A 122,711-nucleotide genomic window follows, 5' to 3' on the forward strand; every position below is an offset into this window, starting at 1 on the left:
CGCGAGGGATTTAAAAAAATTATACAGATCTGGCCCGTTATAGGGAAAAATAAATGAAATTCACTAAATAACCATCGGGTGTCGCTATCACATGCAGCCAAGGCAGTTAGTACGTAAGATGTACGTATTGTAATCGGGCTAAAAAACAACAAATTATTGTTGATCACATTTTGGTAAGTCATGGCGCAACAAAGAAAACGGAAAATCGAAAGTGAATGCAGGAGATTTCAAACACGTTGGGGAAATGAATATTTATTCACTGAGGTCAGCGGGAAAGGAGTCTGTTGGGGTGATGAAGGAATAGACTGATGTTTTGTTTCATAATGTCTTTTAACATTATTTCAAATCTTACACTGGTGCCGAGCGCAAAAACAAAAGGTGAAACAACTGGAAGCTACCTTGTCAGCACAACAACAACTATTTTTTCGTGCTAATAAAGCACAGACAAATTCTACATTAGCTAGTTATGAGGTAGCTCACCTAATAGCGCAGCACGGAAACCCCTTCACTGACGGCGAATTTGTGAAGGAGTGTCTGATGAAAGTTGCCACTATAATTTGCCCAGAAAAGATGCAAGATTTTAAAAACATCAGTCTTTCAAGGAACACAGTCGGACGGCGAATTGAAGACTTGTCGGCAAATCTAAAAGAACAAGTGACAGAAAAAGTACCCCGTTTGATTTTTACTCAATTGCGTGTGATGACAGCACTGACTCGACAGACACTGCACAGCTGTTAATTTTTTCGAGAGGTGTGGACAGTGATTTTTGCATTACAGAAGAGCCTGAAGAGTACAACAACTGGAAAAGATCTTTTTGAAGCCGTATCATGTGCGATTGAGAGCATGAATCTCCCTTGGGCCAAGCTCTGTGGCATTACAACGGATGGAGCGCCATCCATGATCGGCGAGCGGAAAGGAATGGCTTCCATGGTATGCAACAAAGTTCGCGAAAGTGGAGGTGAGGCTGTAAAAATGCACTGTATCATACACCAGGAAGCGCTCTGTGCCAAAGCCATCCAGATGGACGATGTGATGACCACTGTGGTGAAAACTATAAACTTGATTCGTTCAAGAGCGCTCAACCACAGAGAATTCCGGGCATTTCTGTCTGATATTGACGCAGAATACGGTGACGTAATATATCACTCTAACGTGCGGTGGCTGAGTCGCGGCTCGGTTCTACAGCGATTCTATTCGGTGGGGTCTGAAATTGACCAGTTTTTGAAAAAAAAAACCTGACACTTGATCAACTCAATGACCCTGACTGGCTGGCAGACCTTGCTTTTTTAGTTGATTTGACCAGTCACCTAAACGCACTGAATAAAAGCCTGCAAGGCAAGGACCAGCTGATATCCGAAATGTATGCGCTCTTGAAATCCTTATCAATGAAGCTAAGACTTTTTGAGAGACAAATCAGTGACCGCAATGCTGTGCACTTTCCTAGTTTGGCCGGAATTATCTCGAGTTTTTCAGACTCCAACATCCTTGGAAAAATTGATAAATATTCGATAGTGCTCACATCTCTAATCACAGAATTTAATCAGCGTTTTCAAGACTTTTCCGCTATTGATAACGACATCAAACTGTTCTCAACCCCTTTATCTGTTAACGTAGAAGAAGTGCAAGAGAATGTGCACCTGGAACTCATTGAACTGCAGTGCGATGATTCTCCTCGCAGCCGCCACCAGCTTCTTCCCGTGCCTGAGTTTTACAAGAGTTTGGAAACATACAGATTCTCCTTAATCAAACGTCACGCACAAAGGATGATGAGCCTGTTTGGCTCCACATACATATGTGAGCAAACATTTTCGCTGATGACGCTGAACAAGAGTCCACTGAGAGCCAGTCTGACTGACAACCATCTCTGTGACCTGCTTCGTATCTCTACTACACGACTTACGGACTTGACATCACTTCTGAAATCCAAGGCACAACATCACTGTTCACATTAATAAAGTTAATGGTGAGTAAAAGGAAAAATATTGAAAGCAATATTTTGTAATGTAGCCTAATGATTCCTAGGTTAAAAATGTATGTAATATCATGGGGCATATATAAATATATATTTAGCACACACATAACATTTTTAGAAAATAGCACATTTAAAATATAAGTAGACAAAGACAAATTAATGGCAATAAATCAATTAGCTTGTCTAATAGTAGCCTATTATTATTATTACAGACATGCGGCCCAAGACAACAGACATTTTTTTGCACCTGGCCCCCAGCAGAAAAAGTTTGGACACCCCTGTTGTAGCCAATCAGCAGTAAGTTGCACAGTGCACAGGACGGACATTAGTTGAGCCGAGCGCTGACGAAAGCGAAAGATGGGGTAGGGGTGTGCTTGTTTTGGTGATTTGAACATCAACAATGGCTAAGAGAAATCGGACAACCCGCCTTTAAATCCATCAACTGCAAAAAATGTCCCTGATTTTCCGATCCATCTGTTTCGTCGTGACCATGAAGAGCAATACCGGAGTGACAGCAAAAGAGCAAAGTCTCGCATATTTTTTAAAAATATGGTCTGTTCTCATTTACTCTTTTTGCATGTTCACTGCTTATTTGCGTTGCTACGCTTCCCGTTTTAAGTGTCTGTAAGTGACTTTTCATTTTCAAACCTGCAGAAATGTGCAGGCTGCTCTTCTGATGTTCACTGAATTTTCATCCTGTAACATGAATAGAGTTTAGTGGGCTGTGCGTCAGTAATAACGGTCCGTGGGGAAACGCAGTGCTCCGTGTGTACTGTAGTTAAATGGATTAATAAAAGCTTCGAGGCAACAAAAATTGCCTCAATGATTTTTTTGTATTCGAATAACTCAAGGAATCGTTCCAGCCCTAGCAGGGGGACACCAATAATCCTCTCAGCAGTTCTGACTGTTCGTTGCAGTGTCTTAATGTCTGATTTAGTAGCTGAACGAAACCAGACAGTTATGGATGAGCACAGGACAGACTCGATGATGGCCGAGTAGAACTGTGTGAGCAGCTCCTGTGGCATGCTGAATTTCCCCATGTTGACAGCATCATCAACAGTCCTGTTTGCTCTGTAGGCGAACTGAAGAGGATCCAGCAAGGGTCCAGTGATGTCCTTCAGGTAGGCCAGGACCAGTCTCTCAAACGACTTCATAACCACAGACGTGAGAGAGACAGGTCTGTAGTCGTTAAGTCCAGTGATTTTGGATTTTTTGGGGACCGGAATGATAGTGGAGCGTTTGAAGCAGTGGGGAACTTCGCACAGCTCCATAGATCTGTTGAAGATCTGTGTGAAGATGGGGGCCAGTTGGTCAGCGCAGACTTTTAAACAGGCAGGTGAAACACCATCTGGGCCTGGAGCTTTCTTGGTCTTCTGCTTCTTGAAGACCCGGTTCACATCCTCTACACATACCTTAAGTGCAGGTAGAATGGTGGGGGAGGCAGGAGTGGGGGTTGTACGGGGTGGGTGAATGTGTGAAGTGCAGATCAGATCAGAGCGGGTGTGGAGTGTGAGTCTGTTTTTTTTTCAAATCGGAAGTAAAACACATGCAGATCGTCAGCCATTTGTTGATTCTCCACAGACTGTGGGGGTTGCGTCATGTACTTGGTGATGTTCTTCAGACCAGTCCATACTGACGACGGGTCGTTGGCCGAAAACTGGTTTTTCAGCTTTTCAGAGTAGACTTTTTTAGCCACTCTGATCTCCTTTGTTAGTCGGTTCCTGGCCTGGTTGAGATTTTATCCCCACTTTTGTAAGCATCCTCTTTGGTGTGACGAAGCTGTTTGAGTTTCCCAGTAAACCATGGTTTATCATTATTGAATGACAAGAATGTCCTGGTAGGAATGCACATATCCTCACAGAAACTGATATATGAAGTCAGTCTCTGTGAGCTCGTCCAGATCGGTGGCTGCAGCTTCAAAGACACTCCAATCAGTGCAGTCGAAACAGGCTTGTAGATCCTGCTCTGCTTCATTAGTCCATCTTTTTACAGTCTTTGTTACAGCGGTTGTCAGTTTCTGCCTGTAGGTTGGTATGAGATGAACTAGACAGTGATCAGAGAGCCCCAAAGCTGCTCATGGGACAGAGTGATATGCATCCTTAATAGTAGTGTAACTGTGATCCAATATATTCCTGTCTCTCGTGGGACATGTAATGTGCTGTTTGTATTTTGGCAGTTCACGGGACAGATTTGTTTTGATAAAATCGCAGAGGATGATTAAAACAGAGTCTGGATACTTGCTCAATTTCTGTGCTGCGCTCACGCATGCGTCTGGAGGAATGTACACATTCGCGAGGATGAAAGAGGAAAACTCCCGCGGCGAGTAGAATGGTTTACAGTTTATGAAAAGTGCCTCTAAGTTAGGACAGCATACCGATTTCAGCGTTGTTAAATATGAGCACCAACTTTCGTTGATGTAGAAACACAATCCACCTCCTCTCGTTTTCCCCGTTAACTCCGCGATGCGATCCGCCCTCAACAGCTGGAAGCCCGGCAGGTGAAGCGCGTTGTCAGGAATGGCTTCACTTAGCCAGGTTTCAGTGAAGCACAATGCAGCAGAGTTTGAAAAGTCCTTGTTGATACGGGTGAGGAGAAGTAGTTCATCCGTTTTGTTAGGAAGGGAACGGACATTCGCAAGATGAATGCTTGGGAGCGCTGTTCGAAAGCCACGCTCGCATAGCTTAGCCAGTGCACCAGCGCGCTTCCCTCTTCTGCATTTGTTCGCGCGTTTGAACAGCAGCGCTGTACCTCCGACTAGAATGTCCAACAAATGTCAGAATAAATCAAAAACTGGAAAAGTATTGTCTGGGATGTATTGTTTAATGTTAAGGAGTTCGTCTCTGGTAAACATTATTAAAGAAGAATGACAAAACACAGAACAAACAAACAAAAACAGTAGAAGGATTGCGGAGCTCATCGCCGTGGCTGCCATTCGCAGCGCCATCTTGAATCGTGTACTAGAATCGTTGAATCGTTATTAGACCTTAGGTAGAAAACAGAGAACTTACTGCCATTCATCAGTCACCTATATTTTCTATTCTTTGCACTTTACTTTCCAACATTACTATCAATAGCATTTTAGTACTGTTTAGTAGTTGTTAGTTCTTCTCGTATAGCTTTTGTTAATAAACTCTATTTTCATGAATCTGTGTCTTCCTTGTGTTGATAATACAGTAAAGGGCTCTACAAGTTAGCTGAATCTATAAACCAGGTGATTTACTTCCTCCAATTTACATATATTTTTATTTTATGATCTATTTGGATCATTTTTACTGTTAGTGTGAAATTCTCTACATAGTGCCCCGATTTAGACGGAGGGAGTGGTCATCTCACACACACACACACACACTTGATGTGTTGTGTGACCAAACTCACAATGTGTCTTGTGTATGGCTCACTACATTATTTTGTGCCCGTGTGAAGATCACTACAGATGTATAGTCATTTTTTAAAAGGATTCATTTCATGATGTGTGTTCACGATGCATGAGCAGAGAAGGGAACAGATATACAGTACAGTATATTTTAGTCAAGTCACACATTTCAGTGTTATGTAAGCAGTTGATGTGACATTGTGCATATTTGCGGTCAGTTGGAAAGGTGCTGTTTGACATATAATGATGTACTGTTATGGTCGTTTCTGAATTACCATTCACCAGGGCCTGATACCAAGCTCATGTACTCGTACTCATACTTGTAAAGATACACCGACACCAAAGACCGATACCTCATGTGACATACCTGACAGAACTGACTGAAATTTGAAAGTTTGTGATAAGTACATAAAACTGTCTTTTTTCATAATGTGTTTGAGGCGGAGTTGTTCGTAATAAGAAGATATTCTATTTTTATTAGTTTCAGTGTGTTGTGCTTGGAAAATTGCCACCTCACCAAAACATTATACAGGTACAGGCATCAGTATTGGTATTGGCAAGTACCAGAAAAAATATCAGTACTAGTACTCAGTCTTTAAAAAGTGGTATCTGGGCATCCCTAGCCCTAGTGGTACATGAATGTGTTAAATACATCAAGGTTTCCAGATGTTGCCATTAGTGCACCATGATACTAGCTCATGATTTGTTTCATTTTTTGTAGGTATCTCCAGTTTACTCTGAGATTAGGCAGTCGTAGCATTCTGAGTTCATGTCCTGCTCCAGATCAGCCAGGAGAGGGCGTCCTCCTGCATTACTCCTCAGATAACGGCATTACCTGGACACTGCTGCAGCATTACGCCTATCAGGGCTTCCATGAGCCCAGGTAGACCTCACTCAACACGTTAAACATTCCATGGACTTCTATTGTTTTAATACACAGCTATGTATAAGCTCTATAAAACCCTAACCCTAAAAGAAAACGTTTTACTATTTTGAAAACTTTATTTTAACACATAACTCCATTTTGCTCAAGTTTGTCCGGTTTTGGGTACAGCTTTGTCCCCAAAATATGGTTGAGTGACCAAAATACACATGCCTGAGCTTAAGCCTGCAAGCTTTAAGACCCCTTTGATTCATTTAATTTATCAGTTAAGTTGCATTTTTCCTCCTAGAATTGTATCTGTAGAACTCCCTCCCGGGGCCCGTAAATTTGGGGTCCAGTTCCGCTGGTGGCAGCCGTACCACTCGGGGCGTGGACAGGACGTTTGGGCTCTTGATGAGATCAGCATGACCTCTGTTCTCTTCAACATCATCAGCCTGGACTTTAGCAATGTGCTGGACGTCACTCAGAGTCTGGGCTTCTATCTGGGAAACGTACAGCCTTACTGTCAACATGACTGGACTCTCAGGTACCATTTTCTTCACAGCACACACATCTTTTATTTTGCTTTATCCTATACTTTACACCTGCCTTTGATGTTTGGTGACAGACATGGTTTCAAATGCCAGAAGTCTGTTTCTGATGGACCAGCTATTGCTTTGTATTCACTCTGAATATTTTGGCAAAGCTTCGTACTGCAGACAGTTTGAGCTGTGTGGGAAGTTTATGATGAAAGTGCAAGACACTGAGGTAAATGTTCGCTCAGTTTCTCAGGCGATCACGGCACGGCCTCCAGTATTCGCTATGTGGAAACGCAATCCATGCAGATCGGAGCATCCTATATGATCCAGTTCTCATTGGTCATGGGCTGTGGCCGAGAGCCGTCCCCTTACATTGACACGCAGGTTCGCCTGGAATTTTCCACCAATCATGGTTTGACTTGGCATCTTGTCAAAGAGGTGAGAACTAGAGGTTGATGATGAAGAGCTGCATGCATTCGTGGCAATGTGTTGATGAGTATTCCTGTTGTTTGTGGACAACAGGCCTGTCTCCCAGGAATGCCGAGCTGCTCAGAGTTCACTGCTTCCAGTGTGTACCATCCCTCTGAATTCACAGACTGGAGACGGATCACTCTTCCACTCCCATATAAAACCTGGTAAGTTGTCATCACAAACAACCTGGAACTGATGCTTTTTCGACATGCTTGCATGTTCAGAATTCTAGCAAATTTCACCATTTCAAATAAAATTAAGATTTGTAAATCAAGATGTATTTTCCTGAGCAACATATCATATTTCTGCCACATCTTGGCCTGTCTTTCATGAAGTTCTGTGGAATAGTGCTGTACTTTACCAAAGCCAAGCTTCAGCTACTAGCTTGTCAAAAGATACAGCAAAGAATGTTGGTTGTACTGTGTACAAGTCCTTGCCTCATGAGATGCTGACATGTCTTATCCTCTGTGATGTTTGTTTCTGGCTTTAGGTCAAGTGCGACACGCTTCCGATGGATTCAGAGTTACTATCAGGAACAGGATGAGTGGGCATTAGATGACATATATATCGGGCAGCAGTGTCTTCAGATGTGCCGTGGACATGGCTGGTGTGATCACGGTCACTGCAGGTCAGTCAGAAACACTGGGACACATAAACAAAACAGCATTTTGAAACATAAACCATCATTTCCATGTAAACAAATCGCTTGGTTGAGCATGGCTGGGTTTATTTAGGTTTTGTTGATCTATTTAGGACACATGTTAATCAACTGGCTTGTTGGGAGTTGAAGCTGTGCTTTTTTTGTTTGTCTTCTGCCCTTGACCTGAATGTGATCACCCAATCTGGATCTCCCGATAAAGCGTAGCTATTCAACCAATGGCCTATCTCACGAAGCGAGGTGAACAAACACTGAGTTGCAGAGTAAGTTTTGAGTTGACAAAACCAGACAAACCCAACCTGGATTAGATCAGGTTCAGCTGTAGCACAACGCCTGATATAAACTTTCTCTGTAAACTCCAGTTTGATCCAGAGTTTGTGAGGCGCGTGCACCTGAAAGTGTGACACTTGCGACAAACAGCCAATCACAAGGAACATGGAAAGCATCATCAGTTTGATTGACTTATAGCGAGTATCAGCGCAATTCACTTTTCTGTTGAAGATGACGGGATCATTATGAAAAAATATCATGAATTGAAACACATTTACAAGGCAGGAATAAACACGGCTGCAGTGAAAGTTTGAGAAGGCAACTGACCATATCAATGCAGAATCAACTGAATTTAAATTATTTATATAGGTTTACAATAAGATGAAAAGATAATATGTATGCTTCATTACTTTAATATGCTTTGTACATTAAAGTTTATGTTTATACGAATATAGTTATATGAATTTAAATGCTATGTTAATTATCAACTCGTATAATAATTATATGAATGTGTTTTGAATTATACTCAAATGTAAATACACAATACAAATAAACACAAGCAGCAAAATATTTTCCCTCTAACATCTTATCACTTTAAACTTTTTTAATTTGGAGCAAGAGACACATGGGGAGTGGCTTCACTGCGTCAGATATATGTCACTTTCTCACAGCTGATTGGTCCAGTTTGGGTTTGCGATTTCTAACCCAGAATAAAACCTGCTCCGGAGCAGGTTAGCCGTGTAGCATAAGTTACCATGGGGACGAAACCCGCTCAAAACCAATCCACTTTCTTGAGCCTGAAAACTAGGAGTATGCTCAAACCAAACGTGAACTTTACTGGGTAAAAACCCAAACAAGCTTCGTGATAGTGGCCACAGATGGTGATTTTTAGAAAACAATTGTTAGAAAAATCAGGCATGATTTCCACCCCTGGCCTGAAATGTCATCCTACCTGTCAGATTGACCAACCAGGCATGTCCACATCAATACTGTCATTTGTTTGCACTGTAAAACCAAAAATCATCCTACATATTTATTTAGTACTCGTAGGACAATCTGATACTTTATGGTATTTTGCGCTGTAAGTTTGATTTTATACTGGTAGGATAATGTGATTTATTTCATGCTGTAAACCAGGGATCTCCAACCCTGCTCCTGGAGAGCCACCATCCTGCAGACTGCAGCTTCAACCCTGCTTCAGCACACCTGTCTGTAATTATCAAGCAACCCTGAACACCTTGATTAGATGGTCCAGGTGTGTTCGATTGGGGTTGGAGCTGAAATCTTCTGGGTGGTAGCTCACCAGGAGCAGGGTTGGAGATCCCGGCTGTGAAGTGTTTGATTTTTGTCAATGTGGTTTGTGTTAAACTTTGCGTTCCAGTAGGAAAATCTGACGGGGCAGGACAATTCAACACAACACTGTCACTATGGCGAAAGCAGCAAAATCGCCATGAGATTGTGTTGGATGACCGTATGTTGAGTTAGTCTTGTGTATAAATATCCTCTTGTTTCCTGAGTCTGTTTCTTGTTTCTTCACTGTTTTGCATCTGTTTACAGAGTTTGGTTTAGATTATTGGACATGTTGTTTATATGTGAGGTTTTTGTCCTGAGGGATATTCTCTCACAATATACACACGGATATGGATAACAGGGTGCTCACAATGAAATGTTGTTCTGGACTGGGATCAAGAATCCAAAGATTATTTGCTTGCTTTCTGTGAGGTGATGCAACGTTGCATATTAGTCAGGTACAATATGAGGTAAAACCTTGTTTTCGAGCATCTGGGCTTAATTGGCTGTTATCTTTAGCTTTTGAAACAGCCCCAGTGCCATAAACACAGCTCATTCAGCTGTTCAAGCAAAATGTGAATTTGTGATAGCAGTACTTCAGGTCACCCTGATAGATGTTAAAGAAAAGGGTTTGGTATAGACTGTAGACATGATGGAGCCCAAATAGTCCTTGATGCTTCATCCTTAATTATTTGTGGGAAAACCATTTTTTTTTGTATGTGTCTGCCAGATGAGTTGGGCCCTGACCCAGAGGTCACCGAACATATCTGCAGTGATTTCTCCCATCAGCGCACAGCCGTGAATCTGACTTCTGCTTTTATTGCTGCACATCACTTACATGTGTGAGGGTCAGCTGAGATACGCTGCAAAGAGATTTCATTTCATTTAAAAAGAAAAAAATGACAAAGGTGAAAGATGGGTGTGTTGTATCCTAGCCGATGTAATCAGGTACAAAGGCACAGGCTTGAAACAGCCAGGGCCCTCATGTATTAAATTTGTGTATAAAACTAATATTTCATGCTAAGAATAAACAGGCATTTCTTAAACTGTACACCTGTGACATTTATGAATCAACACTGCAACATTATAAATTCTCCCCAAAATAACCATACATTGAGCTCACTGGGCCTTGTTTTATTATGTGTAGATGTTTATGCGTAGTCTGCATTTGCATATTGCCTTCCAGACATGGTTCAGAAACTAGAATGAAAGATGATGTGAGAAATCTTACAATACTGTAAGAAAGTGACTGTGTTGTTGAATCTGCTGAGATATTTCACCAGTCCCAGTACTGAATGTCCAGCAGGTCTCACCAGTAGACGATTCATCTACGAGCTAGTGACAGATTAACCACACAAATCAGTTTCATGTTATCACACACTAGATTGGTCTTTTCTTCTGTCTTTGTGTTTCCAGGTGTGATGAAGGCTTCAGTGGATCAGACTGCCAGCCGTCCTCCACTTTATCCTCCAGCGTTCTCTCTGACTTTGAGTCTCAGAACACACTGACGTCAACATGGCAGGAGGTCACCGGTGGACAGATCGTGCCTCCCGATCAGGGCTGTGGTGTGGTTTCCTCTGGATCGTCTCTGTACTTCAGTAAGGTAGGATAAACACTGGTTTCCTCAGGTATCTCATACAGTATGTATGTCTGTTGCTTGTAGTGAAATGAGCGAGGCACAGGGAACAGAATTATGAATGTAATTCAGAAGTAGATAAGCGGTGAGTGAGTAGACGAGTTGGTCATCTGTGTGGCGGGCTGGAGAGGAGTCTGTGGACAGTTTGTAAAGTGTTGGGAGCAGCCTTGTCACACACAGAGAAGCCACACAATCCAGTGTGTAAAGTATTGGAGTAACTGTAATTAGTTACTGTACTTGACTATCTTTTTGGCTACTTTGTAGTTTTACTGAGTATCAAAGATATTAGCAACTTTTACGTTCTACTTGACTACGTTTTTGAACAAATATATGTACTCTTTACTCCACTACATTTGTAATAACTAATGCAATTACACAGTTTAACAGTTTATTTCTGCTACATAAGAAGCAATATTGCCATTTACAGGGCACTACAGGGTACTATATCTTCTACATTTTGCCATAAATTACTGAAACATGTCAATGTGGCTTCTTAATATGAATGCAAGGTTATTTTAGTTTACCAAAATGAAAACTTTGAAAACGTTTCTGTTCATTGAAATGAAATAAAATATTGACCCAGAAATTGAAATGTTGCCTCAAAAATAAACTGAAATTTAAAGTTTAAAACACTAAAATTATTGTAATAAACAAAAACTTAATTAATCTTATATAGCAAAATAAATTTAAAAGTAAATTATACAATGACAAAAGCATATACCAAAATTGCTAAAACTTTAAGTAAAATTAACATAAAAAGCTAAAAATAAAAGCTAATTAAAAATATTTATAAAACCAAGTAAAACTGAAAGCAAAACTATAATAACTCTGTGCGAGTGCATTATCAGGTAGTTGATGATGAGGAAAACCAGCATGTCCAGTGCAAAAAGGCTTTGACTTTTTAATATTGGCTTACTTATGAGCACTTAACTGAGACTTGTAATAGAAGTAGACTATGGTGTCGACCCTGATAAATGTGGTTGCTCTCCTCATGAATCAACAGTTTCTTGTTTATCACTGACATGTCTCTTATGCTGTCATTTTTGCTGGAAGGTTTCTGTACTTTTACTCAAGTATGGTTTTCCGATACTCTTTACACCTCTGAAAAAAACCCCACCGATGGAGACGTCCCACATGTTTGCCCACTTATTGTTATATTCGTGCAAATAAATCTGCTCAACACCCCACTAGCCCTCTTTGCTTTGATTTGTACCTGATGTTGGTATATGGAAGTATTTCAATGCCATTAGTCTTTGAAGCAAAAAAGCATGTTGAATTACCACTAATCAAAAATAAAGCTGTTGCATTACCAGTGCTTGTATTTTTAGAGTCTGCAATTCAATATGGTTGTATATTTAAGCTGTGAATATTTCAAATTGAAACATTTCATGCACAATTTCACCGTTAAAAAGTTCAATAATCAAAATTCGCCTTTTAAATTTCACTTAAAAAATTCAACTTGTTATAAAATACAACCTTTAATTTTCGACAGACAATTTTCAGTCCATATTATTTCGGTTTAAAAATTCGCTTCCACAAATTCAGTGGTTCAAATTCGACTTGAAATTCAAAGTTTCACATCCGGGAATCCCAGGAGAAGCAATAGAGCGCCGATTCCGCCAATGCATGATCTCTACCTGCTGCCTGACCGCTTCACCAGCAGGTGGTGCAAGTCGCTTCTGACGAAGACCAAAGCAAGAAATGCAGATACTTTTTATATGTTTGCAGCACAGTCCACTCATCTGCTCGATTAAGTGAATTTATTTGATCTCATAGATCTCTTATGCATCATCAAGAAAAAAATAATTGTTTCTTGTACTGGCAGCTTAGCTCACCACTATCAGCCCTGGAACGGACATGGAGCACGGGGACAATTCCAGGTGGCCTGGAATCAGTGGACTATTCATACATTTATAATATTAATTTAATTATTTAAATATCCTACCCGATCTACTAGTACTGCCTATCTATAGTAAGAGTTTATGTTTGTATTTGGCTTGCTATTTATACGCATTCATTACTTTTTACGTGCATATGATTACCCCTTGGTATGGTGTGGGTTAAGTCGGTATGTACATAAAAAGTGCACGCAAAACACATGCGTATCATATGCACGCAAAATATAATTTCTGTAGCTCGCCAAATGCAAACATAAAATCGTGCTTTTGATAAGCACGATCTTAAGTCATCAAATAATGGTTTGAGTTTCGAGGATGAGAAAATTGTATGTTACAGTCAATTACTGAATCATACTGTGTTTGAATAAAATAAGCTAATTGCATGAAGCTATTTGAATGACACATGCAATGGTATCTGATTAAATGTGCCAGAAAACAAGACAACAAGTTTTTAAATCATTACATTAGTTACATAACACCATCACAATAAACTTAACATTTAAATTCAAATAAAACATTTTATTTCGGTTTAAAACTAAATAGGAAAAATAGCAATAATTATACATTTTAAACAGACAATAGTAGTAGGCTAACTGAAATAGTAATGAAAACAGATGTAAGAACAAGCCATGAACAATTTTTCATCAGAACGTAAAATAATCTACAATATAAATAACAGTCTTTTCTTAAAAACGTAATTGTAAAATATTTAGTAAATGTAGGATATAAATGTAACTTAAACAAAGGAATAACTACACCACTTAAAAGAGAAATATCAATGGAAATAATTATGCCTATACTTTTCATCTGAAATCTGAGAACGCAAACAAAATAAAGCCAATTGTAACCTATTGTATGAACGAATGAATAAAAAAACAAACTGAAATACTGCAACAATAAAGACACCTATACCTAGTTCTGGTATTATGTGAGAAATACGGGGGGACATGCTAAAATTCTCATTGTGTCATTTTGTGCTTTTTGCATTCATATTTAGGGCTCTTCCGCATTTCTGTAGCCTACGGTTATTAAAAAGGTGTAGGCTATACTAATCATCTGGTCTGAAGATTAAGCAACATTAAGCGTTTTAGCATGGTACACCGGCCGTGATGGCGTGGTCCGTGGACGCTAAAGGGGCATAGTAGGCCCTTAGCAAATCTTGCAAGCTTATAACGTTTTTGTTCCACCATGCCACCATACATGTTGTGGATATTCAGCTAAATGTTTAGCGTAAGTTTAAAGAGGGTAAATTTGATAATTTAACTGAACTGTACACATACATTTTAGACACGTACATTACGTGTTTCTCCAACGTGGTTTCAGTGTATTTCTGTGATTTAAAATGCATAAATTTAACAATATGTTGACTTATTATGTGAGCATATAGATTAAAAATTATTATAACATCTGTAGATGTTGCCAAACAGCAACATCTACAGATAGTTGTGTATATTGCCATGGAGCACTCATATTGTTTTCTGACCAGTAATTAAATATATTTTTCACTGCTCGGCCATGCAAACTGACTTGCGTTGAGGTGTATGTTAGAGAGGTCCTCGTGTGTCCCAGTGGCTTCGGGTCTAAAACATTGACAAAATATGCCTTGGGCACAGGTCGTGTCCGATATGGCATCGGGTCTCTGGTAATTTATAATGAATGTGCTTTTACCAATCGCCCCGAAAGACACAAATTAATTACATTTTATGGTTAGGTAAACAACAAATATGTGTTACGCCAAACTTTACAAGACATAATTAGGTTAATATACCGTGATTGACATTTTAGCATTTAATGAACAGACAGCAACTCAAGCAATTAGCGTGTAGTCATACTCGCATGTTCGTGTGTGGCACATTATTGGGAAACGCACACAGCATGCAACAAAAGTTTTTATCTTTGCGCGTATAGATCCATAACGCCGTGAGGTATCTTGCTTGACTGCAGGCTGCACAAGACGTTTCGGGTCTAGTCGGGTTCTAAAGAAAGTGCTGACTATTTTTATCTGGTCTATTTTATCTGGCCTGCTCAAGAAGTTCGCTTGGCTAAAATATCAGTTTTTCTGTCTCGTATTAACAAACGAACGTTTCCACAATTCCACAACATCCAGCATGTTCTGAGAGTCTCAAATTAAAACAAGATCATGCAAGGAAAATAAAAAGAATGTTTATTGAGATTGCAGCTACTTCATATAAACAGAAGCACATGGGAGAGTACGGGTCAATAAGCTCCTAGTTGAGATCTCAGTTATTTGACCGCTTCAAACACAATACATGTCCTGTAAATGCTGATGATGCATTGTATTTATGTGAACACGATGTGCTGAAGTAAAAAATAACTTAATTCCTTCGAGCCAGAGCAGGAAACCTAAAATTTCTGATGTTGATGATGCATAAGAAGAGATCTATGAGATCAAATAAATTCACTTAATCGAGCAGATGAGTGGACTGTGCTGCAAACATATAAAAAGTATCTGCATTTCTTGCTTTGGTCTTCGTCAGAAGCGACTTGCACCACCTGCTGGTGAAGCGGTCAGGCAGCAGGTAGAGATCATGCATTGGCGGAATCGGCGCTCTATTGCTTCTCCTGGGATTCCCGGATGTGAAACTTTGAATTTCAAGTCGAATTTGAACCACTGAATTTGTGGAAGCGAATTTTTAAACCGAAATAATATGGACTGAAAATTGTCTGTCGAATATTAAAGGTTGTATTTTATAACAAGTTGAATTTTTTAAGTGAAATTTAAAAGGCGAATTTTGATTATTGAACTTTTTAACGGTGAAATTGTGCGTGAAATGTTTCAATTTGAAATATTCACAGCTTAAATATACAACCATATTGAATTGCAGACTCTAAAAATGCAAGCACTGGTAATGCAACAGCTTTATTTTTGATTAGTGGTAATTCAACATGCTTTTTTGCTTCAAAGACTAATGGCATTGAAATACTTCCATATTGGCAGCAATGCTGCTGACCCAACACACGCTTTACAACTGGACCATTTCTTACCATTTTGACACGTATCCATCCATCCATCCATCCATCCAAGTCTAAATGTTTATGAAAAAATAATAAAAAGCTTTATGAAACTCAGAACAACCAACAGCCCAATTTACCTGATTATTTCAGTATGCTTTTCCTCATTTGATGTCCATATCCATGTCTTTAACCTTGGCAGAGTGATACATAGACATGAAGAAAACATCCCATAAGAAGCAGAGCATGTAATGCCGTTGATATGTCATTTGAATATATGCATAAATCAGGCGGGGCTGAGACAGTTGGTGAGCTGGGATTTGGACACCGAGTGGGCGGAGTTTGTGCAGTTTTATCTGCGTATGGGTGGAGACGGGGCGGAGTGTAATCAAGCAGACAGCAGAGAGGAGGGGCTTCTGTTGCAGTACAGTAATGACGGTGGAATCAGCTGGGGTCTGATAGCAGAGATGTACTTCACTGACTTCACCAAACCCAGGTGAGAACACAACAATGGCACACGGCTCTGTTACAGTACGTGCGTGTGGAGATACTGATCATGATGTTCTTTGTTTGGCCATAGATTTGTTCATTATGAGCTTCCTCTGGCTTCTAAAACACCCTGCACCCGTTTCCGCTGGTGGCAACCCATGCACTCAGGTGAGGGTTATGACCAGTGGGCCATCGATGATGTCATCATCCTTTCTGAGAGAGAGAAGCATGTGATACCGATGGCTGATCCCACACTGCCTCAGGTGAGCTTCTTCTTCGAGAGCCACACAAGCATTGAACTGCCTCACTAGCCACTGTTGTCCAGTGTTATCCAGTATTAAAGTTGAGATGTAGCACCAAACAAAAAGGCACCATGATGAATGTTTTCAAATACCAAACACGTGGTCTTTCCAACAAAAGTATGTATACATAAAACAACACACACTTCCAATGTAAGTTTAGCTTAAGCGATGATTGTTTTTGGACCGGTTTCTTGAATACTCCAGTTGGTGAACATCGTTCATTTTAAAACAATAAATGACACTGTGCTTCATTTCTCCATGTAGAACTTCTACGAGAAACCAGCGTTTGATCATCCGCTGAATCAGATGGGCGTGTGGCTGATGCTGGGAAATGAGGGAATGGACAAGGATCGGAACGGGAGTTTCTGTGCACCCACACCCTCTGCCATAGTGTTCGGCCGCTCCGATGGAGACCGGATGGCTGTGACTCGAGATCTCTCTCTTCGTCCTGGCTACACACTGCAGTTTAAGGTACGCTGTCAGACTCCTTCATTGCCCTATAGAGGAGAGCTGATGTAGTTTTATTTACGTAAGCTCAACCGCTGACATCACATCCACAGCAATCGAGAGGGTGTTCTTCTGTTCCAGGGGTGCCCAGTACTGCTCCTGGAGATCTACTGCCCTGCAGAGTTCAGCTCCAACCCCAATCAAACACACCTGAGTTGATCAAGGTTTCTGTATTACTTGAAAAGAAACAGACAGTAGATTTCCAGGAGCAGCATTGGACACCCCTGATACATGTTGGCATATGTACACCTGCTGAAGGATGTCTTTGTGTGAGACGCTGAACAAGTGCAAGGACCAAAGATCCTGACATTTTTTCTGCTCGAGGCAATGAGTAATCAGGACGTAATATTCTTCCTGTGGTTTGTTTACTTCTCAGTAATTGTGTGTTGTTCTGTCTTCTGCAGCTGAACATCGGCTGTGAGTCGGTCTTCAGTGCCTCAGCGCCCGTACTGCTTCAGTACTCTCACGACGCAGGCCGCGTGTGGACTCTTGTACAGGAGGCCTGTTACCCAGGATCCCCGGGGGCATGGAGCTGTGAGGGAAGTGGACGTGAACTCCGCGAGCCCACTGTTTACAACACAGGAGACTATGAGCGCTGGACCAGAATTACTGTTATTTTACCACGAATCGTAGCCAGCAGGTACCTGGACACTTGGATATCTCATGCAACATGTGCTGGAAATGGCTGAGATTCACTGGGGGACTCTAGTTGTGATAGTGTAAAGCCATCATTACACTATCATTGCAAAGATGTGGAAATATTTTCTGAAACCCCCCATTTCCAGACCTGGATAATACTCTAAACACACCAAACAGAAACATTTGAAACTTTTACATAACAATTATTTTATTTAGCGGACGCCTTTGTCCAAACGTTAGATTGTGAAAAAGGTGACAGTTAAGATGCAGTTAGTTAGTACACTTGTGTACACTAGTGGCAGAAATGTATCACACAACACATTTATATTGTTGATAGTTTTACCTGTTATTTGAGTTTTGTGGTGTTTATGTGAGTTTTAAAAGTGCATTTTAAAATGTTTGTAGAAAGAGAATCTTTTTAGAGACGCTGAATGAAATAAGGGAGGTGTCATGTAATTATAGGCACAGTTTTTGTTCCATTACAGAAAGCACAGGAACTCTAGAACTTCTGTACATCTTTGTGTTTCTCTCTGTTTTCAGTAAGATGCGCTTCCGTTGGTTTCAGGAGAGCAGTGTACACCGGGATGTCCCTGCATTCGCTCTAGATGGCGTCTACATCTCAGAGCCCTGTCCTAATCATTGCGGGGGTCATGGAGACTGTATCTCAGGGGTCTGTTTCTGTGATATGGGTTATACAGGTAACTGGACCTGTCTTCAGCTTTACACTATCATTGCAATAACAACAACAATAATAATAATAATGCATTTTATTTGCAATGCGCTTTTCTGAGACCCAAAGCCCTACAGGAAAAAATAAATAAAACGAGTCTTAGCCATCTTTTTAAAATGTTCCAAAGTATTTCATATAGTAAAAGGAAGTGTATTTCATAGCTTGGGGGCTTTGAATGAAAAAGCTTGTGCCCCCATGGTATTAAGTTTACATATAGGCTGGTGAAGTAGAAAAGTTTTAGCAGAGCAAAGACAGCGAGAGGAGTCAAAATCACACATATATGCTGGTGCTATCCGATGTAATGCTTTGCATGTTAAAACTAACATGTTTTAATCTATTCTTGATTGGGCTTTAATGGGAAGCCAATGTAACTTTGAGAGAACCAGTGTGATGTGTTCACAAGGAAAGGTACGAGTAAGCACACAAGCAGCAGCGATTCTGCGATAATTGATATACTGATTGACAATCCTATAACGATACATCACGATATCTGCCTGACTAGAAAAACAAAATGCCCATGAAAAGGTAAAATGCAACATTTGTCTCTTTATTCAAGTCCACAAAACGTTTTTCACATATTATCAGCATGAGTAACATTTCAAGTACATTTATACATTTTGGGGCGGTTTCCCGGACAGGGCTCAAGACGCGTCCTAGACTAAAATAAATGTTAGAGCTGTCCAAACTGAAAATAGCTTGCAGTGACATATTTTAAAATACATAAGTGCCCTTGTTTTGTCTCAAAATGCACACCAGTAAAGCTTTTTTGTAAGGCATGATTGTAAAAACTGCTTAAATGTTCTATTTTAACTAAGGCCTAGTCCTGTTTTAAGCTATTCGTTTTCTGGGAAACTGCCCCTTTATGCTTAAATTAAAAGCTTATCTTTGTAATCGGACACATTTAACTCATTAAAAATATTCTTACAAACCTGGTACATATTTAAACATATTTAAATAGTGTTTACCATCTTAAATAAAATAAACCTGAAAACATCTCAGTGCAGCAACTTGCACTAAACCTAAGCACATTAGCATTCATTCTGCACGTAGCATATATTATTTTATGAGCAATGTCCGCCATCTTAAACTCTTTCTCAGAGTAGTTAACATTTGTTTACATTCCCCTCATTTATGTGTTAAGCGCCACCCAGTGGAGACATGATGTAATAATGCTTGGAAATCTATTTAGAGCGTCTTGTTACATTAATTATTTAAAATATCAACGGAGGTGGACAACGATACATCGCCATATCAATATATCGTCCCACCCCTACTGTGAAGTGGAAATAACCACATTAACATCAACAATCAATCTAATATTATCAGCCTTACGAGTAACCGCTACCCTACCAGTAAACAACAGCTTTGTCTTGGAGCCATTCAATTTCAGATTATTTTTTGCATCCAATTACTTATCTCATCTCAACAATTATTCAGAGTAGCTGATGTGTTTCAGACATCAGGGCTAGGGGTGATATAAATTAGAGTATAATCTGCATAGCAGTCATACCCAAAGCCATACTTTCTGATAATCTGGCTAAGTGGAAACATATGTTTGCTCAGTCCCAACACTGAACCCTGAGGAACACATTGACAAACAGGCACAGTATCAGATTTGTGAGTCTAACAAACTGGGCTCGGAAGTTCACGGTTGACGCTATAAGTGGACAAATTGATGCAATACACTTCTTAATAACAATACAGGGAAGTAGATCTAGGACACTATTCGTTTAATTTAGTGACATGACTGTTCCAACAAGATGTCCATATTTTTTAGATCAGTAGTACAATTTAGCAGCAATTTTCTGCGAACATAGCTAGGGCGGCAAATGAGCTACAAAAAGCGTAATGATTGCATAGTACTGATGTTTGGACAACCATGATGATCCAACAAATTAAGTTCAGATAAATAGTACCTTAAAGGGATAGTTTACCCAAAAATGAAAATTCTGTGATCATTTACTCACTCTCAGGTTGTTTGAAATCCCATTTACTGCCATAGTAGGGGAAATAAATAATATGGGAGTCGCTGGAAGATGAGATCTGTTTGATTACTGACATCCTTCCAAATATCTTCCTTTGTGTTTATAAAGTTTTGGAACAAACTGAGGCTGAGTAAATGATGACAGAATTTTCATTTTTGGGTGAACTGTTCCTTTAACATGATGAAGTCTTCAGCTTCTATCGGCAGCTCCGCAATGATCTCCAATAAAATGGCGATAATCCAAACACTTGAGTGGCATGAGAATATCCAAGGCTGGTCAAATTAATCCCACACGGAAAATGATGAAGCAAAAACAGTAGAATCTGCTGTCCTGATTTCACATGTAGAAACAGTAGGAGCAAGCAGTGGAGCCAGTGGAGTTCGACAGCAAATGACATCAGCAGACATACAGTTCCGATCTTGAGCGGCAATCAGACCATTACGTATACTGTTAGGAATACAGATCCAGTTAGGGAAAACAGGGTTTGAGAAGCAGCAGCCACAACGCACCAGCCTCCTCCCCAAAAGCGGAACGTAAGAGTGCTGTTATCTGCGTCTGTTTGTCTAGACGTTTCTCAGTCGAATGTGTATCTGTTGTGTGTGTTCCAGTGGAGGCTGATCGGTCGAGTTGCGTCCCATCTTCACCAAGTCCCACTGAACTAATGGAGGACTTTGAGGGTAAACTTAGCCCGCTGTGGCAAAGCCTGAGTGGGGCACACATTGGGGATGGCTGTGGCACCATCAGTGAAGGCAAAGCCCTTTACTTCAACAGCCCTGGCAGACGCGAGGCCCATACCGTACCCCTGGATACCACCAACACCCGGTCAGGGTCACTCAGTCTTGAGAAAAGTGAAAGTGATATTCGTTTTGTTTTAATCTAGAGAGACAATCCTCACTAGTTTCTTATTTACTCTTGTACAGTTTGATTCAGTTCTACATTCGGATCGGAGGAAAGAACATGGGTCCAACCTGTACACGACCCCGCAACCGCAATGAAGGTGAAGCCAGTGGACAAAATCATTGTTGAATAATTTTACTGATAGATTATACTTTTTTTAATGGAACTAATATGTTTATATATTCTTTCATCTTAATATTACACTTCAATAATTCACTTACAGGCAGGACTTTTTTGGGTTTTAGCTGGTTTAAGATGAAAGTGGTTGGTTTAAGTTTGTCCACACAACCTGGCTGGTCAAGCTGCATGGTGTTTAGCTGGTTTTAGTTGGTAGGTTCCAGCCTGACCAGGTAAATCCAGCTTGACCAGCTAAAAAAATGGCCAAACCAGCTGTTTTTAGCTGTTTCTGTAGGGTTATGAGGGTGCATGTAAACAGAGTCATCATTAGGTTCTTTGTTGTAAGTAATGCATGGTCCAAGCAGTACAACAAATCTACAACAGCGACGTTTGACATCACTACAAGTTACAAGTTTTACAGGAACTAAAAGTCAATGCAGCCCATCATATCACAACTAGAAAAACACTGTTGTCACAGTTGTATTTTTATGTTGTGAAATCACTCTTCAAATCTATGTGTAAAGCGCTGCAGTACAACAGCAGGAATGAACTGTTCTTCTTGTCCTGATTTCCAAGCAGGATTATGAGTTCAGAATTAATTCACATTCATGAAGCTTTGGATATTCTATTTTATATCCGCTCAAAGTGTACTGTGTTTGACAGGTGTGATTGTCCAGTTTTCAACAAACAACGGTGTCCAGTGGCAGCTCTTACGAGAGTTGGATTTTGGGTCATTTCTGGAACCTCAGGTGGTGACCATTGAGCTCCCCCCTGCAGCAAAGACACAACACACTGTGTTCCGCTGGTGGCAACCTCAACAGGGTGAGCGCATTACATAATACACCATGGGGTTACATTACTGCATGTGCATTTTGATCATTTGGAAGAGCACCGTTTATAATTCTAATGAACTTTTGTTCAAATATTTTGTTCAGGTAAACACTCAGCCCAGTGGGGTCTGGATAATATTCTCATTGGAATGAATGACAGCGCTAGAAGTGGATTCCATGACACGTTTGATGGCACATCTCCATTAAGACACAACTGGTATCGAGTTGTGGGTGCAGAGATCACAGCAGACTGTCTGACTGGAGACTCCGTGTTAAACTTTAACTCTGAGATCATGAACAGTGAGTGACCCCGCACGCAGAACACGCTCATCACCTGCACTTGTGTTTGCTTGTGTGTTTCAACAGGACATGTATGTAAATAGGGTTAGTTCATCAGAGTGCGTGAATTGAAGTCTTTTTATTGATTTAGCTCAGCCAGTTTTACTCCTATACAATAATACATTTTATTAAATAGTAAATATTTAGTTTAAACATAGAGTTACACTTCAGCAAAGTATAATGGTGCAACGCAAAAAATGTTTAGTAGTGTGTAAGTAAGTAACTTGCGTAACACAGCTGGAGCAACCGGCCCCAGGACACAAGAGATCATGTGAGTTTTGGTCACACATCTAGATATTTGGTCTCTGGAAAGAGGTCTGGTTAGTGATATGTACAGTGACGTGAGATGGTGCAGAATGTCCTCTGGAACACGCAGATGAAGTAAAGGTTTTCTCTCCTGAGCTTCACCTTATTAAATATTTCTGTTAATGCCTTTCTGCAGAGAAGATTGAAGAAGTAGATCTATAAAAGCAGCATAAAACCAGAGTAGAACCAGGAATAAAGGCTGGGGAATGAGGGTGTTCGGGGACAGCCTCTGCCACCATGGTACAAGGGAGACTCACTGAGACCACCGGAGATGTAGCCCTTTTCCCTTTTGTCCCACAAAATACAATAACTAGTATTTTGTGTCACAGTATTTTGTCTTTTCTTCAGTACTAGTACATTGCCTAAAAGCCTAGTATTTATTACATGACCTTGCAATTATTGTTTGATAATCTCACTGAAATGCTCTCTCCTTCACTAGAGAGGCCACGTTACGCTGAGAGCTGGGATTTTGAGGTGTCTGGCTCTTCCTTCCTCCAGTTTGATCTGAGCATGGGTTGCAGTAAGGCTGCGTCTCCAGCCCACGGGGTACGCTTGGAGTTCTCCACAGACTGTGGCCGTCACTGGACTCTCATCACGGCGGAGTGTGTGCCTCCGGCCATCGGCTGCTCTGGATACACACAGAGATCTGTGTATAGCGCCCCTCAGTATCTGCAGTGGAGGAGGGTCACCGTCTATCTTCCAAGTGCTGCCATGTATGATTGCATTTTAACTTTTCCCTTACGCCCTTACACAAAGTACTGTTGCGGTATCATGTTCAACATCCCAACCTTCTGTTTAAATCTGTAGCTCACCTAGAACAAGGTTTCGCTGGATTCAGCCCCTGTTTGCCCCAGGAGCAGATGGTTGGGCTCTAGACAATGTGCTGCTTACCCCTGGCTGTCCCTGGATGTGTTCAGGACACGGGATGTGTGACAACGGACGCTGCATGTGAGTGTCTACGCCAGCAACATTAGGCTTCACACATTGATCATGTGAGACGATTGGTCTGTTCTGAACCTCTCTCATTTTCTCTCTCGTTCAGCTGTGACAAGGGTTATGGCGGTGCTCATTGTGTGCCTTTAGTTCCTCTGCCGTCTGTTCTGAAGGAAGATTTCAATGAGAACCTAAAGCCAGAGACCTGGCCGGAGGTGTACGGGGCAGAGAGGGGCACGTTGAGTGGAGAACCCCTGAAATCAGGAACGGCGCTCATCTTTAAAGGGGTGAGTATCCCAGAAAGACCAGCAGTGTTATAAAGATGGAGAATTATCAAGCCATTTTGTAAGATGGTTTTATCTTTACTTTGATTCTTTTGAGTATGTGACATGTTTTCTGGCAGGAGGGACTGCGTATGCTGGTTTCAACAGATTCAGATTGCACGAACACAATGTACATCCAATTTTCATTCAAGTTCATAACAAAAGGTCAGTCTTGTTTCAAGCCTGTTTTTTGTTTGTTTTGTTGTATAAATGAATGCATGACTGTAGTGGATTGTTCTCGTTTTGTGTGCAGGAGTACCCGAGCGCTCTCACTCGGTGTTGCTGCAGTATTCAGTGAATGGAGGAATCAGCTGGCTGCTCATAGACGAGTTTTATTTCCCCACATCCACTGACACAATGTTTATTCACATGGCTTTACCCCACAGTGCACAGACAAATGCTACACGCTTTAGATTGTGGCAGCCTTACAACAGTGGTAAGACACAGTTTTGTGCATGCACAACCATACTGTTTTCAGTACTTTAGCTTTAGTCTGTGAACCTGGAAATGTGCCTGAAGGTGAATATGTCATTTGTAAAAGCACGGACAATGGCTTCAAAACAAATGATCTGCATTTACATGGATCCGGGAAAACACATAAAAGTGATGTATTATGCACTCCAGGCCAGTGGATGGTGCTGTTGCGCTTTAAAGAAACACTACGTGCTTACGCACATCCGCATACACTGTTTTAATGTAAAACGCGCTTTAAGTACAGGTATGTGTGTTTATAGAAGTGTGTATATAAATCCTATGTCTCCACTGGTTGTAGTGGTGCAGTAAATCTACTTTTTGCTGGAGAAATGATCATACGTATGTCACGCGGCACTAACATGCAGCATGGAGGCCGCCATTATTGTTGGGGGAATACTCGCACATGCCTACAGACTGAACACGTAATACGCCTTCAGAGTTTACAAAGAAACGACAATGCCGTCGTTTTAAAAAACTTGCACTTTGAAACCCGTTTTCAAAAGTTCGCATTTTCAGTCCCCCAAAATGCTGTTTTCGTGTAAAGCCAAAACGCATAAAAAGTTTTTTGTTTTTACACATTTACATGTATTCATTTGGCAGACGCTTTATCCAAAGCGACTTACAAGTAGGAGCGCATATAATCATTTTGTCAACACGTTAAACAGTAACGTTATCGTTAGTTTAGTTAAAATGGTCTCGTGTAAACGGCCTCTAAAAAAGATTCTTGCAAAATAATTACCCAGCAAATGACTATGTTTACATTGGCATACAAACATACAACTGAACACTGTTAGACTTGAATATGTATATGTTTACACACCTTTAGCATATGCTTTTATCCAAAGGGACTTTCAACAACCAAGAACGGCAAAGCCACTCATGTAAATAAAATCAGAAGTACTGCGGACAAACTTCATATAGAGATAAAAGAGGCTTTTTTAAACGCATGAAGTTTATTTAACTATGCTTAATCCAACCTAATCAGCGCGAAGGTGTTACAAATGTCCGTCCTTTGACAGTTGTGCAGAATCCCTCCTCCACCCCATTGCCTCACTATCTGCTGGTACCCGTCACAGTTAAGGGGAGGTTCTTGGTCAGAGCCCTGTCCTCAGACACCACGTCGAATATGCTGTTCTTATCATATCTGATTACATGGTAATGCTAAGACGTGAAATGTAATGTGTTCGTTTGACAGACTCCAGCCATGTGATCTTCTCAAGAGAAAAATCCTAACCATAAAGGCTTTTTTCAATTCCACAGGTAAAAAGGAAGAAGTGTGGGTGATTGATGACCTCATCATAGATGGAAACGCTGCCAATAATCCACCAGTGATATCAGAGAGTTTTGAGGGTGGACCTCAGGAGGGAAACTGGCTGTTTTATCCTGGTGGCAACACTGGGTTCTTCTGCCCGTACCAGAGGGGAGGACTGTGAGTATCTCCTTCACACCGTCATTACAGCTGACGTATGCAGCTCAAAGCTAGCTCAAAGGCCTGGACACACAGAGCAACCTCAGCCCAGCTCGTGTCCCAACAATGACATTATGCAGAGGAAAGCTGTAGCGGTCAGTGCATCTCTGTAGTTTGGTTTTATAAATGCTCAACATTATTCTCTCTTCCTGTGCCTGCAGGGAAGATGACTCGGCCATGGTGTTTATGTCCAGTGAATTGGGTGAACACTCGATTACCACCAGAGATATCGATGTAAACGAGAACACTGTCATTCAGTTTGAGGTAAGTGCACGAGACACTTTTCCATCATTTTAAAGTCAAAATCATGATTCAATAATTCGTTCTCCTTGCATCAGAATGTGATTCATTCAGTTTGTTTGCAGATTAATGTGGGCTGCACAACAGACAGCTCATCCTTAAATCCTGTTCACCTGGAGTTTTCACGAGACTTTGGAGCCACGTGGCATCTGTTAGTTCCTCTGTGTGCCGGAGGACCCAGACTTAGCTCTCTTTGTTCCACTGAGCTCCACCCTGCCAGCATCTACTATCCTGGCACCACCCAGGGCTGGAGAAGAGAGGTTATCCACTTTGGCAAGCTGCGGTTGTGTGGGTGAGTGCAAGAGCCCAAAAAACATCCGTTTTGTCTAGTAGTTTTACAGCTGTTTCTGACAGTGTGTCAATGCGTTTCATAGCTCTGTGAGGTTCCGCTGGTACCAGGGATTTTATTCCGGCGGCATGAGCCCACCCACCTGGGCGCTGGACGGTGTTTACATCGGCCCTCAGTGCCAGAACATGTGTAACGGGCACGGTGCGTGTGTTCAGGGCACTCACTGTAACTGTGATCCGGGTTACTCTGGACCCGACTGCTCTGTCCCTGACATGCCAAATCCAGATTTCCTGAAGGAGGATTTTGAAGGTAATGATATATGGAAACGGATACATGTGTTTCAAGCATAATGCTGGTCAAGTCTGCTCATTAGCAGAAGTACAGTTTTTGTTTTAGTGAAATGTACTTGTAATGCCACCTGTCGCTGATGGCAAGTAGCATGTCATTATGGAGAACTGCGTTTGATGTTTCTTGTCCCAAGTATGTTGTGAAACTTTTGAGGATAACACTACTTATTGTACATGCTGTACCTCTAAACTGCCGGATGCAAATTTACCTACTGAAACACAGTTTAGCTTACAAATAAAGCAATACAACTTTATTTGCAATATTTCAGTATTGAAGTATCGGTGTTTAAATGTTATTTGGGGCACTTGACATGTTTAAAATACAGTGTCTTGAGACAAATGTGAGACAATGTAATTCCTACCAAATGTGGCCAGCATTATGCCAGGAAACTGAAGACGCTAAACTGCGAACAGATAAAAAAAATCTCTAATAGTGTTGCCACAGAAAGAGACTAAAATAAGTTATTTTTTACCCTATTAAAAAAAAAACATTTGCTGGTTAGGTATGTTTCGAAACAAGGTAGCTGGTTTAAGATGGTCATGTGCTGGTCCTTAGCTGGTTTGAGCTGGTTTAAGCTGGTCCCAGCTCATTTAAGCATTAAGCTCAGGACAAACTAATAACCAGCTAAGGGCCAGCTTAAACCAGCTACGTTGCTTCAAAACATACCTCACCAGCATATGCTGTTTTTTTCAACAGGGTCATGTGGTCTGATCACATGGATAAAGTGAAAACAACATAGTGTTTGGGCGCATCATTGATGTTTGCAGCTATGTTTAACTTCTAATGTTGATTTTTCTAGAGCTAGAGGTACCGCCTCTTTCCGTTTCAGATCCACATTGTTAGCCATTAGCCTTGTGTCACTTGCGTTTGCTTGAAACACATTCTCCTCGTCAATCAACAGGGTTGTAACCTATTTTAAAGGTGCTGATGTCTGCATGTTTGCTTTCTGTAGCTTTTCATGTGTAGCATTTCTGTGTCCCATGTAGGTGGTGTTTTGGAATCGGAGCATTTCAAGTTGATGAGTGGAGGAAAACCTTCCAGAAAGTGTGGCATCACCACCAGCGGCAATCATCTGTTCTTCAGCGAGGATGGTCTGCGTATGCTTGAGACTTTAGATCTGGACTTGTCTAATGCCAGGTATTCCACACACAAACATACAGAAATATACAGGATGAATTCAAGCATGTACACGAATACCCTTCTGTAAACCTTCATGTGTCACTGAACAGGTTTATTCAGTTTTTTCTGAGACTGGGCTGTGGAAAAGCCTCTCCTGATCCGCGCTCTCAGCCCGTGCTCCTGCAGTTTTCCGTGGATGGAGGGCTGAGCTGGACTCTTGTTCAGGAATTCCTGTACAGCAACAGCAGTAACCAGGCTCACCTGGTGGCCCTCGAGATCCCACTCAAAGGCCGTACTTCAGCGACACGCCTACACTGGTGGCAGCCATCTGAGAATGGCCATTTCCACAGTCCCTGGGTCATAGATAAAGTAAACAGCTGCTACACCAAGACATGCGTGACATTCATATTGATTAATATGCTAATACTAAGTGTAGTTACTGATTAAACTTTATTTTGTTAGACCACTTTAGACATTACACTAGTCTCACTAGAGTATTAGGTTAATGTTAGGGTTAGGATGAGGAAAATAAGTTGATATGTAGCTACTTATAGGCAGTAAAATGCTTTTTGAGAGATTATTATAGTAAAGGGTTAGCAGATATTAAAGAGTCACTCTACTAATATAGACAGGTCTTTTTAATAAAAAAAGTTACAAATAATTTGTAAAATATCTAAAGTGAACTATCAAAATAAAGTGTGAACTAGTTGCTTAATGTTTCTATAGTACCTGACCTAATTGAACTGAATTACTGCTGCTACCCTGGATCTCTGTTTTCTTTTTTTCATTCCCAATCCTACTTTGGAGAGAGATCGTTTTGGATCTGAGTACTGTCCACAGAGCTGACTGACAACCAAACTTCTTACTGTGGCATGTTTGAGAGTTCATGGAATGCTGCTTTCAGCATGAATGGCCCTCACTTTCAGCATGCCTCAATAATACACTGATCAGTCACAACATTAAAACCACCTTCCTAATATTCTTTTTTCTAGTGCTGCTAAAGGAGCTCTGATGGGTCTAGGCTTGGACTTCACAAAACCTTTTAAAACAAAAGAGAGGTTCCTGCGCTGTGAGACACTAAGACATTAGCAGCAGATCTGCTGCGGCAATACCCTGAACTCTGTCTCTTGCCAACCATATTTGCAGTGATCAAGTTTATATAAACTGCGAACATGATTTGTCAGACCCAATAACTGCTTATGTTGCTCCATGGTCCAGTTCTGACGCTTGCGTGCAAAAATACTTCCTTATTTGCGTAACCATATACATGGCATTCTAACCTGTGCTCAGCATGTACATTTCATGTCCATGCTAATAAATGCTGGTTTAAATCATCACTGAACTGTTATCATGGGCAGTATTCCTTTTTTTAGTAACCTGAGCTGCAGTAGCTTATCGGTGTGATCAGACACAGATCTGTGTGAACTTGGGTGCGGCAATGCCGGTTCACCGGTTGTCATTCCTGCATACCCGGAACACCCCACAGGACTAGTCATCTGGCTCAGTTACAAAATGACCTGATGCTGAACTGGTGTCAGTGCTTTTCACTTCATTTGTCTGTGCTTTTAATGCTGTGGCAGTTCAGTGTATTATGCATTTTATTGGCCTTATTAAAGATCCTTATTATATCACAGAAAACTAGTTTTAGTAAAAGAAGTTCAGGAAATTGTTGTGAACAGTTCTCAAAGCACAGCTTATACACTCAATAAAGGTGCTTGTCAATACTGGAATGTGTTTTAACTCTATGTGACTAACATCTGTTTGTGTGTGCAGTTGGTGGTGGGTGGCAGTGCCAGTGGTTGGGGGCCATTAGAGGACGACTTCTCTTTCACAAACGAACGCTCTTGGTTGCTGCACCCCGGTGGCACTCGAATGCCAGTGTGTGGCTCTGACGGTGAAGCTTTTGCCTTCATCGAGAAGTCAAACACGCGCTACGGTGTCACCACGGACATCAGTTTGGGCCCGGATGCCTTCATCCAGTTTGATTTTTCAGCTTCTTGCTCCGTCACATCTTCCTGCTACAGTACGCCTACCAAAAATACTTCCCTTAAGCTCTCGTGGAGCGTTTTCCTTGAACGGGTCAGAAGTGTGTTTCTCTGATTGTTTTGTGTGTTTGTGTGTGTTCAGCGGTGGAACTGGAGTACTCGTTGGATCTGGGTCTCACGTGGCTGCCACTGGTGAGGGAATGTTTACCCACGAGTCCTGACTGCACCTCATACACACTGCAGAGACTGCTGGTGTCCGATACTTACAACAAGTGGGGAAGAGTTACTTTACCCATCCCACCCCATGCTAGGTAGGCACACATGCACAGACCCCTGAACTAGTTGAAGTGAACATTTTTTAAAACGTTTTTTATCGTAACACACACTTAGGTCCACAGCCACAAGGTTCCGCTGGTTCCAGCCGGCACCGTTTGATAAGCAGCAGACGTGGGCTCTGGATAACCTGTACATCGGCGAAGGTTGTCCTGAAATGTGTTCTGGACGTGGGTTCTGTAGACAGAGCACCTGTGTGTAAGTCGCTCGCAGAATGTAATTAAGCTGAATGTCTTCCCAGGTTATCACGACTCTTCTCTCTTAGATGTGATCCCGAGTGGGGTGGTGAGATCTGCGACGAGCCTCTGGTCTCTCTGCCCACGCAGCTGAAGGACAGTTTCAGTCGAGCTCCAGCGCTCAATCACTGGCACCTGTTGACCGGCGCCAAGATCAGCACTGTGTGTGGAGCTGTGGCCTCTGGATCAGCCCTGCACTTCAGCGGGGTAAAACAACAATCTCTCATCCCAGTTACATACTAAGTGCTTTAAAAAGTTCACAGTTGTGTCCCTTACCAACTTTTTGCCAGTTATCTGTAATCTCATAAAAAAGTGTTTAATAAAAACAAAGAGTTCTAAAGAAGCTTCCAGAGTTAATACGGAGGAGCTCCGTTGGGAAACGGCTTCTTTCAGGAAGATTCAGTCCCCGTACTCCAGTGGCCCTGCTCATGTTTTATGAATACTGATCTCCATCCATTTTTCATTCTTTCTTTATGACTTTCTGGCCCCTGCTGCACCACACAATTTTAGCTTCATCAGAGCATGAAACCTTGCTTCAGTTGCGTTTCTTACATGCCTCCCGGCAAACTCCGCGTCATATGACTTCTGTCAGCAGTCCGTCTGTCTGTTCCCTTATGTTATGGTAAAGTAACAGTGAATGTCTGCTTTGATGTCTGACAGAGCTGCTCACGTCAGCTGGTCACGGTGGATCTGAATCTGACCAGTGCTGAATTCATTCAGTTCTACTTCATGTACGGCTGCATGATCGCGCCCAGCGGTCGTAATCAGGGTGTTCTCCTGGAGTTCAGCATGAACGCTGGGATCAGCTGGAACCTGCTCACCGAGATCTTCTATGACCAGTACCGCAAGCCTGAGTAGGTCTCCCTCCCAGCAGTGTTCACGTTTTCCTGCTGATTTTGATTCCTCATATCTCATATAACCATGTGATAACTATGCACCTGAATGTAATTCTGTATGACATATCAAGTAAAACTAATCTACAGCCTAAAGAGGGAGATTCAATGTAAATCATATGCCTTTACAAGAGTTATTCAGGTCAGGTAAACAGAACCTAGGTGGTTTGATTCCTCAAGAAGCTTAACCCATGACATAATTCGCTTAATGACTTACGCATTGCCAAGTGTGTCAATCAGGAACGAGCAAGAACTGAGAAAAGCTGTCAAACATATGTCATACAATTGTGGGTTTTTTTGTAGGTTTGTAAATGTTCTGCTGCCCCCAGCGACCCGGGCACTAGGCGTTCGGATCCGCTGGTGGCAACCTCAGCATGATGGGGCTGATCGCAGCGACTGGGCTCTGGATAATGTGCTGATCTCTGGGTCAGATTCTCACGCTCAGATCTCAGACACTTTTAGTGGTGTGGCGTTGCCCAATCATGAGAGAGCGCCCGCAGACGGCACTCATGCCCGCCACAGCAGCTCATTCACCCACCACGACGACACTGTCGGTACGACATCACACTCTTCTGACCTTGCTTTCATTGGGTAAAGGAGCATGATTCTGAATCTAGAGAATGGTGTCTAGAGTTTTTGGTAGGGATGTATACAGTATATATCTGTCTGTGAATGACATGAGCATGTGAGAAAAGTGCATTCGCCAATTTAAACCCAGTTTAGTAAATCCAGTAAAAGTGGTTCATTGTCTGACGTTTGTGTGTCTGTCAGTGAGTGATCACTGGCTGTTCTCTGAGGATTGCTCTGTCAAGCGTTTCTGTAACTCTCCGGACGGGGTAATGGTGTGCGGCGGCACTGATGGACAGGAAGTTGATGCTGTCACACATGACATAGTGCCTGCCAAAGGCTGGGTCATGCAGTTTAAGGTAAATTCTTGACTATTGTGTGCATGCTCTTTATTGTTTGTTGATTTGTCAGTGCATTCGGATGTTTTGCCGGGTTTTTCTTTAGATAGCAGTTGGCTGCAGTGTACCGGAGAAGCCTGCGGAGAGACAGGTTCATGTACAGTACTCCGTGAACTTCGGTGTGACCTGGAAGTACCTGGTCCCTCAGTGTTTACCTGCAGACCCGCGCTGTGCCGGACAAGTGTCACAGCCGTCTATGTTTTTCCCCGCGGATGGCTGGAAGCGAGCGGTCTACACTCTACCGGACAGTCTTGCAGACACGTGAGTATATATCGCACTCGTTTGTCAGGTTCTGTCCAGAGGGAACATTAAACAATGCAAACTGTAACTTTGTTATCGAAAGGGAATAACTACTCCAGTCCAAATAGGCAGGTGGGTGCAGAGATGGGCAGAGGTGAGGTGTCAGGCCAACAGTCACATGTAGGCTGTTCAAAGTCGAGGTGGGTATCCAAGCAAAGATCAGCTAGCAGAAAGCTGCATAGTTTCCTGATGCAAGCTGTATTTGAAGAAAAGGGACAATCCTTTCAATTTGGCTTTATCATAGACCTCTTTAGTGTAGCCGTCACACCTTTAGCTGGAGGCAATGCAAAGGGTTAGCTGGAGTTGGCCAATACACACCTGAAAATTTAACACATTCGCCACATTCAATGACAACAGCTGTAATTAAACACAATAAAAAGAGTGGACTGGACATAAACGATCAACTAAAATACTTGTGTTTGCAGCGCACACTTTATATTTTCTAAGGTTAAATAAACCATTGTCTTTTGTCTGTATTGATTTTTTTGGGGTAAGTGTCTAAAAACTTGCTTATGTGTACCGTTGAAATCGAGGAACATGTTAAGTTATTTTTACGTGACGTGAACTTTTTTAGTGCACATATAAGCTAACTTTAATGTTAATGTTTAATGGTTCAACTAGCAGTTAGCTTATGACCAGACACTAAATATAAAAGAAACTGTTTGTCGTCCCTTTTTCTACAGTTTCCATAAGTGCATTAGTAGAAAGAGAGAGGGAACAGTGAGAAGGCTCATGTTGTGTTGTGTGTGATCAAGCAGTGCTAATGTTTGCCACTGTTAGGAAATATAGGCATCTAAAGATTTATATTCTTTCGCAGATTCTCTTTACTATACAGTCTGGTTCTTTCCATTAAAATTAGCTTTTTCAACAACAATCGTGGTCCTGTAATGACCATACGTATTCAAATTAAGTCAAAATTTCTTCAGTCATTGTCAAAAAAACAAGTTAAAGGGGTCATATTGCGTGAATACGTGTTTTTCCATGTCTTTGGTGTGTTATAAGTTGCCCATGCATGTATTAGAAACGTAAAATTGCAGAAATGAAAGTGTGGGAACAAACGATGCATTCTATCTAAAGCAAATGCTCACCCAGACCTGCCTGAAACGCCTCGTGTAGCCACACCCCCACAAATCTACATCAGTTGGTGGTCTGATTCGACTAAGACCGCCCAAATGTATACGCAAGTAAGGTGGGCGTACCTGTCAGCACAATTGAAGAGGAACCTGGTGTTCCATATGGTAAGAGGCGTTACTACGCCAATCACTACGCACTGGTTAACTGGCCAATCATAGCACACCTCGCTTTTCAGAGCCATGAGCTTTGTAAAAGATCTGCGCATTTCAGAGAGGCGGGGCAAAGAGGAGATACCAACATGCACGGTGTGTGGAAAATACAACGTTTTTCATCCTTAAATCGTGTATACGCATTGCGTTACAGCTAAAACAAACCATAATATTGCTTTTAGCCCTGTCCCTTTAACACAACATGTTAGCTAGCGTTAGTAAAGCGGTCAGGGGAATCGTTCTGCCTCCACCTAAGCTCTGCCCACAAACACGCATCACAATGATTACTAACAGAAAAAAGGTCTATAATACACAGCAACATAGTCTTGACATCATTAACAAACGCAGCATTTTAAGCACTGACTTGTGTGCATATGCGTGGTTATTTCAGGCTGTTTAAAGAGTCTCGATTAACAAAATGACTCTGTTTTCTTTGTATGTTGGTGAATTGGGTGAATGATGGATCTTTTCGGTGTTGTCCACAGTACGGTTCGGTTCCGCTTTTATCAGAAGCATGCAGATGTGCATTGGGCAGTGGAGAATTTTTACATTGGTCCTGCTTGTGAAAACCACTGTGGAGGTCATGGAGACTGTCTGGACCAACAGTGCCTGTGTGACCCAGGGTTCACTGGACCCAACTGCTACGCCAGCACCACGCTCAAGGTAAAACAGAACACGGTGTTGAGCACAGTCAAAGTACAAACGTACGCACGGCTAACATCATTCTGTCACTGTGTACCCAGCAGGCATCACTGAAGGAACGCTTTGACTGGGACGGGGTCCGTGGAGCGCAGTGGCAGCTGTTGGAGGGTGGTTACCCCTGCACTGACTGCGGCGTGCTGGTGGAGGGAACAGCATTGTATTTTAATGGGGCGGATGCCAGACAGGCAGTCACTAAAGATCTGGATTTGCGTGGGGCAAAGTAACTACTTTCTTTCATGTCAGCATGACTTTTTAGGTTTAGGGTTTGTGACACGACAATTTGGATGCTGAAAAATACATACATTTGTTCTGTTTTTTTTTCTTTTGTTCATTTTCTATTTTTGATTTATAAATAGAGATTTGTGCATGTAAGGAAAACATACATGGATATGATAGATGCTTTAATGGGTGTAATATGTAACCCTGGACCACAACACCAGTCGTAAGTAGCACGGGAACTTTTGAAGAGTTTGGTTCAAAAATGAGATGACTGTTGATCTTGATCAGTTGTTATGTTTAGTTATTGTTGGAGCTAAACTCTGCAGAGCTGTGGCCCTCCGAGAGTTTGATCAAGTTCAACAACTCTATACAGTATTTTTGTCATTATGAATGTTTCAGATTTGTAGAGTACTGGGCCAGAATTGGCAGTGAGGAGAATATTACACTGTGCCATCGTCCAACCTGTCGCAAGGAGGGTGTGTTACTGGATTATTCTATTGATGGAGGTATACACAAACTCTTCCACATCTACTGTAACAAACAAAGTGCATTTAAGCCCCTGCCCAACGGCAGTGAAATTGCTACCGTGCAACCAATAATCGCCATAGCTTGAGTCTTGCCTATAACCCTACTTTAAACTGCAACACAAGAATGACAGAATAACATGCATTTGATCCCTTTTCTATAAGCAATGTCCCTTTTCAGCAACGGTGTGCGCTCACTGAGAAAGGCTGACGTTCTAGTATGTTTTTTTGCTGTTCTCTCTGGCCAGGTGTGTCTTGGACATTGCTCCATGAGATGGACTATTTGAAATACGTATCGGTGAGAAGAGATTACATCATGTTGCCCGAGAGAGCTCTGACCAACGCTACACGTCTGCGTTGGTGGCAGCCGTTCTCGCTGTGGTCAGGTCTGGTCAGGCCGAGCGTGGAGCGTGCTCAGTGGGCTTTAGACAACATCCTGGTGGGAGGATCTGACATCAACCCCAGCACTCTACTGGACACGTTTGATGATGGTGAGCTGACATATATTATTCACTGTACAAAGCAACCGCTCGCTCACTTCCGGAGTTCAGATAATTTTCTCTTTCTTCCAGAGGGCGTCTCTCACGAAGAGAGCTGGAGCTTCTATCCCAACGCTGTCCGCACAGCCGGGTTCTGTGGAAACCCCTCTTTCCACTTGTACTGGCCCAACAAGAATCTAGACGGGTCCCACAATATCCTGGCAACCCGGGAGCTTATTGTTCAGCCTGGGTACATCCTACAGTTCAAGGTCAGTACTCTCTGGGCCTGGTTTTCTGTCCACATGCGCACATGTTCTATGTGCATATTATTATATGTGCATTTTATTCCTACATGTATATAACACTACCTCTACTTACAACATTATCCATTTGCACAAGTGTACATACGATCTGTTAATATGTATATTCTACTATATACTACCCTGTACAATGTCTCTTATATGTTATTATCCCCCATTTTCTGTACAATAGTCTTTTATTTATTTTGGAATCTTTTAGACTGCAAATCTTATTATATTGTATTGTCATTGTGTTGAATGTCTGTACTAGAAGCTTCCAACACCAAAGAAAATTCCTTGTGTGTGCAAGCACACTTGGCAATAAAGCTATTCTGATTCTGATGTTCTTGTAATGTAATTCTGCTCTTCGTTCTCTTTAGATCGTGGTTGGCTGCGAGGCCGACATATGTGACGACCATCATTCTGTGCTTTTACAGTACAGGAAGGATGCCAGGTGATTATGGATGTGAGAGAGAAAGAGAGAGTACACATGAGAAGGGAATAGGTCGGTAATGTGTTGTATTTGGTGAAATCTTTGGCACCTCAGGTCAGATGTGTGGCAGTTGGTCCAGTCTGCCTGTCTCCCTTCTTCCGTTAGCAACGTGGGCTGCTCACCATTCCAGTTTCACGAGTCTACCATTTACAGTCCCGTCAACTGTTCGGCATGGACCAGAGTTACCATTCAACTGCCCGACCATGTTTCTTCTGGGTACGGCATTATAAAGCGACCGTACGACTTTAAGGAGCCACTGAGCATGTCAGTGAATGGCTAAATCTCTTGTTTGTCTTCAGCGCCACGCAATTTCGCTGGATTCAGCAGGAGGCCGCTGGTGAGCGCTACAGCTGGGGTGTGGACCACGTGTATATCGGGGAAGCGTGTCCGGGTCTGTGCGGCGGTCACGGGTACTGCACCAGTGGACCCGTCTGCATCTGTGACGAAGGATATCACGGTGGGCATGCACTTTAACCTTGGTAACATCTGTGGCGGTGTGAAACTCGCAGCGCAGCAGAACGAACGAGAACAGCTTTTGTCTTTCTCAGGTGAAGACTGCTCTTCGTCCAGCAGCGAGCTGCCCAGCACTATAAAGGATAACTTTGAGTCCGGTGCGGTGTCCCAGGAGATCTGGAGTTTGATTCAGGGTGGTGGGGTGGGCAGCGGCTGTGGTCAGCTCTCTCCTCATGCTCACGGAGACTCGCTGTACTTCAACGGCTGCAAGATGAGACAAGCCATCACCAGGCTTCTGGATCTGACCCGTGCCAGGTAGCGTCCGTGGGATCTCTTGGTTTTTACTACATTGAGATGGTTTGGTTCATGCCGTGACTATCTATCCTGGGCACTTGTTTCTCTCCTCCAGTAAGATCATGTTCGTGCTGCAGATAGGCAGTGTATCTCAAACAGACAGCTGTAATGCTGCTCTGGATCAGGCCGATGCGGTGGACCGGGCCATCCTTCTCCAGTACAGTGTCAATAACGGCGTTAGCTGGCATGTCATAGCACAGCATCAGCCGAAAGACTTCATTAAGGCCCAGAGAGTGTCCTACAACATCCCACTGTAAGTCCCCAAGCATTTGTTTTACGCACACCACATATTCTATTCAAGATCAAACATACAGTATAGCTAGAATGCACTGTAAATTGCTCCGGATAAAAGCGTAGCCTATCTGTACTATCCTGTGTCTGTAGCAGGACCTCAGACAATATCCATTTTGTTAAAACACAATATGGAAGAGTCTTACATAAAAAAACTCCAAAACCACTAGCACATATTGTTGTTTTCTTCACATTATTCCAAATGTGTACAAGAATGTTTGAATCTAGAGAAATGTGTCGCCTCTTGATGGTGTCATGTCTGCGTTATCCGTGGTTTCTGCTTTTACTGTTGCAGAAATCACAGGTGTGTTTGACTGAGTGAACAGATCGGCATATCACATCAAAAGAGCGATTTGAAAGTAGTACTGTCTTGTGATGTCAGCCGCTGACAGTCATGAAAAATATTGAAGTAGCAGTGGTTAAATTGGGTCTCAACATTAACATAGGGATGTACCGAAGTTCGGCCCAAAAACCTCCCGTGAAACGCAACAGATACTCATAACATATAGATGTGAATGCGGATAAGAAGATCTGTTTTGATGTGGTCATGTCATCACTGCAGCGCATATCAAGCTTGTCTAGAAGCATTTGAGTAATTGTGTTGTGTAAACTTGCGGACTAGCCGAGTTTTTAACTAGTATATAACAATTCTAGAACTTTAGATTATTTTGATAATTGTTCAAATACATGTTACATTTAATTCTGTTGCAAAGAACTAAATGAAGAATAATATATATTAAGTTAAGTAATGTTTTCTGCCTAGTGCATCCTGAATTACTACTTTCAGCCCAGAATCGGGCATGTTTTGATACGAATAATTCATCTTTAGTAATAAACGCCAATACTATTTAATACTTCTGCCAATAGTAATTAATATACCAAAAAGCCATGCTTACTACAAGTTTACAACAAAAAAACATGGTAAGTAAAAAAAAGAAAATTGTCGTCGTGACACGATTTCATTCATACAACGGTTCAGTAAGCAAGTTAATACACATGTGCATTAACGACATAATGAATCCCAGTTTAACCCCTGCTAAATAGTAGTTGTTTATTTTGTCGTTTCTATCAAGCCACTTTTTTGGCATAAGTTGTATCATAACTTTGACATCCATGAGCATGATTTGTGAGTCGGATTGATTTCCATCAGCAATGAAGAGTGAAGGCAACAACTCCCATCATTTCCCGTTCCTTCACAGAATCATATTGTCTACGCCTATATTATTGTTTTACGATCTCTAGCTTCCAAAAATACATGTTATGCGTATTTTTACCTAGTTATTGTTTTTGTCATTTTTACTGTTTCAAATTTGTGTTTTTTATGTCTATACAGTTTGTATGAGTGTATATTTGTTAGAAATTGAGGTTGATTTACAGAATTTTGGTTGTTCTTGAGGACTGTAAAAGCAACTCTTGCATTTATGTTACTTTTTGCACAGGTCTGTAGTTGAGTCTCATGTCTGAATGATGTGCATGAGATGAAACCGTGTCTGTTCTTTGCTGTAGTGAGGCTCGCGTGAGGGGGATGCAGTTACGATGGTGGCAGCCGCGACATGAGGGTGCGGGTCACGACCAGTGGGCGCTGGACCATGTGGAAGTCATTCTGTGAGTACTTGTGCCTGTATCTTTACAGCTCCTCCCTCAGACATCAGTAAAAAAGTGTTCATGAGTAATCAAACACAAGAAGCTAATGATGATAATACACATTTAATACCACAGTTTCTCCGGATGCATGGTGCAGTAGACAAATGACACGTTACATACACTTCCTATTCTCTTCACACGCACCCACACATCTCTTTCCCGCCCCTCTTGCTTTCTTGTCCTCACACTCTCTCTCTATTTCTCTCTCTCTCTCATCCCCCTTCTGCATGCCATAACATGACCCGTTTGCCTCCTTCATGTCCCGCTGCTCCGATCTCCACCGTAACGTCCCCCAACATTGTTCCCTCTGTTGCTCTGGTCCTGCTAACGCAGGTCAGGCTACTCCCAACCCCAGACCTTTGTGCAAGCCAGCAGCAGTCCTGTCCTGCATCTTATAACCTTTCCTCTCTTCTGTATTGTGCTCCCTTTGGCATGGCTGTAGTGTCAGGTAAGTGCTTTGCTCTTGGCAGAATGCATGACCGTGCTCTCCCTTCCCTCATCTCATCTGTCTTGTCCATCACCACAGAGTCCACCCGGACGGACAAAGTAGGAAACGGCACATGAAAAGTTTACAGTGACTAAATCATAACACAAACACGGTTTCAAAGGCCAGTCACAGAAGGTTCATCTCCATCTCTATATCTGCCCATCTAATGTACATACTGTAATAACATTTCATTTATGTTTTGGTCTTGTACAATTATGAATCGACTATACATATGAAGTCAAATTTAACATGCACTCAGTTGGACCCCCTTTACCTCCAGAACATTTCAATTCTTTATGGCATGAACTCATCATGGTGCTGGAAACAATGAGATACACAGAGATTCATTGTCAAGGCCAACACAACAGCCTCACAGAAATTTGCCATCTACACTTTCATAAATTCATAAAATTCAGTCATAGTCTTTTGACAAAATCTCTGCGGTTCTTGCATGTTCATTTTATAACTAATCACAAGACATGCAAGAACCAATAAGATTGGAAGTTATTGGCGCGCTACAATATTTTATTTTAGCGCTTCAGGTGTTTGGTTTGGTGTGGATTTTGCTACATTTGTTTGTTTAACATGTTCATAGTTTTCTTACGCATGGCTATTGTTTCGCTTCAGAACACATTTCTGAAGCCACTGGAGTCTCATTTATGCAAACACTTCAATTAATAAACAATTATATTCATAAAGAAATTTAGTCTTATTTCACTGCACTGCAGTGTGATCTACACCATATTACTCCCGAAGAAACTTGAATAAATGAGAAAACACCTAAAACGAATAGAAGAACCCTGAGCAGTTGGAATATAACCTGTTTGCAGATTCAAACTTCTCTCAGAACCAAATGCTTTTTTACATGAATCGTGTTGTTATGTTGTAATGGCAAACAATGTACGTTCCTGAAGCTCAAGATTTGATTGAGATTTGACTGTATTCGCTCATAAATCATGGCTAATGATGTGTGTCATATGGCTGTATCTCTACTAGTCCAAAAAGTCACAGATAAGCGCAGATCCCTTTCACCGGTCCTTCACCCTCATCACAGCATCATCTCCCACCCTCCTGTCCCTTCATGCTTCGCAGACGCCCCCTCCTGTCCCGGCTGCATTCCTGGCTCATTGGTCCCAACCTGACGGACAGAAGAGGCAATGACAGGCTAAGCGATAGCGAGTCACAATCTTTTGGCATTTATTTGACACTGTCTGTCTCCTCCTCACAATCTGTCACTGTTGTTTGTCTCTTTATTTTTCCATCTGTCTTGTCTTGTCTTGTCTTTGCTCAAGCTCTAACCTCCAGCACTATATTAAGGTGTGTCCAGTCATATACTGTATGTAAAACATCTGTCTACATTTTTTAAGACCTGTAACTGATACGAATGGTTTAGTGGTTCAACTTTTCTATGCTACTTTATACATCAACATTTATTTATCTTCACTCCAAGTGCTGTAAACATGTAAGATAGTAATTTCCACACACACAAGGGGTTTTCGGGCACATCTTTGTTTTAATTATATACCATGTCATGTTGAATTGTTGTCTAAAAGCAATATCACACTTTCTGTCATGTTAAGGTCATGTGAACAGATATTGCATTTTACTGATAACTTAGTTGGACAGTAGCTGCCGATAAACAATGAACCAATTTCTGATTATAACATGCAAAGTGAAATAGTAAAAAATATATGTGAATAAAGTAAATGCACAAGAACAAAACTGAATGTAAAGGTTTCACTAAATATAAGCAAAACATTTAACAAGTATAGCATTAACTGTTTTTTCAGATTCAAACTTGAGTAACTTAACATTATAATGTAGAAAGCACAGTTGTTAGACAAGCCTCGTGAGTTGACACAGTGGAGGGTGGGTGGCACATGGTGCTGGTGTTTAAAACAGCACTTCACTTTTCTGCCATCACATCACCGAGTTCACTCAAGCTCACTCTTAAAGCTTTTTTTTGCCCTGTCAGGATTTTAGGCATGGTCTTGTAAAGTTGGCAAGCATCAGTTCCCTTTCTGTCGGTCTCTCGACGTTGTGTCGAGACAGAATGGGGTTTGAACTTGAGAACTTATCATCTCTGATTGTACTTTTAAAAGGCCAATGAACTTCGCGAATGGCATGCCAGTCTCCGCCCCGGTCATCAAGACACAGTTCTTTCTAGACACAGCCACAACTTCGTCTGCTCCCCGGCGAGCGACATTGTAGATATGGGACTTCCATGGACGTTATTCCGCCAGCACCGCCAAGTTCACAGAACACATCTCCGATGGGCGGTAGTCGACCGTCCCATTACGGATCTACACAGAGAGTGCGTAATGAGGATGAGGTTTCCGTGATGGCATCAACTAGCGATTTGCTGGAATCGGACCCCGAAGACTCCCTGGAGCTCCCGGCTTCGGCTGGTCGAGCACAGGATGAGGCTGATGCGGTGCCAAGCCGCGTTCCGCCACTGTACCTTTCTTCCCGGAGGTGCTTGAGGAGCTCGCTAAGACCTGGAACGGCTCCTTCCTCAGACAGCCCCCCGAGGATGGAGAGCTCCGTGGAGGAGAGCATCCACCCCCCGTCAACAGCCACCCAGGAGCAGACCCAGGACATCGGGCATGACTCCAGTCACTACACCGCTGTTGAGTCGCACCAGGGGGGCCCCATCCCCAGTGAGACGGCGGTTCCCCCCACGGGGTGTTGTCACAAATTGCTCCCCTAGTCCTCCTGTCGCGGTGTCTGGGGCCGTGGTTACAGCTCCCTAGCTCGTTGTCTCATGAGGATGATCCGGCACCTTGACCGACTGGGCCTTCGGGTCAACTGGGACAAGAACAACTCTCCCCCACTCAGAGTCTAGTTTCATACCGAGAGAAGAGATGCTCTGTCACCATGACAGCGCACCTTACCAACGAGCGCACCCAGTCAGTGCTGAACTGACTCTTCAGGTGGCAACCAACGGTCCCACTCAAACTCTTTCAGAGGCTTCTGGGGCACATGGCATCCTCGGCAGCGGTCGTCCCACTCGGGTTGATGCATAGGAGGCCACCTGCAGTCGCTAACACCAACACTCAGGCCAGAGCTGCAGCCACCAGGCGCCTGTATGCCTTTAAGTGGGGCGTCTTCTCGTCCTGATGTTCTTCCTGCTGGGAAGACCCAGAGAGTTGTGCGATCGGTGTTGTGCTGTCCTTCCTCTGTGAAAGGAGATCAACCTCTCCCCTTCCACCCTTAAGGTGTTTGTCATTTGTCATGTTGTGCCATTCCCGCACATTACACGCTTGTTGGGGGGTAAGTCTCCCGGACAGCACGATGTGGTCATCAGGTTCCTGAGGGGCACTAGGAGGCTGAATCATCCGCGTCCGCGCTCTGTACCCTCCTGGGACCTTAACATGGTCCTCGAATGCCTAGGAAGAGCCCCGTTTGAGCCCCTGGGGGAATCCAGTCTACCTCATCTCACCATGAAGACTACTCTCCTAGTTGCGCTTGACCAACAGAAAGGGTCCTTCTTACCACAGAGCTTTGCCGTCCGCTGCAGCGACTGGGAGATACCTCTCAGGTTCCTCAGCCCCAAAAGGTGAATGAATGGCCACGCCATGCCATTCGCGAAGTTCATTGGCCTTTTAAAAGTACAATCAGAGATGTGTTCACAAAAGCCAGAACCACCAAACCATCAGTATTACGCATCAGTATGCTGACCCCCAACAATGTTTGTTTGTGTTATGCACCCAGTCCTAAAAAATAAAACCTGACAGTGTTTGAGGTTACGAGTGGTTTGGCTGCACAGTTTGTGAAGGGGCTGAATTAATACTGTAGATGTTAAACAATGAATGTTTGCTGTTTTTAATCACCAAGCCCAACTTCCTCCTCTATTTCTTTCTGCCTTCCTCCTCACAGCACTCGTAAACAAAACTACATGATGAACTACTCTAGACAGACCGGTCTACACCATTACTACAACAGGAAGAGGCGGGCATTGCGACGGCGAACCTGAACCGGAACCTGCCAATCACATAATATGCGTTCACTAATGAAAATACCACCGTGTTAGGTCACTACTGTCAACATATGGCCATCCTCTCCCATCTGAACAATACGTGGACCATCCAGTCCTATTTCTAGCCAATCAATGCCTTCCCAGAGCAGTGTTATGGGAAAGACAAAGCACCTAAACGTGGCAAATTTTATATTCACTTGATGAACTGTTCTTTTTTATTATGGTTTTCTTATTTTAATTCTCTTGATGTGAACTCTTACAAGCGCTCCTGAATTCACCTCGCTCTCTACCACACTGTGAAGTTATTCTGACGGTTATGATGATCATTAACCACAGAGGTAAACAGAAGACGTCTCACGTCGAAGCCGTTGTAACAAGGAAGTTAATGACAATGTGTTTTGCTGTTGTGTGTCTGTGTTGGGTTTGTTTTGTAATGCGTTGATTGTGGTGTTCCAATCATTTGTTAGTTTTATACTAACATGTATTTTTGGGCTTTCATCGTTTTTCTTTTGTGAGACAAAGCACATGGAGATGTCAGCCTGCAAGAAGGGAAAAAAAAGAAGTGAAGCAAAAGCAGAGAATGAAAAGACAAAAAAAGACTAACATTGTTTTGTTGTTGTTGATAAATCTCTTTTTATATATCTTGGTTACTTAAAATATTTATGGTAAATGGTTCTCCACTTAACCTATTTAAAGTACACTGTGTGTGGAATATGTATTTTCTTTTAAGTTATTAGACAAAAGTAAGGTTCTTGGTTGCCCTATCAACACTCTACCCTCCATATTCAGTGTCATCCAATTGTGCCATTATCCATCTTCTCGTTTTCCCTTTTTGGTTGATACCTGAAAGTTTCCGTTGTCAGTGTTATAATGTTGCCCTCTGCCCTTCTTGGTGTAGCTCTCCAGTATTCCAGTATAGCAAGTTCTTGGATGGATATATATATATATTTATATATCCATCCATCCATCACCTTATAAAAGGGAAATAAAGAACTATCAAAACCACCAACTAAAAGTGTTTTTATTTGTGATGTTTGATTAATGGCAGCCTATTCAATAAAGTTGTGTATAAGCAAGATTATTCTGAAACAAAGAACAATTGTGCATGGCAAATGAGTGACACAACAATCTAGACAATAGCTACGTTTATACGATGAAAACCGGAAAAGTTTTTGCTTTGCAGTTTATGATATCATATACTGTACATATGATGACGTTCTTGAAACAATCTGTGTTTACACGGATTCGCGAAAACTAATTAAAATGTTGTATTATTAATGCCAGGCCAGTGGATGGCGATGTCACCTAGTAAATAAACACTACACCTGCGCACATATGCATATGTTTAACCCAAAAGTGCTTTTTATACCCTTGGTCGACATACAGTATCTCACAGAAGTGAGTACACCCCTCACACTTTGGTAAATATTTTATTATATCTTTTCATGTGACAACACTGAAGAGATGACACTTTGCTACAATGTAAAGTAATGAGTGTACAGCTTGTATAACAGTGTAAATTTGCTGTCCCCTCAAAATAACTCTACACACAGCCATTAATGTCTAAACCGCTGGCAACAAAAGTGAGTACACCCCTAAGTGAAAATGTCCAAATTGGGCCCAATTAGCCATTTTCCCTCCCCGGTGTCATGTGATTCTTTAGTGTTACAAGGTCTCAGGTGTGAATGGGGAGCAGGTGTGTTAAATTTGGTGTTCTCGCTCTCACTCTCTCATACTGGTCGCTGGAAGTTTAAAACACTACACCTGCGCACATATGCAGGTGTTAGTGCGGTTTATTTGTGTAAGTGTGAACGCTGCCACCCAAACCCTGGTGCGCACCAAACAAGTGGACCGAGACCGCTGAAAAAATGGGTCTCGGTCCCCTTTAAAACGAACTCTGACGCGTTTCGATATGAATGCGACACAGACCAAAGGCATCGAACCCAATCAAAAACAGGAAGTGATAACAACATAAGTCCCGGAAATCAAGTGATTTGGTCATATAAAAGGAGTGTTTATTAGATCTGTGCTTGCAGCCTTGCATATGTAACAGAGATATTCCTCACTCTGTTTTGACTGCTTTAAACACTTCATGAGGTCTTCGCGAGTTACCGGCTTGTTAAAGGCGGTTTCATTAGCACTTTTGGTGCGCACCCGAGTTCGATTAACGTCAGAGGTCGGTTCGTTTGGGTGATGTGAAAGCTGTCTTCCAAACCCGGGTGCTCACCCACGAACTGTACCGAGTCCACTTAAAAAGGGAGGTCAGGGGTGCGGTTCATGTGAACTCCAGTACGCTTCACTGCTGATGTGAATGCAATCGTACCAAATCGCAAGAGTGAACCGCTTTTAATGACCTATTCTTTGGTAAAAATGTGTGCTTGTGTGTGTTTCACTCACTTTTCTGACGAGTGTTATTGGCGGGCTCCAAGCAGAGAGCTGTAGCCTATAGGCTATCTCATTTCTGTGCACCTTCAGTGTTCTTAAGAGCATTTGCAGTACATTCACAGACATTTGCAGTACATTCACAGACATAGTGGCACATACAAGTGCTGAAGCTTTGGAAGCAAAACTAACGGTTCAAAAACATATAAAAGTGACGTGAGCAAGTAATGCATTTTGCCGCCTTCTCCTGCATCGTCGTTACAAGCGACAGGGTAAACAGCTGCAGGCTGATGACGCAAACGACCCGCGGTTGGGACCCAAAAAATAATATGAACGCAGTCCAGCAGGGGGAGGGGGGAGCAATCAAACTAGAGTTCGGACCAGGCAATCGAACTAAATGTGAGACAGACCTAAAAATACCCTCATATCCGCAGGCATACACTGATATAATCATACACTGTATAACCCAGCACACAGCATTGTTTTGGATTTCCGGTAAGTTCCGTTTAAAAATATAAATCATAAAAGCTGTCCAATCACGTTGCGACTTTACAGTAAGCTGTTAGGTTCGATATCTTTAGGTTCGCTGTTAAAATGCCAGTCTGAACGCAAAGTGAATCAGGACTAAATTTATTTTTGTGTTTTTTGATCCGGACCAAAGTAACTAAATGTACCGAGCTACAAATATGAACGCACCCTTACATCCCCTGGAATTTGTTCGACAATCACTGCCACAGACTGTTTCTTCTTCAATCAAAATGGCCTTGGTCAACGCCACGTCTGTGTCCAACAAGACTTTTTTCCTCAATTACTTTTTTAACCATCGCTGGAGCTAGTGAGTCCTCTATTTTTGGTAAACTTCGTCTATCAAACTGCTGCTATATTAGCTCTCCCAGAGGCAATGAAAGACGTGGAGGTGGAGTAGCGGTGGTTTTAACAAAACAGTTTCAAATCCAGAACATTTCGGTGGGGAATTTTTTGTCATTTGAATTTCAGTGTTTTGAAAATCAAGTGCATTACTTCCCCACTAGTCTGTCTCTTGGTATATAGGCCACCTGGACCTGACAAAGATTGTATACGTAATGTCTATTTACACTGAATACAAATAGCATGCCTTGTTGGCAGAGACTATTTACAGTAGCTCCTGAAAAAGGTCAATTTTAGTTTAAAATCTGCAGTGATGTGATGTGTGAACAGTATACACTCTTACAGATGCTCTTCACGTATGAAGTCAGATGATGTAAACAGCTCAACAATGCAAAATGTCCTGTGTAAAGACAGTGTATGGCCTCAGTTATGAGTTGTCCAACAAGTACAAACCCCAGTTCCAATGAAGTTGGGACATTGTGTAAAACGTAAATAAAAACAGAATACAATGACTTGCAAATCCTTTTTGACCTATATTTAATAGAATACACCACAAGACAAGATATTTAATGTTCAAACTGATAAACTTCATTGTTTTTTGCAAATAATCACTCATTTTGAATTTGATGCCGGCAACACGTTCCAAAAGAGCTGGGACAGGGGTATTTTTACCACGGTTACATCACCTTTCCTTTTGACAACACTTAATAAGCATTTGGGAACTGAGGACACTAATTTTTGAAGCTTTGTGGGTGGAATTCTTTCCCATTCTTGCTTGATGTACGTCTTCAGTTGCTCAAAGGTCCGGGGTCTGCATTGTCATATTTTGCGCTACATGATGCACAACACATTTTCAATAGGAGACAGTTCTGAACTGCAGGCAGGCCAGTCTAGTAACCACACTCTTTTACCATGAAGCTACGCTGTTGTAACACGTGCAGAATGTGGCTTGGCATTGTCTTGTTGAAATAAGCAGGGACGTCCCTGAAAAAGATGTCACTTGGATGGCAGCAAATTTTGCTCTAAAACCTGTATGCACCTTTCAGCATTAATGGTGCACTCACAAATGTGCAAGTTGCCCACTAACACACCCCCATACCATCACAGATGCTGGCTTTTGAACTTCGCGCTAATAACAATCTGGATGGTCACGACGTCCATGAGTTACAAAAACAATTTGAAATGCGGACTCATCAGACCATAGCACAGTTTGTCACTTTGCATCAGTCCATCTTAGATGAGAACGGGCTGTGAGAAACCAGTGGCGTTTCTGGGTGTTGTTGATGTATGGCTTTCGCTTTGCATGGTAGAGTTTTAACTTGCACTTGTAAATGTTGCGACAAACTGTTTTAACTAACAATGGCTTTCCAAAGTATTCCTGAACCCACGTGGTAATTTCCTTTACAGAATGATGTCTGTTTTTAATGCAGTGCTGCCCGAGGGATCGAAGGTCATAGGCATTCAGTGTTGTTTTACGGCCTTGTCGCTCACGTACAGAGACTTCTCCGTATTCTTGGAATCTTTTGATGATATTATGGAGTGTAGATGATGAAATACCTAAATTCCTTTCAACCTTAGGTTGAGAAACGTTGTTCTTAAACTGTTGGACTATTTGCTCACAAAGTGGTGAACTGTGTCCCATCCTTGCTTGTGAATGACTGAGCCTTTTAGGATGCTCCTTTTATACCAATACCTAATTTGGTCACTTGTGGAATGTACCAAAAATGTATTTTTACCAGTCTTTTGTTGCCCCTGTCCCAGCTCTTTTGGAAGGTGTTGTAGGGATCAAATAAAAAATAAGGGAATAGTTTCAAAAAACAATAAAGTTGATCAGTTTGAACATTAATGTGCACAATTTAGAATCTTTTAGACTGTAAATCGTATTATATTGTATTGTCATTGTGTTGAATGTCTGTACTAGAAGCTTCCAACACCAAAGAAAATCCCTTGTGTGTGCAAGCACACTTGGCAATAAAGCTCTTCTGATTCTGATTCTGATTCTGATGAAATATATTGTCTTTGTGGTGTATTCTATTAAACATGGGTGAAAAAGGAAGCAAATGCAAGTCATCGTAATCTGTTTTAATTTGTTTTATAAAATGTCCCAACTTCATTGGAATTGGAGTTTGTATATCTTTGTATATCTTAATTTTCTACATAATCCACTGTTTGGCACTGACACGGCAAAAAACAAGGTGGATTACTGCGCCACCTTGTGGCTATTCACCAAATTCAGTACTCTTGATTTTACAAACACATGACTGTACTCGTTCTCATAATGGAAAGCCATTCAGATTACACATCATTAGATGTTACATAATGACTAACTGCTGGCTGCGAAATAAAAAAATAGAGTGAATGGAAAATATTAATACCTAAAGGGAATCAAAGATGTAATGACTTGGTTCAATGATTCAGGGGAAATATAATTTTGTTTAAAGCCCTTGTGGTTCAAGGGTCATTAAAAGACATACAAATCAGATACGCTTAATAGGACTAGGTGTCATAATCCCACTATTTCAGCACAGTTGAATTGCCCAAAATACAGTGTATGCCTGGTTTCACAGACGAGGCTTAAAGTTCTAGTTCACCCAAAAATAAAACTCTGTCATCATTTACTCGCCCTCATGTAATTTCATACCTGTGTAAATAATTTTGTTCTGGTGAACACAGAGAAAGATATTTTGAAGGATGTTGTTAACTGGCCCCTATTCACTTGCATTGGTTTTGTGTCTATACAAAAGAAGTGAATGGGGTCCAGTGCTGTTCGGTTACCAACTTTCTTTAAAATATCTTCTTCTATCTTGTATTCTGCAGAAGAAAGTCATAAAGGTTTGACATGAGAAGAGAGCGAGTAAATGATGGCAGAATTTTCGTGCAAAATCTTACACAAACATTTTACACATACACTACACCTTCAGTAGACCTACACACTAACGTTAGCCTACTTGATGTAAGATGAGAAAAAATATACATACAGTAAACTCACTTTGCACTCTCTTTAAATCATGATTGTCATACTTATTTGTACACATTTTTAGTTACTGTATTTTACCAATAAAAAGTCAACGTCAATATTTCCCAAGCCTGTTCCTGAAGGCACACCAAACACACACATTTTCCAACACTTCATAACCACATCTCAATCAACCTTTTCATCACCTTTTCAAGATATAAAGCAGCCAGATGAGGGAGATTATATGTTTCTTGTGCTGCTATGGTAGGCCTATAGTACAGGGGTTCACATCAGGGGTTCTTTTGTATGAGAAAACCATTCAAATCTTGAAGTCCCTATTAATGAGCAGGTGTGAATCAGATGATTTGAGGAGACATGCAGAAGAAACAGAACAGACGGGAGGGAGTGGTAAGAAACCCATAGAACAGTACATTTAACATGTAAGTTAAAATCAGGCTATGACCAGTTAAAAACGTAATAAATACGTAAAAACAACCTTTTTTATTTGTACCTTTCTTCAGTTTTTGAATTACCTAGGCAGCAATTAGGCTATCACCTTTAACACACACATAAAAGATCAGCAACTAACACCTGGAACATTTATATACACAAATAAATAAACATTTATTTCTTCATTTACTACTAAGTGTCTACACTGATTTACAATCCACAAAATATGAAAACAGAACTTTCCGCTCGTACGTTTATCCAGACGTTTGTTATGGAAAGCCGTTTGGGTCATATTTCGCCATCAACCAGACGCCTGGGGCATGTTCAAGCTCAAACCGGTGCGCAATGTTTTGCTACGGTTTCTGGGTTGAACGACACGTTTCCTGGAAACAGTTTGCAAAGGTGTGCAACAGGGTGTGAGATGCATTTTCTCTTGTTTGGTGGGCGTGTCAAGAATGTCGGCCCAATCAGCAGCAACATGTATATAACCCACACGGTATTAAAGAGACAGCTCGCACAATTTGTCCAAGTAAAGTTGTTTAAATGTGTCCGCTGCAGCTCAGTATACGCCACAATTGAAGATATTAGAAGATATGTATTTTGCAGTATTAAACACGTATTTATACCGAGTTCATCAGGCTCCGAAAATTCTTCAAAAAGAACTCAAAGAATGGCCTTCTCAGCTGCCATAGTTCAACTCTTGCGTCATCACAACAGGGTTCAACCCCACCACCGCTTCCGTTTAAAAAACGTTTTGCAACGTTTTGTCGGGGCTGAACGCAGCCCTGGTGTTCAGAAGACGCATGGTTTTACGGCGTTTAAGACGTACAGGCAGCGCAAAGTACGTTTTTGTTTTGTTTTGTAGCGCATGCGCCGTAAATTAGGCCGACTATGCCGTAGAAATGGCGTTAATAAAGGCGTTTTAAGTGCAATTTGAAACACCGTTCATTTCGCGTTTGAACTTCCAAAGTACGCCGTAAACGACGGCGCTTCCGTGTATCAAAGACGCCGTAAAAAGCGGCTTTTTCTATAATATTCAAATCAGCCCCGCCTTTTCTACACAGTCCAGCCCCTCCAATGAACAGAAAGACCTGTGTAGTAGAATGTCGATCTGAATAACGTTTCCTGTTTTTAACTTTATTGCGAATAATGTTTAGACTTTCATTATATGATATTTCTCCATTGGGCACGTTTTTCCTCCTTTTCGTTTATCATATGTGCACAAACGGCATAATTTATAGAGTGTGCACGTTAATGACTCTGAACAGAATGATTTTGTTATTACATGATCAATTATAGTTGCCCTGATCTCATCTGAGACCACAGCTCTTGACCTTCCTCTTATTCTTTTTCTTCAACCACGCATACGTATTCCTCTTCCTCTTTCAACCACGTCTCTATGTCTGGCTTGGTCCATGTTTATGTTACAATTGAAATGACTCCTCATTTCTCTTCTCTTTTATAGATGGTAATGAAATTACATAAAGGAGTGACACATGTGTAGGTCTTTAGCTACAATTGGAATCATCTGTGGTTGGCCCAACTGTTTTGATAGCATTTAATTTTTAGAATCAAAATACATTTCAATAAAATATCATTGTAGAAATACAGAAATTTGCTGTCTTATTCAGTTTTGTATTATGTTATTGTTTTGAACTCAAGTTTAACAATTTTGAAAAGAGTATGTAGATGTGTGCAAATTAGTCTGTGGGTACACAGAGTTTTGGCAATTGTTGTGTCTAAGTGAGAAAAGAATTCATGAAATTTGAAAGAAGTGGTCAATGAATGCATTTAGTGCCAAAGCATTGATAAATGATCCACAGTTTAGCTCACACATACTACTGTTGTGCTTACTGTGTGAAGAGTTTTGCAAAAGTCACCAAAGTATGAGAAATGTGTCCTAGCAATTGTAAAAAACTGTAACGGTACCACTGAATTGTTCAGTCTCAACTTCAATGCCATTTTGTTCCAAAGCCTTCAAATCATGAACTGTACATTCAAGTACTGAGTCCATGCCATAGGTCTTGACATCATCTGACTTGTACACAGCCAACAAAAAACATGCTGACAATGAAGACAGCAGCACAGATGGTAAAGATCTAATCTGGAAGTAAATTACCCCCAGTTTGTGAATTGAAGTTTCCGAACCGAGTGGATTTACAATTTCGCAATCATCATTATAGAGGGCAAGCAGAATGGAGCGTTCTTTGGAAAAGAGGTGGCTGTTTTTGTACTGTTCACCATCAATGTAATCGGTGAGGGCACCATCTTTATTTGGCTTCTGAGAAAGATTTTTTTCAATGGTACCTGGACTTTCTAGTATTTTATTAAGGACAGCTGGCAAAGGAACATATATTGAAAGGTGTCCTGGACTGCTACCTGTCAGTGCATCCAAACACTGAATATATGAAACACCTGGGAAGTTCTTAGTCTCAGGCTTAATGAAAAGCTATATTTCATCTGTTTATAGTTTGTATCCAAATCCATCAACGGTTCGGCTGCCCTCTTAAAGTGATTCTTTAAGGTACTGACATCAGGGTGATTTGAGTGACCAAGTCGATGCAAAAGAGCCATTGTCTTGGTCTGCAGGTTGTCTACAATATCAGTGATCAAAGAAGACATTTGCTTGACAATGTATTTAATTGCAGAAAGGGTCTGATTTGATTGGGCTTTTAGCTTTGCAAGGAAGCATGCCACTCTGTAAATTATATCTTCCTCTGCTAAATCATCCCAATCCTCGGTTTCCTCAACACTCCCAGAGTCATCTCTAGGTGTTGTCAATAATATCACGTTTTCTAATGAAGAGTAATGGAATTAGTTGTGGAATATGTTGGTTGTGCAGATCTGTATCTGTTGTTGTTGATGATACTGTTTGACACATATGCTATTTTAATATACTGTATGTCTCTTATATGACCTTATACCACGGGGCTGTTGAATGCTACATTCTGATTGGCTGACAAACGTTCGACGGGTGTGCATTATTTTTCAGTTAAACGCACACCTATGAAGTAGTTCCAGATTTGTCGACCGAATTACAGTTCCATATCACTGCGCCCAGTTTAACTTAAATGTAGCCTACTGTCCACCAGTGAATACGTATCTAACAACAGACAAAGTGACAGGCAAATTCCATCGTCTGAGAAGAAATAACTATTATTTATGGACAGCATTTGAACAACAATGGCGAGAGCACTGTACAGGACTGTTCAGACGAAAAACTAAAGCATATATCAAAGGTAACGGCAAACTACATGACACAATCATCGGGTTAAAGATAAAACACGAAGCACAAACAACAAAAACAACATGTTAAATTCGTCTGTGGAATGGGTAAACGGGACTTAAAACACACAGCAGGAAGCTTTCTATACCACTGAGAGAACCGCAGCTGGCGCAGAAACCTCTGTGTCACATTTTTTCTCTTAATACTTTTCTTATACGACAGGGGTGTTAAATACGACGAAAACAAATCAAATACAGATACTTGTCTTTTCACTCTCAGTGAAGCAAACGCGTGTGCACGTGCACTGTCTGTCTTCCTCTCGCTCTCGGAAAACTGCATATGCAAAATCAAGCAACGCCTTCAGATGAGATGCGTAAGAAATTAGTCCTACCAGCAAGAGCATTCCGGGACAAATACCATACAAATGTCTTGAGATAAAACATCGTAACAACGTCTTGTGGTATCGGAACAACGTCTTGTGGTGTTGTGACCGTGGTATAAGCGGAATAATTGACTCCGGTCCTTTCAATTATCGAAAGTTAATGCACACCCGAGGTGTAACGGCCACTCCGCTTCGCGTCGCATTACCACCTCGGGGTGTGCATTAACTTTCGATAATTGAACGGCCCGTCGTCAATTATTCCTTACATAAGTAATTGAACGTTCTGTTACAGCCATTTTCACAACACCTGAAGTAGGTGCTTGCACTGTTCATGCCATGAACCAATTTTAGATGTATAAAAAGTTTGTTTGTGTCTCCTGAAATCGCCTGACTGCATTTGAAATACACCAACAAACAAGTGATCAAAAATAAAATCATTCTTTAGCTAGTGTTAACTTACTCTGGTTAGCCTCAGATGTTTAGTTTCCGATAAGACAGAGAGACTTCTCACCTCTGCTTTGAAGCTTAGGAGTCGTAAAATATCCCACAGAGAAACAAAAGGGGGTTATCCACACTTGCGGTGAGAGCACCAACCTAAACTCAGACCCCTGGAGCTAGGTTTTGACTCTGGTCTTTTGATAATGGTATCAAGAAAACAAGAGAAAATGGAGTGGAGGGGGTTGATGGCTCTTCTTTCAATGACTCCGACCATTTGGCTTATGCTATTCTCTACATAGAAATGTATTTTCCAATCCAGATAGATAATTATTACACCTGTAGGTAAAGTTAGGTAAAAATATGTTTTCCCTATACATTTTGTTATAATTTCATAGCAATACTCTATAGCTTAATTTTCTTGTTGATGTTTTGTATGTCTGTCTGTGGAACTTGTGCTTTGTATTTGTAAATGTAATACAATTTATTTAAAAAAAATTATCTTCAGGTTCTGTGGATCTACTGCGTGTGATAATCTACAGCAGATTACCATGACATTCCAGGGGCCCATTTCAATAAGGAGGTTCAACCAACTCTAGGTTAAACCTTGAACTCAGAGTTGGTTAAATTTGAGTTTTTGGTTTCAGAACAGCTGATTTGAGTTAGTTCAATTTACTCTGGGTAGGCTGACTCTGGGTTAAGCGCGTGCACCACGACTATAAAAAGCCATCATCAATGGCGCTCCGATATTATGATTCACCATGGCAACGGCACCAAAAAAAGCAACATGGCGGCAGAAAGCACTTGAGAGTGAGGCAAACTTTCCGCTTTGCATACAATGAATTTACTGATGTCCTGAAAATGACTTAAGTTTAAATATATAAATTGATAAATGTACCAATAAACAAACAAATTAATCATTAAATGAATGAAACAACAGAAATAAAACAGAAATAATAATAAAAAAAATCGTATGTTCTCACTCGCCATGAGTGCTCTAGTTACGCGAATGAGACGTCATGGTGTATAGGACACCTGTAGGAGTCAGACTCTCGTGCAAAATTAGACTGATCGCCGGTTCGAACCCTGCGCAGATTTCAGTTGGAATGGCTGCACGTCAAAATTTAAAACTTGTTTATTTTATTGCTTCATTTCTGTATGTATGTCTGTATTTATTCATTTCTTTATTCATGCACTTTATTTATACACTTTATTAAGTCATTTCTCATCGTCCATAGAAAATGATGCTCTGATGTAATACACATACGGTGGCTGATGTTATTGATGTAAGAATGGATGAGATATATTTTGATATATCTAATTCACTGTAAAGAAAAGCGGTACAGTTTTAATAAAAATGCACAGGGAAATGAAAAAATTCCACTTGGGTCCAAAATTGCTCTCCTGAAATCAAAGAACATCCATATGAATGAATGCAGCCTCTGCGTGAATCCTCTATAAAAGCACATAGGACATATAAGTCACTGAGATGGTCTCTGTGTAATCAAAATGTGTGCCATGAATGACTGTATTAATGAACGAATGAATGATTTACACCACTTGCGCTTTAAAAGGGGGAGGAGATCGAAATAAACTCTGGGTTTACCAAAGAAAACCTGCTCCCGACCAGGTTAGGTTCACAGAGTAAGTTACTATGGTTACTGACTCTGAGTATAAGTGACATCTCCTTTAGAAACGGGCTTGAGTTACCCCGCTTTCTCGGGTTTGACATACCTCACATTACGAAACGGAAAACCCAGAGTTTCTCTCATTTCAGGGTTAATACTCAGAGTTTTCACTAAACCTCCTTTCTGAAACGGGCCCCAGGTATGGAAAAAATTTGACTGTTTATTGTCATGATCCTGCCTCACCTTGTCATGCTTTTCTAGTCTTGTGGCAGGGTCATGACAGTCCCACGTGTTTTGTGTGGAGAGAGACATGGCATTGTTTGTTTTGGCATGCCATGTGCTCTCTCCAGTCTCGTCTTTGTCCCCGCCCCCTCGTTTCCTCGTTAGCTTCCGCTAGTGTTTGATTCCCCTCACCTGCCTAGTGTTAATATTCCTTGTTAGTTCCCATATGTAATGCCCTTGTGTTTGCTGTCCTGTGCTGTATAGTTTTTGCTTTCTTGCCTTGCCATGTTGGTTGTACTTACCTTGTGTCTTGATGCCTTGTAGATTTCCTAGTCCTGTTTTAGTCCTGTGGAGTTTAAGTTAAGTATCTTGTTCTCTCATTTTTTGCCCCCTCGTGGGATGTCTTTTGTTTCACGTTTATTTGTTGTGCCGTTCTTGTTTTAACCCTCATCGTGGGCTTTTGTTTTGATTAATAAAGTTTAAGTTCTTCGTGTACCGCATCCTGGACTTGGGTTCTCTCTCCGTGAATGTTTTCTGACAGTTTAGAATCTAAAATCTACACTTTACGTGTGAATGTAATACAACTTATTTTAAATATTTTATTTTCAGGTTCTGTGGATGTACTGCTTGTGCTAATCTACCGCAAATGACCATGACAATCCAGGTATGGAAAAGATTGGACTGTTTATAATCTAAAATCTACATTGCCAAAAATGGACAAGTAATTTGATTCCATACAATTGCTTTGACAGTGGCAATAAATTAAATTTGATCTACAGTGTATCATTTTCCTATAATATCCATTATTATTAATTTGGCTTGTCCTTGTGGGTCCACTGTGACTGTAAGATTTGTTATTGCCAAAATAACTCTTGGGAGGTTTTGCTATAAGCAAGTGAACTGAATAGTGTATCATGTACATAGAGATTTGCAGTCAGTCTAAGTATTTTGCTGCAACCGTTGACATTTGAAAAATAGGTTTACCTGATGCCATCTAAGATGTATGTTTTTCTTTCTTCAGCCATTAACTTCAGGATTTTTGGTAGGCATATAATGACAGTGAGTGGGACCAAAACTCTTGACAATCCAAGTCACCTATAGGCAGTATAAGTAATCTATATGACTCAAATTGCTCAAATAATGTCTACATTTTTTTTAAATAAACATTTTTGCACTTCCCCAGTGTCTTTCTTTTTTTAATGAAGGTACAAAATAAAGTACTGTTTTTTTATATTGTGTTTTTATTTTACATGTAAAGAATTTAACAGGAAATGACTGTAGGCCTGGGACCTGAGAGTTTCATTATAGATTCAAAACTGCTATTTACTTTTAATTTACAGTATAGTAGGTTTTAAATGTCACTACTTTTGGTGTATTTTAATAATATATATCTGAATTATAACTGGTAAATGTACAGACATTTGGTTTTTATTAGTAGTTTCTTAGTTATTATACATTTAAAATGTTTTTTTTAAGTAAATTACTGTATAGATTGACAGAAGCTTCATAAAAAAAGTTCCTAAATTTACAGAGATTACCCTGAGAAGAAGTTGCTTTTTAATCTATTTTTTTTATAATGATCTGTTTTTCCATAGTTTTATGAGCAATTATCAACAGTGCTATACTGTAATTTAAGCACTTTTGACTGTAAAATTGGCTCTGTATATTTACAGTTTATTTCATGTAATTTTGTGAAAGGTTTTTGTCTGTAATTTTACAGAAAACGTCTGGAAACTCTGCTGCCAGACTTTTTACAGTTTTTTTATGGATTTAAACAGTTTGGATAAGAAGAGTTCCTAAGTAAGAACAATTAGATCTCAAAAGAGCTTCACTGGGAGATGCATTATTTTGCTTGATGCATGGACAGAAAAGAAAATCTGGCAAATCATTTTCATGACAAGTAAGTAGTCTTTCATTGCACAGTATATTGACATGTTCCTCTGCATTACTCCTATCAAAACAAATCTTCCATCTCTGCGGTGCGCATCATTTGCTGCATTTCAGTGCGCTGCTTACGGGTGAGTGGGAGGTTCCTGTCAGGACTGCACAGGTGATGCCAACGCTAAGATACACAGAAAAATAGTTTACTAGTAGATAAGCCTGGAGGCTTTTTGAAAAATGTAATTGGTTAATAATGTAAATTAGCTTCACCTGTCTCAGATTCCCTTTCCCAGTAAACAGTCGGCCCAGTGCCCATCCAGGTACTAGTAGAATAGAAGACAGGGCCAGTAACCAGCCTAATGCATACGCCCAGCCTGGGTACACATACCAGCGGTTAAATGTCAGGGGCTGGTACTGCACCAGAGAACAGACCAAAGACACCTGAGGTTATACAAATGAAAACGAGAAACTGTTCAGACGGGTGACAAGAGAAATGCTTTAGGTAACAGATATACCAAATAATAAATATTGACTTCTAGGAAGCCCAAACAGATTCAGACACACATACCAGTGACACTAAAGGAGTGAAGTATTTCCAGCACAACATGAATATGTAGTTGGGTCGAGTCTTTGTCATGTCCTCAATGATGTCAAACATTCTCTCAGCACCTGGGGTATGTAAGAGAGACTGTTGCATAAATACTGTCCTGGTGTATGTGTTTCATACTATAGTTAGTATGTTAAAGAAATAGTTCAAAGTGCCTCTGAGAGCACTAAAGGAGATCATGTAATGAATTCCCAGTTCAGTGGATTCAGGTAAATGGCTGCATGACCCACTTTAAGGCTTAAATGTGCACCAGAAAAAGTGCATCAGTTCCCCAGAAAAGTTACTGTATACTTTTGACAAAACAAAAGCAAATCACTCTCATACGCCCACATGGGAGAGCGATGCTGGCTCCTATAGTTTTTTGTTAAAGCATGCAGACAATGATCAATCAGAATATATTTTTATGTTGGGTTCTTTATTTAACCTTAGTCAACATAGGCCCGTTTCACAGACATGGTTTAGCTTAAGCCAGGACTATGCCTTATTTGAATTAAGGTATTTATGTCGCTTTTATGAAAATGCCTTAGAAGAATACATTACTGGTGAGCATCTTGACACAAAACAATGGCACTGATATATTTTAAGATATTTCTGGGCAAGTTATATTCAGTTAAGACAGGTCACACATTCATTTTAGTCTGGGACTAGCCTTACGCCTTGTCTGTGAAACCGGGCCATAGTGTCAGAGCTGTAGCCCAGTGGTTACTTAGTGCTCTAGACACATATATATGAGCTGTTCGCTAACAGGGACTCGGTTTAGAGTCCGACCTGAGTCCTGTCCTGATCTCAGACACCGTCACCCTCATGCTTCTGTCTGCCTCCACATATAAATAAAAGCCCAAAAATATAATGATAAAAACCCTTAGTCACATTTTACTGCCATTGTATTTAATTCAACTAAATCCAAACTGTCATTTTGGGTGAAGATTTCTTTTAATGTGCATTTCTGTTGTTTGTTTATGACTCACCAAATGTCCAACCCATGGCCAGAGACTCAAATACAGATAGGAACAGAACACAAGCTCCATTGCAGGCATAGTAGTCAAACAACTGGAACACATACATCCCTCCCTGTGAGTCAAAATACAACATTTCAACTGAGGACAAGGTGCCTACTATATAGTATAAGGTGCTTATAACACACACTCAGCATTCTTCTGTTGAGTTCTGATAGTGGTTTCTTTACCCTAGCTGGCAATTTGAACAAACGTGACAAGTGTGTTAAAAATATACGTTAGCCTACATATTCATATTTTGAGTTTTCCAAAATTATACTTTTTCCAATAAAATTCACATTTATGTGATCATTTTTTCAGTGATTTCACACCCTGCACAAACACTCTTTTCACCACCTCACCTCTGTAACCATGACGAGTTGACCAAAGAAGCAGATGAGACAAAAGATAAGTAGAAACATTTCTCTTCTTCCTGTTTTGCGCAACACCATGGGGAACAGATCCATGACTGACGTCATGACGACCTCCATTCCAACAAACTTTAAAGGTATAGAATAACAAAAGTGGTTAACACTTTAGAATAATGGTCCGTTGTTAACAAGTAACTATGCAGTAATAAGTAATGAATTAATAAGTTTTACTACATTAACATTGAACATAAGACTATTAACTAATATGGAAAAAAGAGGAACTAATTAGTAACTAATAGCAAATTTGGGACAATGGTAGATCCTTATTAGGTATTCGATAATTACTAAATAAAAATATCCTCAATGAGAACTAGCGAACGATGACTAATTGTAAGGAAGTACCAAATAATTACTAATAATCATAACAGAAACATGCCGAGAAGTGAGTATTCATCTTTTTTAAACTCTTAACATGTTTATAAAATGTGTAAAAATAAATAATTAAGAAGTCATGCTGAATTACTAACATTTAAACAATTTGACCGACAATCAAATATTTTATGTTTGATTTGCCCTCCTTGTCCCCTCCTTATTTAAAAGTATGCGTTAGGTGTGAGTGATTTAATTAATCTTTCACTGGCCCCATGGAGTGGTGTGGTGCTCGCAACCACTTTTAAAGTACATTTCCGCGTTGAAAAATGGAAAGGTTTTCCTTCACGTTTTTGAAAAGTTTCACGCACACACAACAGCATTATCAAAACAATCTGCATTTACATGGATCTGGGAAAAGGAATAAAACCCCTGCTCCCTGAAAAGGGAATGAGATGCTGCGTCGCCATAGCAACACTATTGGGGAATGCCTCTGCGTGACTGCGTCTGAAGTAGGGGTGTTGGGAAAAATCGATTTACCTAACTATCTCAATTCTTTTTAAAACGATTTAAAAATCGATTGGTTTATCTCAGATTCAATTATTTTTTTTATTTTACTTTTCCTAAGAGGTGGTGGAGTTACCACTTTTATTCCAACAGAGGGCGTAAAGCACATGTTTGTATCCGTATTAGATGACGTCGTATCCGTTTTAAGCTGGTGCGAGGACGCAAAAATCATGGCCGAGTCAGCGGATCAAAGCTCGGAAATTATTTCGGCACCTTCACGTTTCAAATACCAAGTGTGGAAACACTTTGGATTTTACACTTTACCGGGAAAAGCAGCTCTAGACATGACTAAAACGGTATGCAAACTCTCCCATACACTGAGTTTCATGGTTCAAGGTACTTTAAAATATACACTGTGTATGTGTATGCTCCTGAAATAAAAGTTCAGAAAGATATGATGCATTGGTTTTGTTAATATGACTCATAATATACGTCAGGGCTATTCAATTAGTTTCTCATGAGGGCCAGTTCATGAAAAGCATCCCAAATGAGGGGCCGGAGAGATATGGCTTGCAATATGAGGGATGACACAACAACAATAAGAAATCCGTTTGATTTTTTCCCAAATTCCGTTTTTTCTGTTTTAATTTTTCTGCATTTTCCGTCCTTCACTATACAATAGTAATATATTTGCCCACATGAAAAAAATACTACAGTATTCACTTATAAACTACTGTATATTAAAAGCCTGCAGTAGATACAGTACGTTGAACCATACAGGGAAAAATAAAAATAGAAATAATAGAATCTTACATAATACATTTGCAAGATTCTGTGCCATTCCGCGTTATACAGCAAAATCTGTTTAATGCCTGAAATCCGTGATTCAATCTTTGGGCCGTGTATGTTGTATTTTTACATTTTTGCCCCACAAGACACACAAAGTGTTTTCCTACATTTAAACATGCTGATGTTGTATGTTAAACTGCACAACAACAACAACATCGGTGCATTGTAAGATGCCCAAGCAGGCTTTTCTACATTCAAACATGTTCATTTGTTGTATTTTGAAACTGCATAACAAAAAAGGAAACTTCAGTGAGTGAAACAACATTAACCTACACAGGCGCTGTTCTCCGACGCGCTGTTCTCCGCCCTTGCCTCTGTACTTTTGAAATGGTGGTCCTATTCGTGCTAGCAAAATGTCAGAAATGAAACTAATAAAAGTTATCATCCGTCATCGTCCTGTTCACATCGTCCCACAGGAGAGAAGGCTTGCGAGTCGCGCTACTCGCCTAACGTCACGTGACTCCTGCTTGGTGTTGCTGCAGCTCGTGCTGAATGGAACAGGCACGCGTCACTTCATTACTGTAGGGTCTGTTCCCGACTGAACTAAATTTATTCTAGAGATTCTTTTTCACACTGTGCTACTTGAAGGGCCGGAACAAATTACATTGAGGGCCGGGTTTGGCCCGCGGGCCGCCAATTGAATAGTCCGGATATACAGTCTCTTCAATGGTATGATCAAGTATTCTCCTAGTCTTTAATAAGCAAAAACAAAAATCACAATAAATTGTAATATCGACTCAATAGTTATATAATCACAATACTCAATAATCGGAATATATATTGAATCTGCACACAAGTATCGGGATAGTATTGAATCGGCAAAGTAGTGTATCGTTACACCCCTAGTCTGAAGTACGTATGTCAAAAACATCCAATCGTGAAATGATACGTCAAAGGCGGGATGACGTATAGGACCAGGAAGTATAAAATTGTCTCATTCCCTTCTCAGGGAACAGGGTTTACAGACGAAAGCCAAGACGTTCCCTTTCGAGGGAACTCCCGCTGCATCACATATACATTTACATTTATTCATTTAGCAGACGCTTTTATCCAAAGCGACTTACAAGTAGGAGAGCATATAAACATTTTGTCAGCACGCTAAACAGTACCGTTAGTTTACAAAACCATGCTACTAGATGATTAAAGCTGGAGTAAGCAAGGGAGAAAATGAACAACAAGATTTTTTTTAGACACAAGACATAGACAGTTATTGGTTAGTCAAATACATGTGGAACAGGTATGTTTTCAGCTGTTTTTTGAAAGTTGTGAAGGATGCTGCAGTTCGGGTGGAGGCTGGCAGTTCATTTCACAACAGGGGAACCGAATGAGACGTGCAGCTGCATTCTGGATCATTCCCAAGGGCTTGGCTGCATTGGTTGGAAGGCCGCCCAGTAGAGAACTGCAGTAGTCCAGTCTTGATATGACCAGAGCTTGGACTAGCAGCTGAGAGGCATGCTCCAGAAAGCATTTGCTTGTAAAGAAGCAAATGCTTGCAAGTTTGAGTGGTTGCTGCGATGTGAGAGGTGAATTTCAGCTGGTCGTTGAACATCACCCCCCAGGTTCTTCACAGACTTGGTGAGTGTTATTGTTAAAGATCCGAGCTGAATGGTAAGATGGTGTTCAATTGATGGGTGGTGCGGTATAACCAGGAGTTCTGTCTTGGAGAGGTTGAGTTGTAGGTGATGCTCTTTCATCCAATAAGAGATGTCCAGAAGTCAGGCAGAGATGGTGGGCTCATTTGGCTGAAAAGAGAAATAAAGCTGCGTATCATCTGCATAAAAATGGTATGAGAACCCATGTGCCTTAATAATTGGACCCAGGGAGGTGGTATATATAGAAAAGATGAGAGGAGCCAGAACTGATGCTCGACGAACTCCAGTTGTCAGCTGGTGAGATCTGGATGTCTCGCCTCTCCAGGATACCTTAAAGGATCTGCCTGTGAGATAAGAGTCAAACCTGTTGAGTGCAGTTTCAGACATGCCCAGTTTGGGGAGAGTGGACAGCAGGATCTGGTGGTTCACAGTGTCAAATGCAGCAGGGAGATCGAGCAGAATAAGGACAGATTACAAGGATTAACCCTTGCCTGCAGTAGGTTTTCGACGAAAGACATAAGAGTGGTCTCCGTAGAATGTCCTTTCTTTAAGACGGATTGTTGACTGTCCAGAAGGTCGTGCTGTGAGAGATAAGCAGAGAGCTGGCTAAATACTGCCCTTTCGAGAGCCTTGGAAAGGAAAGGCATGGGTGAGATTGGTCTGTAGTTGCTGACCACTGAGGGGTTGAGTGTTGGTTTCCTGAGTAAAGGTGTTACCAGGGCTTGTTGAAATGAGGTGGGCACAGTACCAGTGGTGATGGAGTTGTTTATAATGTGTGCGAGTTGAGGCAGTAGAGATGGAGAGATAGCCTGTAGGAGGTGGGAAGGGATCGGGTCAAGGGGACAGGTAGTAGGCCGGGTGGAAAGGAGAGTTTTGGAGATATCAATAGAAATGCTCTTGGGGAAAGACATGCCAGTGCCGCCATGCTTCACGTCTGTGTGTATAAACCAAACACAACTAAGGCAAAAGTACTTGAGCGCTCAGATCCAGATTATAAAACCTGACAACAGTAAGTGGCAAGGACAAGCCTGCTGCATCACAGATGTCCTGAAGAGACTTCCCTGACCCTAAGGCCTTAGAGGCCGCCATACCCCAAGTTGAGTGTGCCCTCGCATCTACGAATGACGGTCTGCCACAAGATTCATAAGCACAAGATTCGTACACCTGCTGCCGGTGTGCCACGCTCTCCAGGGAACCCGACTCTGTAGCCAGTGTTGGAGCGGTCGCATGTGCATCAACCCGAGGGGGACCACCCCCGCAGAGGACACCATGTGCCCCAGGAGCCTCTGAAATAGTTTCAGGGCGACCACTGGCTGCCTGAAGAGGTTCAGGCAGTTCAGCACCGACTGTGCACGCTCGGTAGTTAACCGTGCTGTCATGGAGACAGAGTCGAGTTCCATACCGAGAAAGAGGATGCTCTGCACGGGGGAGAGCTTGGTCTTTTCCCAGTTGACTTGTAGCCCCAAACGATCTAGATGCTGGAGCACCAGTTCCCTGTGTGTACACAACAGATCTCGCGAGTGTGCCAAGATGAGCCAGTCGTCGAGATAGTTTAGTACCCGCACACCTCTTTCCCTGAGGGGAAGGAGGGCGGCTTCCACGACCTTTGTGAAGACTCGTGGAGACAGGGACAGACCGAAGGGGAGGACCCTGTACTGATATGCCCGCCCCTCGAAAGCGAACTGTAGGAACGGCCAATGCCGAGGGAGGATCGAGACATGAAAGTATGCGTCCTTCAGGTCGATTGCCATGAACCAATCCTGAAATCTGACAGACGTCAGGATGCGCCGCTGCGTGATCATCCTGAACGGCAGCTTGTGTAGGTGCTTGTTCAGGGCACGCATATCTAGGATGGGGCGCAGCCCCCCGCTTTTCCATGGGACAATGAAGTACGGGCTGTAAAACCCGCTGAACATCTCGGCTGGAGGGACGGGCTTGATCGCTTCCTTCGCCAGAAGGGTGGCGACCTCGGCCCAAAGCACGGGCACATCCCTGCCTCTGACTGAAGTAGAGAGGATGCTCCGGAACTTGGGCGGGTGTCTGGTGAACTGGATCACGTAGCCGAGACGAATCGCCTTCCCTAGCCACCGTGACGGCCTGGGAAGCCGAAGTCATGCTCCCAGGAACCGAGACAAGGGGACTAGGGGTTCGATCTGCTTCATCGTCCCCGCGGGGGGTGGTTCGATGGCTAGCAGTACGGATCCCTCGCCGTGGAGGTATACTCGATCTCCCTGGGGTCTTCCGATCAGGGCCGCTTCTGCTTCTGCGACGGCTGCTGACGGGATGGCGGTTTCCTCTTCGACGTCCTTTTCTGGGAGGCCGCCTGGCTGGGGGGCGCTGGAGCCTGAACCTGCCGAGTCACGGCTGAGTACTGCTGGTGGAAGTCCTCGACGGTGTCACCAAACAGCCCACCCTGTGAGATGGGTGCATCGAGAAAGCGAACTTTCTCAGCGTCCCGCATCTATGCAAGGTTAAGCCAGAGGTGTCTCTCCTGGACCACCAAAGTGGACATCGTCTGACCCAGGGCCTGTGCGGTCACCTTGGTCACCCGTAGGGCGAGGTCGGTGGCGGTGCGGAGTTCCTGCATTAACCCTGAGTCGGTCTTACCCTCGTGGAGGTCCTTCAACACCTTGGCCAGATGGACCTGCAGGATGGCCATGACGTGGAGGGAGGAGGCAGCCTGGCCAGTAGCTGCGTAAACTTTCGACACCGGGGATGCCGAAAACTTACACGCTTTGGATGGTCGCCACAGGTGGCCGCCGTCTGCGGGCACAGGTGCACTGCAACGGCACGCTCCACCTGGGGAACATCGACATAGCCCCTTGCTGCCCCACCATCGAGGGAAGTAAGGACGACAGAGCTGGTCTTACAGAAACGAGCCGAGAAGGGGGCATTCCACATCTTACTGAGCTCCTCATGCACTTCCGGGAAAAACGGGACCGGGGCTGGGCACGGCTTGGAGTTGCGCTTGGACCCGAGGTACCACGTATCCAGCCGCGAGCGCTGGGGGAGAGGCGGTGCGGTGCACTGCAACCCAATGCTCGTGGCGGCCCGGGAAAGCATGGTTGACATCTCGATATCCGCCTCTTCCTGGGCTCGACCCCCCAAGGAAGGGAGCTCCGAGGAGTCATCGATATCAGATGCCAATAAGTCGCCCTCCGATGCTGTAATCGACTGTAACAGAGTTCAATGTAGGGAAAGAAGGAGGCGGGAACCGGCGAACATTCATAAAACTTTAATGAAAAAATAAATAAACAATAAACAGCAAATAACAGGCCGGCAGCCACCTCACGGTTGACTGCCGGCCACACGAACACATAAACAAACGTAACCTATTTCCGGGCCCGGTCCTCTCTCGTCGGCAGTCCCGTCGCTCGTCCTCTTATGCTCCCTAGCTCCCCGTGAGGCATGCGGGACCGGTGCGCGTACAGCTGATACTCATTATCACTCACGCCACCGGCCCCGCCTTCCTGCCCCACGGCTCTCGTCCCGCCTTCCTCGCTACAGCGACATCTCATCTTCGTCACTCACTTCCGAGTACATGGCCGAGGAACAAGACGGGGTAGGACCGTCTCCTGGGGGGCGGTCAGACGAGCGAGAGGGGGAGCGAACAGTCCGCGAGCCTGTGGCTGACGGATTAACGCTCATGATAATCCCCATATCACCCCCGGTGCTCGCTGTAGTGGACGGCAGGGCCGTAGCCACTGCGATCCCGGAATGGGAAGCAGACGAGGTGCTGGCTGTGTCCATGAAGAACACAGCTACCTGTGACCGCAACGTCTGGATCGCCATCCACCCGCAGTGTGGGCAGGACGTATCCACAAAGGCTGCCTCAGCGTGCCAGAGACTCAAACACTCATGTCCGTTCCCCTCCTCGATGAGCGCGTTGCACCCACGAGAACAGCGGGCCATGCCACGCTGGAGAAATTTGCTTTTTTAGAAGAAAAAATAAAATAACTCGAACACCTCCGGAACTGCCGAGACGCCCAGGGGAAGTCGCTGCAGGAAGGGACAGTCCGCTGCACCACGTCGTACAGATTCCAGCAGAAAATAGATCAGTGTTGATCAAATTTTTGATCATCAGATCGAAGGCTTCTCAGAACAAAAGGTGAATGAATGCAGCACGCCGTCTCCCTTTCATACCCGGATATCCAGGGCGGAGTCCGGCATGCAAATTTCATTCGCCAATTTCATTGGCCTTTTCTAAATAGTCAGAAGATGATAGGTTCTCAAGTCAAACCCCATCTGTCGGCTCGACACAACGTCGAGAGACCGACAGAAAGGGAAAGCCAGGCCAAATGGAGGAACCTGATATTGGTATGCCATGCCCCCAAAAGCGAAACTAAGGAACTTCCTGTGCTGTGGAGGGATGGAGACAACACCTTTCCGAGGGCACAGAGAAACAGACACCGTAAACTGAGGTGAAAAACATCTCTCATCGGGAGTCACCCTCAACACACCTGACATGTTTGTCAGGACTGCTTCATCACCAAAAGCCTTTGTAAAGAATACAGAATACCGCCCAGACTCTCATGACTAAGGGGGAGCTTGTGCAGCCTCTGTTTCATAGACAACTGGGGTTGCTCCCACCCTGCAGCCCGAGAGAACTGACTGTGGAGAGGAAGATATGTTTCCACAACATTGATAGCTCACTATGGGAATGTTGTGTGTGTTCTTAAACAGTGCTTGTGCAGTGTACTCTGAGGATAATCGCTCACTTTTCCCAATGATAGACAACCTAAATTTAGTCAGCGCATTGGGCACAACCTCTTTTTTTACACACAATCAACAACATGTTATGTGTTAACTGACACAAAATACGCATTTAAATACCACACAATGCGCAAAATTCCAGGCATAAAGCCTGTGACAATAATTTATCATACATTTTTATTAACAAAGTTCGGGAGGAGCACGTCAGATAATCAGCCTAATGTCTCAATCAGCCAACCTCTCACCCAAATGTCTCCCTATGATTCTCAACCCTGTCTCCCTCCTTTCTCTAATCTTTTTCCCTTTCAGTGGCCTCCAGCTCCAGTAGCCGATGCTAGCGTGAGCCTGCCTCCGCTAGCAGCCCAAGCTACACAGCCATTTCACCAGCAGCAGCTTCCGCCTCTCACTAACCCCTCCCCATAGTTCACAGCACAAACAGCCGACGTAGGCGTGAGGTTGCATTCGCTTAATGCTACAGCTCATACTTCATTTTACTCCATCCTTTTTCTCACAGTCCTACCAGTTTCCTTCCACAGATCACAGGGTCCTATTTAATGTGAGGCTGTCTCCACCGCCAGTTGTAGCCCCCGTGTAAAACTCTTCTCTCTTTCAATCTAAATCACCATATTCTCTCTTTACAGACACCCCCAATAGCTCACAACATCAGAGCACAAATCTTGGCAGGTATGGACGTTGATTTTTCACTCACTTTAAAAAAATCAAAAACGCACAAGCATGAAGTATTTTATCATTCCTCGAGTTTGCCATTGCCTTCAGCCGCTACACCTAAATAATCTGTTCAGCTTTCCCTCATAGACAGCGTAAACTAAATGACTATCTAGCAATAATTGCGGAGCTCCATAGCAGAGTTTTTCTAGGCTGTATCACCACCTGCGCAATCTGTATAGTGTAGTTTAAAGGAGTACACATCAAAAAATGACATTCTTACTAAGCATTTTTGTCTTTAGTGAAAATATATAAAACTTCTTAAATCAAAATACAATTACTTGACAAGAAAAGTGACCTAAGATATTTAGTCTTGTTTTATGAAAGAGAATGTAAGAATTAAGTAAGTTTATGGTAAAAACGAGCAAAAAATCTGTCCTATTTCAAGTTTATTTTTCTCACCCCATGGGCAGATTTTTTTCTATAAATAGGCAATAGTTTTTACCATTAACTTCCACAATACTTATATTATATTATTATTAGGGATGTAACGATTCACTCAGCTCACGATGCGATGCGAGTCACGATTCTGATCTCACGATGCGATTTAGTCACGATTTACTCACGATTTATTTTGAAAAAATGAGTTGAAACAAATTAGAAATGAACAACTTCCCTTGCATTATTTCTTAAATGCTTCACGTTTCTTTGTATGATAAAATAATGTTTTATTTCAAATAACAAAACTAAACTGCAATTTTATAACAAATTAATAATAGAAAAAGTCTCTTTAATATAAACAAACTAATACTGTATGTGCTTTTCTTGGATTTTTTTGCATTTAAGAAATATCAGCATGTCCACGTTTAGGTTTGCAGTGAAAATAGCGGCCCCTGCTGTTCAAAAAATGTATTGCGATTCAGTTCAAGCCTCAACCGATTTGAATCGTTGCTCATTATAACCGATTTTCAACCGGCTCACGGTGAATCGTTACATCCCTAATTATTATTATATTATTATTATAGATGTAGAAATACATAATACAAAAGAAATGATAACGTTTTAAACACGTTTGACCTGATTCATCATGTGCATGGACCCACACACAATCGTGGCCACACTCTAGATTTACTCATCAGTAAGGGTGTAAATATTTCATCCATTGATATCAAGGATGTAGCACTATCTGATCACTTCTGTAATTTCTTTGATATATTGATCTCTCCTACCACCGAAGCGAGATCGGTCTCTGTCAAGAAGAGATGCATCAATGAGAACACGAGTGTGCTATTTATGAAGGCCATATCTTCAACACCAAGCCTCTCTGCAGACTCAAAAGTTAAAAATGTTATTGATGATATTGCTTCTGTGAAAGTCAGTGAGAAGACTTGCAGACAAAAAGCACCTTGGAGAAAATCAACAGTAGTACAGACTATGAAAGACAATGCAGAAAAGCTGAACGGACGTGGCGGAAGACGAAACTTGGAATTCATTATAGCCAGTGTTGTGCAAGTTACTTCCAAACTGTAAAACATTACAGATTACTTGTTACTGTTATTTAAAAGTAATCCCTTACCTTACAATTTTATTGTCTCAGAATTGTAATACGTTACATGACTCCTATATTACTTTTGAGTTACTTTCACCAAAATAACTACAGAAGTAGATATTAACATTGTAAAATAAGTCTTTGTATTTTCAAAATACAAAATACTTGTTGCCAATCAACCTCTTTATTAGACTGCTGATTTCTTGAATTAACTAGGCTATACACAAATAAATACAAAAAAACTAGATTAAATGCATTTAAATTCAAAATACTATTACAAAATAATAGTATTTTGAATTTCAAATGGATGTATTTGAATACACTGCCCATCCATGCAGTCTAGTAAGGAGGTTGATTGGCAAAAAGTATTTCAGTTTGAAAATACAAAAATACTTAGATTAAACACATTTAAATACAAAATACAATTAATTTTTTTCAAAAGTATTTAAATACAAAATAGTCCCATCTCATCACTGAACTAGATTATATAGATTTCTAGCTAGTCATCATGTAAACACTAGCTTACCTTGTCATTGCTGCTGGTCACAGGGATCTTGCTAACTAGCTTCCTGAAAGCAGCCCAATGACCCCTCAACCCCCCCCCCAAAGGGAGTGAAAACTAGCCCAATTATTTTCCGGTGTCAAATCAAAGTTAACAACTGCCAAAAGACATTTCTATTGCTATATTTACTTATCTGAATGGTTTGCTAGGTATTGTATATATTTTTTGTTCTGATGAACTCAAATTATGTTTTGGGGGATTTAGGAAAGCAAACAATTCTGGGTCACCTTTGATTACCATTATATTTTTTCTGCTATGGTAGTCAATGATGCCAAAGAATTTTCAGTTGCTAACATTCTACCAAATACCTTTGGGTTCAACCAAACAAAGAAATGTATACAGGTTTGGAACAACTAGAGGGTGAGTAATCCATTACAGACTTTAAATGGACGAGAAAGGTGTTTTCTCTTCGAAAGACATGCAAAAACTTGCTTAAGAAATAAGCATGGTTACATACAGTATATTGCATATGTATAATGTGTACAAGCACGTCAATGTTTTAGTTGTTCTAGACTGCGTATAGCTGCTCAAACGTGATATTTGGCATCCGGAAGAATCAACTTTTGTACACTCATGAGTGATTTCTTTCATTGTGCAATGTGACATGCACCTTAGTACGAAACATTGGTAAAAGCATAATTCGGATGCATTGTCCACTCTTTCCCCCATAGGGATGCTGCGACGACCAGTGGATACAGCTCGAAAAGTGCTGAAGATGCTAAAGCCTGTGTCTGAATCTCTAAGAGCTGGGGGGGGCAAGTGGATGCAAACCACCGGCCTTGGTAAAAGCCTCCGAAACCGATGGAAGGGGCGGCGTCTGTGAACAGGTGAATATCGGCGGGGGAGGAGGCCATGTCACTGTAGAAAAATGACAAGCCGTTCCATTGTCTGAGGAATTTTATCCATAAGCTCAGCTCGTCAAGGCAGGGGCTGGATATGGATAACGTGTCCTCTAGAGCGTGTGCGGAGGACGCGAGAGAAAGGAGGTGTGAAACGAACGGGCGGCCTTGCGGGATTATTCTCATCGCGAAATTCAGATGGCCGAGAACAGACAGGAGCTCGCGTTTGGAGCAGCGGGGATTAGCTAATAGGGCAGAAGCGATCACGGTCGTTCTGTCGATTTTCTCTTTTGGCAGAGAAGCCTGGAATTTAAGCGAGTCAAATTTAATTCCGAGAAATTCGATGGACGTGCTCGGTCCTGAAGTTTTGTCTGAGGCGAGGGGAATGCCGAGATTTTCGAAAACCTGCTGGACTTTTGCTAGATGCGCAGCCGGAAGCGAGTTGGGAGATGAGATGATTAAAAAATCGTCTAGTAGGTGGATGAGGTAGGGAATTGCATAGATGTTAGAGAGAATCCAGCAAATTGCCTCTGACAACATGTCGAAAATTTTTGGGCTGCTTCTGCAGCCGAAAGTGAGACGGACAGAAAAGTAAAATTTATTGCGCCATCGGATGCCGAAAAGGTGCCAGAAGTCTGGGTGTGATGTGATGTCGACTTTGGCTAGCCAAGCGCCACGACCGGCGTGTTTAATTAAAGTAATGGCTTGATCGATGTTATGATAGTGCAGAGAAAATTCCTCGATCGGAATGAGGCAGTTGATGCTTGGAAAGGCAGAGCCGTGCGTTGACGAGAGATCGAATATGAGGCGCTTTTTGCCCGAGAATTTACGTGTCGCTACGCCAATGGGGCTGATGTGAAACGCTGTAAAAGGGGGAGCGTCGAAGGGGCCGATAATGAATTTAGCGTTGATCTCCTTTTTTATGAGGAGATCAACTGACTGCGAGCGCAGACTGGAGGTTGGGGCATATTAAGTTGTGTGATGGAAGACTGATAACGCCGGGGTCGAAGCCGTTCGCTTGACCGATCAGGAGATAATCAGTGAACTGGGTGTCGGGGTGCGAAGATAACTCAAAAGACAAACAAGAAACGTTCACAGGAGTCGAGAGGTAATTTTTATGTTTTTTATTTGGAGCTTGAGACACTGGGCAAACAATTAGAGCGTGTGCACCGCTGCAGAAAGTGCACACATGCAGGAAGCGACATCTCTGTCTAGAGCATCTGCCTATGTTAAAGTTCCTGCAAGCCTCGAAATTGCTGGGTTGCCCAGAGGTTTGGTATGCTGGGCGATTTGGCAAGCGCGGTACAGAGGAGGTGGATTTGGGAGGTGAGGCTGAGCGTGGGGGAAGAGAGGGAGTGACTAGAGGGCATTCGATTGTGGTATGCGCTACTGAGCGACATACCGCGCAAGACATATTGCGGACACCCAGGAAGACCCTGTTATGTAGCTCAGTGTCCAGTGCTCCCCAGTAGGGGCAGTGCTTCTACTGAGCTACGCGAATGGCGCATTTGGCTGAGAAAAGTTTGTGATACGTATTAAAGTGTGTACCCCCATAGGAGAGAGCGAGCTCTGCCACGATGGCGAGGTAATCGCTCAGCTCGCGTCTCCTATGAGGGAACACAGTGCAGATTACGTCGGTGAAGCGGGAAAAGGCGACGGTGAATTCAGGGAATGACAGAGTGCGGGTGTGGTTGGGTGACTGATTTTTAAAGGTGAGCGATAGATCGCCGTAAGTGATCTGCCGCTCGGTTGACGGGGGTGATGAAGGTGAGAGAAGTAAATAAAGGTCTGTATCCGCACCTGTCAAAATCTGAGCTCTGATGTTCCCCGATACTGGAGGTGGTTCCAAAGCCGGTGCATTTATTGGCACAGGCATCGCTGTCGCCGTGGCCAATGAGAAGTGCGATCTGGACTGTGGAATAGAGAGAAGGGAGGGAATGGCGGCCGCTTGAGCGGCTAGCGGAGGCATGCTTGCGCTAGCGGCGGCTGCTAAGGTGTCTGTGTGATGGCCGAGACCCGGCGCCTGCATCGCCAGTGGAGGCAGCCTCACGCTGGTTGTCGACAGAGGCGCCGCGGGCCAAGAGCCTGGGGCGGGGAATGGGTAATAATGCACCGGAGCTCCGGGTGCTAGTGAGCTTAAGTCGCCTGGGCGGCTAGCCTTGATGACTGGAGTGTTGGCTAGATCCTTGAGCTGGCCTACTGCTAGAGGGACGAGTTGCTGGAAACTCTCGACTGGGGGGTCCCTAGCATCCGGGAAATCCGTGGCATTATCCGAGCTCGCGGATGACCTGCTGTTCCGACTTGCCAACGGGCGGCCGCGACAAGCCCAGGCCGGGAATAAGGAGAACCACAAGCCGTGCCCGGCTTGTCAGTGTTTTTTTGCGGAACGGACTTCGGAAAGGTGGCATCCGCCTGGGAGGAGGCGTAGAGGCCGTAAAGCTCCGCCTTGGTCATCCGCCTGTTGAAATGGATGTCCGCGTTGGATAGAGCCAGTCGTAAGCTCTGGACGGTCCATTTCTGGAAGGCGGGGATCGTGTTGCGTGTTGAGGTGTAAGAAGAAGCCAGAAGGGGTTGGACGTCTTTCTGGGCCTGGTGATGGTGTGCAAACTCTGGCTTTTGCTTTGCGAGGTGCGGAGCGGCGGAGCTGGCGGCCACGTGATGAAGCCGGGGAATCGCTTCCTGAATCCGAACCTGAGCTGGAATGGTGGGAAGCGCTCGGCGGCGCTGAAGAGATGCGGTTAGCAGACAAATCTTCGTTGGCGGGGGTCTCGGACATAGCTTCGAACTAATGTCGACGCTTAATCTTAAGAGATAGAGTAGGTAAGATGGTTTCCCTATTTATAAGCGAGCTCGCTAGGGCTGATTGTGTAGATGCGGTGATTGCTGATAGTAGACCAGCCGTGCTGATTATATGCTCCGGCTCCTCCCGAACTTTGTTAATTAAACATCATTTAGTATGTTCGTGACGTCATCACGATGTACTTGCGTCTCGGAACTTGTTGTATTTTAATACAACTGAATGCCCAATAAAGCCGTTGTTGTTTATATTCATCTATATATTTAATGTTTTAATGTTTATGTTCATATGTGATTCGATCTGGGAAAACCCAACACATGGTGCAAATTTATATATTACAGTTTTTGATACCATATTCAAGCCCTTTCCAAATCAGTTTTTATTTTGCTTATACCTTGTGTATGTAACAAAATTTATGGCTGAGGTCGGCTGAAGCACTATGATTTTCAGGAATGGAATTTGGAAGAAAACGGGTTTAAAGTTAAGTGATGAAAATAAAAGCACAACAGTCCAGTATCACAAGTAAAAGTCACTTTACAGTGGTAAATAACAATTTAATAAAAAACATTTCCCAGTGTTGAAGTCTATAAAAATACTGAACAAAACCGTTTGAATAAAACGAAAGTAAGGAAAATGGTGCGGGGCACACTTAAAGAACGAGAGCTCTGCCATTATCACTACACAAGGAAACTAGCAAACATTACGGACAACAACTAATCAGCAGTGAAGCAAGTTTTACCTTGTTTATCATGTGCATAGTGTCTGGACTTCTGATCATCCCTTGTATGTTTTGCGATCGCGGTCCGGCTCGCATGAGCAGCGATCCGGGGATAACTCCCGGTGCTGCAGACGGGGAGCTCTGTAATCTCACAAAAACATTGTATAAAAAACTTTGCATGCTGTAGTTTACTCAGGACTGGCGGGAAATGTGCATTGATACTCCTCATTCTTCATGTTATGTGGTTTACTTTGATAGGTGAACTGTCTTTCCTGCGTCCCAGCGCGACATCCGACAGGTTTTCCCAGATCACATCACATATGTCTAGTCAGTAACAATGACAGGTGAAAACACGCACGTCCCTTCGCGAGCATATCATGCTCTAATGAAGGGAAACGGGGAGTTACAAATTGCCCACATTGTAATCCGCCAAAATGACGGACGGCCTTCGGATTTTTCCGTCACTGGTAAAAAAAATCTTTCAATGACAGAGAATTTTCGGTTAACGCGACCTCTGGTACACACACGTACAGGAATATCTGGACCACGGCCAATCAGAGCGGGGGTCCGCCCTTCACTATCTCTGATTGGTTTAGACCACGATATGGGCCTAATGTGTGTCTGTTGTTGAATCACATGAAGACTTTCAGAGTCACAGGGACTTTTTTTCTCCCTCGAACTGCTGGTCGCACCAGTGCGACCTCAGATTGTTTTAGTCGCACCATTGAGAAATAAGGTCGCACTCTAGAGCACTGACTTGTTTCATTGGGTGAGTCCTTGTCTTGTTAGTGTAGTCTAGTCTTTTTGTAATATATGGTAAGTGTTTTTTTTAGTCCTGTCTAGTTTAGTTAGTCCGTATTCCTGTTTATCTGTCATGTTTATATCTTGTTATTTTACCCCCTCGTGGTTTTTTTTGTTTGTTTATTATTTATTAAAGTCTTGTTAACCCTTTACGCGCTGTCTGCACCTGAGTCCTCTGTTCCTTGTCATTGTGTCTCACCACCATTTCATGACAAAATCAAGTCAAGAATCTTGGTGTGATTCTGGAGTCAGACCTTAGTTTCAGTAGTCATGTTAAAGCGGTAACAAAATCAGCATACTACCATCTCAAAAATATTGCATGAATTAGATATTTTGTTTCCAGTCAAGACTTGGAGAAACTTGTTCATGCCCTCATTACCAGCAGGGTGGATTTTTGCAATGGTCTTCTCACTGGCCTTCCCAAGAAAACCATTAGACAGCTGCAGCTCATACAGAACGATGCTGCCAGGATTCTCACTAGAACCATAAAATCTGAGTAAATTACACCGGTCCTTAGATCCATACACTGGCTTCCAGTTACTTTTAGGATTGATTTTAAAGTACTGTTACTCGTTTATAAATCACTAAACGGCCTAGGACCGAAATACATAAACCTAACAGACCACTTAGATCATTAGGATCAAGTCAGTTAGATATACCAAGGGTTCACTCTAAACAAGGGGAATCCACTTTATGCCGCCCGTAGTTGGAATCTGCTTCCAGAAGAGATCAGATGTGCTAAAACATTAGCAACATTTAAAACTCATCTGTTTAGCTGTGCATTTACTGAATGAGCGCTGTGCTTTGTCCGAATGACTTCACTGTATTTCATTTATACTCATTTTATTCTCAACTGTTTTAATTAACTTTAAATTAATTTATAATCATTTTAAAAGTTTTTAAATTCCTTGTTTTTATTGTTGTGATTATTTTTATATGATTATTTGTATTATTTTTATGTAAAGCGCTATAAATAAACTTGCCTTGCCTTGTCAAGAGTTCTATGAATAAAAAATCTAAAAATTACTTATCGACTCCTGTGAATATTTCTTGTTTGTCTATTGAACTTTCTCACTATCCAGACTCTGAATTTATGAATTACCTCTTGTCTGACCTCAAACACGACTTTAAACCTGGCATTGAATGTCCTATTTCTCAAAGCATTATCTGTAACAACCTTAAATCCGCTCTCGCACAGCCAGACACCGCAATAATCTGATTAAAAATATACTCCCCCGTTCCCAATATTCCATATCAGTTCGATCAGAGTAGCTACTATTAAATTCTCGGGCAAGAATAACGACCAGTGTTGGGGAAAGTTGCTTTTAAAAGTAACTGGTTACAATATTGATTTACTCTATAAAAAAGTAACTAAATACGTTTCTTGGGTACTTTTTGTGGAAAGTAACAAAGTACTTTTGCGTTACTTTTTCACACCTAACTGATGCTCATGCTTTTCCAGACTTTGCTGTTCTTTAGTGTTTAACACTGTAATGCATTTAACAATCCTATATAGCCTATAACACACCTTTATTTTCTTTACAAAACACATTTCAAATATTTCCTGACCATTAGTCCTCCACCTCATCAGAGCTCTGCCTACTCTCCATATTTATTGTGTTTTGACAGCGCGGCTAGTTGCACAAGATGGCGCCGGTGAGCTTTTGGGACGGCAGAGTCGTTTCCAGTCGTATAACACTGTGTGGGAAAAGGAGGATTCTTGGCCGGCAAATATGGTTTTTTTATTAGATTTAAAAAAGTAATATATAAGCGATATGACAGATCCTCTTTGCATTGCTGAGCACTTCATTGAGCCAAAACAACTCGATAGTGTTATACGAAATTATGATTAATCTAACATATAATATATTACTAATATAATATAATATTATTTTGATGGGAAAATGACATTTAACATATTATGTTGTATATATGCTGGTATTTGGTGAGGAGACTAACAGATGACAGTTGTTTCCTCTCTTTCTCCCGTGCTCCGCCCACTCCCCAACCCTTCTTCTAACAGTGACCATGCCCATTTAAATCTGCAGATCTGTCTGTGCGTGCAATGCCGCAAACAGTGGAACACAGCTTATGTTAACATTCACGAGGCATGAGACAATTGATTGCTGTTGCGTGTCATGACTTGCGCTAATTTCGCGATCTGAAAGTTATCTTCCAAACATGATCGGCATTTGCAGGACAATTGATTGCTGTTGCGACTCATGGCTCGCGCTAATTTCACGATCTGAATGTTATCTATTGAGCATGACCGGCATTTGCAGGCATTTTGTCCATGGTGGCGAGTGCGGCCACACTATAGCTCCGCTTCCCATCGCTGTGTCAAGGGTTGCCAGATTTGAGTAACAAAAACAAAGCCGGAACACTGCAGCACTGCAGACATGGCAACAATGCTTATGTCTGACTAGCGCCTGTTCCCTTTCTGTCGGTCTCTCGACGTTGTGTCGAGCCGACAGATGGGTTCGCTCTTGAGAACCTATCAACTTCTGACTAGTTTAGAAAAGGCCAATGAAATTGGCGAATGAAATTTGCATGCCGGACTCCGCCCCCGGATATCCGGGTATAAAAGGGAGAGGGCGTGCTGCATTCATTCACCTTTTGTTCTTCAGAGCCTTCACACTGATTGACTTCGAGACTTCAAACTCTACGCCGAATTACTGCTGGAATCTTACGACGTGGTGCAGCAGACGGTCCCTTCCTGCAGCAACTTCCCCTGGGCGTCTCGGCAGTGCCAGGAGTGTTCAAGTGTTTTTTTTTTCTGAAAGAGCAAATTTCTCCAGCGTGGCATGTCCCGCTGTTCTCATGGGTGCAACACACTCATCGAGGAGGGGGATGGACACGGTGTCTGCTTCCAGTACGCTGAGGCAGATGTTGTGGATACGTCCTGGACGCACTGCGGGCGGTTGATGATTCAGACGTTACATCACAGGTGGCTGTGTTCCCACGGGACCTGCCGCCCGCTACGGCAAGCAGCGAGGGTGTTATGAGGATTACAGTGAGCGTTAATCCGCCAGCCACTGGCTCACGGACCGTTCGCACCTCGTCTAGCTCGTCTGACCGTTCCCCAGGAGACGTCCCACCGTCTTGTTCCTCAACCACGTATTTGGACACGATGCGTGGTGATGAGATGTCTCTTGCAGCATCGGGGGGTGACGTACTGCCATCCAACTCCGACGATTCCTTGGGCTCCCTCCCTCGGGGGGTCGAGCCCAGGAAGAGGCGAAAGTCGAAATGTCAGCCATGTTTTCCTGGACCGCCGTGAGCATTGGGTTGCAGTGCCCGCACTGCCTCTCCCAGCGCTCGCGGCTGGTTACATGGTGCCTCGGGTTTGAGCGCTGCTCCAGGCCACTCCCGCCCCCAGTGCCATGTTTACCGGAAGTGCATGAAGAACTTAGTAAGACCTGGAACGCCCCTTTCCAGCACGTTCACGTCAAACAAGTTCTGTCATCCTCGCTTCCCTCGAGGGTGAGGCAGCAAGAGGATATGTCGATGTCCCCCAGGTGGAGCATGCCGCCGCGGTGCACTTGTGCCCGCAGGCGGCGGCCACCTTGGGGGGGCTCGACCTAGACTCCCGTCCAAAGCATGGAGGGTTTTGGCATCTCCGGTGTCGAGAGCTTACATTGCTGCGGGCCAAGCTGCCTACTCTCTCCACGCTATGGCTCCTGCCAGGCCAAGGCGTTGAGAGAGCTCCATGAGGGTAAGACCGACCCAGCGCTTACACAGGAACTCCGCGCCGCCACCGACCTTGCTCTATGGGCGACCGAAGGTGACCGCGCGGGCCCTGGGTCGGGCGATGTCCACACTTGTGGTCCATGAGAGACACCTCTGGCCGAACCTTGAACAGATGTGTAACGCAGAGAAGGTCCGCCTTCTCGACGCAACCATCTCGCAAGGGGGGGGCTGTTTGGTGATACTGTTGAGCCGCAGTTCTCAACAGTAAAGCAGCAGACAGAGGATATCAAGCATATCCTCCCTCGCCACGACTCGGCCGCCTCGGCCGTCGAGTCCCGTGCACCATCTGCTTCCCAGCAGCCCTGGTCCTCTTCGACGCCCTCCGGCTCTGGTCAGGCGGCCCCCGGGGAAGGGACATCGAGGAGGAGACCATCGCCCCCGTCAGCAGCCGCGGCGAAAGCAGAAGCGGCCCTCATGGGAAGACCCCAGGGAGATCGAGAATACCATTGGGCCCGACACCAGCCATTCCATCGCTGGGTGGTTGATCCGGGACGGTTCCTGCCCCATCCCAACAGCCCACTCTCTTAAGAGTTTCTTCTCTCTCTGGGTGTTTATCACAGCCACTCTCACCCTCTACACGATGGTGCTCGGCAACTCGACGTTGCGTCACGGCGAGACCCAATGTCGAGGATAATCAGTAGCCCTCAGCACTCTCAAAGGACAGTGCGTTGTGCTACATAATCGCCAGGCAGGTAAGCAGCAGAGCCGATCTCCTCCCCGCGGGGCTCCCCACGGTAAGTGATCCGCAATGCTCACCATCGAACCACCCCCTGGGAGGTCGATGAAGCAGATCATACCACTAGCCCCTGTCTCGGTCCCTGGGAGCCTGACTAGATCCCCCAAACCATCACGGTGGCTACGGGATACGATCCGTCTTGGCTACGCGATACAACTTATCAGATGCCCGCTCAAGTTCAGGACATCCTTTCAACCTCAGTCAGAGCTTAGGATGCTCCTGTGCTTCGGGCCAGGGTCACCACCCCTCTGGCAAGCAATCGCGCTCGTCCCTCTAGCCGAGATGTTCAATGGGTTTTGCAGCCCGTACTTTATCGTCCCCAAAAAGGGGGGTTGCTAGATCTGCGTACCCTGAACAGGCACCCACTCAAGCTGCCGTTCAGGATGCTCACGCAGAAGCGCATCCTGACGTCTACCAGATGACAAGATTGGTTCATGGCAATCGACCTGAAGGACGCTTACTTTCATGTCTCGCTTTCGAGGGCGGGTATATCAGTACAGAGTCCTCCCCCTCAGTCTGTCCCCACGAGTCTTCACGAAGATTGGGGGAGCCGCCCTCACTCCCCTCGGGGAGAGAGGTGTGCGGGTACTAACTATCTCGACGACTGGCTCATCTGGGCACACTCACGAGGTCTGTTGTGTACACACAGGGACCTAATGCTCCGGCACCTAGCTGAGAAAAGAGCAAGCTCTCCCCTGTGCAGAGCATCCTCTTTCTCGGTATGGAACTCGACTCCGTCCCTATGACAGCGTGACTGACTCAGAGTGCGGTCAGTCAGTGTTGAACTTCCTGAAGCACTTCAGGCAGTCAGCGGTCCCCCTGAAACAATTCAGAGGCTCCTGGGCACATGGCATCCTCGGTGGGGGTGGTCCCCCTCTGGTTGATGCACATGCGACCGCCCCAACACTGGCTACAGAGCCGGGTCATCACGCCTCTCTGCTGATGCACCCCAACCCCCTGGTCTTCAATGACCTTTTTGGTGGACAGGATCCCCCTAGGGCAACAAGGCACGTTGTGTGACGACGGTTGCCTCCCTGCAGGGGTGGGGTGTCGTGTGCAACGGGCACTCAGTGTCGGGCGGTGGACGAGCCCCCGCCTGCGTTGGCATATCAACTGCCTAGAGTTGTTGGCTGTGCTACTTGCACTGAAGAGGCTGTAGCCTCTCGTGCAGGGTGAGCACGTGCTGGTCCGGTCAGACAGCACAACTGCCGTGGCGTATATCAATCGACAGGGTGGCATTCGCTCATGGCAGCTAACACAACTCGCCCGATGCCTCCTCCTGTGGAGTCAGCAGGTGATCAGCTCCCTGCAAGCCACACATATCCCAGGCGACCAGAACTAGACAGCCGACGCATTCTCTCGTCAGTCAACGCCTCGCGGAGAGTGGCGACTCCATCCCCGCGCAGTCCGGCTCATATGGGAGCAGTTCGGCCAGGCACAGGGGGGGACATGTTGCCTCCCCGGACTCCTCCCATTGCCCGCTTTGGTACTCCCTGACCGAGGGACCCCTCGGCACGGATACCTTAGCGCACAGCTGGCCACGGGGTAAGCGGAAGTATGCCTTCCCCCCACTGAGCCTCATTGCACAGGTCTTGTGCAAGGCCAGGGAAGAGGAGCATCAAGTGGTAATAGTTGCGCCCTATTGGCCCATCCGGACTTGGTTTTCGGCGCTAAGGCTCTTGACATTAACTCCCCCCTGGCCGATCCCCCTGGTGAAGGACCCCCTTTCCCAGGGGAAGGGGCATGTTACGGCATACCAGGCAGACCCCTGGAACTTCCATGTCTGGACAGGACGAAGAGATCCTGAGTGGCCAACCCCCGGGGGTTGGGACACCACTCAGACTAGGGCCTCGGCCACTAGGCGGCTATACGCCCATAAGTTGCTCGATAGTTGCTCGATCGGGAACGTGCTGTCCCTTCCTCAAGAGAGACTGGAGAGTAACCTCTCCACCTCCACACTGGGAGTGTATGTAGCCGCTACAGCCGCTCATCACGACCCAGTTGCTGGGAAGCCTCTGGGACAGCACAACCTGGTCATTAGGTTCCTAAGAGGGCACGAGAAGGCTACCGCCTCATCCGTGCTCCGTACCCTCTTGCGACCTAGGTGGCGGGCCTCAAGAGCCCCCCCCCTTCGAGCCCCTCGGAGCTGCCGCTCTTTCTGACCTCACGATAAAGTCGGCTCTCCTGATGGCGCTCACCTCCAAGAGGGAAGGGGACCTACAAGCACCCTCCGTCTCCACAGATTGCCTAGAACTCTGGCCCGGTGTTTCTCACGTTATCCAGAGACCCCGGCCCGGCTACATGCCCAAAGTTCCCACCACTACCCCGAGAGATCAGGTGGTGAACCTGCAGGTGCTCCCCACCGGGGAGGAAGACCCAACTCCGTCCGTGTTGTGTCCAGTACGTGCACTGTGCCTCTACTTGGACCGCACACAGAGCTTCAGAAGCTCTGAGCAGCTTGTCTGTTCTGGAGGTCAGCAGAAGGGGAGGGCTGTCTCCAAACAGAGGTGATGCACTGGATCAGGGATGCCGTCGCTACGGCATACCGATCTCAAGATCGCCCCTGCCCATTAGGAGTGAGGCACACTCTTCATGGGCACTGGCTCAGGGTGCCTATCTGGCAGACATCTGCAGAGCTGCGGGTTAACTCGAATTAACTCGAGTATTGATAGGTACATTTATAAAGTAACTGTGTTACATTACTCGCTACTTAAAAAGTACTCTTATTACATAACGCACGTTACCCCCAACACTGATAACGACTGCATAATTCTCCGTTTCCAGGCATAAACAGCTTGATTCCCCTCAAAGAATTTTCTCTCAATTACCACAATATCGACTTTGCAATCGAAATGCTGAATTGTAGGTCGCTCCATCCAGAGTTTTGGCACCTATTTGCTGGCGTGATAAATTCTACTTCACCGTACGCTTAAAGATCGGGTAACACACGCAGTTTCTGCCAATCTCATATTAATCTTGAGTGCCTAAACAGCGCCTACTGCATACTATTGTATCTTCAAAGTTAGTCCCGCAAAATTTAGTTTGATAACATTTATAAAAGAGAGCTACAGCTGTACGATTATTTCCGGAAAAACATGAGCTGCTAGAGGTGGGACTTGTGGGGAGATTGGGATGGAACTACAGCACGAGCAAGCGTCACATCATCACATTAATCTCTTTGTGTTTTGTACATTATGCACGTACATGCCAATTGCCAACAAAACATAGACATATGACTTAGTTTCACTTACCGCATGCAGTTCACGTAATAAAATGCCGTGAACAAACAGACACACCTAAACTTCACTATGGCAAGGGTAACAAGCTGCAGCGCAGCCCATCTTGATGCAGCGCAGATAACCTTGATGGTAAGCGGGTCTTGCTCGTCGGTTGGCTCGTGGGCAGGCTCTTTCTTTCGCCTTCACCTTGCTGTGCTTTTGGCTAATAAAATGAATGACGACACAGGGATCCAGAATTAGAATAAACTTTCCGAAACAAGTTGGAGTGCTGGGGGAGTGTACCAAGTATAGAAATACTACGTCATATGTCAAACTGTTTTTTAAGAAGTTGACCATGTTAAGCATGAGGAGCCAGCACGTTTAACAGTGTGAAGAAGTCAGAATGCATGACATAGCATGATAGCTCCACTTTAACCTTTGGTTGTAAAAGCAGTTCGAAGATTTTTGACATCAAAGGCATTTTGAATCCAAGATGGCAGCTGGTCCTTGTCTTGGTGAGCACCTCCAGGTGCTCACCAAGGGGTAGACGGACAAGACAAGGCAGACTGAGACAAAGACAAGACCAGACAAAACATGGAGAACAGAATCAGTGGCAAACAAGACAAAATTACAATGGGGTTGGGGTGCGACAATAAAAATAACAAACATGGGAGGGGGGGTGGGGCAAAACAAGGGCCCATAGGGGGCAGTTCATGGGGGTGGGGAGAAGTCCCAGTCCCCGGCTGCGCTCTAGGGCGCGAAGTCCTGGGGGACTTAGGGGGAGTCCTGGGGGGAACAGTCCTTGGCCCTGGGAGTTTCCCAGGGGCCAGCTGGACAGGGCCTGACGCCGGCTGGAAGGCCGGCTGGACAGGGCTTGACGCCGGCTGGAAGGCCGGCTGGACAGGGCTTGACGCCGGCTGGAAGGCCGGCTGGACAGGACTTGACGCCGGCTGGATGGCTGGCTGGGACGCCGGCTGGGACGCCGGCTGGATGACCGGCTGGGATGCCGGCTGGATGACCGGCTGGATGGCCGGCTGGGACGCCGGCTGGATGGCCGGCTGGAGGGCCGGCTGGAGGACCGGCTGGAGGACCGGCTGGAGGACCGGCTGGAGGACCGGCTGGATGGCCGGACTGGACGCCGGCTGGTTCGCCGGACTGGACGCCGGCTGGATCGCCGGACTGGACGCCGGCTGGATCGCCGGACTGGACGCCGGCTGGATCGCCGGACTGGACAAAAGACTAGACACAAGACTAGACACAGGACCGGACACAAGACTAGACACAAGATCAGACACAAGACTAGACACAGGATCAGACACAAGACTAGACACAGGATCAGACACAAGACTGGACACCGGCTGCACCGGACTGGATGCCGGACTGGACACCGGACTGGACACCGGCTGGATCACCGGACTGGACGCCGGCTGGATCACCGGACTGGACGCCGGCTGCACCGGACTGGACGCCGGCTGGATCCCCGGCTGGGCAGGGTTCAGCATCTCCCTCCTCTTCTTCTTCTTCTTCGCCCGGCCCACAGGACGTGTGGCCGGCTGGAGCGAAGCGATAGGGAGCCCGATAAGCTCCGAACCGGAGGAGTCGGACGGGGAGTCCCACGACTCCCTTCGTCTACGCCGGCCTCGGATGCTGATGGGTGGAAGAGGAGCTGCTGGGGGAGAGGCGGAAGGTGCGGCCATGCCGATGACCCCGATCTCCATGACGCAATCCTCCGGGATCGCGGGTAGGGGAGATGGATTGGGTTGGGCTGAGACCCTGGACTCCGGGCGGTTCATGGCATATCTCACCGTGCACTCGAAGTCCAGTGGTCTCAGCATCCTCATCTCCGCCCGCGACAGAGGGTCCCTGAGGCCACCGTTGAACAGGACCGCGAGTTCCGCCTCCCCAAAAACCACCTGCTCTGTATAAACTGCCTCCTCTGCAGCCTTTAGGAAGCGGTCGACATAGTTCATGATATTGTCATCTCCCTGACGGTGGCTGCAGAGGAGGTGAGTCTGGCGGGATCGTTGGGTGGACATGCTGCCTGCTGGGTTCAGTTCTGGCTCTTGTATTCTGTCAGGATCTGGCAGAAGAACCCAAGCGCAGGCAGACGTGAAGGGGTTAACAGATATTTATTTTAAAACAAAACACAAAACCGAACAAAAACACCCACAATGGGGGAAAACAGAACTAAGAACTATAACTAAAACAAGAGACTTCCCACGAGGGGGCAAAATGAAAACAAGACAAATAAACCAAACTCAAAGACACGACCAAACGTCTTAAATCATAAAAGGCACAAAACTCACAAACACGAACAGGAACACGGGTAAGCACAGGAACAGGAACATGAACACTAACACTAACACAATCCAGGACAACGCAATACACGCACATACATAATACAAGAGCACAGGACAAAGAAACAAGAGGGTATATATAGGGAAGACAAACGAGGGATAACGACATGGGGCAGGTGTGGGACATTAAACACTCAGGGAAAGATAACAAGGAAACAAGAGGAATGGGGCCAATGACAAGACACTGGAGAGAACGTATATTATTGTCAAACGGACAATAATATGTTTCTCTCCACACATAACCAAAGACTTTGTCATGACTCTGCTACAGGACCAAGAAAAACATGACTAAGGAAGCAGAGCCATGACAAAAATCAATAAGTAATAGGCTATTTTCTACCCTGGTTTTGAGGCGGGCTGGAGAAACGCTCGGTTTTTAAGGGTGGGCCGCATCGAAGACTTAGAAGTAAACGTCCACTGCTATGATTGGATAGCAGTTTGTGTAGTAAACTTAGTTTGAGCCTTCTGTGAATTTGGTTAGACATGTAACGTTATTATCAAATATACAGACTTATTTCCCGGATGTGATGGCAAGGCTTTGAGTATAGTTTGTATAGCCTATAGTTGTACTGTATGTTGTTTAGTGATATATGACAGTACATGTCAGCATTTAAGACGCGCGAACCGGACAAAAGATCACTACGATCGCGGGTCTCAAATGTTATAGTTTTCATGATAAATAAACAAACGCTAGACTCCCGGCCAAAACGACAGTGTTGGCAGATATGGATATGACCCAGCACCAGAAACTCACATAAGATTGCTGCGCCATTCCAATCGGATCCAATATTGACAGCACAGCACTGCTTTTTCATTTTAGTCTCTCCGCAAAGACTTGTTCAAGGAATCTGCGTTGAAATTAAGCGAACAAACGCTCAATGTTTTCCCCACGTGAGCTGGAACGTCTTTAAAAATGAACTTCAACCACACATTCCTACTGTTGGAATACGAAGGAAGGTTATGCAGTGACTGTGTTCTTCCACAACCAGGCACTGCACAATATTTTGCGATCTTTAACGGCATGATGCTTACACTCGCTCTATCTGGTTAAGTGCAGCTTGTGTTCAGTACTGTCATGCGCGAACCAGTGGGCAGGGCTCCAGAAGTAGGCGTTGATGTTCTTCTGTGGAAGCGGTGTTCAACCAGATAGGTGCATTCCAGAACCTGCCGTTCGCTGAGCCTCGTGTCAATAACAGTTGTAATTTCAGTAACAAGGGCGTTTTCAGGTCTGACACTTACAGGATGTTCGCTTGAATACGATTCCCTCTTATATAACAAAAGCTAGGGTTAAAATTGTGGTCCTAGTTTACTGCACCTTTAAGACCTATCCCTTATCAACAACAGACAATCTCCTACTTAATTAAACAGAGACCAGACAAAAAAAGGGTAATTTCGTGTACATAATCAGGCCAAATCCTCCCTCGAACCTCTATTCATAGAGAATTACAACAAGCCCGTGACTCGCTTTTGGTTCCAAAATCTCAAATCCGCCCTTCAGCAGTCAGGTTTCCCTGAAGTTTTAAACTTCCATCGGATGCCGCGAAAGCTCTTCTGGCTGAGCACCCTCACTTTCCTCCCACCTCGCGAGACTTACCCGTCTGATGCCATGAATATTGAACTCCCGTCGGATGTCACAAAACCTCTCCCGGTCAAACTTCCTAACTTTTATTCCACCTAGTGAGGATTACCCATCTGATGCTGTGAGTATTGATCTCTCGTTGGACGCCACGAGAAACCTCCCTACTGGACTCTTCTATTCTACTCTAACTATCCTATCATATGGGAAGGCCCACTTTTCTGCACCGTGAGCTGCTCCCATGGACCTTCCCGGTCAATAACAATGCTGCCCACCCTTTGTTCGGTCGGTATGGCTCACCTTTCGACGCTGCGAGCTGCTCCCATTTAGAAGTGTCATGAGCTCTCCCAATCAAACACACAATTTCCTGGCTACTAGAGTCCGTCCACCTGGCGCTGTGAGGTGCTCCCATCGAAGGTTGCATGGGTTCTCCCGACCAAGATCAGGCTTATTCCCAAACACCAGCCCACCAAATTCCAGTGCTATTTGGGGGGGAGGTTAGGCAATTTGGCGGCTGTCCGTTACTCAGTTGCTTTTCGTGGATACTCTGGGTTTGGGCCCAAATACCAAGCACAGGGCCAAAATCCCGAGCTCGTGCCAACTCCCGGACCTGAGCCCTCCCCTCGGTCAACTCGCCAAATACGCATATCCTTTCCCTATCTATTATGTTATCAGAGGACATCTGATAATCAGCCTACTCTATCACAAGTGGAGCTCATTCAGTAACCATCCAATCAGGGGTAAAAATACACAGCGTCTTACCTCCATTCCTCATCAGTTTTACAATTTCTTAGTCTCAAACCGGGGGGATGGGCTCGGGCCAAATCCCAGACTTGGAGCCCTCCCTCTATTATATGTAAGTGTGAACTTGTGAAATATCCCTTTAAGAGTGTACACAGTGGAAAAACCTTTTGCGTACACAGTGAGTGAAGCTGCCGCTCTGCCTCAACAGAAGCGGGACCGGAGCCGCGAGGAATGCGAGGCTGGCAGTCCTCATTGAACAACGCTAACAGAGAGCGCAGTGTGCGGACTGGAAACTGTCCGATTTGTGTCACAATCTGTTTGAGTGCTGTTTGAGAGATTTTGAACCCGAGTTACATAGCAGAGTGATTTAGAACTCTCAGGTCTAAAATAGGGCACAGGGCTCCATCCTTTGCACACAATACACGCAAGCGTTTCCCTCAAGAGCCGTGCGTGCATGCTGCACCCCCAAACACACCACACACATATCCTGTGTGTCCCTGTCCGTGATGTAACGCAGACAAGGAGACACAAGGGGACGGTCAAAACACATCCTTTGAGATTTTCCATTCTTCTTGACTACTTCAGCACTAAAGAAAATGGACAGTACAACACAGAGCGCTTTGCTGAGCCATCAAAGATGAAAATGCCGGTTTTGGATGCCCTTTTATACTTCCTAGTCCAATACGTGCAGGAAATAGTGGTGCAGTAAATCTACTTTTTGCTGGAGAAATGATAATAAGTATGTCATGCAGCACAAACATACCATCATAAACATAAACATAAACATAAAGGAGGCCTTCATTATTGTTTTGGTAATACTTGTGCATGCCTACAGCCTGAACCCGTAATAAGCATGTGTTTGATGTCATCGTTTTTGGAAAACGACGGGCCACTAGGTGGCGCTAAACGATGGGCCACTAGGTGGCGCTGTGCTGAAACTGTGTATTTCTCCTCAGGTGCAGACTGTGAAGACATATACCAAGTTTCTTGTTGATTCATGAAAGTTTGCTGAAGATACAGCATCAAATCAATTTTGACTTGCTCATCGTGAAAATCGTTAACATGGTTAACAAATTCCATAACTTTTTGTCAGCACTGTCTCTTGATGCTACATAGCAAATATTTAAAATGTTGTGTTTTTAAAAAAAATCAAAATGGTGGGAAAATTGTCATGATGGAAAATGACGACAGGAAAAATAATTTTATTTCTACGACTCACAGTTCAAAAGTTTGATTGATTTAACTCTGATGGATGTGATTTTTTGGGGACAGGAATAACAATTGATGACTTCCATATCGCCATTATTTTTGAGGTATGGAGTGATCGAGGGAAGAGAGAATGAAGAATAGGAGGTAATTCCAGGGATCGAATTCCGTCCGGCCCAGGAGCCTTATTGGGTTTGCACTTAATGAGCTGGAAATAGACATCCTGCTTAGTTAAGAGGGGCTCATAATCCAACTCTTGATGGGTAATAAAATCCAAGAGGCTATCACACTCTGCTAAAAAACATTTTAAGTATCAAAGCAAGGATAAAAATTATTCAAATTTGTAGCAAAGGTCTGATACACAAGTAGTCTGTTTAATTGAAGCCTGATCAGTTGAATAGCCTGTTTGGTGTTCATAATTGCAAAATGCTTTTTAGCCTTGGGGATTTCATTTTTAATGTCCTGGTTTATAATCTTGAGACCAGCAAAGTCCTTCTCCCTAAAACGCGAGTTGTTTCTTATGCAAGAGATAAATTATCTGTGAGTTGATCCATGGTTTTGAATTTGGATATGTTTTGATAGTCTTTAGAGGTATCAGTGTGTCTGTACAATATGTTATATTATCACTGATAACTAGAGTCAGCTCATCACATTTGTACCTTTATGTTTGTACTGTATGTGTGTAAAAGGTCACCTGTGTATCTAGACCCAGCAAAATAATCATGATGAAAAAACAAACAGCCCACAACTGAGGAAGTGGCATCATAGCCACAGCCTGGGGATAAGCTATGAACGCTAGACCTGGACCTGAAAAAGAACTATTAATAATTAACAATAAAGGCTTATTTCATTGTTTCAGTATATATATATATATTTTTTTTTTGACGCAGTGATGTTTCTAATGTCTTAAACTACCATATCAACCTTGTTATACTGTGCAGTACCTGATTCGGCCACCTCTTCAATGGGGGCGCCCTGCTGATGGGCCATGAAACCCAAGACAGAAAACACAGCAAAACCAGCCACTAAACTGGTACCACTGTTCAGTAGACAGAGCCACAAACTGTCTCTGGCAGAACAAACATAGATTACATACAAACACACAACAACGTGCTTGTATGTCATTATATATGTTTAAGAAATGCTCTTCTCTTTTGAAGACATCTGCAGGATCTTACAACACAACAAACATTCACATTTGTTCAATTCTTCCTTCCACTGCACCATAACTAACCTGTAGCAGTTGTTGTTGTATTTATTGTAGCTCCCTAATACAGTTAGAGAGCCAACAGACAGACTGTAGGAGAAAAAGATCTGAGCTCCAGCCTCCATCCAAACCTACACACACAACATCCTAATTGCAATGCACCAATACTAGTTTTATTTTTAAAAGTTTTGTTCCTTTCTAATGTTTGTAAAAAATCAAGTACGTCAACTAAATTAGACATTTGACAATTGGACACTTTCTATCATTCTAGTTGATTCTAGCTAACCTGATTTGCATTTAAATGTGTTTATAAGGTCTCATGGAGGAAGAGTGTAGATGGTGAAGTACCTGTGGGTCAGAGAGACGGGCTGGTTCAGGGTAAAGGTAAAACATGATCCCCTGTAAGGCTCCAGGAAGTGTCAACCCACGAATCAGTAACACCAGCAACATCGCGTAAGGAAATGTGGCTGTAAAATATACCACCTACAGGTACAATACAAGAAATGCTCATACTCCATGGGATCAGATGCATCTGCCCTCAAAAAACTTTTTGTATAATGTTTTCTGTCGTAAATATAAATGCATATTGTGTCAATAATTTTTTTCTGCCATACATCTGAACGTTTTTCTTATTTTCTTCTGCACCATTTACCAGGCTCCTTAAATTCCACATTAATCAGTTCATGGATCAGTTCAATTTCACACAAGTTAACACAATAAGACGGGATGTTTTGTGCATATTCATACTGCAATGACGCTTTTCCACTGTCTACAGTACCTAGTACCTGATACTTTTTAGTACCACCTCAGTTAAACACACAGACCACTGATTGGTCAGAGAGAAACGTCCCTACCAGCATCATTGGATTTGCGACACAACAATACAAATTTTTGTACTATCATCAGTTCATACTATGCTTAATGACAGTGATATAGTGATTGACCCTAAACACATATGCAAGCTTAGCTCCTTACGCCCATGTGCTCTTTGTTGTACGAATTCCTAAACTTGTATTTTTTAGCAGCATTCTGTTTTGCTGGCATCAGCCTCCTTCAAAACAAACTTCATCTTGCAGTGAAAGACATCCACATTCCAAGAATCAAGAAGACCACTTCATCCATTCGCCTCATTGCTCCTGTGTTGTGCATTTGTTTGTGTCTCTTATACGATGAAGCCACAACAGTAGAGGCGGTGTAACTATGATGATAAGTCTATATTCCCCCACTCACTTTGAAGCGGTACTAAACTGCAGTGGAAAAGCAAACCGAGCCGAAGTAAAGCGAGTCGTGCTGAGCATAGTTGTACCACACAATGGAAAAGCGCCATAAGTGCATTTATTCAACTTGATCATACACACCTTGCCTGTAGATTTGACTCCTTTCCAGATACAGAAATAACACGTCATCCACATTGCAATGAGACACAAAAGAATCTCCCAGTTAATGTGACCCATCTGCTCAATACCTCCAGATAGAGACAGCACTCTGCGTCTGTATAATGTCATGAGAAAAACATCGGCTAATACTCTTTTTACTACTATTTATTATTTTTGCTTTTTTCTATGAGAAGTGTAAATGTTCTCTTTATGAAAGTGTAATTGGATTTATTTACTCCCAGAACTCAGTAGCTGGAGAAGTTGAATTCATTGGTGTTGTGCGGTTGAGGGTCAGATTTCTTGCAGCACCAACTATACAGTAATCTAAAACAGAGATACGAACTCTGTTTGTGATTGTATTCATATTTTAAGTTTTGATTTATGTGCGGGTGAAATGATCACCTGTGTTCCAGGTGTTGTCACAGCTGGCCCATGGGAGTTCAGGGCTGAAGGAGAAGAAGAGGTAGAAAAGTGCCCAGGCCAAAATGATGATGTAACACATGCAGCTGTACAGCAGAATCATCTGTCCTGCATAGCCGATACCTGACGAAACACAAAACACACTGACTAGAAGGAAAGTCTCATTGACCTTCATGAATACATTATGGTTGATTCTGCACTTTGAGTTTTCTCTTTATCCTTCTGGTTATATATTAAACTAAATGCTTTCCTACATCCTCCATCAGTCTCTTCCTAGTAAGTCATGTGTTAATATTCTTGTCACTTAACTAAAGGAATCAAACAGAGATGACATCCTGAAATAACCATTTTTTTATTGTGTCATCTTCAACGTGCATAAGCAATGGCATTAAAGTTCTCTGCGTCTGTGCTTGCAATCATTTTAAAAAGAGATTCGTTCTTTTGTGACTCACCCTCAGCCAGAGGACAGAGGCGATGCCAACATGTAATGCCACCCTCCCGTGTGTACTGTCCCATTGCCGTCTCCAGCAGGAACAGTGGAACCCCACAGGTAACCACAAACACCAGGTAGGGTATCAGGAACGCACCTTAGGACAACACTTTATTACACCACAAATGCCACATAGCGAAAGTCTGAGATGTTTTAGACTGCTGGTGGTCTCGTACCTCCTCCGTATTTGTAGCACAGGTATGGGAACCTCCACACGTTACCCAGACCGACCACATTCCCTGCCACAGCCAGAAGAAATTCTGCTTTACTCCCCCAGTACCCTCTGTCCTCTATCTGTCCATCTGTCCTGCTCATAACTTTCACCCGTTTCAAATGATGTCCAGACTTCTGTAATACCACAACACCGAAGGACATACTGCTTAAGTTGACATAAATGCAGTAAGCTATTCGTGCAGTAAGCTATTCATTGACTGTTTTCCCCAGTTGAAATTAAAACCAAGGTATATGATCTGAGAAATAGAAAATGTACTAGATTAGACTGGTCAGGTTGAAATGTACTGCAGGTTAAAATGGGTCGAAAAAACGAATCAACTCAATAACTTTGCAATATGTAGTCTAAAGTGATTAGTCAAAACTTAGGTTTAATAATCAATATGTAAAACCTACAGGCTCCAATTTAGACAAACATTGATTTGCCAACAGCCCTACTCTTTAACATAGGAACAAGATTTCTAACATTTAACCTATAAAACAGAATCCTCCTGTTTAAGAAATAGTGTGTTATGCTATGCAGTTTAAATAATATATATACAGTATATGTTTTGGAATCAAATATCTGATATGTATGCTTCATGGTTGTGTTTATATGCCAGGGTCACCTCTACTCCAAAAATTGTAGGGCAAATTTTGATACTTTAACATGTAATAACATTTGAGATATAAATAATAATTGAAACAAAATAGCAAGAACACAAATCGAGTAAATACTGCTGGAATTAATTTGATTAAATAGTAAAGAACCCTCAAGATTTCAGTGCGTGCTTTCTAGTCTATGGTGACCCCACATTCCACTAATAAAAATGGAAGACCCCCACTTGCGGTCTTTGCACTTGACCACTTGACTAGTTGCACTTTGTCACTTCCTGTTTGCTGAGCGCGCGTGGTTTGAGCCGGTGTTGTGTAATATTCAGTTCCCGTGAAAAACTGTTCCAGTGGGCGGGGTTAGTGTTAATATTCATTGGTCGTTCCGCGGTGGGCGTGGTCTTTGAGCACAAGCGACTGGAATGGAGTGTGTTGTCTGCTCTCTTCCCTAGTTTGGTGAATTATTTCATTAAGCGAATGGTCATATGCCCCGTTTAGATGTACTTATGGTTAAAATGCTTAGTTTTGCATGTGGATTTATAAAAACGCTTTCTCATGGCCATATGGCAATGTTTTTACTGTGTAGCTTACTTGGATGATACTAAACGATAGGCCTACTAAATTGAATCGAACATATTTCTCTTGTTTTAGGCATTTATTGTCAAGCTAAACTGGGTCCTAGTTGCTGTGTTTTTTTTTCTTTTCATAACTTTCATTGACTGCAACTACTCTCAGATGTGGTTCCATGCATGTTCAAATAAAGATTTGTTCTCTGGTGTTGATTTGTGTTTATAAGTTTATTTTGTCAAGAGCCTTACAACAATTCAAAAGAACAATAGGCAGGTGATAGGTGTTTATGGGTGTTTTCCTGTGAACTAAAAGACCATTAGGAGAAGGGAGAACAAACGACAATATGGACATTTTAAACGTATTGCCCATAAATGGCGTTGCTTCTAGTACTGACACACACAGTCAACTTTTCCTGTTTCCCAAAAATCCATTTTATTCTATTTTTTGAGATTTAAAGCAGCTTTACATGACAAAAAAACTAGGAAAGAATTAAGATGAGAGTACATTCACAGCACAGCAAGAACAAGTGCGTCTGTCAGTCACAGGGATTGGCATCATCTCTCCAATGAGTCTGTTAGACTGGAGCTGGAAATGATATGATGGTCCTGAGGTCAGGTGGAAGGGCAGACAAAGAGTAGTTTATGAATTTCTAACAGCACATAATCATTACTGTTATTTGAATTTAATATTTTACTATTAAACTGTAGACACAGGATGCATTCTGTAAATTCTGGCTGAATCAATCCAGATGCAGCTGTTTTGAGAGCTACGTCACAAAGACTGCATCGCAGCACATACCGTGTAGCTGGCCCAAACTCTGTTTGGCACCTGGATGGTTATCATAAACTCATAAGGTAATGATTAATTTTCTTGACATCTGCTAAAGTCACACTTTTTTTAAAGACACATTTTAATATGTACTGTATGCTAGTATTGTTTAGGTGCATGATGGCCATACAGCATTATTTACCATGGTGATAAACACAGATTAAAGCTAGCCACCGTAACTGGCTTCATGGTACAGGTCCCTGGTGGCGGCCATCATGAAGGGAACAATCAAAAGACCTGTTTAGGATTTTAAATACGTATATATAGTGTATATGTGAAGCATCATGAAAAGAGGGGTGTACGAAGTGTGATGGACACAGGGGATTATGTGTATTTATTTGTTGTTTTAAACATGATGTATTTATAAATGGTTGTAAAATCATGTTTATTTATTAGATGCATAGAAGATGGATGAAATGATTGAGTGGGGCTGATATTAGATGGATGCATTGGATGTTTGTGTATGTAGCTATGCAATCAATTATGTAATCTTCTTTCATATTCATAATACACTAGAGAAAAAAAACTGCCTGGTAATTAAAAATATATATTTTGATTGGTGGCTACAGTCGGCTTGTGGTTTTCCTTGTTGCATCCAACAACAATCGCAGTCGTACTGTACAGTCCTGCAACATTTCAACACAGCAGTCACCCGGTATGGTGTGCCGTCACAAGTGCGTTGTGATTATGGTGGAGAGAACGTTGATGTGTGCCTCTTCATGAACGTCTTCCATGGAATGCGCACCAGGAGTGTTCTCAGAGGTCAGAGTACACACAACCAAAGGATCGAGAGGTTTTGGCGTGATCTTTGGTCTGGCATTATCAGTGTTTACCATGGCCTCTTTACATTCCTAGAGTCAGAGAGCATCATTGATCCTGCCAATGAACTACATATATGGGCTTTGCACTATGTGTATCTTCCAAGAATAAATATGGATCTCAGAGTTTTCTGTCGTCGCTGGAATAATCATGGCCTGCGCACAGAGGGATTTAGCACTCCAGTACAACTGTTTGTCAGAGCATGCCTGCGGTTACAGAACAGACCCTTGAGAGCCATTCAGGGTGTATTTGAAGGACCATTTAATACCCCAGAACTTGAAGGCAGCGTTCTGCCACAGCGGCCAGATCTACCATCGGCACAAGAAAGGGATACGCCTGAGTACCATAATGCTGAGCCTTTATGGAGAGAGGACATTCATGTGCCTGAAAGTCTGCTCGATCTAAATGAAGGTCATGTTCATCAGCTCCAAAGCTTGGTGGATCCTCTGGATGTCTCCAGGGATAGCATGGGTGTTGACCTTCTTCAGATGACAATTATGTTCCTGCAGTCTGTGGTTCATCCTTAGACACTGGTAATATTGTGGTTTTGTTACACAATTTGTTTTCAGCAATAATTGTCAGTTCTGTTTCTAATATATAATAATAATATAATATGAGAATGGTCCAGAGTTTTCATAGACTTAACAAAAATTCTCATTTGTACCAAGGTGTGGTAAAATGCCTCCAGCAATTTGCTTAATTTACAGCAAAATCAAGAGTACATGCGGATGAGCGTAAAATGAAAAAGTATATAACCAATCATTATGAATTAAAAAATACTGTGGGAGCCATTATTTGTTTTGTGTAATTTTAGTGTTAATGTTTGAGTTGGACAATGGACAATAAAAATGACATACACGGAATATGGTATTGGTTCTTTATTTATCTCCTCACGAAGCGCCTCAAAAAGAGACCAAACCAGCAAATAACGCCCACAAATATTAATAGCCTGTTTTTAACCACCTAGTTAAATTACTATGAATGGAAAAACTAAGGCTGGATCTTGAAATTTATGCTGCGTTCCAGACAGCTTGGATTTGGGATATTTCCCACCACAAAACCGGAAGTAAAGCCTGAATTTAGTATTGTTAAAAGTATTTAGTAACATTAAAACACTAATGTTATTAGTTAGATTTACTAATATTAAAATGTTTTTATTAACCTAGGAAGAGCCGTAAAAAAAATCCGGGTTTAGGTGGGAAATATCCCAAATCCGAAGCATCTGAACGCAGGATCAGTAGCTACATGCACCCATTTTTGTCAATTCAACTGAATTCAATCTGATTGCAGATCATTTCAGTGCTGTTTACAAATGTTTCACATTTTGAATTAAAATGAAGTTGTGAAATAATACTATGTTCTCTCTTTGCCTTATGTAATGTTATAAAAGAACACAAGAGCCCCGCAGAACATACAGCGCGAGTCCCCATTCCCTTAATTATGCGCGTGACTCTGAATTGATAAAGCAGGCTTGTGGTGAATGTAGTGTTTTTTATATTTGACGTAAACATAAGATAAGACATATACGCAGCACTGCATTCGAGCGTTAACATGCATAATTTTTTCCTCCTGATCGGATTGTTTTCGGTCTACACCACCCATTTCAATCATGAAAACATGAAGGCTTTTCAGTACTGACTGATCAATCAATCCGATTACAAAATTATTTGGTTGCATGTAAACGTGGCTAATGGTTATTTTTTGGAGGGGGGAAGTATGGCTGATTTACACCCCAAGGGGGCGTTTCCCGCTCTACCATATTTTAAGTGATCGTGGAAGAAGATCCGTGGCACTGGCAGGGCTCATTCAACCTGCTGTACAAGAAAAAGCATGTCAGAGTACAGATCACGTCTTATAAGGTTAAGATCACAAATAAATGCGAACTTCGATAGGTTGATAGGGCAAGCAACTCTGGCAAACGAAGCCCAAGAAGGCAGTCTGATCGATAAGTAATTTGCCGTTAATGTGTAGTTGTAAGGATACTTGCTAGACAGATGCTTTATTATTATGTATGACCTGGCCATTATTCATGTCAATTAAGATTGAACGTAAACATGCTGCGCGTGCTCTCGCGGATAGTAATCTTTTTTTGGTGGGCGATTGACGAGGAACATGTTTAAAAGAAATCTTAAATCATGTGAGCGAACTGTGAGGTTACTGCGTTGACGTTAGCAATATATTTATTCCTAATAGCCAATTTGGCTTAATTTTTGTACTTGTAGGTTGCGAGAGTTCAGAAATTAGACAAATCCAAGGCTGAGGAGGAGGAGGCTAACCAATCCCCCGCGGACATTGAGGATATGCTTGGGATGCATAGATGAGGGAACCAATCGATCACTGCGGTCAGGCCAGCCTCCACTTTGAAAATGACTGTCAAGCCAGCCCTCACGTTGGTTTTCTGTGCGCGCATATATGACAGATTGCGGTAGGAGCGCGGGAGGACAAATTTCAAAATAAAAGCGGTTTCACACTATCATTTGCTAGTGTTTTTCTGGTTGCAAGTGATGTTGCTAGGGCAGTGAGAGATGATGTTAAATGGTTGATATGCAGTTTCTGTGACGTTCTGGGTGATTTCTAGACAGTTGATTAGGTATCTTGATGGTTGTAAGAGAGTTGCTATGTAGTTTCTATGATTGCTCTACTGTTGTTAAGGCATTCGAGTGGTTGTAAAAGTGTTGCTATGCAGTTTGTGTGGCATTCTGGGTGGTTGCTAGGCCGTTGCTTAGGCATTCTGGTGGTTGTAAAAGTGTTGCTTTGCAGTGTCTTGTGGTGTTTTGGGTGGTTGCAAGGCCATTGCTAATAGGGCTGTGCAAAAATATCGATACTGTCATGGCTCTGCTTCATTTAGTCATGTTTTTCTTGGTCCTGTAGCTGAGCAGAGCCATGACAAAGTCTTTGGTTATGTGTGGAGAGAAACATATTATTGTCCTTTTGACCCCGCTTCTCTCGTTTCCTTGTTATCTTTCCCTGAGTGTTTGATTACCCACACCTGCCCTGTGTCATTATCCCTCGTTTGTGTTTCCTATATATACCCTCATGTTTCTTTGTCTTGTGTTGGTGGATTACATGTGGATGTTCGTGTACCTGTGATGTCGTGGTGTATTCCAAACTTGTCCAAATCGGTGTTCCTTGTTCCCACCGTGAGTCATTGTTGGTCTTGTTTATGTTAGTTTAAGTCAAGTGTTTTATAGTCTAGTTTATAGTCCTTGGTTCCTGTGTTTTCCTGTTATTATTTATTCCCATTGTCTTTGTCAGTGTTTTTCCCCATCGAGGGAGTTTTTGTTTTGTGTTTGTTTAAAATAAAATACCCCTGTTAACCCCTTACCTGCCGTTGCCTGCACTTGGGTTGTTCTCGCCACGTATTCGTGACAGATACATGTAACTATCGCAATATGTTTTTTTTCCAATAGTGTATGGATAGTGATACCTCTACTATCGATTTTTTTTTAAATCATGTCATATACATACGGCCAAAAGTAAGTGGAAGCGAGCATGGCAAAAATATAAGAACACTTGGAGCTCTCAGAGCTGATGTGTGGGTGCGCTTTGGTTTTCAAAAAAAGTCATGGAGTAATGAGTTATATCAAATAATGCTGTTTGTAGGCTTCGCAAGTCATGACACAAGTCACTTGGCTACTGCAGTGCATTAGACAGAAAGTTTATTAAGAAAAGTACCAATGACATTTATTGTGCTTTCACGGTTGTGACACCAGCACATTGACAGCACGGATGAATCAGGGTTTTATACTGCCCATGTTCAGTGTTTTAACTGTAATGCACCACAACAGCCAAGTGACTTGCGTGACCCACCTTATTCCCCTGTGCTACCCACTTGAGGGGCACAATCCACAGTTTGAGAACCCAAACCTCTGATCTAAAGGTCCATGCATCGCACATCATGGCCACTCTGCAGAGGTAAGGGATGTTTTTACACTTATCCTCACAGAAAACCCCCGCTGGTGCACAGCATGTTGTATTTCTAGCTCTACTGTACTATTTTCTATTTAAAGTAGTGCAATCAGAGGTGGACGAAGTACACAACTTCCTTACTTGAGTGAAAGTACAGATACTACTGGTCAAATATTACTCCACTAAAAGTAAAAGTTGTAAAGACAGATTCTTACTTGAGTAAAAGTACAGAAGTACGTGCTTTTAAAAGTACTCAAGTATTAAAAGTAAATATCCTTTATGTCAGTTGTGCATTGTTTTATTGTCGTATACCTTATGCATCTGAAGCAACCTACTGAATACACTGAGTAGCTCACAGTATCAGTTGTATTAAAGGAATAGTTCACTTCAAAATTTGCCCCCATTGACTTTCCATAGTCATTTTTATTTTGCAGTGAGCAACTCCTTTAAGAGCTTTATATGGTTAGCACATATATGTTTAGTTTAGATATAATCCTGTATGATCATTTAGCCTAATTATCCTCATTAGCCCCCTAGTCCTATATGTATTTATGAGCAGTGGTGTTTTATTTTGTATATTCCCTTTACCAGTTTTAGCAGCAATTTACCAGTAAGTAGTAAAGTACAAACATAAACTATAGCTAGTATAATAAAACTACGGTATTTTTAGTTGGTGTGGTTTTACTAAAGATTATTAATTGGAGTATGGTTCCTATATATAGAAAATGGTAAATTTGTGGATACTGTGGTTTTAATACAAATACCATCCCTGCTGAAAAAAAACAATGAATTTTTGAATTAGAATGAGATTTTTAAATTAAATTCCTCTTTGTAGTGTGTTTTGGGTTTTATTCCAATAGGATTTACCATCCCAGCAATAGAATCCATCACATACAAGTAGACAACAAGTATCCATAGTACAATTCCCATTATAACCATTAAATCCATTACATTTTATGTTGTATTTTGGGCAGGGTTCTATTGTTTTTATTTCAACAGGAATACTTCAACTATAGTAACTTCAGTAAAAACATCATTCATTTTCCAAATCGCTTTAAATGATACAGCAGCAGATCAGAAGTTAACACGCACGCGTAGCTCAAGGTGTTTGTGATGCTTATTTACCGTTTAGCCGTTATGCCGATCATTTTCATGACAATGTTTCTACGATCTTTGACTGATCGTAACCCACAGATGATTACACCACACTTTAACATGTGCCTTTTTTGTCTTTTATTGTTCTGTTTGCCTTTTTAGAGCGCTATCAACGGTGTAGCAGCGCCAACGTTTACATTAGTTTAGCGGGGAAGATCACAGAGTTGCCAGATTTGCATAAAAAAATCTGCCAAATGGCCATTTAAAGCTTGCCGGAAAACCGCGAGCTTAGAAAAATTGAAATGCTAGGCAACAGTAAAAGGTCCTGGCAGATCGCAAGCCACATAAATTGCGCACACAGGAAACCCCGCTGCATAGAAACCATTTTCTACTTTTGAAACTTTTTATAAATGTAGTGCAGTAAAAAGTATGACATTTGTCTTTCAAATGTAGTAGTGAAGTTAAAGTACAAGTACTCAGAAAGAATAATACTCAAGTAAAGTACAGATACTCAAAAAGTGTACTTATGTACAGTACTCAGGTAAATTTACTTCGTTACTGTCCACCTCTGAGTGCAATACATCGCAAATGTGTATCGTATGGAAATACATAGCAATATATTGTATCGTGACCCATCTATCGTGATATGTATCGTATCGGGAGGCACTTGCCAATACACAGCCCTAATTGCTAAGGTATTATGGTTATTGCAAGAGTGTTGCTATTCTGTTGCTAGGGTGTTCATGGTAGTTGTAATGGTGTTAATATACAGCCGGCATTGTTCAGAGAAAATAACTCCACTTCAGAACGATAGTACAGATTGTCACATAATCTGTGACACTAGGCCACAACTGGGGCACGTGGGTTTAATGCAGAGGTCACATTTCGGTTATGACCGTAACTGACAAATAGGTAACTTTTCATACACAGTCGTGATATTGTCTGATGAGGTTTTTTAACCCCCCCCAAATGTCCCATATATGTTGTTTTTTATATATGTTCAGATAGATGTTAAAAGAAAACTACCTGTTTCCAGAAAATACACCCACCTCAGAATCACAGTACACCATCTCAGATTGTCACTCATAAAATATCTGCACTGTCTGATGGGTGTTTTTTAATAAAAGCCCCTCAAATATCCCATATATGCTGTTTTATATCTCTGCACCGCTTCCATTTACCTACTCCCCTGCTACACTTGCCTTCTAGATCTTTACCGCTGTAATTGTGTTTGTGATACCTGTTATTCATATATTTGCAATTTCTGTGGCCTTCACAGACTGAATAAAAGCTTCTTGATTTTGTCCAGGTAAAGACATGTTTTACCCTATAGGCCTAATCACATTTTCGATTTTTATACTATTGTCTGTTGTTTCAATAATAAATACAAGATATTGCACTCTGAGACATACTAGTGATTACTAGACCTCTTTGTGTTTGTGGCAGAAGCTGTCTGTAACTTGTGTGAATTCAATTTACCAGACAACCTTTAGTGCTGAAAGAGATATTACACTAACCAATGTGAAGAATAGTTTAGCCAAAAAGGCTCAAATTAAATTTTATTGTTAATTACTCTCTTAGATTTCCTGAGTTCTATTTACTCTATTCAATGTTTATTTGCCTTTGCTAACTCGAACATATTGATTAGCCCAGCCCACAACATATTGTGTTGGCTGTAGGCATGGGCCGAATACTGGTTTTAAGATATACCGAGGTTTGAAAGAGACAAGGTTTCGAAACCACTAAGATTGTCTGTGATACTGTTTCTAAGGTATGAGCTGTGTTTACACAAAAATACATAATTAGGAAAATGTAATGCAATGTTTGATGTTTAGACCTAATATATGGGCTATGACAAAATACATTTTTTGAAAGAGTATTATAATTTTAAGGCTTTATTTTTACTTGACATAAATGTTTTTGTGTATGACTGTTGGTTAAAAATAACATGTATTTGTGTCCAGTTGAAAAGTAGTTGTTTGTATACGCAGACATTTGAATATACACATTTTATTGTTATAATTGCAATACTGGGGCAGTTGTGGCCTAATGGTTAGAGAGTCGGACTCATGACCAGAAGGTTGCCGGTTCGATTCCCAGGGCCGGCGGGTAACAACTGAGGTGCCCTTGAGCAAGGCACCTTACCCCTACTTGCTCCCCGGGCGCTGCAGTGATAGCTGCCCACTGCTCCGGGGGTACGTGTGTGTTCACTACTCTCTGGATGGGTTAAATGCAGAGGTCACATTTCGTTGCCTTGTACCTTCGTACATGTGCAATGACAATAAATTGAATCCAAATCCAAATCCAAATCCAAATCCAAATACTGTGAAACCGTGACACCCTTTTACCTATTCTGAGGTGGATTTATTTTCTGGAAACAGGTAGTGTTCTTTTAACATCTATCTGAACATATAGAAAAACAGCATATATGGGATATTTCATGGGGCTTTTATTTAAAAACACCACGTCAGACAGTCCTGATATTGTATAAGTGACAGTCTGAGGTGGTGTACTATGATTCTGAGGTGAAATTATTTTCTGAAATTAACAGACGGGAGGGAGTGGTAAGAAACCCATAGAACAGTACATTTAACATGTAAGTTAAAATCAGGCTATGACCAGTTAAAAATGTAATAAATAATAAAAACAACCTTTTTTATTTGTACCTTTCTTCAGTTTTTGAATTACCTAGGCAGCAATTAGGCTATCACCTTTAACACACACATAAAAGATCAGCAACTAACACCTGGAACATTTATATACACAAATAAATAAACATTTATTTCTTCATTTACTACTAAGTGTCTACACTGATTTACAATCCACAAAATATGAAAACAGAACTTTCCGCTCGTACGTTTATCTAGACGTTTGTCCACGCATACGTTATCCAGATGCCAAGTTAAAAAATCCTTTCAAAACACATCTATATGAGATGTGGATAGTGCCATGGATTGCCTGCCGAAAGAGACAGTCGTGTAGTTTTACGTGAGAGAAGAATACGTCGCCACCATAGAAGCGTGACACAAACGTCGTGGATAAGTACGTCGCCACCACTGACACATGTATGCATGTTAAGTTTCAAGTTACAAACCGTTGCTTCCGGGTTCAAACTCTCTAGCAGAAAAATGTTATATGTATTGGTAAATGATAACTTCTAGAAAAATTCATTTTAGATTATTTGGTTTAGATTCTGAATGAATCAGACTTTAAATAAATAATATAAATGTATGATTTTAATTTACTATTTTAAATTATAAAAAATGACAAATGCCTGTACATATAAAAAAAGCTACCATGAATCCAAGCAAAAGTCAATACAAAGGAAATGGAGTATCTCACATTCAATTTTTATTTAATCAGACTGTTTAACCAAAATGTCTAACTCACCCTTAAAAACATTGATATTCATTACTTGTGGATTAGGCTATACAATATATTTATTTTACTACTTCACACGAACATGATTAACAAATTAAAAAAACCTCCAGTGGTCATAAAAAAACTGTACTATACTATTGTACTATATAGTGTAACTACAGTAAGTTGATAAACTGTATTAGAATTTAACATTTATTATAGTAAGGTTAAAAGACGGACTACAGTTTATTACAGTGCATATACCATAGTATTTTTTTCTGTTTATATATATATATATATACACAAACATACTCACACCTATATATGGGGTCCATGAAACTTAATGGATGTTTTTTTGTTGGGGCGAGGAAAGGGGAATTATAGTTCCTCTGATTCTTGGAAAGCTCTGCTTTACAGTACGCACAAGAGCAGGAACAAACAAAAATACATTCTATGGTTAGACCTCTGGACATCTGGAAATCCAAATATTTAGCAAAAATCGCAGCACAGTTTGCCACCCACACATAAACATATATGCATGCATACATACACACACTCAGTACTCGAGTTGTAGAAAAAAAATCAGGGGGGTGGTGGGTTGGATTTAACGTTTAGGGACAGATCATTTGTGCTGATGACAGCGCATATGGTGGGAGACCAACGGTGTACCATTTTGATTAATGTTTAAGCACAAAGATAATGTGCAGGCTGGCATGGCTACCACTGCTCCTTCATAGTTAGGGTAAATACAGAGGACACATTTTCCCACTGGGTGCAAGTGCAACTTCATACTCATGATACCTATAAATCTATTGGGAATTCATCTATTAAATGATGAAACAATACCTCACAAAACATTGTAAATGAACATGAATCCTCTCAAGTCAATTCCATTTTAATTGAAGTGCAAGAACAAATGGATAAAACAAATGTACCATTTACGAAATCTGAAAACAATACATATAATACAAATACATAGCACCACCTGACATTTCTTAAACTTGAGGTGGCCAAACAAAAGACAAAAAAGGAGCAAAATGAATACTGATCAGTTCAATGCTGACTACCCCATTCTCCCCTTCAGTATCTCATAGAAGCTTCCAAAGAGTTTCAGAATCATGTAAGGAAAAGTAATCTGCCACTTGCTTAGTGAGTGGCAGAAATTGCACGAAGGACATCTCATACAAAGCTATCCACAAAAAGTTCAGTTATCACACCCCATACAGTGCAGCGATCATTTCGCCGCCATGTCTATATTTTCCCTACACGCTGCTCTGCCTACGCACTGCTTACGCGTGCGGTATGAAACAGGAGTTAAAAATCAGTAAGTTGTTCGTGTAAATGAAATGGCTGAGCTTCAAAGCGCGGGTAACCCTCCTCCTAGCTGAATTAGTTTTGATTGATTTTTCAACCGAGTCAGACTGTTATTAGGTGCCTTTGACTTATTCGGCGCAGCGCACGCAGGCCGATCAGGCGTCAAAAGCATCAATGATTTAACTGCTTGCCACTAGACTATATAAAACTACACATGTGCGTGGTGGTTAACACCGCTACTGTATATGTATACAATGTTTTATAAATGTAAAGAATGTTTACTAATGTATTTTACAACTCTTAAAATTGTCTCATAGAATAAGGCTCGATTCACATTTCGCGTCTAAAACCGCGCGGAAAACGCGAGCTGCACTGCGTTCTCCTTTTTTTCCAAAGCGTCTGGACTTTGCGCTCTCCTGGCGTCTGTCGTCGCTAAGCAACCGTGGGCCACGATAGCCGTTGAGACAAAGGATATATGGATTATATGAACTGAAAATACCTCGCAATAACTCTGCTGTTGCAATAACACAAAAACGCTGTTGCTTTAGAGCTGTGGTTCTAAACTGGTTTGGTCCTGGGACCCACATTTTCACATGGTCATTAAGCCACGACCCACTTTTTAGGATATATCATGTAGCCCAACCTTCATCATTTTACCTTTACGCATTTGGCAGATGCTTTTATCCAAAGCGACTTACAACACATTCAAGCTATACATTTATCAGTGTGTGTGTTTCCTGGGAAACAATATCACAAACGTTTGCGCTGCTGAAGCAATGCTCTACTACTGAGCCACAGGAACACTTGCTATTTATTTGAACATTAATACAGTGTAGTACTGCACCTGTCAAGCAGGAAAACCTCTTAAACTCACCTCCAATATTAAGCTTGTTTTTATTGTTTTTTGTCATAAAGTTTTTTGATGGATGTCTTGGCTTTTTGGGGAGGTTCTCTCACCCAGACCTTTTTATTTTTTGCTTTCATGGTTGCAATATGCTGTCATTGTTGCAAAGTGGCAACCGAACAATCGAAATACACTACTGGAATCTGGACGGACAAAAACGGACATCCCAACACGGAACACATTTCAAATGAGAAAAACTGGCTGTAGCACTGTTTTCCAAAGAAACATGAATCTGAACTTAACATGTTTGCCGAATATCTACGAACATATTATAGCATTTTTTTAAGTACAGTAAAATGATTACATCCAGCTCGTTTAAAGAGCAAAGAAGGAGCTCCCAAGTTATATTGGCTGATTTTCTTGTCATCCATTAAAAAAATAAACATTCAAAACTTTTGTTTGTAATGAAATGTCTACAAAAGTAATTTCAGACATTTAAGCATACAACTTTTGATTAAGATTTTTAAGACCATTAGAAACCTTTCAGTCAAGCATTTTCAAACTTTTGACTTGCATTCTTTTGACTGTGCATTCAAGAGGTAAAACAGTGCCGTCAATTTGCAAGTTGTAGAATAACAGATCGGTCACACACACACACACCACTCTGTGCAGTATGTTATCAATTCTAAAAAAAAACAAAGAGCATTATGGTCATCATTCTGATAATATCAGACAAATATGAGCAATTCACAGAATAAACCAGCCCTGAGTGATTTGTCTAGCTTTACAGTGGCTATTGATACAGTTTTTAGTACCTAATGTTGTAATACTAATACAGTATATTGTTACAGCAATTGAAGGATGTGAAGAACACTCAATATCAAGTGAGGATATAACCTGAGAACTAACAGCGGTTGAGACATCTCACTGCGTGCATTGTTCTTTTCTCTTAGCGCCCTCTGTTGGCTGGCTATGAGATGGCAGCGTCTCATATTTCCCGCTCTATCCAACAACACCAGCTCGGCCTGCGGAGCACAGCATCCTGAGGAGTAAAACATCATGATGGGCTTTCCCTCGGACCCTTCACTGATTTTTGTAGGTGCTTCTCCATTCACTAACTGGATGCGTCTTTGAGATTCGTGTCCAGCTTCTGTTTCGAAAGGCTGACTCTTGTTAAACTTGAGATGACCAACCCCTGTGGTTTCCTCATGAAGCTGTGGGAAATGGTTTCTGTTTCTCTCCGTAGTCACTTGAGACAGGGTGAGGATACCTTCACCTTGTGCCAGCTGCACAGATGCCAGTCCAGAATGACCTCTGTCTCTGGCCATGAGGGAAACATTCCAGCTGCCCTGAGAGCAGACGCCGGGACAGGCAGACTCCACACGCAGGGCAGAACATGCCGGAGGGCTTGTGTCTCGTTCCTGTGAAGGAAATACAGACTGCATTGATGAATAAACTTTGATTCAGCTTTCCTGTTAAAACATGAGACATGGTGTAACTCAGTGCTCGAATTGAATCAAGTCTTGTGGGGGGTCCCCACCATTTTTGGTGGGGGTGGGGGTTAGTCTTGCAATATATAATTTATACAAAATACAAAATATATTTGATCATAATAGGCATAACTATATAGTATTTATTAAAAACAGGCTCACATAAAAGAACGGGCTTCTTTTACAGTATTTTGTATCAAATCAATGCAGGCTTGGTGAACAGAAATTACTTTTGAACAGTAGTGTACGTCCAACACAATAATTCAAGCATTAGTTTACCAATGTAGTATTTTACTATTTCCCTAAAAACAACTGGATGATTGGCACTCTGTGATAATAATGTTTGTTCCAAAAGACTTGCTTAAATGCAAGAAACTAGTTTATTAGATATTAAAAATATAAATTGTGACAAGACCGGCTGTCAGTCAGTGTATTAGTGTTGTGGGGATTTTTCACCGGTTTCGGTGCAGTTTACATAGTTACGTCCGGTAGGTGGAGGCAAGGGACTGTTATGAGTGAGTCTGTCAGTCAGCAGACTATTCAACCATTTCAGTCCAAAAGTCTGCTTTATTCAGGAACTAACTATGGCTATCAATATGTCAATCATAGCTATTTCAAGAGTGAATACCGCATTTTTATGACGATGTAATTCCTGAAACTTTGCAGCGTGTATGTGGCCGTTTGTCTTAGCAGCATAAAAAACAAGTTTTATACAATTCTGAATGGATTATACAGTGCATTCGGAAAGTATTCACAGCGCTTCACTTTTTCCACATTTTGTTATGTTACAGCCTTATTCCAAAATGGATTAAATTCATTATTTTCCTCAAAATTCTACAAACAATACCCCATAATGACAACGTGAGAGAAGTTTGTTTGAAATCTTTGCAAATTTATTAAAAATAAAAAACAAACAAAAAAAAGTATTCACAGCCTTTGCTCAATACTTTGTTGAAGCACCTTTGGCACCAATTACAGCCTCAAGTCTTTTTGAGTATGATGCTACAAGCTTGTCACACCTATTTTTGGGCAGTTTCTCCCATTCTTCTTTGCAGGACCTCTCAAGCTCCATCAGGTTGGATGGGGAGCGTCGGTGCACAGATATTTTCCAGATCTCTCCAGAGATGTTCAATCGGGTTCAAGTCTGGGCTCTGGCTGGGCCACTCAAGGACATTCACAAAGTTGTCCTGTAGCCACTCCTTGTTATCTTGGCTGTGTGCTTAGGGTCATTGTCCTGTTGGAAGATGAACCTTCTGCTCTGTCCAAGGTTCTGAATGTTCTTGGCTGGCTTTTCATGATCATTATCTCTGTATTTTGTGCCATTGAGCTTTTCTTCTACCTTGACAAATGCCCCAGTCCCTGAAGCTGAAAAACACCCCCACATCATGATGCTGTTTCCACCACACTTTACTGTTGAGACGGTATTGTAAAGGTGTTGAGCAGTGCATGATTTTCTCCAGACATGAAGCATGAAACTGAGATTCATCAGACCAGAGAATCTTGTTTCTGACTGTTTGAAAGATTCGTTGAAGTACGTTTTTGCATATTTCAAGTTTTATGCGTCTTCACTAGCAAAGGCTTGAGTCTGGCCACTCGACAATAAAGACCAGATTGGTGGAGTGTTGCAGTGATGATTGTCTTTCTGTAAGTTTCTCCCATCTCTGTGTATGATCATGGAGCTCAACCAGAGTGATCATCAGTTTCTTGGTCACCGCTCTAACCAAGACTTCTTCATCAATGGCTCAGTTTGGCCGGGTGGCCAGCTCTAGGAAGAGTCCTGGTGGTTCCAAACTTCTTTTACGGATGACGGAGGCCACTGTGCTCTTTGGGACCTTCAATGCTGCAGAAATTTTTCTGTACCCTTCCCCAGGTCTGTGCCTCGATAAAATCCTGTCTCGGATGTCTACAGACAATTACATGGACTTCATGGCTTGGTTTGTGCTCTGACATGCACTGTTAACTGTGGGACCTTATATAGACAGGTGTGTTCTGTGACAAGGGAGGCGTGACGAGAGCCATGGGAGGAAGAAGCGAGGCCGGGACACGATTGATAATGAGTGTCAGCTGGGCGTCATTCCGGCCTAGTATCTCTCGTGGAGGAGATCGGAAACATAAAAGGACGAACAGCAGGAGAATACGGCGAGAGAGGACCGGGCCCGGACATTAGTTAAGTTTTGTTTATGTTCGTGTGGTCGGCAGTCGTCCGTGAGGGGCTGCCGGCCTGTTTTACTGCTGTTTATTGTTTATTTATTTTATTAAAGTTTGTTAAATGTTCGCCGGTTCCCGCCTCCTTCCTTCCGTTTTATTGAACCTTATTACATGTTCCTTTCCAAATCATGTTCAATCAACTGAATTTACCACAGGTGGACTCTAATGAAGTTGTAGAAACAGCTCAAGGAAGATCAGTGGAAACAGGATGCACCTGAGCTCAATTTGTAGAATTTTGAGGAAAATAATGAATTTAATCCATTTTGGAATAAAGCTGTAACATAAAAAAATGTGGAAAAAGTGAAGCACTGTGAATACTTTCCGGATGCACTCTATATAGCACATATTGTCGAAGACAACAGAACCCATTATAATTTTGTCCACGCTTAATGTGGCGTGACGCGGCACCACACATCAAACCCATTAACTCTTTCCCCGCCATTGACGAGTTATCTGGTCATTTAAAATCCAATGGTTCCCTGCCAAACACGAGTTATTACCGCAATCGGTATTTGTACTGTTGTACAGCAGGTGGCGCTGTTACAGATCTTTGGAAAGAACTTATATATTTGATCTGTTTTGGGGGTAAATATTTAATCTGTTTTTAATAATAATTTTTAATCTAATCAACTGTTAATCAAACTGATGCATTTTTTAAGAAACCTACCCACATTTAAGAGGTGAAAAAAAATGAAGATAGAAGAATTCGATTTCTTTTGTTTAAAAGATGAGACTCTGTTCTTTCATTTGACATATTATTTGTCCATGTATTCATTACAGAAAATGTACTGTGAGCCATGACATTTTAGTGAAAATGTTCAAAAATGCTGCCGCTGACTGGCAACTTAAAAAAAAAGGCTGGCGTGGAAAGAGTTCAGAACAAGGCATTTGTCTCATCGCATCCAGTCGCTTGCATCTGGTGTAAACAGGGTGTAACACTCATTTCATCATTTACTTCATGTCATTCAAAGTCTGTGTGAAGTTCTTTGTTCCACAGAACACATACTATACATTGAAAAACTTAAAAGTAGTCCCTGGAACTGGGTTATATTTCATGTTTCCTCAAGCCATACAATACGCTACTGCTTGTTCAGAGTAAAACTTGGTTTTAAATGCCCAAATTTGAACATGATGTAATAATCATGTAAATGTCACCTCGGGTATGACGGTCAGATACACCACAGCATAGTTTGAGTCTGGTGAATCTTCAGCATGGACAGTCAGCGTCAGAGTGATGAGTCGTTTTGTTTCAGCGTTGTGAGGAGTATTCAGTTCAATCTCCCTCTTCACAGAGCTTCTCTCAGCAATAAACAGCTTATTTCTGTTGATCAGGAACATATATAACTTTTCATTTTAGTCGTTGGCTGACAGGAAATCATTTTTATGGACCAGAGCGATTATACTTCTGGATCATCACCTGTGTTGCTCGGTGTGGGAGAGGTACCCATAGTCATCTTCTGCTGAAAGAACAAAGTGACGGTCGGGGCCGTGATTGGATATCTCAAACATCACCGTAGAGCTGTGACCAGGCAGAAGGTTTGGAGCAGAGAGAACCTGAGGACGAGGGCAACTTTTTCATTGAGCCATGTCGCATATTTTATCAGACCATTATTCTGTGAATGTTCTGAATTTGTACCTGTATCTGCACGTGTGTCGGTTGAGTCATCTTAGAAGAAACTCTTTCCAGGAGGTTTCCCTTTCTATCAGATCCAGTAAGACGTAAACTGAAAGGCATTCTGGGTACTGAGACCATGTGACCCACCAGCTCCTCTTCAGACCAGTGAGAAGATGAAGAGTTCAGCAACACCTTGAGTAAACTCTCTCCCTTGGGCCCCAATAGGGTCACATGACTGAATGAGGTGTCCTCATTGGGTGAGAGGCCTGTTACTGCAATCACTAGAAACACTGCAGTGCCTATTAAGAAATGTGTGTTTAGAGATTCAAGTGTCTCTCAACGTTAGATTCAAGTATTTCTCAACGTTAAAGGCATCAGACAGACCTGCTATAGGACTGCCCTCTACTTTACTCAGTCCAGGATGTGTCTCATTGGCCTCTTTTGCAAAATAGTACAAAAAGTCCAAGCTACTGTCACCTAGAAAACACAAGTGAAGAGAATCTGAGGCACGCTTGTTAATCGGCAACATATCTGGTTTTGCTAAAACCTGCAATCATTAACCTTTTGTAAACGGTTAGTTTCAGTTCTTGGGCCTCATTTATAAAATTTGCGTAGACACCGTCCTAAATTTGATTTTACGATCATTTCTTAAAGTGCGTATGTGTGATTCATAGAACGAACGTACACACAGCAAAGGCGTGTACGCCTCTCTATCAGATGTGAAATCTTTAAATCGCAAATGATAGTGAAATTGTGTGCAGGTGAACAGTTTCAGATTTCCACCTTTTAATGTTGTCTAATTAATATTATTGACGTATATCAAAAGCACCAGTCAACGTCCAAATCCTATACAAGTGGAAAGAATGGCTTATATTTCCAAAAACCTGCAGCACTCGGACAAGCAAAAATGCGTACGTCTGCTCAGACCCTGACGTTGCACTAGGCACTTTTCCACATTAAAGATGAGCCGTGGATTTTTCGTACGCACATTTTATATATGAGGCCCCATGATTCTGATTGGTCAATAGCTTCACTTTATTTACAAAGACCGCTTCACTTGGCGATTCTGCATAGATATACAGTATATAACTAAATGCCACATTCGAGCGCTGCATGCTTTTGTCCGCTTTTTATGAACATCAACAACAGTTTAAAAGTAGCCTAATTCCACAGAAAAAAATACTTGCGCTGTGTCCGAAATCGCGTACTGTGAGAGTACGTACTGAATTTGAATAAGTAGCTACCTATCGGCCGTTAAAACAGTATGTTCTGTATAGTATGAGTGGGAGTAGTATGAATAGATTTCGGACATATTGTGTCCTCCATGTTTTATGGTCATGTGACCCGTAAGCTCTTTGACCAATGACGTATTAACAACAACCTACACGTGAGCGTTGATAAAAACATAATCTAGTCACGAGAAATTCATTTATTGCCATTTACATTAAAAACGGACATCCACCTTAAAGTTTTCCGCTATATTTATTTGATTTACTTTTCAAATTTGACCGTTGCTCAGCTCCCGTGGCATCATGGGATAGATAAGCGTCCATCCAAACCACACTCGCGAATCTCGGCGGAAGCAGTAGACCATCCGGGTATTTCCCGCCTACTGTTTTTTGTATACTGAGGTTTCGGACATAATATTCATGACTCATACTCATTTTCGCCTACTATATAGTACGGAAGTAGGCCATTTCAGACGCAGCGTTGCTCGCACCATTCCAATATGGCGGATGAACTCCGTATAGCGGCCCATAGAAACAGATAATAATGCAGCATCTAGTTATATAATCTATGACGATTCTGTGTACCCTTAGCAACCACCCTTATCAACGAAACATTCTGTTGCTGTCCACTGCAGTTAATCAAAGACTTTTTTTTCCAGTGGAAGGGAGACTGATGTGATTTTACTTCATGAAAGTTACATTGATGGATATTTTTGGCATTAATATTTGTAATGTGCGGTGATCGTTTTAAAAAAGCAATATGGTACTCTGGGCTAGTGCTTTATAGTAAATAACTTTGCTTAGCGTAATGCCTAACAACGTCCTTCAGCTGTGAATTATTAACAATAACATTGCAGGTTGCTTTACGTACTGTCCAAGACGTTTTCTGTGAAATCCAACATGAAAAGCGGAATTTATAAGTCATTGCTATGATCTCACAGTCATGAATAGATAGTCTGGATCTGTTTTTTCGTGTACTTGCTCAATAAATGATTTTTGTTTATTTTTAGCGAAATTTACTGGCAGATATATTGAATATTCAGTATTTAGGCTGAAAACTGAAAGCCTCTTTAAGACATCGTGAATTGAAAATGCATTCCTTAATGATGGGTTGACAATCCTGACCCAGGATTCTTTTCGTTTTTGTGCAAACATGACTAATGTTTTAGTGACAGACGCAAGTTAAGTTAGGGAAAGTCTGTTTGCCAGCATCTTTACCTTGAACGTTGAAGGAAACTGGTCCAATGGCTCTCATCACAAGCTGCCATACACCTGTTTCCAGTGGAGGGAGCAGGCATATTCTGTATAGACCCTGTGATGAATCCAGCTCCGCCAGCGGACCATCAGAACCAGGAAGAAACTGACGAGAACCTTACATTGAGACAATCAAACCCATGAACATGCCATCACAGTACACAGTACAGTGTACTTCAGGTCGAGGTTTAGGTCGACGGGCTGATACAGTGAAGATAGTATGAATGCGCTTGTACCTGAAGGGCTGATGAGCTCACAGTGTTTAATCTGACCAGTGATGTGCAGCTTCACATTCTCCACAGCTCCGTCCACTCGAAAGGAATTTAATGAATCCATCTCGCTCTCTACGTGAAGCAGAGTCACCTATTCATGAGAAAAGACCTTTCATTTATGATTTTATGACCGCAAAATCCTGAACAAAAACTAGATTTCTTTCGTCTGCTGGATTTACTGCACCTTACTGGAGGTGGTAGTGTCTTCTACAATAGCTGACACTTTGTGGATGTCTTTGTTTGTAGTGAAGATGGTCATTCCCCCAGAAACAGACGACAGAGAAGAATACAGAGAGAATCTATCTGGAGATAGCGTTTCTCTTCTCTTTCTCTTTCTAAGCAATCTTCCTCTTGATGTGAGACTTGGATCCTCAGTGAGCAGAAAGTTCACCTAGTTCAGAGATAACAATGCATAAAATCAAAGGAAGGAGAAATCAATTGTCAGTTCTAGAGTACACTGATGCCATAGTAGATCTGTTTTTAAAGAAGCATTTCTTTCTTACTTCTCTATGATCTAAGTAAGGTAAATCCTGTGAAACAGAACGCTTACCTTTATCTGCTTCTCCAGTATGAGAGCCTGAACGGCACTCTGCAGGTGATGATCTTTAGGGGAAGCGTCTGTGAATACGAAAATCTCTGACAGCGGAGGGCTATGGGTAAGAGCCAGCTGACAAAACACACACGCCCACGTAGATTGCATGTAACTGTACCCTATAGATGTAAACCCTAAACATTGTGTAGGGCCACTTCTTCCTCACTTCTACCCTCTACCCTGCAACACCATGAATATCTCTGATAGTTACCTGAAGAGCAGAGAGACACATCTCTGGTTCATCTCCACCACCGAGAGCCATTAGATTCTCCATGTACAGCATGAACTCGTCAGGATTATCCGTCTCCTTCACTGGTCCAAAATCTGAAATACAACATTCATTGAACTATTTTTGCAATTAAGAACAAGTTTAACATGAAATCAGGATCACACAAAGGGTTCTTTGAGGATCCAGTTGTAAGGTGTATTTAAAAGTCGGAGGGATGTTGTTTTAAGTTAAATGCACGCTAAGGTGGTCACCGGGGTCATGGAAGGGCACCAGAATGAAGGTTCCGGGCAGAGTGGTTCTGCGGCTTCTTTCACGGGCCTGTATGATGGAGAACGCACGGAGACGGGCGGCCGTGATCTCTTCAAACATACTGCCAGTGGTGTCCATGACGAAAACGAGTGCCGGAGGCTGCTGTACGCTGAAGAGACTACACATCCAACACAACACATCACACATACTGGGCATCAGTCAGCGAACCTACAGGATTTATTTAAACCTAGTACAGATTTTGTTTTTGGTAATAAATCTTTGGGATTATACTGTATATACACAGTAGAGGCTAAAAGAGTTGTCTGCGTATTCGTACAACATTTGCTCTTAATGCCCCTGCAGATTTGACTTAAGGTTATACATCACTTTTGGCTGCTACTGTGTCCTTGTAAAAGTTGAGAAACATTATTCTGCATTTCTTTGCAGATATATAAATGTATTTTCCTCTTGTAGCAAAATACACCAATATGCTGCTGGTTTATCTTAACGAATGTTCATATTCATATAGTTTTTACTTATACAATGCTTTTTATTGACAATGTCCCTCCCCTTTAAGCTCTAAGTCTGTCATGACTAGCAGTAGTAAATCATGATTCATGACTGTTAGTTGTAGTAAACTAAATTGGCTATTTTAGAACACAAAAGTCCATGAATGTCTTCAAAGGAATCTGAACACATTCATTCATATCATGTGTTAAGCATCTCAGTATTAACATGTGTTCCTCTCCTCTCCTCTCCTCTCCTCTCCTCTCCTCTCCTCTCCTCTCCTCTCCTCTCCTCTCCTCTCCTCTCCTCTCCTCTCCTCTCCTCTCCTCTCCTCTCCTCTCCTCTCCTCTCCTCTCCTCTCCTCTCCTCTCCTCTCCTCTCCTCTCCTCTCCTCTCCTCTCTTTCAAAGTAAAACTCAAATTCCTCCTTTCACATGGCTGTAAGCTGTTGCTCTAGAGCAAAATGACATTGACCTCTGACCTGAGGAAGCTTTTGGGTCCCACCTCCTCTCTGAGGTCTTGCAGCACTCTGAGGGTTGCCGTGGCAGCCAGATGAGCCGCCTCTTTATGGAGGTAGTGATGAGGGGAGAACAGAGGAGACGTGCTGTCTTTGTTGATTCCTCCTTCAGCGCCGTGGTGACGACTGCTGTCCAGAATCCCACCGTGGCTACACTTGCCTTTATTAATCAACAACTCTTTTACTTCCCTTATTTATTCCCTGTGGTCATAACCTCATTTTACATGGACTCATTCAACAGACATCTAAAGTGACATGTACATACAAGGGGTTAATATTACAAACAAGTCATAAATCACCGCAAGATCAAGACATAAAAAAAAAACATCTAACCCATTTATACATTAAACAAATAAAATGTATATATTGAGAATTATATTTTATAATTGTATTATTTTAAAACAAATGTCTTCTTCACTTTATATTGTTGTAAGAAGAAAATGTTTATTTTATTGTAAAGAGGATACGGGGAGAATGCATTGAATGCTGAATTGTTACAGTATGGCAATTTATTATTGGTCCTATACAATAAATAGGCTCTATATTTCAGAAAGTTTTCACAAGGTTCACATTAGATAGTACATGTTTAATAATGAATTTAATGTGCCATTAAAAACCATTTGATATAAGCATTCATTAAACTGGAAGTTTTTCATGAGAACAGAATTTGATGTGCTATATGTACGTACCTGCTGGTTTATCTGGGAAGCCGCTGAAATAGCCAGTGGTCAGCAGTGGCTCGGTCTCACCCCGGATCATTTCTTCCAGAAGATTATTGTAACAACTAAACCTGTAGCACACTGCACAGGTAGGAGTGTCCTCTGAAAACAACAAAAGGGACAGCCTAATGACCTACCCAAACTAAAAGAAAGAAATGAAGTGTTTCATTGTTCAGATGTGCTGTTGGAGAGACTCACCTGAGGCCACAGGTACTGCAGACTCTTCAGGATGAAGCAGGTGGAGGTAAAAGTCTCGCTTGCCCATCTCCACCCAGTTACTATGACTGTAGAAGTCCTGCACACACACATTTGGCACTACATGTCTTTGTGTGTTCGCTAACGTTAAAATAAATACATCGATGCTACAAAAGTGCTTTTTACTTTTATGTAAACTTGGATGTTTACTGTGTATTGTGTTGTAAAAGAACGGTATTAATCCTCTCAAGCTACAGTATACATCACTATACAGGTTTTCCTGTAGCTTTTTTGGATTGCTGTGCAACATCGGTAATGTATTTTCGATGAAATTGTGTATTATTTCAAATATACATTATATTTTATGAATTAAATATGGTTGTGAACAACAGTTCAGCTTGAGGAACAGGGATTAACATGTAATGCCTTAAAGGGGTCATATGGCGTGAACACGTGTTTTTCTGTGTCTTTGGTGTGTTATAAGTTGCCCATGCATGTATTAGACACGTAAAATTGCAGAAATGAAAGTGTGGGAACAAAAGAATCATTCTATGTAAAAGCGAATGCTCACCCAGACCTGCCTGAAACACGTCGTGTAGCCACACCCCCACAAATCTACATCAGTTGGTGGTCTGATTTGTCTAAGACCGCCCAAATGTAGACTCAAGTAAGGTGGGCGTACCTGTCAGAACAATTGAAGAGGAACCTGATGTTCCAAATATGGTAAGAGGCGTTACATTTCCCTCACACGCTTGCAGTATTCCACCAATCACTACGCACTGGTGAACTGGCCAATCACAGCACACCTCGCTTTTCAGAGCCATGAGCTTTGTAAAAGATCTGCTCGTTTCAGAGAGGCGGGGCAAAGAGGAGATACAAACATGCACGGTGTGTGGAAAATACAGCGTTTTTAACCTTAAATCGTGTATACACATTACATTACATCTAAAACAAACGACAATATTCCTTTTAGCCCAGTCATATGACCCCTTTAAAGTGCAAAACTAGGCAAAACATATTTTTTTATGTAATGCAATAAATTCCATGTGTTCCTGTCACATAAATGTCAAAAAGTGGTAGTTGTTGTACTTGTAGTGAGTGGAAGAGCTGGCCCAGGCTTCGTCTGGCTCCCTGGTACTCTTTAGATTTGGTCAGCAATAGCGTCTGGCTCCAGAAGTCACGCAGCATCTCTGTGGCTCCTTCCACCCGCTCCGAGTCAAAGTGATAGATGGGATCAGAGCGCGTGGAGCTCAGAAAGTCCATAGCAGCATTGGCACTTGCTACCTCACCCACAGCATGCCAAAATCCCCGACCAAGCCCGGTATGCTACGACACAACCGGTGAATGAGAAAATATCTGAGCGTTTAGCTCACTGTTCATCGATAAACAACACATTCATGAAAGGAGCAACTTGAGTTGTACTTCAGCACTTGTTTTAATACATTGCAAATGAAGCTGGCTGACCAGCAGAGTCTTGCAGGATAGGTTACATGTATGCTGTGGGCAGATGCGTTTATCTAAAGCTGCTAACAGAAGAGTATTGATTATAGACTGTCTTGACTTTCATCACTAAACGTCAAGACACACAACACAATACTTAACTCGCTTGCAATGTGCGACTATAATGCTCACCAGCTCTTCTTTATCTCCGCCTTGTGCTTGTTCCATGATTGTGCTTAAGGTTTCCGTGGTGATGTTAAGTATAGCCTGCTCGGTCATGTACTGATGTGTGGATGAGTCCCAGGATAACGTCAGTACACGAGACCAGAAGTTGGGCAGAAAGGCTTGACATATTGGCACAAAGAGCAGGGCGCACAGTTGGGTCGTGGCCCTGATGCTGACACTTTTACACATCACTGATCCAAACCGCTGGACTGCTCAGAGAGAAATACATCACACCTGCAGAGGTTTGAGACGTACTGTTTGTGTGTACAGGATGTGCTGAGCTGTCTTATCTTACACATCAGCGGTACTAGAGCTATGGCCGCTGCCAACAAACACACACTTTTATTTTAGCTGTGAATAATCGGTGGCATCCCATAATAATAGCAATCATAAATAAAATCACGTTATGATTTTTTTTCAATTTCAGTTCAGGCTAATTTCCAGAAATAAACATTATAAAGAACATTCAGAAATTGTTTGCATAAATATATATAGCGTTGTAGATTTAAGTCAGACATGCTTGGTCAAAACAAGAGCATTGTTTGAACGACCATTTTTATTATTGTTGGTAAAGAGTTCATTCAGTTTTTAAACATTTTCATTTTTTTATTCTGGATTCCAGTTAATATCCATCAAACTGCAGTTGGGTTGTTTTGCTGAAGTTATAATAACTCAAGAAAATCTAGCTAACTAAACACAATAAAAACATGATTTTTGCAAATGAACTCTTCGCTTGTTTGCATAAAGCAGTTCAATTAAGCTACAGTACTAAAAACCACTTCAAACCCCAAAACAAAACTATGCTTATTATGGTTTTGTTATTACATGACAGATTTGGGTGTGGCTTGATTCACCTGCTTCATGTTTACAACCATTGATTAAAGTTTCCGTCAATTTCTCATTTCTATGTCATTTCTATCACTTCACAGCACTTTTACACATGGTTTAATTTAGCATAGGAAAATAAAGATTATAGTTCTCTTACCTCTTCCTTTTCTGTTTTCAGTTGAGCTTTTCTCAGCATGTGTGTTTTTTCTTTAACAGGTCCATGTTCTCTGATTGGCAGTCAGCATTGAGCGTCTGGTGTGGTTTTAACCCACATACAGAGAGATGTCGCGTCTCTTCACCACATTCCGTGCAGCCTTTTAAATAACACAGGTTTAAATAACACGTCTTCAGACTCATGTGGTGATTGTGAATATTTCTGGAGATGGACCTCTAGCTCTGAAAGAAAAACATGTTTGCTACCTGCTGAAGTGAGAACGAAGATAAATGTCCAGAGTATATCATGAATCCACCGGTTGAATGTGTTTCTCTTCTTGTCTTCTTTCTCCTCTACACCCCCTTTCTCTTCTTTCTCCGGCATTTGTCCCATTTCAGCACACTGCATTGACTCTACACAATAGGATTGAATATATTAAGGTTCACCCTGTCCCCATTCCCCTGTCTTTTGCTTGCTTACTCACTTCCCCCAGTGCTCTATTGTGACATCACTGCTCAAAGACTTCAGACAAACCCAACCCACTCTTTCATTAGACTTCAAACTCACTTTTTAGAGGTGATAAAGAAATCAAATTCTGTCTTATTATAGATGTTTCAATCGTTTCCTGTGTTTGGAGAGTCAATGGTTGGGTTGATAATGGGATGCTAAGTTCAATACACCGCCTTTTATTATACAGTGATAAATCTTGCAAACAGCTCCTTGTCACAGTAACTCATACTGTTGTATGTTACATTCTGTTATCACCCTATATATCTATAAATCAACTTTCTACAAAAATGGCTGTTAGGCGGAAAAGAAATAAAATAATCAATGCTAATTTTACTTTTGTCAAAGGTTGCACTGACAATCTATATACTGTGTAGTATTCTATGACAGAATCAACATACAGATGATACTCAACAGGAATATTCATTCCTTTCTTTAATGGGAGTAAATCATCAGCGGTGTCGGGGAATATGCGTGTGTGTTTGAATAGTGTATAAATGGGTGTGTTGAAGCAGAAAAGAAAAGAAGGACAATAGCATGGACTGATGTTCTGACCAAATCAATGTCAAAATAAAGAATTAAACTGGTCAATCCTATAATAACACAAAATCAGACTGACTGTTGAATCATGTTACCAAACCATTCAAACCATTCAAGTAAAATGCATGAATGTAGAACAGACATACAAAGCCCTAATTAACACAACTCATGATGGTCAGAACTGAGAGTCGTGACCTCAGAATATCAGGAAATATCAGATATGGGTCTGATATCCAAAGTCAATGCCTCCAGTCCAGAGGCAGATAAAGAACTGAAGGCATGTTGTGTAGTGTTAATTTTGTCAAATACATGCACTTTACATTACAAACAGACGGCATGTTTTAAGTCACACCAGAACATTAGTCACTAACACTAACTAACACTGCTTCCTGCATCGCTGCCGGCGGCTTGTATGTATCAGTGCTCTTACCACTTCGCTCTAATATTAGTGTATTTTATTATCGTTAATATTATTGTCGTTGCTAACTTATCCTGATATCTCAATAACCCTGTTCTTGTTATTTACTTGAAGATTCTAAACCAAAAGTGATAGTTAACTTAACGCCGTTAGCATAGCAATAGCGTGTTACCTTGCTTTCTGTTTACACTGTGGAATATCATCTTGCCTCTGGTTTGTCTTGTGTGCTAACTGTTTCTCTTTTTAAGCGAGTATACTACGAT

At 42.3% G+C, this 122,711-nt stretch overlaps 3 protein-coding genes across 6 annotated transcripts in view; 1 reads left to right on the forward strand and 2 right to left on the reverse strand.

Annotated features, from left to right (window-relative positions):
* reln (reelin) overlaps positions 1 to 45,283 on the forward strand; it is a 146,366-nt gene extending 101,083 nt beyond the window's left edge. Inside the window, exons 19-65 of one of the 4 annotated variants that reach the window (XM_057348039.1) lie at positions 6,067 to 6,228; positions 6,518 to 6,754; positions 6,992 to 7,184; positions 7,269 to 7,381; positions 7,708 to 7,845; positions 10,852 to 11,038; positions 16,233 to 16,438; positions 16,523 to 16,694; positions 16,998 to 17,204; positions 17,645 to 17,880; positions 18,420 to 18,577; positions 21,203 to 21,416; positions 21,515 to 21,591; positions 22,272 to 22,430; positions 22,544 to 22,738; positions 23,523 to 23,796; positions 23,891 to 24,031; positions 24,126 to 24,303; positions 24,420 to 24,504; positions 24,593 to 24,775; positions 26,074 to 26,242; positions 26,443 to 26,545; positions 26,647 to 26,873; positions 26,956 to 27,179; positions 28,205 to 28,355; positions 28,448 to 28,706; positions 30,111 to 30,360; positions 30,465 to 30,633; positions 30,713 to 30,853; positions 30,921 to 31,098; positions 31,552 to 31,745; positions 32,088 to 32,338; positions 32,556 to 32,710; positions 32,796 to 33,010; positions 34,818 to 34,995; positions 35,079 to 35,254; positions 35,653 to 35,759; positions 36,026 to 36,268; positions 36,350 to 36,525; positions 36,936 to 37,009; positions 37,103 to 37,264; positions 37,348 to 37,505; positions 37,597 to 37,816; positions 37,911 to 38,108; positions 39,653 to 39,751; positions 40,233 to 40,238; positions 44,157 to 45,283. In XM_057348039.1, coding sequence (XP_057204022.1) covers positions 6,067 to 6,228; positions 6,518 to 6,754; positions 6,992 to 7,184; positions 7,269 to 7,381; positions 7,708 to 7,845; positions 10,852 to 11,038; positions 16,233 to 16,438; positions 16,523 to 16,694; positions 16,998 to 17,204; positions 17,645 to 17,880; positions 18,420 to 18,577; positions 21,203 to 21,416; positions 21,515 to 21,591; positions 22,272 to 22,430; positions 22,544 to 22,738; positions 23,523 to 23,796; positions 23,891 to 24,031; positions 24,126 to 24,303; positions 24,420 to 24,504; positions 24,593 to 24,775; positions 26,074 to 26,242; positions 26,443 to 26,545; positions 26,647 to 26,873; positions 26,956 to 27,179; positions 28,205 to 28,355; positions 28,448 to 28,706; positions 30,111 to 30,360; positions 30,465 to 30,633; positions 30,713 to 30,853; positions 30,921 to 31,098; positions 31,552 to 31,745; positions 32,088 to 32,338; positions 32,556 to 32,710; positions 32,796 to 33,010; positions 34,818 to 34,995; positions 35,079 to 35,254; positions 35,653 to 35,759; positions 36,026 to 36,268; positions 36,350 to 36,525; positions 36,936 to 37,009; positions 37,103 to 37,264; positions 37,348 to 37,505; positions 37,597 to 37,816; positions 37,911 to 38,108; positions 39,653 to 39,751; positions 40,233 to 40,238; positions 44,157 to 44,253 — 8,095 coding nt within the window. In that variant the 3' untranslated portion in view covers positions 44,254 to 45,283. Of the gene's footprint in view, positions 1 to 6,066; positions 6,229 to 6,517; positions 6,755 to 6,991; positions 7,185 to 7,268; positions 7,382 to 7,707; positions 7,846 to 10,851; positions 11,039 to 16,232; positions 16,439 to 16,522; positions 16,695 to 16,997; positions 17,205 to 17,644; positions 17,881 to 18,419; positions 18,578 to 21,202; positions 21,417 to 21,514; positions 21,592 to 22,271; positions 22,431 to 22,543; positions 22,739 to 23,522; positions 23,797 to 23,890; positions 24,032 to 24,125; positions 24,304 to 24,419; positions 24,505 to 24,592; positions 24,776 to 26,073; positions 26,243 to 26,442; positions 26,546 to 26,646; positions 26,874 to 26,955; positions 27,180 to 28,204; positions 28,356 to 28,447; positions 28,707 to 30,110; positions 30,361 to 30,464; positions 30,634 to 30,712; positions 30,854 to 30,920; positions 31,099 to 31,551; positions 31,746 to 32,087; positions 32,339 to 32,555; positions 32,711 to 32,795; positions 33,011 to 34,817; positions 34,996 to 35,075; positions 35,255 to 35,652; positions 35,760 to 36,025; positions 36,269 to 36,349; positions 36,526 to 36,935; positions 37,010 to 37,102; positions 37,265 to 37,347; positions 37,506 to 37,596; positions 37,817 to 37,910; positions 38,109 to 39,652; positions 39,752 to 40,123; positions 40,239 to 44,156 lie in introns of those variants that run through there. The other 3 variants (XM_057348037.1, XM_057348038.1, XM_057348040.1) reach the window with 3 other exon arrangements.
* Positions 45,284 to 58,758: 13,475 nt separating this feature from the next.
* Positions 58,759 to 94,039, reverse strand: LOC130563176 (sodium- and chloride-dependent GABA transporter 2-like). The gene is made up of 14 exons (XM_057348607.1): positions 93,877 to 94,039; positions 93,663 to 93,797; positions 93,193 to 93,333; positions 93,027 to 93,114; positions 92,773 to 92,905; positions 91,763 to 91,897; positions 91,442 to 91,545; positions 91,152 to 91,276; positions 90,902 to 91,014; positions 60,650 to 60,787; positions 60,261 to 60,363; positions 59,254 to 59,354; positions 58,956 to 59,126; positions 58,759 to 58,866 (listed from the first exon to the last, which is right to left on the reverse strand). The coding sequence occupies exons 1-14, from the start codon at positions 94,013 to 94,015 to the stop codon at positions 58,759 to 58,761; spliced, it is 1,734 nt and encodes a 577-aa protein (XP_057204590.1). The 5' UTR covers positions 94,016 to 94,039.
* Positions 94,040 to 105,989: 11,950 nt separating this feature from the next.
* On the reverse strand, positions 105,990 to 121,466 carry vwa7 (von Willebrand factor A domain containing 7). The gene is made up of 18 exons (XM_057348041.1): positions 121,250 to 121,466; positions 120,987 to 121,143; positions 119,969 to 120,235; positions 119,426 to 119,662; positions 118,340 to 118,436; positions 118,112 to 118,243; positions 117,387 to 117,582; positions 116,402 to 116,577; positions 116,133 to 116,245; positions 115,880 to 115,996; positions 115,514 to 115,720; positions 115,294 to 115,420; positions 115,022 to 115,174; positions 112,959 to 113,051; positions 112,596 to 112,873; positions 112,377 to 112,513; positions 112,115 to 112,280; positions 105,990 to 108,682 (listed from the first exon to the last, which is right to left on the reverse strand). Exons 3-18 carry the CDS (start codon positions 120,188 to 120,190, stop codon positions 108,107 to 108,109), a joined length of 3,027 nt encoding a protein of 1,008 aa, XP_057204024.1. The 5' UTR covers positions 120,191 to 120,235; positions 120,987 to 121,143; positions 121,250 to 121,466; the 3' UTR covers positions 105,990 to 108,106.
* Positions 121,467 to 122,711: the final 1,245 nt, after the last annotated feature.

This window comes from Triplophysa rosa, linkage group LG12 (assembly GCF_024868665.1).
Source record: "Triplophysa rosa linkage group LG12, Trosa_1v2, whole genome shotgun sequence".
Classification (NCBI taxonomy): Eukaryota; Metazoa; Chordata; class Actinopteri; order Cypriniformes; family Nemacheilidae; genus Triplophysa; species Triplophysa rosa.

Coding starts and splice junctions, on each gene's coding strand:
- LOC130563176 (XM_057348607.1), bottom strand. CDS start 94,015: ATGAGCAGGACAGATGGACAGATAGAGGACAGAGGGTACTGGGGGAGT. Junction 93,798..93,876: donor GTGCTACAAATACGGAGGAG/GTACGAGACCAC, acceptor TGTTGTCCTAAG/GTGCGTTCCTGATACCCTAC. Junction 91,277..91,441: donor TACAACAACAACTGCTACAG/GTTAGTTATGGT, acceptor TTGTTCTGCCAG/AGACAGTTTGTGGCTCTGTC.
- vwa7 (XM_057348041.1), bottom strand. CDS start 120,190: ATGTGTAAAAGTGTCAGCATCAGGGCCACGACCCAACTGTGCGCCCTG. Junction 115,721..115,879: donor TACTGGAGAAGCAGATAAAG/GTAAGCGTTCTG, acceptor TCTCTGAACTAG/GTGAACTTTCTGCTCACTGA. Junction 113,052..115,021: donor AGTTTCCTTCAACGTTCAAG/GTAAAGATGCTG, acceptor TGTGTTTTCTAG/GTGACAGTAGCTTGGACTTT.